At 44.5% G+C, this 144,179-nt stretch overlaps 1 protein-coding gene across 5 annotated transcripts; it reads left to right on the top strand.

Annotated features, from left to right (window-relative positions):
* Positions 1-60,685: 60,685 nt before the first annotated feature.
* TFDP2 (transcription factor Dp-2) lies at positions 60,686-137,531 on the top strand. Of its 5 annotated transcripts, XM_083178364.1 has the most exons (11): positions 60,686-60,827; positions 77,427-77,524; positions 107,410-107,534; positions 108,042-108,089; positions 110,319-110,481; positions 113,423-113,566; positions 119,865-119,933; positions 128,050-128,201; positions 128,441-128,607; positions 131,128-131,233; positions 133,040-137,531. In XM_083178364.1, exons 2-11 carry the CDS (start codon positions 77,522-77,524, stop codon positions 133,191-133,193), a joined length of 1,131 nt encoding a protein of 376 aa, XP_083034490.1. In that variant the 5' UTR covers positions 60,686-60,827; positions 77,427-77,521; the 3' UTR covers positions 133,194-137,531. The 5 variants fall into 5 exon arrangements, with proteins under 5 accessions (XP_083034490.1, XP_083034489.1, XP_083034491.1 ...); XM_083178363.1 differs by lacking the exons at positions 60,686-60,827; positions 77,427-77,524 and adding an exon at positions 106,261-106,420; XM_083178365.1 differs by lacking the exons at positions 60,686-60,827; positions 77,427-77,524 and adding an exon at positions 106,453-106,777.
* The last annotated feature ends 6,648 nt before the right edge of the window (positions 137,532-144,179 follow it).

The following is a 144,179-nucleotide window of genomic DNA, read 5'->3' as shown; positions in this document are numbered from 1 at the left end:
TTTTCACGTGTAATCTTCCTAACAATGAACTAGAGAAGCTAGGATAATATCTTGGAGTTTGGGGGGAATATTAAACATTTGTTGTTTCATGTCAACTAGCTAGAGACACGTGGCTGCATTAACCTGAATGGGAGATGGGTAATGGGTCAGTCCGTGGTCAATTTATTTACAGCATATTACATTGCACTTTACAACTGGAATCAACAGTGATATGATAAACTGGGTAATCACAGTTCGTTACAGCTAAGAAAGGGGGGGGAGATAAATCTCAGAGAGCTCAAATGAATATAAAAAATATACGTTTAATTAATAAAAATAATGTGTACAATAAAGATAGATCACTCTTAATAATAAAATAAATTCATAAAACTACTGAGCGCATATATTCTAAGACAAAGCATATATAAAAATGTCATGACATATTTTAATAATCCAACATTTCCAAGTAAATTAATGCAAGGATTAAATATTAATTTCTAGCGGAAATAAAGGAATTATTCTTTCCTGTGAGGTATTTCAGTTAGCAAGGTTCCATTCAGCATCAGAATCTTGAATAGTAATGGATGGGGATAAAGGTTTATATTTGTAAATTAGGATGGCAAAAGTTCCAAAAGCCCGCTCAATAGGAGTGATCCTGTATGCCAGCGATATTTTTAAAAGTATATAGTGCAATCTGATAAGGTGTACGTGCTAGAATAGAGGTGAATGGAAGGGGAATAATTTACTCTTGCTCACCATACACCGTACTTGAAGACAGTCAGAGGTAAGTGGTGTTTGTAGCAGCCCCCGTCTCTGTGTGCTCCCGACTGCGTCCTTAGCCATGTCCTCAACTTTGCGGACGTCTCGGCAGCCTGAGTTCAGAAGGAGTGCATGCCAGAGGATGTTAGTCTCCACGGCGGACCGGGATTGCTTCCACTCACCTTGTACTGTGGTGGTGATTGCAAAGGTAACCCGTCCAGTGCTGACTCACTGGCTCAGAGGTGAAACACCGAGACCGGCGTGTGCACTGCATGCAGTGCTTGTAGCGGCTGTCAAGGCTGATTGGTATGGTTTCAAAGGGGCGCTCAGCATTTTAGAGGGGGTGAGGATAAAAGATAGATACCCCTGGGGCTTGACGCATTTCTCCGCTCTCAATATTGTGTCGGTTTCCTCAGAAGATCTGTGACATAGCTGCCTGGTAACTGTACGCCAAATTCACCAATCTGAAGCCAGTGTCTGTTTAATAACAGTTTTTTATTATTATTTGAAATCTCCATGTTTTTACAGGTATGCATTTCTCAGGCTTCCATGGATGGTTTGCTTCCAATTAGAAATAAAGTCGCTATCGGAATGGGATACTATCTCTCACTCATGTTTTAAACTATCTAAATGTCTTCACCATTCCGAAATGTTCTATAAGCTCTGCCATAGGGCGTACTTCACCCCTCGGCGGCAACACAGAATATGGCCTTTGGTTTCTAAATTTTGTTGGAGAGGATGCGGTTGTATTGGCTCTATCCTTTATATATTTTGGGAATGTCCGATGTTACGTCCGCTGTGGGCTGAGGTATTTTCCCTCATAGGTGATGTTTTGGGGGATAAGTGTGCCTGCTGATCCTGTCGTAGTGCTGTTCCATCACAATGCACGACTCCTTCCGGGTGACAATTATATTCTGGGACATATTCTGGTCTCTACTAAGGCTGCTATCGGACAGCTCTGGAAATCACCCTCTATACCTGACATACATCATATTGTTAATAAAGTTCATAAACATTTTCTTTTTGAGACGGCCGACTGTAAATACACCTCCTCGGCTACATCAATCCATATCAAATGGCTCAAATGGAGTGAGTACAGAGAAAGACAGGGTCTTTCTCTCACAGGCCATAACCAGATAGACATGTCTGTGCTGCTTCCTCCTATGTGAGGCAGTACTACGTGAAGTGTTTTTTATCCCTATGGTCTATTTCTATATGTGTACCGAATCTGAGGCATACCCCCTTGTCTTTGTGTACCTGTTCCCTCGTCTTTCTGTCCGTTTGGGATCTTTCCCTCTTCCCACATATTCTTTGTATAGTCGAGACGGTTCTCTGATTTCTTTGACATCTTATTCTGTTTTTATTATTTAAATGTAACTTCATGTTACTGCTTATTGTACTATTATGAATTTATGATGTAATTGCGGTATATTTTGCTGCCTCACTTAATAAAAATGTATTTAGAAAAAATAATAACAATAAAGTCGGTATCTAGATGCCGTACCCCCCTGACGCAGAAATGCAGGTGCCACTTGCCTGTTGCTTTATTAATGGGCTTTACATCCTCTTTTGTGCCCGCAACTTAGCCCATCCCCACTGCTGACAGTTTTCAATTGTCAGCCTGAGGCACAGCTCTCACTGCCTCCCAAAGTTCCCACACTGCGACCTACCCTAGATTATAAAGAAAAAAAATATCCCAATAAGATATTTATTACACAGTATATGTGTTATAGATATCCTCTTTTTTTTTATGATTTATGACAGGAGAGGCTGTGAGGCCGTCAGCAGCTCTGCTGGTAGTGGGAGTGGCCACACCTCCCCTGTTGACCACACCCTCTTTACAAAATGTTAAAAAGAAAGCTGTCTCTCCCCAGCCCAGCACTGTGTATAATGGGGAGGGGGGCGTAAATGCACTGTCAAGAGAAATTCGCTAAATAAGGTAAAGGACAAGACAATTATTGCTCATAAGTTTCTTGAAATGTACTTTCACCCGATTTATCAGCCCAAATTGCAGAAATCGGGTGAAATTGGACCAAAATCGCATAGTGTATAGGCACCTTTACTTATGACTCTCCAGGGATCTAGCACCAATTCTGCCATCAGGAGCTGCTGATATCGGCTTCCCCTAATGCAGGCATGTCCACACTCCGGCCCCCCAGCTGTTGTAAAACTACACTTCCCAGCATGCCTTGCCATAGTTTTAGCATTCCCTAATAGTAAGACTGTAGCAAGGCATAATGGGACTTGTAGTTTCACAACAACTGGAGGGCCATTGTTTGGACATGGCTGCCCTAACAGAACTTCCATCTAAGAGGATGGCATTATCTAATTGAACTTTATTGCCAAAATAATGTAAATGTTGCTGACTTGATCGCTCTTACCCCACCTCCTTCTCCTCCTACTAACTTGTATAACATATTATGTAGGCTTTTATCAAATGTTTTGAAAAATCCTGACCCTATCACGCAGACTGCAATTGTTTGCCCACGCCCATAGATGTCATTTGTCCATCATTTCCATGCTATTGAAAGATGGACAAGTCATAGCAGCCTGAACCCCTAATGAATCCAGAAAGGTGAAACTAATAATGCTCTGCAGATTCTGCTGCCTGCATGAGTGCTGTAATGCCCATATGAACAATTATACAACCATCCATCTATGGGACACCCTATCTTAACCTTTCACAATTTATAATTGTGTTTATAGAAATAAAGTGACCGCTGCGTAGTTTAACACCTGAGACCGTACAGTACAGAGTAAACGTGAAATACAATGTTTCTGGCTACACTCCGCAATCTGTGCCTGACATTCTTTGAATCATTAATCACATCAGAATGGTCCCCCACTCTGCCTCTCACTCTATGTCCCCCAGCCTGCCCCTTCACTGTATTTCCCCCAGCCTGCCCCCATTCACTGTATGTCCCCCGGCCTGCCCCACCTTCACTGTATGTCCCCCATTCACTATATGTTCCCCACTCTGCACCCATTCACTCTGTCCCCCAGCCTGCCCCCCTGCTCTTATTTCCATCAGTGCCTCCATTCATTGTATGTCCTCAAGCCTGATCCTTCTTCACTGTATGACTCCCATTCACTGTGTGACCCCTATTCACTATGTACCCCACTCTGTCCCCATTCGCTGTATGTCCCCCAGCCTGCCCCTGCTCCCCCTTCTCTGAATGGCCATCACTGCCTCCATTGACTGTATGTCCCCCAGCCTGACCCTCCTTCACTGTATGTCCCCCACCCTGCCCCCTCCCTTGTATGTTTCCCAGCCCCTTGTGTGAGCCAGAGGAAGGAGAGACAAAGCAGGTACTGCAAGGACAGCAGATGCTTGGGCTCCCGCTTGGGCTCCTCCTCCGCTCTACATGTTACAGGAGCAAGCTTTCCCCTTGCTGCCCCCCTCCCCAAACACTGCGGTCACTGTGATTGTGGAGTAGGGTGATATACGATTGCAGCAGCAGGGGTAGGACGCCAAACACATCTGACTGTGACGGCCGGCACCTCCTTACTGCAGCAGACAGCAAGGTAAAGGCGCGCTCGCCGGGGCCCCACCTTTAGTGTCCTGTGCTGTGCTTCCCACATCTGATGCTCTGCCCGCTTCCAGCTGGAGGCTGCGGGCCACTTGAAATGAGAAATGACAGGACGGGCCACAATTGCCCCTCGGGCCTGACTTTGGGCATGCCTGCTTTATCGCACAGCTGCTAATCAGATTGCTGAGGTTTAATTGCTGGGACTGCATGCAAGAAGATCTACAGCAGGGAAGGGGCACCTTCGGCCATCCAGCTGTTGTTGAACTACACATCCCAGCATACCCTGCTACAGTTTAGCTATTTGGCTATATTAAAACTGTTGCAGGGCATGCCGGGATACGTAGTTTGACAACAGCTGGAGGTCCAAAGGTTCCCCATCCCTGATCTAGAGGAAGGAAAGGCAAACTGGCCTGCTGAGCTATGTGATAGACGCATAGTTGTACACACATTGAGCCTGATCCAGGCCAGTTTGCTAGGCTGTGTATAAACACAGGTAAACGCTGCTCTCCTCTCCGTGCGAATCTCCTTGGTAACATGCGAGGGGATGTGTACAGTAACACATCGCCTCGTGTGTGGGTGCAAGGAGAAGAAATCATTCAATATTCGCTCACCATTGAATGATTTTTCCAGCCTTCGGTCTGAATACTTACTTTTCACATGGCCGCTATACTCCGAATTCAGGGTGGGCGCTGGCATTGTGTCATGTTAGCCACCCGCCCCAAGCAAGCATCGCCATGCCTGCGTTATCAGGGGAGCACCCATAAAATGATGGGCGTTCCCCGCATGCGCAAACCCCAAAAATTGAGGAAGGGGCCGAATTCGTAACCACACGAACGGGTGTGAATTGGCCTCATTGTTTCCTAGGTTTCACCTTCCCATCAGTAAGACACCGCCACAACTCCCACACACTAACACATGCAGTTGAACAAGGAGAACCTCATATCTGGCAGTGTTTCGCATACCGTGGGTGTAATGCATGGCAACCAGCACACTGGTCTCTTTCTGTTGTGTTATAGCCTGGTGTTGGTACAGATATGTTCTCCTCTTACACTATGGCTTCCATCTCACCAGACCGGTCTGCTCCGTGCACCAGGTGAGTGGTGTTTTGCTGCATCTGCAACGTAAATAAGACACACAATGCAGAGAGGACGACAGTACACTACACCTCTCAGAGCGGCTCCGTCTCGCCAGACATCTCACACCATGTGGAATCCTGACGCTAGGTGTATAAGGACACATCTGTATATTATGTTGATAAGAATAACAACAGCACAGTGTGACGGTCAGCATGCATTATGTCCATAGATTCAGGAGGCCGACATTAATTATGCACTGACCATGACATGTGGTGACTTTAACTGCAGGGAGACCTCGCGCATGCACATTCGTTCGACAATTGCTCGGGCTGTGAATTTGCAGCTGAGCATACCATCTGAATCGGACCATAAGTGCTAAGTATCTATCTACACAGTAGAGATGGTTACAGTCTGTACATGTGCACAGCCGGTCAGAGGTTTTGTCTCTAGCAGTTGTATACCGATATTGTATATGATGACTTGCAACAAATGTGCTGTTTGAGCAAGGCTGCACCTTGAATGCCCAAAGTCATGATGTCACATGCATGACATCATCATGCCCACTCAGAGAGACTGGGTGGGAGCAGCAGTAAATGCGGTGATAACTGGAACATCCTGGGATGCTGTGATTGGCTGTACAGGCTGCTGGGTGACTGGAGTGTCTGAAGAGGCTGCAGCAGTGATCCTCACTGCCGGGTGCTTTCCAACAGCAAGGTAGCCAAACCGATCATTCATCCATAGCCAAGGCCTGCTTCTTAGCATATTTTAAGACAGATTACTTTCACACAGAGAAGAATTTTATATTGTGTTGTACAGAAAATGTATTAAGATATGATTTCGATAGCAGCTGATTTTATTTACATGTATTTAAAACACTGATTTAATGAAAAAGTAAGGTTCACTAAGATTAATCCAATTGCACTTTAAAATAACTGTGTAGTAGTAATCTAAATTCCTATATTGCCTTGGTTTGTTCCACCATCTTTAGATTCCTGCTTTGTTGTTGTTAAGTATAATATACAGACCTTTATATTCACTACATACTGCATCCATGAACCCTGACATCATCAAGCGGCTGATTCTGGTTGGTTTGCAAAAGCAACCTCATTCTTTATTGGACAAAACCATGTGCACTGCAGGTGGGGCAGATGTAACATGTGCAGAGAGAGTTACATTGGGTGTGGTATGGTGGTCCGACGGGGGGGGGGGGGGGGGGCTCCCGACAGTCAGTATCCTGACAACGGAATCTCGAGTGCCGGTGCTCCGACAGGGGGGGGGGGGGGCGAGCGGAAAAAAGCCCCTTTGCAGGCTTGACATGCTTTGGGGGGTCGTGGACCCCCACTAGGGAGAATATCCCCTGTGAATCGGCTTCCCCCCTGTTGGAGCACCGGCTGTTGGGATCCCACCATTCATCAGGCACCCATTACATTTGGGTGTGTGTGTTCAAAGTAAAATCTAAATTGCAGTGTAATAAAACAGCCAGTATTTACCCTGCACATAAACAAAATGACACCCAAATCTAACGCTCTCTGCACATGTTACATCAGCCCCACCTGCAGTGCACATGGTTTTGTCCATTAAAGAACGAGTTTGCTTTTGCAAACCAACCAGAATCACCCCCCAAAACACACACATGTTAATGCCTTAGGAAGCCGGGATAATTGCACAGAATTCCATCTCAGAGAATACAAAGGCTAGGAAACAAAAGCTGGAAGTTGTAATCTTGTCTTATTACTGATCATCTTGTGATGTGCATGTTGGTAAAATACTTGTGGGTAGATAATAGCTATTATATTGCTGGTGATTAGAACCTAGGAGTCAGAGTATCAAAAGCCTAGAGGAGAAGAGCTGTCTTGATGGCAGGGAGTTCTAGCACAGCATGTAGTTGTGAGTGGGAGTTGGAAGCTTTCAATAGAAAGGAGTCAAAGGTCGTGAAAACAGTTAAGGGAGTAGTCTTGTCTAAAGTATTTCTAGGAGAGCTACAGTTATTGAAGACTCGTGGAGAACTATGGGTAGAATTTCCTATGTTACTTAGCTCTGTTTTTTTTTAACAAACAGAACCCTGAATCCTGCACTTGGAACCCAGGTCAGAACTGACATAAATCCGCCCTTCCAAACTCCTCATAGCATTTATTGAGTGGTATTCAATTGTTTTTCACCAGCGTTTCAGCTCACTAAACCCGATCACTTGAATATCACCCCACGATCTCTCGTCATATTAGACGGGAGATCAGGCACGATAAAACAATTGAATACCACACAATGGGGCAGATGTATTAAGCCTGGTGAAGAGATAAACTGGAGTAAAGTGGAAGGAGATAACGCACCAGCCAATCAGATCCCAACTGTCATATTTCAAACACAGCTGATTGGCTGGTGTGTTAACTCTTCCAAGTTATCTCCACTTTATCTCCAGTTTATCTCTTCTCCAGGCTTATTACATATGCCCCATTGTCCTCAGGCTGATATGCCCTAAGAAGGCTCCAATATGCGCAATCATGGCGTTCTCCGACATGTAAAATAATGTTAGACAATCGTGTGTTTCTGAGGAACCTTTTGTGATCACATTAAACGGTACGCAGTCTGCCATATAAGAGTGTCCTTCAATCTGTCTATACCAGTGATTCCCAAACGCAGTCGTCAAGGCACCCAAACAGTCCAGGTTTTAGGTATATCCATGCTTGGCTACAGGTGACTTTAATAGTAGCACAGTAAATTTTATTTAACATCTCTGCTTAGCCATGGATATACTTATTACCTGGACTGTTGGGGCACCTTGAGGACAACGCATTTGGGAAACTGGCAGACATGGAAGGCAGCTAAATCCTACTACTCTCCGATATATCCATCCTGCTCTGTCATTCTACAAGCGCTCACCGACTTCACACCCTTCCCAGGGGTGTGTGAAGGTGCCGGGCACACTCCGGGAACCACGTGGAGGCTCTGCTGTGAGTGGCGCACTGTCAGCCTACGGAGACAGCCACCTCGCTGTCCTCAGCCTGTGACCTTGTGCGGGCTCCATCTTGCTGCTACTACTGCATACTGTGGAGAGATGTGGACCGTTGGAGCTACAGCCCGGGGTGCACACATCTGCTGGCACTCTCCCTATCAACCACGGAGGCACACCTGACACCCTGCTCTACACCAAGAGCCCCCTTCCACATGGAGACCTGAAGCCTCTGTACAGCTTATCTTACAGGCTATTTATGCCTCTGCTGATAGACTCCTTGCCAGGATTGCTGCAGTGCAGGGTGATGCCCTTTTTATCTCCTGTACTTCCATTGACAGGCCTATATCTCCAGGCCGTGGACTAGGGATGCCAATCCCGGGGTATTTTTTCAATCCCGGGATCCGGGATTGAAAAATGCTCAATCCCGGGATTCCCGGGATCCCAGGATTGGCATCCCCACCAAAAAAACAAAACATTTTTAGCATAGGACCCACCCCGGCCGACCCGCACATCTACTTACATTAGGGTGCGGGCGGGCGGCCGGGAGTGGGTTTGGAGGTGCACGGTGCCTCCCGGCAAGTGCACCGCCATAGAAGACAGCAGGCGGGCGGAGGCAGGCGGGCGGGCGGCGGAGAAGAGGCGGGCAGGCGGGCGGAGTCAGGCCAGCGTGCTGGCGGGCGGCGGAGAAGAGGCGGGCAGGCGGTCACTGGTGACGTGTGACCTGCGCAGCGTGACCTCTACTGTCACGCTACGCAGGCCGCACGCCGGGTCAGGTTACGGGAACAGCCGGGCAGCGTCTGAGCGAGTGCTCAGACGCTGTCTGGCATTAGACTGCGCATGCGCAGTCTAATCCCAAAATCCCGGGATTGGATTCTCCAAACCCGGGATTGAAATCCCAGACTTTTTTAGGCCAAATCCCGGGATCCCGCCGATCCCGATCCCGGGATTGGCCACACTACCGTGGACCTACAGCCCATACTGAAAAGGCTCCGTAATGTTCCTTGGATGAGCTCTCTCTGATGGCCTCCTTGTGCTATGTGGACAATTCCTACCCGGTCTCAGCGAATTTGGTACTTGTGTATTATCTGGGTGCCCAAGATTTCCATCGGGTCCCATCGCATCGCATGCGATATGATCTGATTTTTAATTGTACAGGCACCCTGATGCCTGATTTCTATGTTAAATGCCCCCCCAGACCCGATTTTTAACTGTACACCCACCCTGATGGGTCATTACTATGTTAAATGGCCCCCCATTGTTAACGCCACCCCACTATCAACGCCAACCTGAAGCGTGTCGAGCGCAGCGAGCCCGCGTGTCATAGTGGGGGTATGAAAAGGTCAGAGGACATGTTTCACCGCCCCTTGCGGGCTCGCTACGCTCGCCATGCTTCGGGTTGGCGTTGATAGTGGGGTGGCGTTAACAATGGGGGGTCATTTAACATAGTAATGATCCATCAGGGTGGGTGTACAATTAGAAATCGGGTCGGGGGGGGGGGGGGGGCATTTAACATAGGAATAAGCCCAAATCGACAATGATCGCGTCGCATCGCATCACATGCTATTATAATGGCATATGATGCAACGCAATATAAAAATTGTACAGTCGGGTTTTAAAAACCCTCAAATCGGGTCCCATCGCATACCTTAATTAGTGGTATGCGATGGGCGCCCAGATAATACACAAGTACCGCGAATTTCCTCTCCTATACTTGTGATAAATATGAGGTTGCTGATGGGGAAGTTATTCCTTGTGGCCATGGTCCTACAGCTTGCACAGATCCTGCGACTGATTGCCCCATGGAGGAGCGCTCCCTGATGACCTTGCTCCGATTTTCAGATATCAATTATCCTCTAGTTGGGTGGGTGGGAGGGGTAAATTGGATTTTTTGGCAAGGAATATCTTAATTTAGTTTTAGATATGGGCCACTGATTTACTCCCTCCTCTAGTTCACAGTAGTTAATGGGGTAGCTATTAGAGTTAGTTTAGAATAGGCATCGGGGAAGTAAGGTTAAAGGGCTCCCAGTACAACCTGAGTTGGGGGTGGGTTGTACAGGGTGGGGGGTTATGTGGGTGGTTTTCTTTGGGCTTTTTGGGTGGTTTTCTTTATTACTGTTAGTGGGGTAGGTGGGTTATTTTAGTGTAGACAGTAGAGCTTTTGACTTTTGACTGTTTTTTGTGTTGCAGCTTGATGGTTTCTTAACCCCTTCACGACATTTGACGTATATATACGTCATGGCCGGGAAGTACTTCCCGACCGTTGACGTATATATACGTCATGGCTTAAAACTGTCACTGCGTCTAGAGACGCAGTGACAGAGGGACGATGTCTGCTGTCCCTGACAGCAGACATGTCCGTGCATGCCCAGGGGGGGCGGCGATGCCGCCCCCCCGTCGGCGATCGCTGTGATTGGCTGTTCATTGTGAACAGCCATTCACAGCGTTTTCTGTGTCACCGGCGAATAACGTTCGCCGGTGACACGGGATCGGAGGTGATTGGTGCTGTAAAGTACAGCACCAATCACCGCGGGGTGTAAGGGTGACACTGGTGTCACCCCACCTCACCCCTCCCGCCCCCAAAGGCCGTGATTGGTTCGTCGGACCGACGGACCAATCACAGCCATGGAGGGGGGTTTAAACTAACGGTGACTGCACTGCAGACGCCATTCCGGTCTGGAATAGCGTGCAGTGCGGTCACCGTGCCCAGCTGCCGCCTATACTGACCAGAACCCATCCAAAATACTTACCTGATCATTGATATTGCTTATGCTTGTGACATCTTGTGACATCCTGTGACATCTTGTGCTGCTGCGATTTATTAGATAGAGAGAGAGTTAGAGAGAGAGAGATAGAGAGAGATAGAGAGAGATAGAGAGGCCTAGTGCTATATTTTGTGCTGCTGCAGTGTGATAGAGCTATAGATAGAGAGATAGAGAGAGATAGAGAGAGAGAGATAGAGAGAGAGATAGTGACAGATTGTGCTATATATTTTTTATATAACTGAAAGAGATAGAGAGAGATAGAGAGAGATAGAGAGGCCTAGTGCTATATTTTGTGCTGCTGCAGTGTGATAGAGCTATAGATAGATAGAGAGAGATAGAGAGAGATAGAGAGAGAGAGATAGAGAGATAGTGACAGATTGTGCTATATATTTTTTATATAACTGACTGCTGCCCCCCCTTTTGTGCTGATCAGTATAAATTAACTGATCAGCAACTTTTTGGGGGCGCAGGTTTTTTTTTATATATAGATATACCTGTCAGTGCTGCTGCTGCAGTGTCATAGAGTGATAGATAGTGAGAGATAGAGAGATAGAGAGAGATAGTGACAGAGAGTGATAGAGAGTGCTAAATTTTGTGTCTGCTGCCCCCGCCTTTTGTGCTGATCACTATATCTGAGGTGATCAGCAACTTTTTAGGGGTGCAGAGGTTTTTTTTTTTATATATACCTGTCAGTACCACCAAAGGTTGTGCACCTGCTGCCCCTCACTGGTAATCAGTGTCGCATCACTGATCACCTTTTTTTATTTTTTGTGAGTGCTGTGGGGTCTTTTTTACATTTTTTTTTACACACACTGTGATTTTGTGTGTGTCCTGTGGCCACTGTGCGCTGATCAGTGACGTACATCACTGATCAGCTTTTTCGGCACAGGGTTGATCTATTTTATTTTTTTTTTGGATCAAATTCCTGTTGCCTTTGAGCGCTGTTCAGTGACGGACGTTACTGACCAACATCTGTGCTCAATTTTTGGCGCAGGACCTTTTTTTTTTTTAACCCCTTCCATTTTTTTTTTTTGTAACCCCTTCCATTTTTTTTTTTTAACCCCTTCCATTTTTTTTTTAACCCCTTCCATTTTTTTTTTTTGAACCCTTCAATTTTTTTATTTTTGTATTTTTTTTTTTTCTGCACTACATACATACACACTACACACTACATACCCCCCGGGTTGAAATAAAGTTTGTACCCCCCCCTACACTATACACGTGTTGAAACATTTCACTACTAGTAACACAAAAATATAAATGGCATCCCAAATGTCATCCCAAATGTCGTCCCAGTCATCCAGGAGAATGTATTCGGTGGAGGAGGCATATGCCATGCTTGCCTCTGACTCTGACACAGCCAGTGAGGCAAGCGGGGAATTTGAAGGATTTGTCTTAAGCTCCTCTTCCTCCTCTGATGATGAGGGACCCCCTCAAAGACGCCCCCGTAGAGCAGCTGAGACCCCCCCCCCCCCAATAATTGATCTCGTATGGACCCCACCACCAGACAATTTTGAGCCCCAGGTTCCTGAGTTTTTGGCCATCCCAGGAATCCAATTTGATTCAACAGGTCTCAGAGAAATTGACATTTTTAAATTATTTTTCTCTGATGATTTTATAAATTTAATGGTGGACCAAACTAATTTATATGCCCAGCAGTTTATTGCTCAAAACCCCACGTCATCATTTGCTAGGTGGACCCCTGTAGATGCAGTAGAGATGATGACGTTTTGGGGTCTGGTGTTACATATGGGCATAGTAAAAAAGCCACAAATTAGGCAATATTGGAGTACAGATGTTCTGTACAGCACCCCATTTCACCGTATGGCCATGCCCCGGGCTCGTTTTGAGGCAATCCATAAATTTATACATTACACCGATAATGCACAGTGCCCACCCAGAGATGATCCCACCTTTGACAGGCTATTCAAAGTCAGGCCGGTCATTGATCATTTCAGTGCCAAATTTGCAGAGCTGTACATCCCTGATAAATGTATTAGTATCGACGAGTCCCTTATACATTTTAAAGGAAGGGTTAAATTCCGCCAGTACCTTCCCAGTAAGAGGGCAAGGTATGGCATAAAAATGTATAAGCTGTGTGAAAGCACCACAGGGTACACCCACAAGTTTAGGGTATATGAAGGGAAGGATTCAAGAATTGAACCACCAGAATGCCCCCCCTCCCTCGTAGGTGTTAGTGGAAAAATTGTCTGGGATTTAATGCACCCCTTCCTGGATAAGGGTTATCACCTCTATGTGGATAACTTTTACACCAGCATCCCCCTGTTTAAGGCCCTTGGTTCAAGAGGTACAGCAGCTTGCGGTACTGTGCGCAAGAACCAAAGAGGCCTCCCCAAAACGCACATTGCCCAAGTAATGAGAAGGGGTGAAAGCAGGGGAATATGCACCGAAAATTTGTTGTTGGTCAAATATAAGGACAAGAGGGATGTCCTTATACTGACAACAATTCATGGAGACAGTACCACCTCCATCCCTGTACGAGGTACCAGTACCCACACCTCAAAACCAAATTGTATCCTAGATTACAATAAGTACATGGGCGGAGTGGATCTTTCAGATCAGGTACTGAAGCCGTACAGTGCCCTGCGGAAAACAAATATCTGGTACAAGAAGCTGGCCGTGTATATCATCCAGATGGCACTGTATAACGCTTACGTGCTATTCCGTTCTACCGGCCAGAGGGGGACATTTATGCACTTTCAAGAGGAAGTCATAAAGAGCCTAACATTTGGGAATCAGCAGGCAGAGGGCCCCAGTACTTCTAGTACTGGCCCCCGTATTGTACCAGGGCAGCATTTTCCCAACGAAATCCCCTCCACTGCAAGAAAGGGCAGGACACAAAAAAGGTGCAAAGTTTGCTATAAAAAGGGAATAAGAAAGGAAACTATTTTCCACTGTGAAACTTGCCCCGACAAACCCGGCCTATGTATAAAGGAGTGTTTCAAAATATACCACACATCTATGGATTATTAGGTTCATCATTTCACCGTGCTTCGGGGGTCTTGCTAATGCCACATAGCACCCACCATTCATTCCACCAGAATCTGAGCTGCAAAAACCAAAAATCACTCCTTCCCTTCTGAGTCCTGCCATGCACCCAACTGGTATTTTTTGGTCACATGTGAGGCATTGCCGTACTCTGGAGAAATTGGGGCACAGATTTTGGGGTGCTTTGTCTCCTTCATTCCTTGTGAAAATGAAAAATTTTGAGCCAGAAGTACATTTTTGTGTAAAAAAATGTATTTTTTTCATTTTCACTGCCCAGTTGTACCAAAATTGATGAAACCCCTGGGGGTTTGAAATGTACACTATACCCCTAGATGAATTCCCTGAGGGGTGTAGTTTGCAAAATGGGGTCACTTGTGGGGGGGTTCCACTGTATTGGTAATGCAACATAGCACCCACCATTCATTCCACCAAAATCTGTGCTGCAAAATCCAAAAATCACTCCTTCCCTTCTGAGTCCTGCCATGCACCCAACTGGTATTTTTTGGTCACATGTGAGGCATTGCCGTACTCGGGAGAAATGGGGGCACAGATTTTGGGGTGCTTTGTCTCCTTCATTCCTTGGGAAAATGAAAAATTTTGAGCCAGAACTGCATGTTTGTGTAAAAAAATGTAATTTTCCATTTTCACATCCCAGTTGTACCAAAATTGGTGAAACCCCTGGGGGTTTGAAATGTACACTATACCCCTAGATGAATTCCCTGAGGGGTGTAGTTTGCAAAATGGGGTCACTTGTGGGGGGGTTCCACTGTATTGGTAATGCAACATAGCACCCACCATTCATTCCACCAAAATCTGTGCTGCAAAATCCAAAAATCACTCCTTCCCTTCTGAGTCCTGCCATGCACCCAACTGGTATTTTTTGGTCACATGTGAGGCATTGCCGTACTCTGGAGAAATTGGGGCACAGATTTTGGGGTGCTTTGTCTCCTTCATTCCTTGTGAAAATGAAAAATTTTGAGCCAGAAGTACATTTTTGTGTAAAAAAATGTATTTTTTTCATTTTCACTGCCCAGTTGTACCAAAATTGGTGAAACCCCTGGGGGTTTGAAATGTACACTATACCCCTAGATGAATTCCCTGAGGGGTGTACTTTGCAAAATGGGGTGACTTGTGGGGGGGTTCCACTGTATTGGTGCTTTGGGAGTCTTGCTAATGCAACATAGCACCCACCATTCATTCCACCAAAATCTTTGCTGCAAAATCCAAAAATCACTCCTTCCCTTCTGAGTCCTGCCATGCACCCAACTGGTATTTTTTGGTCACATGTGAGGCATTGCCGTACTCGGGAGAAATTGGGGCACAGATTTTGGGGTGCTTTGTCTCCTTCATTCCTTGTGAAAATGAAAAATTTTGAGCCAGAACTGCATGTTTGTGTAAAAAAATGTAATTTTCCATTTTCACATCCCAGTTGTACCAAAATTGGTGAAACCCCTGGGGGTTTGAAATGTACACTATACCCCTAGATGAATTACCTGAGGGGTGTACTTTGCAAAATGGGGTGACTTGTGGGGGGGTTCCACTGTATTGGTGCTTTGGGAGTCTTGCTAATGCAACATAGCACCCACCATTCATTCCACCAAAATCTTTGCTGCAAAATCCAAAAATCACTCCTTCCCTTCTAAGTCCTGCCATGCACCCAACTGGTATTTTTTGGTCACATGTGAGGCATTGCCGTACTCGGGAGAAATTGGGGCACAGATTTTGGGGTGCTTTGTCTCCTTCATTCCTTGTGAAAATGAAAAATTTTGAGCCAGAACTGCATGTTTGTGTAAAAAAATGTAATTTTCCATTTTCACATCCCAGTTGTACCAAAATTGGTGAAACCCCTGGGGGTTTGAAATGTACACTATACCCCTAGATGAATTCCCTGAGGGGTGTACTTTGCAAAATGGGGTGACTTGTGGGGGGGTTCCACTGTATTGGTGCTTTGGGAGTCTTGCTAATGCAACATAGCACCCACCATTCATTCCACCAAAATCTTTGCTGCAAAATCCAAAAATCACTCCTTCCCTTCTGAGTCCTGCCATGCACCCAACTGGTATTTTTTGGTCACATGTGAGGCATTGCCGTACTCGGGAGAAATTGGGGCACAGATTTTGGGGTGCTTTGTCTCCTTCATTCCTTGTGAAAATGAAAAATTTTGAGCCAGAACTGCATGTTTGTGTAAAAAAATGTAATTTTCCATTTTCACATCCCAGTTGTACCAAAATTGGTGAAACCCCTGGGGGTTTGAAATGTACACTATACCCCTAGATGAATTCCCTGAGGGGTGTACTTTGCAAAATGGGGTGACTTGTGGGGGGGTTCCACTGTATTGGTGCTTTGGGAGTCTTGCTAATGCAACATAGCACCCACCATTCATTCCACCAAAATCTTTGCTGCAAAATCCAAAAATCACTCCTTCCCTTCTGAGTCCTGCCATGCACCCAACTGGTATTTTTTGGTCACATGTGAGGCATTGCCGTACTCGGGAGAAATTGGGGCACAGATTTTGGGGTGCTTTGTCTCCTTCATTCCTTGTGAAAATGAAAAATTTTGAGCCAGAACTGCATGTTTGTGTAAAAAAATGTAATTTTCCATTTTCACATCCCAGTTGTACCAAAATTGGTGAAACCCCTGGGGGTTTGAAATGTACACTATACCCCTAGATGAATTCCCTGAGGGGTGTACTTTGCAAAATGGGGTGACTTGTGGGGGGGTTCCACTGTATTGGTGCTTTGGGAGTCTTGCTAATGCAACATAGCACCCACCATTCATTCCACCAAAATCTTTGCTGCAAAATCCAAAAATCACTCCTTCCCTTCTGAGTCCTGCCATGCACCCAACTGGTATTTTTTGGTCACATGTGAGGCATTGCCGTACTCGGGAGAAATTGGGGCACAGATTTTGGGGTGCTTTGTCTCCTTCATTCCTTGTGAAAATGAAAAATTTTGAGCCAGAAGTACATTTTTGTGTAAAAAAATGTAATTTTCCATTTTCACATCCCAGTTATACCAAAATTGGTGAAACCCCTGGGGGTTTGAAATGTACACTATACCCCTAGATGAATTCCCTGAGGGGTGTAGTTTGCAAAATGGGGTCACTTGTGGGGGGGTTCCACTGTCTTGGTGCTTGGGGGGTCTTGCTAATGCGACATAGCACCCACCAAAATTCCACCAGAATCTGAGCTGCAAAATCCAAAAATCACTCCTTCCCTTCTAAGTCCTGCCATGCACCCAACTGGTATTTTTTGGTCACATGTGAGGCATTGCCGTACTCGGGAGAAATTGGGGCACAGATTTTGGGGTGCTTTGTCTCCTTCATTCCTTGTGAAAATGAAAAATTTTGAGCCAGAACTGCATGTTTGTGTAAAAAAATGTAATTTTCCATTTTCACATCCCAGTTGTACCAAAATTGGTGAAACCCCTGGGGGTTTGAAATGTACACTATACCCCTAGATGAATTCCCTGAGGGGTGTAGATTGCAAAATGGGGTGACTTGTGGGGGAGGTTCCTAACTTTTAGCACTTATGGTGCCTAGAAACCTACATGGTGCCTAAAAAAAAATCTCATAAAAAGGAGGCTCCAAAATCAAGTAGGTGCTCCTTCTATTATGAAGCCTGTGGTTTGGTCAACGTGCACACTAGGGCCACATATAGGATATTTTTGAAAACAAAAGAATTGGGGGAATCAATTTTTAGTCACATTTCTCTAGTAAAATCTACTGTATTCGTTAGAAAAATGTATTAAAATTGAAACTCTGCAAAAAAAAAGAAATTTTGAAATTTCACCTACACTTTGTTTTAATTCCTGTGAAACACCTAAAGGGTTAACAAACTTCCAAAATGCTGTTTTGAATACTGTGAGGGGTGCAGTTTTTGAAATGGCATCATTTATGGGGGTGTCTCACATACAAGTCCCTCAAAGTCACATCAGAACTGAACTGGTCCCTAAAAAAATCAGTGTTTGAAATTTTCATGAAAATTTGAGAATTTGCTATTCATATTGTAAGCCTCCTAGTGTCCAAAAAAATTAAAAGGAAGTTGAAATAATGATGGAAACATAAAGTAGACATATGGTCTATGTTAGTTATTAACTATTTTGAGTGGTATGATTATTTGTCTCACAAGCAGAAAATTTAACATTTTGCAAATTGCTAAATTTTCCATTTTTTCACGATATTTTGGTATTTTTCACAAAAAAACACAGACTGTATCGACGAAAATTTACCACTAACTTGAAGTACAATGTGTCACGAGAAAACAATCTCAAAATCACTGGGATAAGTAAAAGCAAAAAAAAGTTATCCCCACTTAAGTGAGACATGTCAGATTTGAAAAAAAGGGCTCTGTCATGAAGGCACAAACTGGCTCTGTCATGAAGGGGTTAATGTTTCTTTATGCGCCAAGATTCTATATTTGTACCTCCTTACACTTTACTGTTCCACGAGGACCCAGATGGCGGACCGACGAGGACCGATCATTGTTCTGGAGGGCCAATATTCACTTCATATATCCTTATATCCATATGCGTGATTATGTATGTATGCTCTAATATTTTCCTGTGTGAATACAATTATGGATATGTTATAATTCCTATTCATATCTACTGTCTGATGGTTTTTTTTGCTTTCTTTTGAAAAATCAATAAAAAATTACTCAATTAAAAATGACAGGAGTTGATTGGCTGGTGCATTATCACCTTCTACTTTTTCTTCACTTTATCTATTCATCAGGCTTAATACAGCTGCCACATAGACTGCACTGCAACATGACAGTTGCTGATTGGCTGGCACTTGATTTCTCTCCACTTTATTACTATACAAGACTTAGAGTTCTAAACCTCGGTCCTCAAGTATCCCCAACAGTTCACGTTTTTAAAGATCCACAGGTGGAGCTAATTATTTAACTTGTGATTCAGTGTGGAAACATGGAAAACGTGCACCGTTGGGGATTATTGAGGACTGAGGTTGAGAACCGCTGGCTTAGTACATTTTCCGCTTAGTCACCCATAGGAAAGTTTGTTGTTTTATCAAAAATAAATGCCCCCATTCTGTAACTTTGCAAAGAGTCATTTACTGACGGCAATATGTCCGAATCTGCCCTGTGTCCATCATACTGCTGGGCAGTCCTCTCTAATGAATAAAACAAATATATTGGCGCTAAAACTCAAACCGTACTATGTCCTTATTTAGATTATTGGGGTGTAGACCATATACACTACTATCTGCTGAATCCCAAAACCATGGGGATAACGCACACAGTAGGTTCCTGCAGCGTATTTGTAGGAAATGCCAATTTCCCAATAGTAAAGATACAGAAAAAAACACATATAACGCGCTGGAAACAATGTATATATAAAATAATGCAAATATTTAATAAGCTAAGAAAAAATTATTTAAATACACGTATAATATGTAACACTGGCCAGTGATAAAAAACAATTTCATAAAAGCACAATCATTTACAGACAAATGTGGTTAGTTCAACACTAATGGGATATGGATTTTCTATTTATCCCATATATAGGTGGGGAGTGTTGATAGCTCCCTTATATATTTGATTTTGCCTGGCCAGACACACTAAAAAGTATGAAGAGAAAAAAATATAAAAATAAAAATAGAAAATGAAAAATAAAAATAAGTAAAATTTATATTTATATGATATAAAAGTCCAAAGGGAGAGATCTCCCTGTACCTGCTATTTATGCACCGGTGCAGTTTTGTTTGGTGGGGCTGTGTTGCAGCAAAAAAATCACTGGAAGTCCAGGTTCCAGGTTCAGGTGGCAGGTGGTGTGGTTACCACAACCCAGGGGATTTAATGCAGGTAGCAGGGCTCTTATCTCTCTGGCACTCCGGAGATGAGAAAGCTCAGTCGAAATTAGCGGTATGACGCGTTTCCCCGCCTCCTTAGGGGTTCGGCGGCTTCTTCAGATAGTGAACTCTCTAATGAATAATCTGGTGAGATAAGTGTAAGCACAGCCATAAGCTGAAAATCTTCCATACTCACTATACTTGGTGTACATGAGAAGGAATGCAGGTGAGATCACTATACTTGGTGTACATGGGAAGGAATGAGGGTGAGATCACTATACTTGGTGTACATGTGAAGGAATGAGGGTGAGATCACTATACTTGGTGTACATGGGAAGGAATGAGGGTGAGATCACTATACTTGGTGTACATGGGAAGGAATGAGGGTGAGATCACTATACTTGGTGTACATAGGAAGGAATGAGGGTGAGATCACTATACTTGGTGTACATGGGAAGGAATGAGGGAGAGATCACTATACTTGGTGTACATGGGACGGAATGAGGGTGAGATCACTATACTAGTGTACATGTGAAGGAATGAGGGTGAGATCACTATACTTGGTGTACATAGGAAGGAATGAGGGTGAGATCACTATACTTGGTGTACATGGGAAGGAATGAGGGTGAGATCACTATACTTGGTGTACATGGGAAGGAATGAGGGTGAGATCACTATACTTGGTGTACATGGGACGGAATGAGGGTGAGATCACTATACTTGGTGTACATAGGAAGGAATGAGGGTGAGATCACTATACTTGGTGTACATGGGAAGGAATGAGGGTGAGATCACTATACTTGGTGTACATGGGAAGGAATGAGGGTGAGATCACTATACTTGGTGTACATGGGACAGAATGAGGGTGAGATCACTATACTTGGTGTACATGGGAAGGAATGAAGGTGAGATCACTATACTTGGTGTACATGGGAAGGAATTAGTGTGAGATCACTATACTTGGTGTACATGTGAAGGAATGAGGGTGAGATCACTATACTTGGTGTACATGGGAAGGAATGAGGGTGAGATCACTATACTTGGTGTACATGGGAAGGAATGAGGGTGAGATCACTATACTTGGTGTACATGGGAAGGAATGAGGGTGAGATCACTATACTTGGTGTACATGGGAAGGAATGAGGGTGAGATCACTATACTTGGTGTACATGGGAAGGAATGAGGGTGAGATCACTATACTTGGTGTACATGGGAAGGAATGAGGGTGAGATCACTATACTTGGTGTACATGGGATGGAATGAGGGTGAGATCACTATACTCGGTGTACATGGGACGGAATGAGGGTGAGATCACTATATTAGTGTACATGGGAAGGAATGAGGGTGAGATCACTGTACTTGGTGTACATAGGAAGGAATGAGGGTGAGATCACTATACTTGGTGTACATGGGAAGGAATGAGGGTGAGATCACTATACTTGGTGTACATGGGAAGGAATGAGGGTGAGATCACTATACTTGGTGTACATGGGAAGGAATGAGGGTGAGATCACTATACTTGGTGTACATGGGAAGGAATGAGGGTGAGATCACTATACTGGGTGTACATGGGAAGGAATGAGGGTGAGATCACTGAACTTGGTGTACATGGGAAGGAATGAGGGTGAGATCACTATACTTGGTGTACATGGGAAGGAATGAGGGTGAGATCACTATACTTGGTGTACATGGGAAGGAATGAGGGTGAGATCACTATACTTGGTGTACATGGGAAGGAATGAGGGTGAGATCACTATACTTGGTGTACAGTGGCACTAAGCACTCAGGGAAGAATACCTGTATGAGGTGTGCTGACAGGCTAGCAGAGAGAGCATAATTGGCTGACATTTCTCTAGTGTATGAGATTCAGAAGGAAAATACACCCTAATGAGGTGTGTGGGTGGCAGGTGTCTAGTTACACACCCTCTAATTACTTCATACACGGTAGGAATGTGGATTGGGAAAATATTGCTACAGAAAATAATGATTTAACATAGATTATATTCATCTCAATAAAACTGGTAAATCCTAACGGGTTATTACTGATCAATAAATATATACTGTGCATCTGATGGGGGGGGGGGGGGGGTGTCAAGTAATAATCTTCTTAACCACAATATTGCTAGTATAGCTTACTCTTGTATTCTTCCTAATTCCTAAGGTTTATATGCTGTAAACTTGTACAGCTGTGGGATTTACACTAAGGGCCTGATTCAGACCTGATCGCTGGGTTGCAAATCTTTGGACCTCTCTCCCAACAGCTGGGGCACGCCCATAAATGCTGGATTACTGCCCCAAACGGTCAGCTTGCTGTGCGCAAGTGCGGTCGTCTGCTGATCATCAGGGCTGCAGGTCTGAATTGGGCTATATTTACTAAAGTGTGGGTTTATAGAAGTGGAGATGTTGTCCATAGCAACCTATTACAGTCTAGCTGTTATCTTCTAGGAGGTGCTAGATAAATAAGTAGAACCTAATTGGTTGCTATGGGCAACCTCCCCACTTCTATAATTGAGTACTTAGTACTTGGCTTCTGTGTGGTCACATATGTATGTTCTGCAGTCCCCTGTCATCCGAGTGTGTGTGTTCTGCTTGTGCTGACCATTGCCTGGATCTTGACCCTGATTGTTTGTCACCTTCTTTGACCTCTACTTAGCATCCGACCAGTGTGTTCTGTGGCTATTGATTACCTACCTTGCTACGTGTGACAGAGTTAGTCAGTGTCTGATGTGTGTGTGGGTCCAAATCTTCCATATTATTAATTACATTTTTAAAACCTTCTGGAATCTAATGCCGGATACATGTTATAAATACTTAGGCAAAAGAAAAAGGTGGGTGTACAGCGCTAGGTTTGTTCTGAAGAAGTATACACTACCACATGTGAATATTTATAACATTTAATAATAAAAATATAATTCAATGAGAGCTCTCATAATAATTCATAAACAATAAAAATACATTAAAAATACATATAATAGAGGCTCTCTGATGTAAATATCTCCACAGTATTGGCACCAGCACGTTATATTTACCAGGTGGAGACGGGGGAAATGGAAAGTCTCCTTAAAGGTCTAGCTGCATAGGTTATGTCCCAATCCGGGTAAATGCCCAGTAGGTCCAGGTGATTCAAGCAGGTTTGTTATGGCAGTCCTTTTGGTATAAGCATACCTGGCATGACACTGCTAATAGCTGCTGAATTGGAGAGGTCCTGGAGACAATAGTGAAACCGGTCCGGAATAAAGTGCGGGATATAGTGCAGTCCTGGTATTGTGCAAATGGCAGTTGGGTGCAGTGTGCAGTGGGTGCAGTGGAGATACTGGATGCAGTGGAGAGATACTGGATGCTGCAGGCCTTTAAAAAAAACAACAACACGGTAATCTGTCCCACTGCGCAGTGCCCTGCTCAGTGGGAAAGATTACTGCAGGTTTTTTTTTAGGCCATTGCAGAGTGCCCAGTAAACAGCAGGCAGGGCAAGGCATACGCAATGCACAGAAATCACAGTGAGACAGTCACTCACTGCACTGCACTTACCGCCTGGTGCCCAGAGGTCGGAGTCAGGAGCAGACAGAGACAGTCTCAGGACGGGACTGTCATTCTCCGCCACCGCGTGACCCGGACCCTGCTGGCTGGCTGCTGCTGCACACAGGCGCTAAGCCGCAGCAGCACGTGGAGGAGAGAGGACGGAGGAGGACACGGAGGAAGCCGTCCAGCCCAGGGTGCACTGCTCACGCTCCGCAAAGGACCATGGGAGGAGCTGCGTGCAGTCGGGCATGCGCGTAGCCCTCCCATGGCCGTGTAAAAAACGGGCTAAATATTTAAAGGTACAGACGCTGGGCAGTCTAGTGGGTGGTCCGGTGCACCCCCAGACCACCCTTTAGATTCGCCTATGCTCGCATGCTAGAGAGGGGATTCGTGCGGCAGGGGAGATGGTTGTTCGCTAGACTGAGAACAGGTCTGAATCAGAACCTTAGTTTCCTGTGCTACTATGAGAAGAGGGACAAGAATGCACTAGTAGCACATGCGACAGAAGCTCCATTCTACAGTGATGAAATCTTGATGTTTTTCAAGAATCAAAGAACACAAGGAATGTCAGTATTAACCAGCTTAAAACCACACAAGGTGTGTCAGGAAGGCGAGTTAGTAAACATTCATTTACAATTCCAACTACTAAATTAACAATCGAATGACAAATGTGAAAACTCAGTGCTGCTCTGTCACTAACGATCACACAAAGTTAAGAAGTCACTGCCTAGAACAAGCCCATCGCACTCTGGACATGTAATACTCTGTGCTGCCTTGAACACTCAGGTAATCTAATTGGCTCAATCTCCCGGGACTAGTTCACCAATAACATTGATCGGGCAAATAAGAGCAGATGTCTATTAGGATTGGAAAAAGTTACCAATTCTAAACATATTACACTGGGATACTCCTTTTTTCCATGTAACCTTCCGAGGGATCACACCTCTTTGCCAAAGATGCTTAGACGCTGGTAATGCTGTCCTAAATGGCCAAACTATTTCTGGCTAATAGAAGGGGATGCAGTTAATATCCCGGCGGTCGGGATCCCGGCGTTCAGAATCCCGACGCCGGAATCCCGACCGCCGAAATACCGACATATTCTCCCTCCGTGGGTGTCCACGACACCCCTGGAGGGAGAATAAATTAGTGTGCCGAGCGTAGCGAGGCACCGGGCCCGCTGCGTGGCGAGCGCAGCGAGCCCACAAGGGGGGGGCGATCCACGTCCCCCCCTTGTCGGCATTTCGGCTGTCGGGATTCCGGCGTCGGGATTCTGATTGCCGGGATCCAGTACTGAATCCAATAGAAGTGATGCATGATGTTAGTACTATCTAAAGTGCAAAAACCTGTTTCTCAAACAGAACAGCATTTCTAGTGGTGAAACGGTTAATGAGTTTTGTAAGTGCCATTAAAGGTGTGTTTGTTTTCTGTTTAAAATTGATGGGAGCGTCATTAACTTTCATTTAATTACAGATTATATACTCAAAGATGCTCCCGGTCCTGAATGTAATTAGAACAAAAGTTTTGTGAGCAGGAATAATAAGGTAATTGTAGAAAGAAATTCATTGGAATTATTGTCAATGATCTCAAACACCTTATTTTTGTGTTTCTCTTCATAGATATGATCCACCAGTATCAAATTTGAAGTTTTATCCCACTAGTATTAAAGGTGCCCATACACTGTACAAAATATTGTATGCAATTCGGACTAGATCGCATCGCATACGTTTTGCGATGCAATGAGATGCAATCTAGTACAAAAGGTATGTGCAGCACTTACTTTTAGAGCTGCGCGATGGGAGCGCACATCTATTCGCACCTTGCAATTGTACCGTGTATGGGCATCTTTAGTGGTATAATCAACTGTAAAAAAAAAGGGTGTTGTTTTAACATAAATTGCTATGGTTACCTGTAAAGTGACAAATAACATGGAATTTATTATTTTTTTCTGTAGCATAACCGCAGATGCTATATAGTATATACAGGTCAGTAAATTTGTTTGATAACCTAAGCAAAACTTCAGCCTACTGCCCTGGCACAGGTGGCACCTGAGTCTTAGTTCCATTATAACAGGAAAATAAAACTATTTTTAGCAGAAAATATTTTTAGGTTTTTCACTTTTTATTTAGAAAAGAAAACCAAACACAACATATACTTTCAGAAATGAAAGCAGATATATCACATAAAGGACCACTAGAGAGTGGGAATACACTGAAATACTTTGCAAACATATCATATAGCAAGGTGCAACATAATAAAAAAGAGAGAGGAGGACAAAAAGAATAAACATGTTTCGTTGGGAAGACCTTTATCAAGATGTGATCAACATCTTGATAAAGGTCTACCGACAGAAATGCGTTGATTCTGTCAGAGGAGTGTGAACCACCAACATTTTCCTTGGATTTTATGAATGTATTTTATGAACTTTTTTATTATTTGGATTGTTTTTGTATACTGTATTGGGGCTACTGGCTCCACAGGTTTTCTCCAACTATATCTTTGGACTATTAAATAATTTTTTTTGAACCTTTTAAAGAAAGTGGTGTATAGATTCAAGAAAGTAACGACTCTGTATATCATAAACCTTTATTTTTATATCGTGTTGAGTGACAAAGATACCTTTATGAGTTTTCCCTCCGGCCGCATGCGGTGAGTGAGGTATGCCAATACTTGGCCTAGTTTCCCTAGATTAAAATCTCCTCTAAAAAGTTGATCTTACTACACGTTGGATACCACTTTCTGTATCCATTTATGTATCATGAGCGGCTGGATATGGGAGAGACTAAAAACAATATATGAACATCACCTTGAGATCTAGTGATAGTTGGGGAATGCCCACCAATTTCCTCTCTAAAAAATATAGCTTGATATAAGTCTATATCTGTGAATCTGAGTGAGTGAGGTACGCTGTCAGGAATATTTACGGCACAATCAACAGCTGATTCATAATCTGTGAGTTTAATAAAACTGATCCACACATTGGCCCTCATTCGCAGCTTTGCGGGTCATCTAAATGCCGCCCGCACGAAGGTTCACCTGGTGCACGCACCGCAAATCTCCACGCATGCATGCGAATGGATGTTTTGCATAGATTGTGTGCGAGGCAGACATGTCTCTAGCACTTTCACATATCCAAGTTTATAAGAAATCACCTACACGATTTCATAACCAATCGTGAGTGTGGTTACCCCCATATTTAAAGATACCTTGATATATGTATACCTACTGTGTATTTAGTAAATGAGGTACACTGCAGTTTCCAGCACCTCACAACCATATGCTGTGGTTCATGTAAACGGGTCTACACATGATATGCAATTTTTTCTTGTTTTCACATATTTGAGTACATGTACAACCCTCGGTGCTTAATATACAAGGTTGGAGATAATACAAGCTCTACTTAAAGAAACCTTTATAATCTTGAAAACCACGTGGACTTACGAGAGTTGGTTGGAACAACTTTCTCCAACCTGAACCTGAGATCTTCTCATTTTTGTACCACTTTATTTCATTATTGAATTTTGTTTCTTGTATTTTATATTCAACTTCTCCAACTAGGACATCGCCTATCCACATGAAGAGCCTCCTTGCTCCATAAGAAAGGACATATTTATTTAAGTATACACTGTGCCTTGATATTTATACATTTCATTATTTTGTATTTGTCTAACTAGATTAATGGGGGTTGACCATAATATCGTCGATTTAGACAGCATCAATTAGCCAAACCATAACCGTTCCAGTTCTGGTTATTACCTATTCTCCAAGTTGTAGCAAACAAACAAAAAAATAAAAACACATCAATAGATAACTTTTGAAAAAGAATCAAAGCCCTGGAGTGCTGGAGAGAAAGACCATCGATCTGTACAGACACTTCCAGAGATGGCTGCTGGTCCCTGATTTTAGCAGTAAAATAAACATACTCACAACGAGTAAAATTCCTCAATGACATATCTCATATCAGTTGCAGCAGCAGAAAAATCCAGAAGCTGACAAATACAAGGACCTGACCCAACTCCTGAGCAGTTTTCAACACAAATGTTGCATTGTATGTCACAAATATTGTATGTTGTATGACACAAACTTTAGAACGTGAATGCAGCAGCACAACCCCGCATCTGTCTAGACAGTGAAAATTGGTGTTTTCTCAGGACCCCAAGTGTGCTTTCTATTACTCCTCTGTAGCGATGTTACGTAATGGTAAGTAACAACAGCAGCCAGGAGTTACTTCCATCTCCTGCATCCCCCACTAAAGCAAAGAGAAGAATAATAAGTAAAAAGTGATTGTAACATATTTTTTTTTTTTTTGCCTTAATACAAAAACGTCACACTCACTACACTCTGGCAGTAATCTGATGCACACAGCGGGCAACCAGAGGGTTGGGTAGATCATATCAGTAGTACAATAATACAATTCATTTACACCCGCTGCTAAAGCAAGGGAGACGTCAGCAGCTTCATAAACCCTGGTAGAGACTCAGCAGCTTTGGCACCTCCAGGTCCATGGCTTGATGATGGGATTTTTTTTATCTTTAGTGTAATTGTAACCTGGAACATTCACAGAAGAAAAATTGTCTATAGGTGCCACCAATGGCTTAAAAGGACTATCTATGAAAAGGCAAAAGCTCTATAAGGAGATCTTAGGGGATACCTAGGGACATTTTAAGAGAGTAGGAGGCCTGTGTGTAGCCTCCACTGACCAGGTCTCCTCCTCTCTGCCAGCAGCAGCAGTGTTGTGGAGTCTGAGCACTGAGACTCAACTGGCCATGCACGGATCACCAGAAAAATGGCCACCACACCATATTTGCTGTGATTTACACAGCGCTCCTGCTGCCGCTGGACCACGTAGACTAAGTATTAGAAAAATGGGTGCAGTGTGGGTCCGCCTGGGACTCAGAGGCCCATGTGCACTGCACACACTGAACCAATTATAGATACACCACTAGGGCTACCCCTGGCGTGACTACTGGAACACATCATGATCTTTTTTTGGGCATACCACTCTTATTCATGGTAATAAATGAATGGTATATTGCAGAGATGGAATACATAGATGTGCCCCATAGCAGATTATCTCGTCCCCCTTCCAGCATGCTGTGCATGGCCAGTGGTTCGTCGTCAACTTGAAGAATGATGATTAATCTCAACACTTAATTTGAACAGATGATGTCACAGCCATCAGAGTTTCCCAAGCTCCTCCATTAAAGTCCAGGTCTAACGATGAGTACGCACCAAAATATTTATCTGTCCAATCTATCTGGTGGGAACAAAAAAATTATAACTATTGGCTCTTAAACTCTAAAAAGGAGACAATGGTCAACCCAACAAACTGGTTAAGTCCATTTGATCTAACATTTTTATTCAAACAATTGATTTAGTCCATTTTACAGAGTTTGGAAGTGATTCATTGATTGTCATATGTTCCCATACATTACCAGATTTGTGTTCTCTGAGTGGACAGATAAATCTTTAGGTGTCTACCCAACTTTAAAGATATATCCATTTTTGAGACCAGATAATGTAGTTAAATCAAAGTCACCTGTGCTCAAGCATGGCTATTCTTAAAACCTGGACTACATCGCACAGTATGTTAAACTCCGCCCCCCTACCTTAATGTAGATATAAAGTAAAAATACATCTGCCTCAAACACAGAGGTAGGGAGTGTACAGTGTGTCAAACATAAGGGGTAGAGAATATCATAAATTCAGAAGTAGAGGTGTATAGGGTGTCACACACACGGAGGCAGTGCTAAGGGGTACAAGGTGTTACACACACAGAGCGGTAGGGGGTACAGGTAGTCACACACCAGGGTAAGAGGGGGTAGAGGGAGGCGAACTCACAGAGGCAGTGGGTACAGGGGTCACAAAGGGGGTTAGATGGTAAATGGTTACAGGCACAACCTTCCTCTGAGTGAGTTGCAGGGTGTCACTGAGGTAGGCCCACAAAGTCAGGTACAGGATAAAAAGGAGGCCATCAGCAGGAGGATCCAGGCTTGATATGGTGCTTATTGAATGCCAGCGGCAACGCACCCCTATGGCACTGACGACCGGCAATGTAAAGCCAAAGTCACCGCTGATTCATTGGGGAGTCAAGAACACTCTGGGAGTCTTGCCTTATAAGGAGAGGCCAAACTCTGCTTCTCCAGCATGGGGCAGGCTGCTGGAGGAGAATGGGGCTGCTGAAGAGGAAGGCAACTCAGATTTCTGGTATTGGGGGTACTGGGCTCCTGTAGCCACTGCTGGGGTGTGTTGGATAAAGGACCGGATTAAGGCTTAGACATACACTCCAACTGTACCGATTATCCGTAACAGTACCGTTTTTTTTTAACGGTCTGTAATGGCTAAATCAGAATGTACCTATTGTACCGGTGTTTAAAGGGTGCAGGTGGCTCTTCCTTCTCTCTGTGAACGGGCACGGCACGGAAGGAAAGAATAATTAATTCTGCTGATTCTGGCCGCTCTCCTCATCCTCTTCATTCCCAGCTGTGCATTGAGGCGGGTCCCGGCAGCACGCTACACGTCATGACGTCACGCAGCCCATGGACCCTCCCACACTGGAGATGCCAAAGGCGGATGCACTGAGCAGCATACATAGTGGGAAGTGAGGGAGCGTTAATTTGTACATATGTAAGGGGAGTGAGGGGATCACTTATTTATTTGCAGTAAGAGAGCTGTAATTGAAATGCAAGAAGAGTGCTGTGAAAACAGGAGGGAAGAGGGCCCTGCTCCAAGGAGCTTACAGTCTAGAGCAGGCAGGGCCAAACTGTGGTCCTCCAGCTGTTGTGAAACTACACATCCCAGCATGCCATGCTATAGTTTTAGCATCCCCTAAAAGCAGTGGCGTAACTATAAACTTTGCTCACCCCTGCCAAAAATAATTGTAGCGCCCCCCACCCCTCTCATCTGAGTGCCGAAACAGAAAAAAAAAAAAAGGAAATAAAAAATTAAATATAGATATCAATATATAGATTCTGTGGAAGACCGCACTCGCACGGGGTGTGTAATAGTAGCAGCGGGCGGGGTGCCTAAAGGGAGTTCATTTCAAGTATGAACACCTTAGTACAATCCAAGGGTTTCTCCGGGGAGAAAATCGGCACTCTCCTAAGTAAAGTCATAAACTTGTTGTAATCCAAGTATATTGATTTATTAGTCATCCAATCAGTTGGTACAATATATTGTGCTCAATGATACTCCGACGTTTCGGTCCAATATAGGCGGACCTTTATCAAGGAGCATGAGTCAGCAAAGTACACATAATCATCGATGGGGCAACATGAAGTATGTTGGAAAACCTCCTACTGCAGGAGGACACCATGGCGTCGGAGTATCATTGAGAACAATATATTGTACCAACTGATTGGATGACTAATAAATCAATATACTTGGATTACAACAAGTTTATGACTTTACTTAGGAGAGTGCCTATTTTCTCCCCGGAGAAACCCTTGGATGATATCAATATATAGATATTTATACATATGAAAAAAGGAAACCTGGGTTTTGCATAGTTAACAGGGGATATACACACACACTGTGACACACCCGTTAAGTTATGCTCCATGCAGCTGCAGGCTCCAGAGAGCAGGGTTGCCGACCCTCCCGGAAATCGGGTCCCCCTCCCGGCCCCCCCGGAAAGATGGGCAACCCTCCCGCAAAACCGCCTGGCTCCCTCGACTCCCCGCCATCACCTGCGACTCCCCCTAGGTGGGGGGGTCTGCGGGTCAAATGACGCGAATAGCGACATTTTCGCCCCGCCAACCGCAGTGCAATGCCATAAAAATGGCATCGCACGTCAGGGGCGTAGCTAAAACAGCGCTATCGCTCTGGCCACGCCCCCAACACATAGCTGCCGTGTGGCTCCGCCCCCTCCCCAACCCTTTTCACTCCCGGCCAGTGTGCCCACCTAGTACCACGTCTCAGTGTAAATTGCATGCAGAAGAGCAGGACGGCCTTCATACCTCCCAACTGTCCCGCTAAACGCGGGAATGTCCCGTCTTTGGGGACGTTCCCGTGTCCCTCCCGCGGCCAGCAGTGTCCCGCTGCGGGGAGGCAGGTGGGAGTCGTCCCCCCCCCCAATCTGACAGAATAGACGTTCTGCGCCTATTCAGACTCCTCTATTCAGACTATTCATTTGCATATGCTGCACCCTCATTTACATAAGGCACGCCCCTTTTCGGGCGCTGTCCCTATTCTACATATGATAAAGTTGGGAGGTATGAATAAAACAGTGTTGTACAGTTCCAAGGGCTGAAGAGATGGTGTAAGGCTTCAAACAGGTTTGTCCAAATGCTTGGCAGACATTTGAGGAAATTTGTATAGATCACCAGCTTGCAGAACTCTCCTTCTTACAATCCAAAACACAAAAGTGAATCAACAACAACATTTCTAAAGCTGGAATATAATATGTTAGAATAGCCAAAGGTAATTCCCACCTTAAAGGGACTGTAACATTTTATTTGCTTACGCCAGTGGTTCCCAAACTTGAATCATTAGGCTTTAGGTCAGTGGTTCCCAACCTCGGTCCTCAGGACCCCCAACAGTTCACATTTTCCTGGTCTCCAAACAGAAGCACAAGTGAAGTAGTTAGCTCCACCTGTGGATCTTTTAAAATGTGTCAGTGAGTAATGAGTGAACCTGTGCACCTGCAGGGTGACCTGGAAAACATGAACTGTGGGGGGGCTAGAACCACTGCTTTCGGTTGACATGGTCATTAGGTCGACACAAGCATTAGGTCGACATTGGGAAGGTCAACCGTGAAAAGGTCGACATGGGGTTTTCACCTTTTTTTTTTTTTTTTTGCCAACAGGCGGTATTTCATGCCCTACCATCCACTAGGGCATGGAGGGAGAATAGAATAGTGTGCCGACCTTCCCAATGTTGACCTGCTTGTGTCAACATGTTGACCCTGTTGACCTTAATCATGTCGATCTTTTCATGTCGGTCTAATGCATGTCAGCCTTCAGTGGTCAACTCAATGTATGTCAAGCTTAATTTGGTCAACCCAAAGACCCATACCCATTGAACCAGCTGCTGTTGTTAATGGAAACCTCTAAAGATATGCAGTTTCTTTCTGACAAGGACAATGAGCGGTATTCAATGCCCTCGGAAGTGGCAGCGAGTTGGGTTTCTATGGTGAGGATGGCTGCACTCACCGATTCCACCTCGCTGAAAAAACCCAGCGAGGTGGAAGCGGCGAGTGAAGGGGGGTCAGTTAAATACTGACCCGCGAGCTATGACGGTGAGCTATCGGCACTGCTCGCCATCATAGCTCGCCATATAACATTGAATACACCCCAATAAATTATAGATCAATGGGTCTAATCACTATAAGAAAAGTGAAGTATTATGTTTTTCTTCATCTCATCCGCTGTTTAGTATTAGGGATTATTGTATCCACAGAGAAGCTGATTGGAGCATACTCAGGGCTCAGACAGATTGCATCCACCGTCATTGCTTTGCCAATTTCCCAGACCTTCAGAGCTCACAGCTCTCTGTTAGAGATTGGTAAAGCCCACCAACAATGTTCATCTATATTCAGTTTGCAGTCTGCAAACTCTGGGGGGATCCTGGTAAGCAGCCGGGGTCCGAAGCATGGAGACCCACCACTCTGCTAGTTGTAGAGTAGGGGGAGAAGCTCCTTACCACCTATGTTTACAAGCACTGAACTGTCCAAGGAATTACAAGCATGCTGTCACTGAAGGGCTGGCACAACAACAAAATCACTAAAACAATTGGAAGTGAACGGTATTTAACTGTTTTTTTATTACTTGGCAGTAATTCACGTGAAGTTTGTATTTCCTTTAACTACTGTTGCTGTTGTTGTCATAGCAAAATTCTTTTTCCTGGCAAAGTTATTTCTGTCTGCAAGAACCTGGCATGACCCACCGCGAAGAGGGGAAGCTGGTCTAAGAGCACATTTGTGTCTGTGACAAGGACGTATATACAACATATGATTATTTGCAACAGCACGTTAGTGGTTTATCAGATCTGATATGGAATTTTTATAATATAAATAATATAATATAAAATTAGAAAAAAAAATATATATATATATATACAGGTTGAGTATCCCTTATCCAAAATGCTCGGGACCAGGAGAATTTTGGATAACGGATTATTCCGTATTTTGGAATATTTTAATATATCAATGATGTATTTTGAAGTATCTTGCATTTATGCTGTATAAACACATAATATACACACAAATATATTTTATTACCACATAAAATACACACAAATATATTTTAATTGTTCAAAAAACAAGGTTTCAAAACGTGAAACAAAATGTGTGTACTATCTCAGCACTGAATTTAAATGCCAAGCAATCATTGTCTTGCACATATATAGTGCCAGTTACATATCATGTCACCAGTAGTGCTGTTACAAATGTCCCCAGTGAGTTTTTAGCAAAAAAAAATTTTTTTTTCACTTTCTGGAATGTCCGTATTTCGGAATAATTTGGATAACGGATATTCGGATACGGGATACTCGACCTGTGTATATATATATATATATATATATATATACTGCTTATGTTTACTTTATAGACAGGCATTGAGGGCTCATGTACAGTTGGAATTATCTGTGTCCCAAATGTAGGCAGGAAAACACGCACGAATGGAACAAAATCCCACGCATTTATGTATGGAATTCTCAGTGTTTTACTAATTACCAACACTTTCCACCTCTCTACAACGTCTCTCCAAATTTCTATATTTTCCTCTCCTATCAAGGCAGGATCACATCTCAACCAGTCACCAGCAACAACCTAAAATGAGCCGACTCCGGCTACTTTTACACATCAATCTTGATGACAGCTGTGATGCACTAAAGTAACACAATATCATCCCTCAACCTGATTTGACTATTTCCAAGCATTGGGTGGATTCAATAGGTAGTAGTCCAGCTACTTTACAAGCTCCCGCAAAACGTATTCTCCTCCTGTGGTCACATATCTTTTTATTACGGTTTATTATCATCCCTGAACTTACACCCTGGGGGGCAGATGTATATAGCCTTAAAAGAGATAAATACGAGTGTGATAAAGAGTGAAATACATCTAGCCAATCAGATCCTAACTGTAATTTTCCAAACACATCCTATAACTTGACAGTTGGGAACTGATTGGCTGGACATTTATAACCCTCGCGGTTATCTCTTTTTCAGACTTAAAACATCTGCCCCCTGACACAACCTTTTAGACCTCAGCCATTTATTCCCAACACTCCATAGAGCATACAATGACTGATGTGGTCATTGGCGGATCACTGCTTAATCTAAAGCTCATTACTCACTCACTACATTTTCTAGACTGCTGGTCCTTCTACAAATGCTCCAATCCCTAGGTTTAAGGATACTCTGCTCTCCTGGGTCTCATCTGACTTTACAAATCTGTATCAATATTTAATCCTCAAGACGCACATCCTATTTGCTTACTGGGCCTGATTCAGTTGTGAATGGAGCGGCTGTCGCTGCTGTCTACATAGAAGCAGCAGTGAGATCACTAATACGGTAGTTCAGCAGAAGGCGCCACGCCTACTGAATGCATTAATGATCCAAGCTGCGTCCTAAAGCTGGCCATACATTAGAACAACCTGCGTACGGTGCAGATCATATGTAGGTCATATGATTGATTAATCGAACGATCGATCGTATGTGCGAAAAACACATACGATCTGCTTACGACCGCAAACCATCCCGACTGATCATATGTGCAGCACTTATGATCTGTGGAGCGACCTTTCGATGCGCGTGACTGCATATTACATTGAATTGTACCGATATACCTCACAAAGTGCGCACAATCAGTCACGCGGTCTGTCAAAATCATGCATTCAGGCCTAGATCCGTTGTGATGGATGGCCAGCTTTAGACACATCATCAGATCATATGCGACCACATTGGCTGGCTGCGTACCAGCCAATCAGCCTGTTACTTCCGTGTTACAGATGTTTTCTGAAAAATGACAGTTAGGAGATGGTTGGTTGGACATTACCTCTCTCCAAGGTTTAGTACATACATCTGCCATTAAAGTCACATTTTTTTTTTTTTCAAAACAAAGCATCTTTGATGCATGGATCTCAGCATCCAATATGTGATATCCTGATGTCCTTATCTCCTCTGGATCTCTCCCCACCATCTGTTACTCACTGTCTTTCTGTTATTGGGTGTCCTCTCGCCACCTCATAACTCAGCCTTTCAGAAGCTGTGGACCTGACATCTCTATTTCTGTTGACAACAGTATAGCCTACCCCTGAAGCCCGCTGACGAGGCATCATATCTGATTGCGAAGTCCTTTGTTTCCCACATACAATCTGTATACAATTCCTCTTACATACATCTCAGAAACTTTTTTCCAGAAAACACATGTATTTCACAATAGACATTGCAAAAATACTTTACATCATGCACCCATTATTTCCCACATTGACTATTGCAACTCCCAATATACAACTCATGGTGCAATACGAGCTACCAATTTTCACCAAAACTTAACACATATCGCACCATGGGGTTTATTCTGGTTCATTCGCAAAGGCAAATTCCTTCTCAAATGGACAAAACCATGTGCACTGCAGGTGGGGCAGATGTAACATGTGCAGAGAGAAATAGATTTTGGGGGGGTTTTACTTCAAAGTGTGACCCTGGTCCATTTTCATTTTGCTTGACCGTATATCGCCAGACGGGATTCGATGTCCCGTCTGCCGATCGACGAAAAGGATGCGTGTCCATGTAAACGCCCATGGATTGTTGAGATCCGACCGGGTATTGCAACAATTCACGGTCATTCTCTGCAAAACAGGTCTGACAGCTTTTAAAGTCAGTCCCGTTCTGTCGATCTGCCTCTTCAATGCTGTCGGGCAAGACAGCATTGCATAGGCGCCTGCCGCTATTTCCACCGTCGGAGATAGCGGCCGGGATTGAATACCGCCCTATACAGTCAGGTTCATTTTGACTATAATGTGTACAATCTGGTGTTCTTTTGTAGGCAAAATATTAACATAGCAAAAATCTTACATCTTACACACAGTGTGTATAGTCAATAGCACTTGTTTCTGGTCTCTGGGGAGTTGAAGAAGAATCGCATAGTCAGAATCGTACATAGCCAACATCTCACTGTGTATATGCACCTTAAGGTCCATACACACTGGGCGACTATGCCCAGCGTGTATGGACAGCAATGATCGCTATCATCCCTGGGGGGAAAGCCGCACAGTACATACACACTGAGCGGCTATCCCCCTGCCTGCCATCATCAGCGGGGAGAGGACGGCTTTGCATAGCGCAGCGCTATGCAAAGCCGTCCTCAAAGCCGCTCACCTGCTGGTAATACCAGCAGATGAACATCTTTCCCGGCGATTATGCGGGAGTGCGCAGCAGCGCTCATCGCTCATCGCCAGGGCATACACACTGGGCGGCTTTGAGCTGAAAGCCACTCAAACATGCTGTTCTGAGCGGCTTTCAGCTCAAAGTCGCTCAGTGTGTATGGGCCTTAAGAGTACATCTGTGCTCTGTAAAAGATCTCACATACTCACTGGTATCTTTCACAGTGGCGGCTCCTGCCTTTAGACTTAAGGAGGGCTGCAATTTCCTGGGTATTGCTCGTTGCAGGTTAGTGTTTGTATGCATGTTCTATAAATACATAATGTACTCATACGCACACAAACACAGGTACAGAGCAACATACACACTTTTAATAACGTTAATATTAATTAAAGTACACAAAATGATACTCTTTATAAAGATCTACACATAAATATTATTAAAATAAAATAAACTTCCATGCACCTCTCTGGTGCAATGCATACCTTCCTTCAGCTGCATCACACTGAAGTCCGGGCATGCTCACTGCAGAGAATTGCTTCTGGGCTGCACAGACAGCAGCCCATGGAAGCACTGTAGCTCTGGCGATTTGCATAGAATGGCTTCCTGTTGGAAGCTATTGCTGTCATCACTCCATGTACTGGCAGCCCAAGAGGGGGAGGAGTTTCCAGCTCTGTGTATGATGAGCAGTAGCAGCTTCCTATAGGAATCTACTACATGCTGAACTCCTCCCCACAGGGTTGGGCTGTTGCTGTGTCTGTCCTGCTGCTTCCTGGATTCTAGTGAGAGGAGGTTACCAGTGTATCAGAGACACAGACAGCCAGAACCAGAGCTGCGGAGGTAAGGAGGGGGAGGGGGGGGGGGAGCACTGGAGCTCTGGTGCTTTCTGTCTGTGTCTCTGGTGTTGTGATTTGAACTGGAGGGCCCTATAGCAGGAGCCGCCACTGATCTTTCCCAGTTTCAGGACTTATTCTGGGCTGTACCCACTCTATGGAATGCCGTCATTTACACAATTAGGGTTACTTTGCTAATGCTTCTCAACATAAAAATAGGTGACTTGCCCATAGCATCCAATCGGAATATGTCTATCATTTCTCTATTGCATCCTAGACATTATAGAATGTGCTTGGTTACTATGGGCAACATCACTTCTTTTAATTTTTAGATGCTTAAATACATTTACCCCTAAGACTTTGGTTAAACTTCAAAGGGTTCTCTAAGAACTCCCCTTTGGCATGCTTATCAGTTTGAATGACTGTGTTAACCTTTCTACTCTGTATTTGATTACCATCCTTCTATCCAGTTCACACAAGACATACATGTGTTCTCTTTTTATGCTCAAATAAAATCCTGACCCCTGCACCAACATTTCCGTGTGACTGGTTCATATTGACCCAACATGCCCTGTTATCCTTGCAATCTGGCTGGACCAATATGCAATATGAGGCCCATATCTTTCTGCATACTTCCCGACATACAAGGCCGCTCCAGTGCCCAAAAGAGGGCGTGGCCTCTGTTATCGTAATAATGATGCTATCACTGGGCCATGTCTCTTGCACACAGTTGAGAGCAGAGGGTAAGAGGGGGACTAATGTTCGTGAGGATTGGGGGTGGGGGAGGTGTCTAACCTTTCGATCCCGATTCGATGCCAATGCGCGCTCCTGTTCAGCAAAAATCGAATAGCGAAATAGACAGGGCAGCCAAGACTATATAGTGCATATCGAAAGTAGATCGGAAGAATCGAATGTTGTTTTTATGCTGTGCGATTCATATGCGATGTGATCCAGATGCGATGGACAACCTTTTATTCACATTTACAGTATAGTCAAAATTGAATAGTCAAAATCGCATGTAAATCGCAAGCACATAGTCAAAATCACATCGGGATCGAAAATACAGAATGTCAAAGAGAAATTTCACATGAGTTCGCAAAAATTGAATTGCACAAATCGCATAGCGATCGAATTGGGATCGATTCCCAAAGGTATCTCACCGTGTGTACTAGGGCTGAGTGAAAAAGTTAAAATTGAGATATTCAAAATCGGCTAGTGTGGAAAAGTTGTGACTTGACCTGAATAAAAAACGTGCAAAAGCATTTTGATCTGAGTCAACATCTTCTCTTCTAACAAGAGAGCTAAAGTTTCACTTTTTAGATGAAAATAACAAAACATATGAAAAAGCTCCGATCTACAGTAGTTAAAATTATGTCAGGATGTCTTAGAGTGGTTCATTAATATACTGTAGCATAGTAAAAAAAAACAGTACGAGCTTGTACTAGTGCAGTGACTGACTTTGGCGGGAGAAAAAAATCCCTGATAATTGACCCATTTTCATGGTGACAATTGTGAGTATTGTGTGATTTCTCCTAACGTTTTTTTTTTTTATTTAAAAATTTTGGAGAGGATGCTCTGTAGTTGAAGTGACCAAGAAAAAAAAACTTGGGGTAAAAAATCAGGGTAAATACCTTTTGTTTGCCCTTAATAGTATAATGCACACCTGTGTCTTATAATGTCCAACAAACTCTTTACTGAATGCTCCAGTAAGTTCAGTAACAATGCATTACACTCTGTTCTTTAGGTGCAGGATTTAAAACACTTCTGTTTATTGTCTTTACTTGTGGCAGTTTATTTGAAACATGAATTGGTCTGAAAAAAAAAAAGTTTTGCATCCCCTATGTTGCGAATATGATTGGGCTGCATTACAGCATATAATTATGCAAAAGATAAGACTATATATTAACAGTTAAATACGTTAAAGTGCCTAAAGGTGCCCATACACTAGTAAGATTTATCTTCAGATCTGGCTGGTTTGAACAAAAACATGGTTATGGATGAGTGACAGTTTGTCAGTTTTCCAGCACTTCCAAGCAAATGGTCAACTGTCATTTGCTCTCATCCATAACCATGTTTTTGTTCCAACCAGCCAGATCTAAAGATAAATCTGCGTGTGTATGGCCACCTTTATGCTGTAATAAACACATGCATCTAATGTTTAGAAAAATAAAATCAAGAACTTTGATTAAAAAATAACAGGTTTCAAAGATGTTGCACATACAGGATTGGTATAAAATTCCGGCGGTCGGAATCCCGGCAGTCAAAATCCTGACGCCGTAATCCCGACCGCCGAAATCCTGACAAAGGGGGGGGGGAGTGGTTCGCCCCCCCCTCGCTGCGCTCGCCACGCAGCGAGCCCGGTGCCTCGCTACGCTCGGCAGAATAATTTATTCTCCCTCTATGGGTGTCGTTGACACTCACTGAGGGACAAAGTGTCGGGATTGCGGTGGTCGGGATTTCGGCGGTCGGGATTCCGGCGGTCGGGATTTCGGCGGTCGGGATTCCGGCGTTGGGATTTTGACCGCCGGGATTCCGATCGCTGGGATTTCAACTGCATCCCGCACATACGGTCTTGTCTTCTTGTTGTTTTTCTATGTTGTGTTTTTAGTTCAGTTTTATACAAACTACTTTGTTTGATGTCCATAGACTGTTAAATTGGGTCAGTAAGCACATACAAAGGAAATAAAGTATTGCTGATCAATCCTGCCTAGTAATTAACACAGTGATTGGCATATACTGTATGTACTGCTGGACACCACTGATAGGATGAATAAGTCTCATAGCATATGCAGTAATATGGGGTCAATCCTATTATTGCTGAAGGGTGTGAGTTGCTGTTCGGGTGCCGTTTAAATGCTGAAAACAGCACCTAAATTAAGTCTATCTCGCACCCTTCACAGGGCCAAATTCACTTAAAAGTGCTCCCACCCTTTTGGAGGTGCGAACACTTTTAAGCGAATCAGACCGCCATAAAATGCACCCGGTGCCGTGATGATTTGCACTCGTGAATCATCCGCACGTAATAGGATCGACCCCTTTGTTATTATTTTCAATACACACAATATATCTGATTTTAGAATTATGGCATGAAAGTTGCTGTGTCAACCATAGCATATGGTTGGGGTATGACTTGCCGACAGTGACCATGTTGACATTCAGTATGTCTTCATGGATATGTCGACATGATGAACTGTCAACAAACCATCCCTGGTTGAATAGTGGTCTCTTACCATTTCTCATTGGCAGTTCCAGCTTCTCAGTAGACCTGTAATACTCTTGCTGTCACGCCTGCGGTCTGAGTCACGAAGGCTTCAGGCGTAGGCTCGGACCAAAAATTGTACCGTAGTGCACCCAGAGGCAGGATGAGCAGGAAGCAGGCAGGAATAAAAGTACAATCAATTTTATTGAAACAGATGATAACAAGGAAGATTGTACTTGGCAACTGGCAGAGAGTAATGTATGCACGTCAACAGCAGAGGCAGAACTCTGGGAGGCAATGGAGTCATCTGCCGCAGGGCTCCTGCTCTCAAGAAGGGACCTCTCCACCACTGCCAGTTTAAATCCATTAATTGAATGCCATCAAATTCGCTTCTGTGGCTGAGTTCTGACATATATATGTGTGTTCTCCCTCTCTTTCTGTGGTTAGAACATTGATGACATGAATACTGGTTAGAACATCGGTGCTTGGAACATCAATGTGATGAACGATGGTTGGAACATCGATGACAGGAATGATGGTTATAACATTGATGACTGTATCGATGCTTAGAACATCAATGACTGGATCGATGCTTAGAACATCAATGACTGGATCGATGGTTAGAACATCAATGACTGGTTTAATGGTAAGAACATCGATGACTGGAGCGATGGTTAGAACATTGAATGCAGAACGATGGTTAGAACATCGTCAAGAATGATGGCTGGAACATCAAATGCGGAATGATGGTTGAATCACCAAGAGCTAGGCACAGAACTTCTTAGGTAAGTATCCTTTTTCCTACTTACTGTAGCATTCAGTAAAGAGTTGGATATTACTGTAGAAGACACAGAGGTGCACTATTCTTTTAAGGGCAAACAAAAGGGATTTACCCTGATTTTTTGCCCCAAGTTTTTTCTTGGTCACTTCAATTACAGAGCACCCCCACAAAAAAAAAAAAAAACACTTTTGGTTGAAAACACACAATATTCACAATTGTGACCATGAAAATGGGTCAGTTATCAGGGATTTTTTCTCCCGCCAAAGTCAGTCACTGCACTAGTACAAGCTCGTACTCTTTTTACTATGCTAAAGTATATTAATGAACCACTCTAAAGGTGCCCATACACTAGTAAGATTTATCTTCAGATCTGGCTGGTTGGAACAAAAACATGGTTATGGATGAGTGACAGTTTGGCAGTTTTCCAGCATTTCCAAGCAAATGGTCAACTGTCATTTGCTCTCATCCATAACCATGTTTTTGTTCCAACCAGCCAGATCTGAAGATAAATCTGCGTGTGTATGGCCACCTTAAGACATCCTGACATAATTTTAACTAGATCGGAGATTCTTCATAGGTTTCATTATTTTAACCTAAAAAGCGAAAGTTTAGGTGTCTTGCCGGAACAAAAGATATTGACTCAGATCAAAATGCTTTTGCACGTTTCTTATTCCGGTCAAGTCACAACTTTTCCACACTAGCCGATTTTGAATATCTCAAATTTAATTTTTTCACTCCGTCCCAGTGTGTACACACCTTAGTTTACAGTGTACTTTTTCATAAAACTAATAAGATAGTGACAGGTGTTTTCCAAGTGCTAAGAAAGACTGAACTGTGATGGGTGGAGACCTCAAAGTGCTCTGTCATACAAGTACGTCTAGCTGCAAATATCATGTAAAGCTGGAAAGCTCCAGTCTATGAATTATTCCATCATAATGCTGGATGCTCCTACGCTGCATGGCTTGTTCTCACAAGAGTGTCTTTGTTGGAACTGCTTCTCCCCTACAGGCACCACGCCGAATGAATGAAGCTGGCCCTCGCCTTAACAATAGACATATGTCTTTTTATGTATGGCCTATTTAACTGCAAGTTCTTTGTTTGAAAACTGCGCCCTTTGTGATCTCATGTCAACAGAATGCCTACAAACACTCTGTGCTGCCGCATGAGCTCCCTAAAGGTGAAAGCTCACATACATACACACAAACACACACTCGCACACAAACACACACACTTAGAAGTTTAGACCGAGATGACGTTGTTAAATACCACAAATCCTCTGTATGATTGTCATGTCACCCGTTTATTCTGTAAAGCTGGTCACACATATTCAATGTGATCTTGGGAGGGGGGCGGGGGGGTGGTACAGGGAATCGAATTGCCATATGTGATTGACAATCCATACAATACACTCATATTGAGTGACTAACTTTTTGATGTAAGTTTGGGTATTATTACTGTAATTACGTATTATTGATCCAAATGATTAGAAATAAAAGATAATAATAATAACAATTAAAATATTTTAAAATATGCTCATATGCGAACCCCCCCCCCCCCCCCCCCCCCCCCAAAAGTACAAAAATTAAACCTGTGACATTGACATTTTTCTCCTACTTAACTACCTGTATCTCAGAATCCTGGTTCCAGACCAGAGGTAGCACTCTCCAGTCCTCGAGAACTACCACCAGCAGTTAACATTTTCCATGTCTACTCACAGAATCACAAGTGAAGTATTTAGCTCCACCTGTACATCTTTTAAAATGTGTCAGTCAGTAATGAGTGCACCTGTGTACCTGCGAGGTGAGCTGGAAAACATGCACTGTTGGTAGCTCTCGAGGACTGAAGTTGGCTACCCCTGTTCTAGACCCAATGGATCAGATTTTGAGACGTGTTTTGCCGAGAATTTCCTTACCTAAAACTTGCAAGTTTATTTTGTGTAAATCTTTTGAATCCGCTTATTTCTTTTCCAATTGTGAAATGGTGCAATGCGGCTGCACGCACCCTAACTGTCGTTATAATGATGTCTTGTTACTGTACTTGTTGTTACCTATTTTTACCTGTCAGTCCACTTTAAGACATACCCCCACTGCTCCTTTCAACCAGAGCCCACCACCAATCACATGATCTGTGACTATGGCATCTTTGCTGCAGCTGACACGCCTCCTGCCATTAAATACATGACTTTATTCTTTCTCCATTCACTAGTTTAAAAGCCTTATTTTATGACATTCCGAAGGCACATGACAAATTTCTTGCATGCCACCCAGAATTACAATGTCACCTGGGTAATTAATGCAAGATTCTGAGCAAATGTTACTACATTAAAGTGGAGCCTAACATTTTAGCACTGAACGGGTGACTCCACTTGGCATTAGGAAAACCTGTTGTTATTGTGATTTTTACATTTTTTTTTTTTTAAATTTTTACATTTCTCACTTTTGTTGTTTAGAGATATAAAAATATATAATTGTCGTCCTAGTTATTTTCCAAAACCACAATGAGTTAAAATCCATATGAACTCAATGATGCGTGAATACTAAATGGCGCTATGTGACATGAGGCTTTGAAAACCCACATGCCACCTGTTACACGTCCTCATGGGATGAAGCGTTAACCGTTTGCTTCCTGCAGATGTTACAGAGTGAGATACATAAACATAAACAGCATCAATGTGCAAATGAGCTAGCTAAAGGAATATAAGGATATTTGCAATATTTATGACAAGCTGCTACAAAATGATATCAGGGCAATAGAAAGAACACATGCATGAAAGAAAAATAAAGAGTATCATGGCTCTGGTACGTCACATGCCATGTTTTAAGGATTGCCTATAATTACAAACAACATACTGTACATTGCAATTAGTCAGCTGATAAACTATATCATATTCAAAGTTTAAACAATGGTACAGTGCAAAAATAGCTACACATTTATTTATTTACAGTTTCTTATATAGCGCATCAGATTCCATTGCGCTTTACAATAGTAGACAGTGATAAAACAAACTGGGTAACAACAGACAGACTTGGAGGTAGGAGGGCCCTGCTGCAAGCTTACAATCTATAGGGATATAGGAGGGACAGGCACCAGTAATAGCATAGCAGTCCCACCACCTTACAGGTCCAGAAGGGAAGCTATATAATGCATAAGTGCCTCAGAGGGTTATGCGTGTAGAACTTAAATATGATAGGCTTGCCTGAAGAGGTGTGTTTTCAGGGAACGCTTGAAAATTTGGAGATTAGTGGAGAGTCTTATTGTGGCATTCCATATGGGAACAGCCCGATGAAAGTCCTGTAATAGTGAATGGGAGCTAGTAATCCGTGCAGAAGAGAGACGCAGATCTTGTGCAGAGCGGAGTGGTCGAGATGGGAGATATTTTGTGATAAGTGCAGAGATATATGCTGGTGCAGTATGGTTAATAGCTTTATATGCTAGAAGAAGGGTTTTATATTGAATACGGTAAAACACAGGTAACCAATGGAGGGACTGGCAGAGCGGATCAGCAGACGATGAGCGTCTTGCAAGGAAGATCAGCCTAGCAGCAGCATTTAAAATGGATTGTAGTGGTGAGAGTCTGTTCTTGGGAAGACCAGTTAGGAGACTATTGCAATAATCAATGCGGGATATAATGAGTGCATGGATAAGAGATTTAGTAGTGTCTTGTACGGTCGTACGGTCGTATTTTGGATATGTTTTTTAGATGCATGTAACATGATTTGGAGACAGATTCAATGTGGGGAAGAAAGGACAAGTCAGAGTCGAGGATGACCCCTAAGCAACAAGCTTGTGGGGTAGGGTAGATTGTAGAGTTGTCAACAGTGATGGAGATATCAGGATGGTAACTGTTCTTAGTTGGTGGGAATATAAGTAATTCTGTTTTGGAAATATTGAGTTTGAGTTGGCGAGAAGACATCCAAAATGAGATGGCAGAGAGACATTCAGAGACTCGGCCCAAAACCACTGGTGACAACTCTGGGGTTGATAGATAGATTTGAGTATCATCTGCATATAAGTGATACTGAAATCCGAAAGAGCTGATTAGTTTGCCAAGTGAGGAGGTATAGATTGAGAAAAGCAGAGGACCTAAGACTGAGCCTTGCGGAACTCCGACTGACAGAGGTAGTGAAGAGGAAGTAGAGTCAGAGAAGCGAACAGTGAAAGAGCGATCAGATAGGTAAGATGTGAACCAGGAAAAGGCTGTATCATTAAGACCTAGGGAGTGTAGTGTTTGTAAAAGGAGAGTGTGATCCACAGTGTCAAATGCAGCAGAAAGATCTAGAAGAATAAGCAGTGAGTAATGGCCTTTAGACTTAGCAGTTACCAGATCATTCACCACTTTAGTCAGTGCTGTCTCAGTGGAGTGTTGAGAGCGAAAGCCTGACTGAACCGTGTCTAATAGGGTGTTAGAGTTAAGAAAGTTTGTGAGGCGAGAGTAGACAAGCCTCTCGAGTAGCTTGGAGAGGCATGGGAGCTGAGAGATAGGACGATAGTTAAAGAGAGAGTTAGGGTCAGAATTGTGTTTTTTTCAGAATGGGAGTAATCACTGCATGTTTGAGCAGAGACGGAAAAGTACCAGTAGCAAGAGAGAGATTGCAGATTTTAGTTAAGGTTGGAATAAGCACAGGAGATAGATTTTTAATGACTTGTGCAGGTATAGGATCAAGAGGAGAGGTAGTAGAGTAGGAGGATAAGAAGAGTGCGGATACTTCCTTTTCATTTGTGGGCTCAAACGAAGAGAGAGTGCCAGAGGGTTCAGGTGTGGAAGAAAGCGGGTTAGAGGTTGTGGAGCATACCATTTGATCTCGGATGTTATCAATCTTGTCCTTAAAGTAGGAGGCAAGTTCTTGTGCACTGATGGTAGCCGGTGGGGGAGGAGGGGGAGGGTACAGAAGAGACTTGAAGGTGTTAAAAAGTCGCTTAGGGTTGGTGGCATGAGAAGAGATGAGAGATTGGTAGTAAGTTTGTTTGGCCGTGTCCAAAGCATTGCAGTAGGAGTGGTAGCTAGTCTTATATGTGAGGAAATCAGTCATACTACGAGATTTACGCCATTGGCGTTCTACTTTACGTGACTGTTGTTGTTTTGGAGTGCCACGGTTGGCATCTAAGCCTACGTGGGGTATAATGGGTAGCTGGAGCCACTTCATCAAGGGCTGTTTCAAGAGTCAGGTAGAGGTGGGAAACAGCAGAGTCAGGAGAGGTAAATGTAGAAATTATTACACATAAATAGATTACACATCCCAGCAATCCAGTCGTATGTATAAGCCCACTACCGTAACGAATAATAATAATATAGGATAAAAGAGATACAGCTGATGCCCGAACATTAACACATATAACACTATATAAAATTATTACAAATATTTATTACACTGGGGAACAGTCAATCAGATGCCAGGGATTTAAGAATCGAGTTTGATTAATTTTGTGCTCCTGATCATGAAGATGCCATGCTTATTTTTCAGTTGGCTCTAGTTTTTGGTATATGCATATGTCTTTAATAGTTATAACAAATTAAATGAAACAATGTTAAAAAATAGTTTAAAAGATTTTTGGTTCTGATTAAATTTTTTCTTTTCGTATTCTGGTTGCGGACAATCCCTCAGCACAGTCCAACGGTACTCGGCCATCACATGACGACACCACGTTCCTTTATATCTTTCTTCCATTACCTAGTCAGTCAGTGGGATTCCCCTCAACCAATCACAGCCGAGCTCAGCCCTGATTAGATGTAGCTGTCACTGGGGTTTCCCGCAGAATCGGGGAGGACCCACATGTGTTGCGTAACTTTTTCATTTTTTTTTAACCCTCTGGATTCCCAACTGAAGAAGAGGACTGACCTGTGGAGGAGCGTGGCAAGGTTAACATATGTATGTTTTCATATGTGAATGTATAAATGCATGTATGATATTAAAGTTGTACTTTTCAGTGTGTTTTTATTTTAACATTGGTCATGCTGTGTGACTACAAGTTCCAGCAGCCCCGTTCAGAGGCAAACGCAGGATTTTCAGAAGGGGGTTTCCAGAGGGGCGGAGCAAAGCACGGAGATGGACACTTAGGTGACCCAGTATATGCTGGGTCAGTTAAAGTATTATAGATAGACCAAATGTATATAAATAATAATAATAAAAATAATATATATATATATACACACACACACACACAACACACACACACACACATATATATATATATAGATATATATCTATATATATAGATATATATCTATATATATATATATATATATACATATACATACATACACGTATTATATCAACCGCTCAGCATGTAGGGCCTGGATCAGTAATTTCCACTAGTTACACCTTTACTGCACAGATGGTGGGAGATGGGGTGGGAGGAGGGGGCATTGGGCTGAATGAAGGGGACCTGATACATATCTTCCAGGGTGGTAGAGGATGTTTAATACGCAGAGGAGGGGTGTATAGTGTAGTGGGCTTATTATTCATAATTTTCTGGTGGGAGGAAAGCTTGCTTGACTGCAGATATCTCCAGTTCCCGGAAATAGATTTCTTAGCTTTTAATGGAATTAAAATCTAGAGAATCCCACCTACCAAATGTTATTGGGGACTAGGGGATCAGAGTTCAGGAGGCAGAGTAATCCGTCAACGAGTATATAAAACTACATACCAGGTGTGTGGAGCTGGAGCAGTAACCAGCTGCTGGAAGGCTGATATCTCTGGTTCTGGGAACAGTAGAGACAAGCTCCTAGTGTCCATCAAAGGGGGAGAGTCCCAGCTTTTGGAATATACCCTCAAAAAAACTCTAAATCTGACAGAACTTGAAATATCTGACTGGAAAGTGCAATTAACAGGCTTGGATGGAGACCATTACTTTGAAGTCAGATATCTCCGGTTTCCAAGGGCCGATTTTTAAAATTCTTATACCCATGGAAAGAGGGGACCCTCAGCTTTCAGCCTAAGGCCCTTAGACTCCTGGGGGGGTTTCTGGGTACTCAGAAACCCCCCCTGCGTGCGCTACTGCCGTTAATGCCCGTACATTCTGGTACTGGTGGTTTTCTTAGTCCCTGAATCCGGGTGAGGCTTGCTTGGACTTGTAGTTCGACAGCCCATGGGTACCAGGGACAGCCCAGGGCTTCAGCCCTGGACAAATGAAGCCTGGGGGGGGTACCTCCTTCATTGTGAGAGTCCCCACTCTCCCAGGGACCCCATCCAGGTTTGAACAGCCAGGGGGTGATATTTTGGGCAGGGTAGCTTTTATAAAAAGTCTCCCATAGGCTGTGGCATCACCCTGCTGGCTGCTGGAGCCAAGTGCTCTTTCCAAAAATACGTGGGACCCCTACTTTTATTGTCCCTTGCATTTTTGGAACCAGGACTGGTCCAAGTCCAAGAGCCCGAAGCTGGTTTCTTTTATATAGGGATGGGGGAACTCACTCCCCCCCCCCCCCACACACACACACACTTATTTTGGAAATGGACCAGCTCAAAGAGCCCATGGCTGATTATGCTCAGGGGAGAACTCCACACCGTTATGTTAATTTTTACTTTTACACACTTTTTTGGAACAGAACCATGCACAGATCTCGCTGATCTGTGCATGGTTCTGTCATTCTGTCAAACTCGTCTACTAGGAGCAGTTCTATTTTTCATGTGATTTTTGGTAATGTTTAGGGTGTGATTTGAAAAATTGCACCCTACGACATTTTCCATTTTAATATTTTCAATGAGAAAAAAAAAAATAGCACTTTTGAAGTGCTATTTTTATGATCAAGGCAAAATATGCATTTTTTACTGCAATTCATATGCTATCACATGTGCGATTAAGTAATTGTGTGATTTTGGCTGGTTTTGAACTAAAAATTACCCTATTACATCTCGCACTATATGTGCCACAAATAAAACAAAAAAAACATCAGGGTTATTAGTACACCGTCACTGAGAAGAAATAATTTTTACAGCTAATACGTTTTGATTCACACATTCAGTGCTAACTCCCAACAAAAGCCGAGGATGTACTGAACAAAACAAGCCCAACCAGCGGGAAATTGATTGTGGTGGGACAGAGATAGGGCCAAACAAAGGAACAGGAGGTGTGCTAACTGCGTCACTCGGTCCGCTCTGTTGCTTCTCTCCTCACGAACGCCTCCTCACATCATTAGTGAAGATATATGAATGTGTAAAGTGGTGTACACACGGAGAACTTTTAACAGGAGATTTTGAATAGATAGTCAAAATCTCCTAGAAGGTATTTTTCTCCTGCTTAGTCAATATTGTCTAGCAGAAATTGCTTAGTATAGATTGACTGTGCAGGCAAGGCAATTTTGACTAGATCATAGACTATCATTGCTTATACAAAATCGCTTAGTCAAAATCTTCAGTGCATCTAGCCAAAATCTCTCCCAAAATTGCTTAGTCAAAATTGTCCATTAGTCAAAATCTCCCCATGTGTACACCCCTTTATGTGTCTCAAACATGACTACCAGCTATGTTATCACAAATAAAACAAATCCTTGTTATTTTTAAAAGAAGATAGTTCCTAAAAAAGCTAAACTAATTCCATTCTGTTAAGTAATGTGACCTAGACTATTATGGTACTTCAAATGGAGAAAAAAAAAATAGAATTCTATAACTTTGTTAATAATTTGAACACTGGAGCCAAATCAGCTATAGAGAAGATCTAATGCGAAAATAAGACCTGAAAGTACTCCCAAACCAAGTACAAGTACAAGTTAAATCCTTGCAAAGAATAAAACAAAAAAAAACCCAATTTTATTAATCATAATACATATTTTGGATATAATTTATATAATAATACTATGGAGTTGATCCTGAGTTAGACATGTGCACTAGGATTTAGCTTGTGCCCTTTTTCGCCCACTGTTATAAAGAAAGACTTAAGGCCCCCTTACACTAGTTCAACTTATCCTAGAGATAAGTTGTGCCTGATTGAATGTGAACTTCCCCAGCAGCTTTCCTGGAGTGCTACATGAGATTTGTCACTTGATGTGCCATTTTTTACATTCAATTTGGTTCAATAAATTGTATGAGATTTATCTTGCCAAATTGAATGTGTCCAGATGGGAGGTCCTAGGAGATGTCCAGAGTGCTAGGAGGGGGTGGCCAAAACTGTAAATAAAAACTGCTATGCTGTCACTAGGGATGGTAATCGGTGCAGAAATCATCTATGGCTGTGCGGCTATCTCGGGGAATCCCCTCCGTACAGGAGATAATCTCCCAAAGCACCCGACAGCGCACCCCCCCTTCCGCCAAAATACAAGTGAGCGGCTGAGTTGCTTCAGCATTCAGAAAATATATATATTTTAAAAGGCTTAATTACATCAAGTACTGCTGCGCTGTCACTAGAGTCACTAGGGATGGTAATCGGTACAGACATCATCGATGGTTACCATCGATGCCGATTCTGCACCCAGCGATTGAAAGTAGGGATGGCCATCGACTATCGATGTTCCCAAAACATCGATGGTTGGGACCTAGATGTCGATGTTTTGGGAACATCGATAATTGATGGCCATCCCTACTTTCAATCGCTGGGTGCAGAATCGGCATCGATGGTAACCATCGATGATGTCTGTACCGATTACCATCCCTAGTGACTCTAGTGACAGCGCAGCAGTACTTGATGTAATTAAGCCTTTTAAAATATATATATTTTCTGAATGCTGAAGCAACTCAGCCGCTCACTTGTATTTTGGCGGAGGGGGGGGGGGGTGCGCTGTCGGGTGCTTTGGGAGATTATCGCCCATACGGAGGGGAATCCCTGAGATAGCCGCACAGCCTTATCATGGAGGTCTCGGGGGAACCTGCACTGGACGGAGGACAGGGAGGTTAGACGGCGGGAGAAGCGGAGGCAACGGCAGGGCCGTCTTTTCGTATGGGCTTAATGGGCACTTGCCCAGGGGCCCCAGGTGTATAAGGGCCCTATGATGATAGCTGAGGATCCCCTTTTTCCAGGGATACCAGAATTTTGAAAATCGGCCCTGGGGAACTGGAGATATCCAACTTCAAAGCAGCAGTCCACATTCGACCTGTTAAATGCAATTCCCAGTCATATTTCTCAGATTCTCTCTGACTTAGAGTTTTTTCTGAGAGTATATTCCAAAAGCTGGGACTCTCCCCTTTCTGTCGACACTAGGGACTTGTCTCTGTCATGCCCAGAACCAGAGATATCAGCCTTCCAGCAGCAGGTCCCTGCTCCAGCTCCAAACGTCTGGTCTGCAGTTTTATATTTTTGTTATTTTTGCTCTGGCTCCTGATCTCTGATCCCCAAGTTCCCAGCACCTCCTGAAAGTTGGGACTCTAGGTTTTTATACTATTGAAGGCTAAGAAATCTATTTCCTGATAATGGCGATATCTGCAGTCAAACAAGCTGCCCTTCCACCAGAAAATAACGAATATTAAGTCCACTCCATTATCCAACACCCCCTACCTCCCTGGAAGTCATTTACAAGGGACCCTTCATTCAGTGCCCCCTTCCACACGTTAGTGTTCTCCCTCCCACCACCTCTGCAGTAAAGGAGTAATTAGCAGAAGTTACTGCTCCAGGTCCTACATGTTGTATGGAAGATCGAGCACCCCCTGCCACCCGTGGGACATCAAAGCTGCTGCTGATAGCACCCCCCACTCCTAGGAGGGGAGAATGGGTGAGGGCCCCAGTGCATTGCGTTGCCCAGGGGCCCACACTGCTGTTAAGATGGCCCTGGGCAACGGCAGGTAATATAGGGGATGGGGGAGGCACTGTGTGGCGCATAATACGGGGGGGGGGGGACACGGACACAGGGGCGCAAAACCACGGCAGCTATAATGCGCGGGGGGGGGGGGTGCTGACACTGTCACTGACTGTATGTAATGGCAGCGGGCTCGGAGTGCTGTGTGGGCGGGGCGGACATGAACAGGTCACCAAGTCCCTCCCTGGGGAGGCGGACGATAAGTTTAATGTCCCCTGAAGTGTGCCTAATGGACCCGATGAGATAGATCCTATGTGCAGGAGGATCAATCTCATGGGTCCGACACGATGTGCACGGGAACGCGCATCGTGTCGCAGTGCAGGAGAATCCTGTAAGATTTGGTTTGATTGATTGCCTCAATCTGTCTAGATTGAGTGAAATCGAGTGAAATTGAACCAAATCGTACAAGTGTAAGGGGGCCTTAAGAACAGCAAAGAGAAGGTGGGGCCGGACAGAATGGAGGGCAGGTAGGGTTCTGAATGGGTGGAGCAGGAGGCGGAGACTTAGGTGACACAGGTCCAATATACTATTTTATACTGTTGAGAGACTGTTGTGTCACCCACTATGCATATGCCACTCAGAAGACGACTCTATATGGGTGCTGCGTATGGGTCCAGACAGATTGTAAAGTGTGGTGGTGAGTGCATGGGACTTTAAGGGCCTTATTCTAGTTCATTCTTTCTGACAAAATCCTTCTTAGATGGACAAAACCATGTGCACTTCAGGGGGGCAGATGTAAAATGTGCAGAGAGAATTAGATTTGGGCGAGTTATTTTGTTTCTGTGCAGGGTAAATACTGGCTGCTTTATTTTTACACTGCAATATAGATCTCACTTTGAAGTAAAACTCCACCAAAATCTAATTCTCTCTGCACATGTTACATCTGCCCCACCTGCAGTGCACATGGTTTTGTCCATCTAAGAAGGATTTTGTCAGAAAGAGTGAACTAGAATAAGGCCCGATGTTTGTGTATACAGCAGTTAAAGCCTCTATTCCTACAGTAATTGTGCCACTGAACGTCAGTCACTTTCTGTAAGTAAGCATTTAGAATGCCACAAGTAGATGTACTAGCTAACACTCAAGGATGTTACTGTGTTATAAGATGACGATACACACAAGCCAGTAGTGGTGCTCTTCTGAGCCCATTTTCTGCCATTTAATCTTTGGGAAAGTACACAGCACTCGACCATTAGTAGCAGCCCATATGTTAACGGTAGATTTAAGTTATATACTCAGTGGCTGTTATACCATAAACGTGCTGCTACTGGAGAAAACTGGTGTTATTGTTGGTAAAGGGCTTAGGCCGGGATGTATCAACGCTTACAGGTGCGCTGACATCCCCTGTTCGCCTTCTCATTGTGTCCGTCATATGTATCAATAAAGTTTTGCATTTCTGTTGTTAAAAAAACTTCGCCGGCTTGTACTATCACGGAGTTTCCGGCGTGGCAGTTCCTGTAATAGATTCCTATGCAAGCTGACGTGCTGTGTAATGTATTAACATTCACAGTGCTCAGCTAAGCCTTGGAATAATTTGCCTAGTATTGCAGGTGATATACATATAAAAAACATTAACACAAGCTTCAACGGCAGGGGCTTTTGGCCAGCAGGCATTAGAGGAACTTCACAAACACATCACCCAGCCAGCATAATGCTATATAGCGCTATATATAGCATGCCTGCATCGCTCAGGTAATCATGCTATCATCATGCTAAATAGTACTATGCTGGCTGTGTGTTTGGAAAGTTCATCTAATGTCTGCTGCCCCTAGTCCAGTGCATAGAAAAAACAAATTAAACAGATCTGCGCATGAGAGGAAAACTAAACTTCATTGCGCATGCGCATAAAGAAAAAAATTTGTAGCAGGCGGGGCTCTTGCGTAACAAAAGGGGTGTGGCCTACCATTATACCACACACCGTAATGCCCATTGCACATTTTAGCAAACTTTGTAATACCCATTAGACATAAAGCCACATGCCGTAATGCCAATTACACGTAAGACCACACATGATGCCCATTAAACCGTAATGCCCATTACATAATATATAATAACCGTAATGCCCATTACATACTATATAACAAACCGTAATGTCCATTAAATACTATATAACACACCGTAATTCCCATTACATACTATATAACACACCATGATGCCCATTACATACTATATAACACACCGTTATGTCCATTACATACTATATAACAAACCATAATGCCCATTACCCATCTGACACATAAGTATCACCTACATGCTCATTGCTAAGAACTTTATGCTCGATGCCAAGGGGCTTCATGCTCGTTGCCAAGGGGGACTAAAATTGCTCATTGCCAAGGGGGACTAAATTTGCTCATTGCCAAGGGGGACTAAATTTGCTCATTGCCAAGAGTGACTAGAATTGTTCATTGCCAAGGGGGACTAAATTTGCTCGGTACCAAGGGGGACCCCTTCCCTTCCTCCCGCTCCCTGCTCTACCCGGCTGAGCTGCCCCTGTCTGCAGCTATTTTCAATTTAGTCTCCTGCTGGACCACTAGCCAATAGACGATTGCGGTCCAGCAGCCATCAATGCTGCTTTCTGCTTGGCTGCTGGACCACAAGCGCCCATTGGCTAGCTGTCCAGCGGGAGACTTAATAGCGGCGGATAGGGCGGCAGCTGAGCTCAACCGGGCAGAGCAAGGACCGGGCGGGGGAGCTGGCCGGGGGAGGGAGTGGGCTGCATGGCTCCGGCGCCCTTTGATGTCTCTGCACCGGAGCTCGTGCTCCGCCCTCTCTACGCCTCTGTGGGTAAGTCCTGGGCCATGTGGCAGCAGGAAGCGCCAGGGAAAAGAGGAAAAATCATCTGATGGCAAGTAAAAATCAAATAATTTTTTTTTGGAGTGACTGCATGCAAACGGATGTGAACCCATACACATCTGTTCGCAGCCCTGTAAACCCCTTCATATGCTTTTAAGTGCAAGGAGTTAAAAAATCTAAATCTGCCTCAGAATGCCTATGGAAGTGTGGTGCACATGGACAGATGAATAAAACGCAATGTTCCTAGAAAATAAGGTGTATATTCCATTTGTGTGTAGATCTACATGAGCCCCTTACTGACAAATTCTGCAAGTAAAACACACAAGGTTTTACTGCCCAATACATAATAAAGAATGCATATTGCAGAACAGTTTTGCTCATCTCTATGGCCAGAGGAGGGTGAGAAATTAGAATACCTTAAATATTTCATTTCCAGGGATGTTAGTGCAACCAATGAAAAGGACTGAGCACTCAGGGAAAACAACTCTGAGTAACTACATACCTGCACATAGTCTATGTCTAACATGAATGGAAAGAAGCCCAGGTGCTCAGGTATGTCTGACAAAACACTTTGTAATTATAAGAATGTTGTGTTTGACTCCTACAGAAAAAAATCAAGGTACAGATCTTACAGCAGTGTCGACGAAGACATAAATCAGCTGACTTTGGGTAAGGGTACACACGGGGGAGATATGCCGTGCTATGCGAGTCCCGATTCGATCAGATCGCATTGGGACTCGCAACACACGGCATGCATGGAGTGGCACAATTTAGACTATATAATGCAGATCTGCACTATATAGACTTGGCTGCCCTCTCTATTTCACTGCCGATTTGCGCTCACGCGGGAGTGCGCATCGGCAGTGCATCGGGCTCTCAAGCTCTAAAAAAGCATGCAATCTGCATGCGATATGGCTTCCGATGTTTACTACATCGGCAACATCGGAAGCCATATCTTACCATCTGTACACACTATGGGCCTTATTCTAGTTCACTCTTTCTGACAAAATCCTTCTTAGATGGACAAAACCATGTGCACTGCAGGGGGGCAGATGTAACATGTGCAGAGAGAATTAGATTTGGGTGAGTTATTATTTTGTTTCTGTGCAGGGTAAATACTGGCTGCTTTATTTTTACACTGCAGTATACCTGTAGATCTCACTTTGAAGTAAAACCCCACCCAAATCTAATTCTCTCTGCACAAAAAACATCTGCCCCACCTGCAGTGCACATGGTTTTGTCCATCTAAAAATAATTTTGTCAGAAAGAGTGAACTAGAATAACCCCCAAAGTGCACCATCATTTCTTATTGTAAATTCAGGACAAAACAGGTCAACCCCAATCCACCCAAATATACATACCTAAAGGCCACCTACTTTTAGTTTAATATTTTAATTGTCCCAGAAAAATGGAGACTGTGGGGTACACATAATGGAACGTGTATCTTTATGTTGTCCATCTGTACACCCCTATTCTCTAGGGCAGCTCTCTAAGTAGCGAGAATCACTATAGTGTATCAGGGGTTAGCTCCACCTCCAAGTAGCCTAGATGAGTCCTTCCTATTAATCCCATTTAAAATCATCATTGTTGTTTCACAAGGTCACATCCTGCATGTAATAAATATCGGCTATGTACTCGTGTACTCGTGGGTGGTTTAACATTCGTGGTGTGTTGCCATGTGTTCTCCGGAAGGTGAACCCAGCTTGAATGCTTGTCAGATAGTGATGAATTGGTCACTATGGCAAGCTCAGTTCCAACAAGTTCATGGTCAGTTTAGTGTTTGTTAAACTGCTGCAAGTATTGTAACAGAGCTTTTTCTACTGATCTATTTTGGCAAATGTTCAATTCGCAAAAAAAAAAAAACACAGACAGATGTCAAATTGCCCAAGAAGGTACACCCAAAGGGTTGTAAATTTGTGATTTTAGAAGAGATTAAATGGAATGTATTACCCAATCGCAAACATATAAATAATAATATTGATGCATATATATACAGAAAGGCACACTATAATAATGTACTAGATCTCAATGGATGTGGGTGCCAGATGACGGCCTGATTCTGACGGTCAGTATACTGATTGGCTATTCTCCCTCACGACCCCCATAGAGGGAGAACAGAACCTGTTAAGAGCGCAGCAGGCCTGCAAAGGACTTTTTTTTGCATTTGCCCCCCTGTTGGAGTACTGGCAGTCTGGATTCCGATGTCGGTATACTGCCGATCGGAATCCTGACTGTCGGGCGGTCATATCACACCCTTCCCATGTTCCCAAGCAGGGGAACAGTTGACAGCGTCAGATCCAGGGCACTGACAGAAGTGAACAGATACCACTAGGGCAGTTAGAGAGGTTGTAGTTGGCCATCAGGCAGCCATTGAGGGCTGTAAGAGGAAAGAGGGGCTTCCTCCAGTTATCAATGCGCAACTTCTAGATGGACATTTAGCTAATTATATGATCGTTATATTATTCCTTCCTGCTTGGTTACCCAGGTTTGAGTCTGGTAAGTAGTGCACCAAAGAAGCAAATCTTCCAAAGGGAACACACTTTGTCCCTCCCACCACCCATGCCCTTGTTTAATTCCTGATCCGTCAGTAAGCTGACATGTAGAGGAAGAGGGGGTGTTGTGATAAAATAATCACCCAAGAATGGTACGAGGATTGGGACGATCATGACTTTTTAAAGAAATATAAAAATGTTTACATTATTTCTGTGAGCACTGTATCCTGGCTCGTTTATATTTTTGCACACCTCAGGGGTGCAAAAGAAACTATGTAAAGATTGGTTCTATCCTTTTCCACTGCTGCAATAACCTGGGTTATTGCTGGGTTTAGCTGGGTTGCAGCTTGAGAGAAAAGGGTCCTTGAAACAACTCAGGTCAAGTGACCTGGGAATTCAAACCGAGCAGCTATCGGGATTGAACCTGGGATGGACTTGATTAGCCTGCAGTGTAGATGGAACAACCTCAGTCATCCGACCCAGGTCAACCTAAAAGTATAGAGTTGGATCATCAAGCAACGGCAGTACAAAAAGACTGTATATGGGTGCTGTCTGAAAGGGGTCTGCCGCCAATATCAGGGGTCCAGTCTGCAGTGTGTTAGAGTTTGAAAACTTGGGTTGGACTCTGCATTTCGATGGTAAAACGGTACTACTGAAACAAGCAGCAATGCTCACAGCACATCGAGAATACTTTAACTGTGCCTTAAGAATATTTGTCAACAATCCTCATCTTCACCATATATTAACTTAGATTCCCTAGTTTAGTATACGTATCACATGACAACATTTAAAAGTTTTACAACTTTTCACAGATCATAAACTATAACTATAAAGTTCAGAACATTGATTTACTTTATATTGATGTTAAATGATAATAACATTCATTATAACCAATTGTACGTCTGTGACTTTATGCAAATGTCGCTACAAAGTGAGGGACAGATTCATCATTTTGAAAACTGGGAAAATGAATGTAATTCTTGCACTTGCACATGCACTGATATACGCTTTCATATTATTTTGCCATATATGTCTACTGGCCAGATGCACTAAGCTTCAAAAGTGATAAATTGGAGAGTGATAAACAACCAACCAATCAGCTCTTGCCTTACATTCTTCAAACATAGTCTGCGACATAGCAGGTAGAAGCTGATTGGCTGGCTGTTTATCACTCTCCATTTTATCATTTTTTGAAGCTTAGTGCATCTGGCCCTATATACCCAACCATCTCCACCTTTAGAACAATTCCAGTTACCATATACCCCAGTTAATTTCTTTTACGTTTCCAAAAGTATTAATCTGTCCTTCACCCTCCAGATAAAAAACACGCTAATCTTCCCTCCTTTTATAAGAGGCACATATCTGCTGTGCATTATCTCCCTATCAAAAGAGAGAAGCACTTTTGCACTGCGCAGTACTCAATTTGCACCATGTGACAGGAACAACTCAATTTAAAGAGTTGAGTGTCTAAGCGGTCTATTTACTAAAGAAGTATACACGTGGTGAGATTTTGTCAGAAGAGTTTAAATCACCTAGATGGTTAGCAAAAATCTCCCAGTGTTTCACCTGCTTTGATACCGATGCATGGCCTCGCTAAGTCAGTATCTCCTAGCATAGATAGACTGTGCAGGCAGGGCAATTTTTACTAGATCATAGACTAATATCTGCCAAAATCTCTTGTGCATCTAGTCAAATTTGCTTAAGCCCGTACACACGGGGCGATGGGGAGCAGAGGTGCCGATTTATGTTTTTGTTGGTGGGTGCTCAAGCCTGTTGAAAGGCTCAACAAGCAAATACAGTGACCCGGCACTGGGACTCTGGAGTAACGGGCACGTGAGTGCTTATTAATTCCTGTGGGTTTTCGGACCCTTGAGCACCCACAGAATCGGCGCCTATGATGGGGAGCCTGTGCTTAAGCACCGATTGCTCAGCACACATCGCTGCACATCCGCGATGTGTGCTGAGCAATCCGTGCAGAGCAGCGTTTTGCCTACACTTATAGGCAATACGCTGTGAACTTCGCAGGTAAGATAGTGCTTACTGTCTTTACCTGCGGGTGATGGCTATGCTGGGGGGCATACACACGGAGTGATCCATGCTTCATGTCTACGTGATCTAGTCAGATCGCTTAGGAATGGGGCTGAAATTGCCCCTTGTGTAGTCAAAATTGCTTAGTCAAAATTGTCCATTAGCCAATATCTCACCGTGTGTACACAGCTTAAGTCTTTAGAGACAATCTTTAGAGATAGTTTCTGCTATTTTTCAAATGCAACCTGTAACCTGGCAGTTTGGCGCTGATTGGCTGACACTTTGGGGGAAATTTTACATCACATGTGATGTTGCTATGGGCAATTAATCAGATCCTGTCTACTATCTTCTAGCAGGCATGTCCAACGTTGGCCCTCCAGATGTTGTGAAACTACACATCCCAGCATGCTTTGCCACAGTTTTGCTATTAGAGAATGCTAAAATTATTGCAAAGCATGCTGGGATGTGTAGTTTCAAAACATCTGGAGGGCCAACGTTGGACATGCCTGAGGGTGTTAAATAAAAAAGAAGTAGATTGCCCATTAGAGCAATATTTAACCCCAATATCTTACAATTATTCTTCCAATACATATTGTTAATAATGTTTTATTTGATTTGGTCTGAACAGTGAGGGTTAGATTTATTAAACTCGGTGATGTGATAAAGTGTCTGTTTTTTTATCACCGGCCAATCCTACCTGTGAAGTTACAGGCTTGGTTTGAAAAATTACAGGGAGGAGCTGATTGGCTGTTGATAAAAAACAGACACTTTATCACTTCACCAAGCTTAATAAATCTACCCCTGAGTATCATTGTAGCCCAGTATATATAGGCACTTAATTTAAGGTAATTCCATGAGGGGATACCTGTTGTCCATCTACCAACCTCAGCACTCATATCCTCCTTGTTACTAACCGGACAATGCAAATATAATGCAAATTTATAGCAATCACTTTCTTTAGCTCAAACAAAAAATAATAATCACAAACACCACTAATTATATTCCCAAGGTGCAAAAATAAAAAAACAGCAAAGGAAATAAACAGACTATTCAGGGTAAATCATCTTGCAGCAGTCTGAATGCTAATATTGTAATCACTGTGTATATGGAATGTTTAGCAGCTGCCAACCACAGACCAGATCTCTGTGACTGCTGAATGGATGAGCTCTGCGCTCTGCTACTCATGCCTGCCTCATTTCAAGTTTTCAGGGTATGGTAACAAAGAGTGGGTCTAGCTGTGATAGTGAGACAGTCGTGTCCTGCAGCCAGGTAAGTGTCTGCATGGGGGTGACCCCTGTATCCTCCCGTACTCCCTGTCCCCAGCCCCCCATCCTCTGCCCATTCCCAGGCTCTGATCCAGCACAATGCACTAATTTCCTGCAGCATGCTCCAGAGTAGGGGGAGGGTGGTTCACTGTTTTATTTATTAAATATTTAAGTCATGGACATCTTCACATTCTAATGTTCTTGTATTTACACTGCTCCCTGTGGGTTTTAGCTACCTCCTTATTTCTGTGCAAACGTGTCTGTGCACTGAGTATTGGGGGGGTGGGGTGAGGGGGGGGTTTCAGATCAAACTGGGTTTTTGGTTACAGCAGTCTGAATATATGTAAGCATATTGTGCTCTGAAGGGGGGGGGGGCGGTTTGTATACAAAACTTTTCAAGACATGCAATATACACGGAAATAGCACGTTTGCACAATGGAAAATGTTCATGTCAGTAGGCAATGTGTTTTTTTTTAAAGTTCTGAAACCTTCAAATTGGTGTGTGTGTGTGTATATGCATGTGTGTTTTTTTTTTGTGTGTGTATATATATATATATATATATATATATAAACAGCAACAATCGCGTGGCACTCAGGTATCCTGACGAAATTTCTATAAAGAAATGAAACGTTGAAATTGACTTCAGTGTCTGCTGTTTATTTACAAGAAAGTATCCAGAGTGCCACGCGATTGTTGCTGTTTATCTATCCTACTTGGAAGTGGGGGCACCGGATCAAGTATCCCCTATCTTGCACAGTGCCGGGTCATCCATCTACTCTATATATATATATATATATATATATATATATTGTGTTGCAGTTTGTAGCCCATATCAGCATATTTATTTAGATATGAAATTCTCTATATGCTCCTTCTAATTAATTGTAGCCTGTGTGTAGGCTGATGGCAGGGGGAGATAGCATCTCTGTGTAGGAGGTATGATAATGGGAATTAAGCTTCCATTCCTCTCCTCTTTGCAGGCCTTGGTTACTTTCATTTCATTCCCTAATGAATTCTCTCTCTGCATCTACCTTGGTGTCCTGTGAGATTACAAAGGCAGTGTGTGAGTGTGTGTGTGGGAGAGAACACATGTAGGGAATGTTCTGAATGCTTTGCTGCATGGAAAGTTACCTGTGATTCTCACTGATTTCAAATAAAATGAAATAAATAAAAGTTGTGTGTGTGTGTGTGTATATATAGATTTTATTTATTTATTTGACTATCCGAAGTTGCAAGATTTCGCAATGAAATTTGCTTTTTTTTCTGCACTAGTATACCAACTTTATTTTAACCCATTCACTTCCAGAGAGTACCAGCAGTTAAAAGGTTAAGTGGGGGGCTGGGTGCCCATTTGTTACTGAGCAGCCTGCTTCCTGGGTCAGGCCGTCTCTGGGGACCACATGCAGCTTAGTGGGACAGTCACTCTGAAAGGAGCCAAGTGTCAGCTGTATGCTAATGAAGGGGACAGCATTGTCTGCTCCCAGAGAGGAGGGGACATTCCACCGGTCTTCAGGAGCACTTATATCACTGCAACACATTGCTCCCTGCACTAATTGGGGGAGGCATCGTCTGCAGGACCATTAGTGATGAGACCACTAGAGAGTTGCTACAGAAGTCTGAATGAATGAGAATATATATATATATATATATATATATAATCTCACACACATAATGTATATGTGTGTCTGTCCTGTAGCACATTAAGTTTACTTTATTTCACTCTCTTTTATTCTCCATCTCCAGTTCATCCACAACTAGTAATTCATAGTAAATAGTTACAAAGCACCACGTGTAGCATATGGTGAAAGTGTGGGAGAACACAGCACGTATAATAATACAACAGATTTCTTGTGTGAATGGTCCCTTTGAAAAACAAGGAAGGTTGGTTTACACCACATAGGTGTGTGACATGCACACAATAAATCTGGTGTGATGTCACGTGACCTATTTCTGTGGGGAACAGAGACATCTGAAACCGCCTTCTGCTACAGGTGTACAATGGTGTCAACGTGAATAAATCAGAATAGAGTCGTAGCATCAGGTTCCTTTCTGTGAAAGGAAAGCGTCAGACGACCTGTCGGAGAAGGGCCTCTACAGTGTTGTGTGGGCTGCACTACAAAACTCATCAGAATATCTATCTATCTATCTATCTATCTATCTATCTATCTATCTATCTATCTATCTATCTATCTTTTAGTTTAGATCAGAGAATCTGTCTAAAGCTGACCATACACTGTTGCGATTTGGCCACTTCACCTGATTCCGATGGATCGGCTGAGAAATCTAGTGAAAAGTGGCCAAATAGCATGTGTTTGACATCCGATCTGATGCGTGGTCCCGTGTGCATCAGATCGGAGATTGGACGTGCTGCATGTCTCACCCCCTGACTTGGACAGTGTCCCAGTTGGGAATGGGAACGCATAAATTGGGAATGCATATGCTATATCGGATGCAAAAGGACCGCATACGATATATCGTATGTGATCTGGTTTAAGGTGCATTGCATGCTACTTCTCCCCTCTGAGAAGTTGTGTAGTGTATGGGGCGCTTAAGATACCAGGATAGTGGGGTATAATTTTTTTAGCTCATTATTTCTCTGACAAACCACATTTTTCTGTGGGCGAAGGCTGAATTATTTCCAAAAACACCGATAGATCCATGGGTTAGTCTCCTTTTGGTGGGTGTTCCGGAAGTATGTGCGGAAGCATGGGCCAAATAAACAACTATTGTTAAGATATAAGTTTAAAATACATAAAATAAAAATATACATGAAAGGACAAATTGTTTTTTTTTTAGGTTTATTCCTGCCCCAAAATATTGTGTTAATGGCCAGCTAGTAAGGGCATGCTGTTCTGTGTCTTATTCCACAATGTGCCATGCAGCATGGACCTGGGAGCACTGCCTGCATGCTCCATGTAATGTGTGTGCGCTTGCGCTGAGACTGGCAACTTGTTGTAAAACTCCACCTAGGGGCCAATGGTAAAAAATAACAGAATGGAGTTCTCAAAGGCCCAAGAATCCATTAGCGGAGGTGGTTACTCGGTAAGGTTCCTCCAGTTTTGCAGCATTTCTCTTACACCCTGTGTAGGTGCGCAGTGCAATATGCAGTGTATGTGTGCAATAATTACCGGTGATACACGTGTCTGCACATTGCCTGTAACTTCACAGGTGGTTATTAGACTGTGTATATATACTTCTATAGAATACCTGAATTCATTCATTCTTATTAAGTTAGTTCTTAATTATCTAACCTGGAGACAACGACAGCATTATTTGTCAACCATTTGGGAAAAAAAAGTGTTACTTATGGTTATTCACTTTTTTTTTTTTTGAATTTTGGTTTATTCATACTGGTCAATAATATTGTCAGAGGCTCATATTGTGTACGTTACTGAAAAGCTCCTTTTTATAGTACATTATGGCACAACTTGGGCAGTACGGTGTAATGGTTAGTATTACTGCCTCACAGCACTGAGGTCATGGGTTCAATTCCCACCATGTCTCTAACTGTGTGGAGTTTGTATATTCTCCCTGTACTTGCGTGGGTTTCCTCCAGGTGCTCCTGTTTCCTCCCACAATCCAAAAATATACTGGTAGGTTATTTGGGAAAGAAATTAGTGATAGCGCTGACTCAAATTTTCTTTGTAAATATAACAAAATTTATTTAAAAGACTTTATATCTTTTGAAATATAACAATTAGTCACCGGCCGGTGGTACACAATATACAATCATATAAATTTAAAACAATTACTAAAAAGGGGAAATGTGGATGAATTAATTAAGGAGTAATTCCTTTAGGGGTGCTGAATATATTATTTAGCCCAACTTATAGTAGAATACTGGCAGTTTTAATGTTAGCCTGTGAGTGGCCAATCAGTCCAATTTGAACAATAGGTAGCTCTCTCACAGCTCCTGTTTGTTAAAGAATACTTTGCATGCAGTAACCAGTTAGTAAGGTTAGTAATTATGATGTTAGCCTGTAGTTTGGCCGATTAGTCCAATTCACACTGGGCAGCTCTCTCACAGCTCCTGTGAGTGAATGGATCTTTGCATGTAATAGCCAGTTAGTAATGTTAATGCTTTAAAAAGCTTGGTAACTTGCCAGGTTCCGGATTTTTCAGCTGCAGATTCCCTGCAAATGCAGTGCAGCCAGGCGGACTCGTCCACACTCCCGGGGTTTAGGGCAGTCACTCAGAGGCTTGATTGTGGCAGTAAGGGGTACCGGTACCGGTGAATAGCTCCTTTACGCGTTTCCCCGCGTTCTGAGGAAGCCGCTGAGACCAAAGGCGGGGAAACGCGTAAAGGAGCTATTCACCGGTACCGGTACCCCTTACTGCCACAATCAAGCCTCTGAGTGACTGCCCTAAACCCCGGGAGTGTGGACGAGTCCGCCTGGCTGCACTGCATTTGCAGGGAATCTGCAGCTGAAAAATCCGGAACCTGGCAAGTTACCAAGCTTTTTAAAGCATTAACATTACTAACTGGCTATTACATGCAAAGATCCATTCACTCACAGGAGCTGTGAGAGAGCTGCCCAGTGTGAATTGGACTAATCGGCCAAACTACAGGCTAACATCATAATTACTAACCTTACTAACTGGTTACTGCATGCAAAGTATTCTTTAACAAACAGGAGCTGTGAGAGAGCTACCTATTGTTCAAATTGGACTGATTGGCCACTCACAGGCTAACATTAAAACTGCCAGTATTCTACTATAAGTTGGGCTAAATAATATATTCAGCACCCCTAAAGGAATTACTCCTTAATTAATTCATCCACATTTCCCCTTTTTAGTAATTGTTTTAAATTTATATGATTGTATATTGTGTACCACCGGCCGGTGACTAATTGTTATATTTCAAAAGATATAAAGTCTTTTAAATAAATTTTGTTATATTTACAAAGAAAATTTGAGTCGGCGCTATCACTAATTTCTTTCCCACTTTGTCCTTTCTACAAGGGGAGGAGTATTCCCTTGATAGTGACAGCAGCAGACTCAAATTTATTATTGTGTATATATATTGCGGATTTGCGCTCTGACAAACTGTCTTGTTCTCTGGTAGGTTATTTGGCTGCTAACAAAAATTACCCCTAGATTGAGTGTGCTCCACTTGGGCAGGGACTGATGTGAATGTTTAAATATTCTCTGTAAAGCTCTGCAGATATGAGTCTTGAATGCCATATGAAGGCCTATTCTTGGATGGTGTGCAGGAACTAGCAGCGTTTCAGGAAATGCAGTCTAGGCGCACTCTTGCAGAAACATTATACATTTTCAATAAGCCTTTTCTTTTCTTCTTCAGTTTTCATCATTCCATTTTCCATATACTGTATAACCAGACATTTCCATGGCAATCCACATGGTTTTGTATAAAAATGTTCATTCTAGCACCCGCCATCTTTGAAAATCCTTGCAGTTCTTCTTCCCTGACTGGGGTGTCGCTGTCTGCTGTGATGTTTCTAGCACAGGTCTGGTTTGCATATTAGTGCTGATATACAGAACACACTGTGCTAGAAGCACTGCAGCAGACAGCGACACCCCAGGCAGGGAAGAGGAACTGCAAGGATTTTCAAAGATGGTGGGTGCTAGAATGAACACTAGGTGGTCCTTATTAGCAGGTGGTTGCGCTTCTTTTCAGAATAGATCTGCAGTTTAGGGATGTACTCTGAAATTAAGTGGGTGTGAGATTATGAGTTCACCCCCTCAAATGAAGAAATGCCTTTTGGAGGAACGTCCATAGTAAAACTTGGGCACTGAGGTTTTAAGGTTAAATGATGTGGGACTTCCCTTTGGCATTTTATGATATAAAGAGCCGATGATGTCCTGGTAGACATCAATTGGTGGACACGCAATCAGATGCGCGGTCCCGTGCATAGACAAAATGTTGGCACAAGCAACACGTCGACATGGAAATGGTGACCGCATAAAAAAGTTGATATCATTTTTATAGGTCTATTTTTTAGTTTTGTTTGTCAATTTGTAGATTTCATCACATGGACTCCAAATTAGTGAACCACGTCCCCTTACATGGCTCACTTCGCTCGCCACACTTTGGGTGGGTTGGATCATTTGGTCTACAGCATGATGGTCGACATGGTTCTAGGTTGAAAGGTCATTAGTTCGACAGGTCATTAGTTCGACAATGTCTATGTCGACAGTCAAAAGGTCGACATGGGGTTTTTAACTTTTTTTTTACCTGATTGTCAACACAGTCGACATGGACACAGTTTCAAGTGCACTGCATCCCCTCGCAATGCGTCGGGATGGTGTCTTGCTGCGCTCGGCACACTATTTTCTTCTCCCACCACGCCCTAGTGGATGGTAGGGCATGAAATACCGCCTGTCGCCACATGTCAGCTCAAAAAACAGTGAAAAACCCCATGTCGACCTTTTGACTGTCGACCTAGACATTGTCGAACTAATGACCTTTCGACCTAGAACTATGTCGACCTTTTCCTATGTCAACCTAGACACATGTCGACCTAATGACTGTCGACCATCATGCTGTAGACCAAATTACCGTATCCCACTTTGGGTGAGGTTCCTCGCTCCACTAGAGCTGCACTCACCACACTATACAGTCCCCAGTCGGAGTCTACATGGGTGATAAAGTATGGAAAAGTTTCAAAAAGAAGAAAAAAAAATCCTATCGTGACGACCTTTACATATGTCGACCATTGTTATGTCAACCTATTGACTGTCAACTAGAGATGAGCGGTTTCTAATTTACTCGGTTATCATTGCCATTTTAGATTTTGGTTATCGGCTTTCATGTGTTTTCGATAGCCAATAAGATTTCGCTTTGAGCTCCAAGTAAAACCAAACCCGCTCATCTCTACTGTCAACCTATTGACCAGATGTGCCCATGCGGGATCGGAATCGAAAGTAGAACTAGTCTGTGCAGCACAGTCTATTCCTACTTATTAGAAATGAGGGCCATGCTGCTCAATGCAGCATGGACCCCCCACCACACACACACACACACACACACACACACACACACACACACACACCGTCCCTCCAACACTGCCAGTTGATGCTGGCTGCCGATATCGGGCCGGTATACACACACCCCAATAGTCAGTGTTGTATCTTATGTAATCTTTATGTTCTTTGCAACACACTTCGGTAATTTGTGATTTTTTTTTTTTTGACCGTTTTTTTACACGTCCCAAACATGGCTTGGGATGTGAATTCAAAGGTGGAAATCATGTGGGACCGGTATGTTTAGGAGAATTCTGCAGATACTGCTGGTTTTGGGTGGCCACACTGCAGGTTGAATGCGCCAAACAGTACTTTAGTTGGGTTTAGGGGATTTATGCGACAAGTGCAAAATATTCGGTAAAATATAACTCTCTTTAGACGGGTGATGAGGCGTAATCAGTTTTGCATAGTCAATTTCCCCAATAGTGTCAGACTGAAAAACCAGTGACCTAATCAAACTTTGTGTACTATTAAATTCTGTGCCTCCCGCACTTCCCCACCCCTGTGCACAGCTGCGACTGCGTACGCACAAAATCAAATTATTATTTTTTTCCGCCTGCTTGCAGCGCTAAGTGAGCCAGGGCACACTCGGCGCTACGAAGGCCATGGGGAGAAGAAGACCACTGATGATGTCAGTGGCCCAACCTCCAGGGGACGCCCAAAAAATGCAACAACCACAAGGTGTCAATCACCCTGCAAACAGCGAGCAATAGCTAGCCTTTACTCGTTGCCTTGTTGTTTTTTTTTTGGTACTTGTTACCTAGCACGGCGCCCACGATTTTCAATCGTATGGCATCTTATGCATTGTATCGCATCGCATGCCATATAGCCGCATGCGATGCAATGCGATTTTGGCCCCCTATATGATTTTTTATTGTATAAGCACCCTAATGGCCACCCCACGCCACCTCCACTATGAACGCCAACCCGAAGCGCGGCGAGCGGCGGCAGTACGCGTCCTCCGACCTTTTCATACCCCCACTATGCACGTCGGCGTGGAGTTGATTTTAGATCGTGTCGCCACCTTTGGGCTCGCTGCGCTCGCCACACTATCTTAAATCAACTCTACGCCGACGTGGATAGTGGGGGTATTAAAAGGTCGGAGGACGCGTACCGCCGCCCCTCGCTTCGGGTTGACGTTGATACTGGGGGTGGCGTGGGGGTGCTTTTAACATTGTAAGCACCCATTACGGTGCTTATGCAATTAATAATCTTATAGGGGGACCATTTAACATTGATGGCATACAATGCGATGGTAAACGATTTTAAATTGTATAACATCAGGTGCCATCGCGTCACATCACATTGCATACCATTGTAAGGCTTATGGTATACGATGCGATGGGTGCCGTGCTAGGAAACAAGTACCTTTTTTTTTTTTTTTTTTTTACAAAGGTTTAAATTACCCAAATATCCTGCAATTTAGTAAAACTCCTTGAAGAGTGTGAATTTTGTCTGTAAAATGTACACAATTCGCTACTCGCATTGAGAAACCTTATCAATGTAGAACCCTTTTAAATGTTTGTTGTTTTACTTCTTTTCAACTGCTCATTATCGCCCTCTAGAGTGAGTGCATGGTTTTCATTTATTTATTTTCCTGCTTATTTATGCTAATAAATAATGCAGTTTAAAGTCATAGGAGGTTATTCTGGTTGACATGCAAAGCTGTGAAATTCGAGTTATTCAAACGCTGCCCGCACCCCTCCCCCCTTGAACGCCGAATATCCCCACACGCATGGGAATGGTTGTTTTGCATATAAATCCATCCACAGCCTTGGGTGCGCCCACTCGCACCGAGCATCTGCACATGCGCATAAATGCTTATGCACATGTGAAGATCAAATCAGAATCATTTCATAAATCAGTACCGAAAAGCAGTATTTCGATATTCTAGGAGGGATTACGTGATTTTGTTTGGTGCATGTATGACTGACCGCGTGATCTAGCTGGCCAGTGTCTGTGTACTTGGGACGTAGGCTATGAACCATTGTAAAACATATCCCTTATTTACCTGTGTTCTCTTGTGCACACTCTGCATGGAGTCTTTCCTGCTGTAATGTCTTATTCTGCTACACATAAGACAATTCACAACAGATCTGCTTCCAGAGAACAGCATACGGACATATGGAACACACTGTTTTTCCTTCCTTCTGGCAGGATAACTAAACAATATGAAGACAGAAAATGCAGGCTTTTGGGCTTTAGAAACGTAGAAACATAGAATTTGACGGCAGATAAGAACCATTTGGCCCATCTAGTCTGCCCCTTTTTTTTACCCTTCAGGTAATCTCAACCCTTTTTAATCCTTATTTCTTTGTAAGGATATCAATATGCTTATCCCAAGCATGTTTAAATTGTTCTACTGTCTTAAGGCCCCCATACACTACTCGATTTGGCCCCGATTGAAATTGGCCAAATTACGTAGGGTATGACATCTGATCTGATCCGATGTGCGGTCCCGTGCGCATCGGATCAGATCCAGATGTTGGACGGTCTGCACATAAGATTAATCATGTGCAGCCGTCTGGGGGAGCATCAGGAGCAGGCTGGCAGTGGGGACCTGTCCGGGGAGCGGCAGGAGCAGGGAGTGTTCCTGGGAGCGGCACGAGATGTACCTGCAGGCAGGGAGCGGGGACCGTGGCGCAGTGCAGGCTCAGAGCAGAGAGACCTGGGGCGCGGCAGGAGAGTAGAAAGAAATCCTGTTCAAAAGACTGGCGGGCGCTGATTGGCTGGGAACTCAGCCAATCAGCGGCCGCCCAGTCTTTTGAATAGGATGGTTTCTATTCTCCCGCTGCTCTGCGGTCCCCACGGCGAGCGGGAGAATAGAAACCATCCTATTCAAAAGACTGAGCGGCCGCTGATTGGCTGAGTTCCCAGCCAATCAGCGCCCGCCAGTCTTTTGAACAGGATTTCTTTCTACTCTCCCTCCGCGCCCCTGGTCTCTCTGCTCTGAGTCTGCACTGCGCCGCGGTCCCCGCTCCCTGCCTGCAGGTACATCTCGTGCCGCTCCCCGGAAATACTCCCTGCCGCTCCCCGGACAGGTCCCCACTGCCAGCCTGCTCCTGCTGCTCCCGCCCCCCCTCGGACCGCTCCCCGCTCCCACGGACCGCTAGCTCCCCAGCAGCTCCCCGGATTTTTACATGTGATAAATCGCATCTGAATTATCACATGTAAAAAATGGCACATCAAGTGCCACATCTTATCAAGCTCCCCCGGGGAGCTGCCGGGGAAGCTCAAGGGAAATCGGGGCTGACTTGTCCTTAGGACAAGTCGCCCTAGTGTATGCGGACCCTTAGCCTCTACCACCTCTAATGGGAGGCTATTCCACTTATCCACTACCCTTTCTTTCTAACATTTCCCCTGAACCTACCTCCCTCCAGTTTCAGTGCATGTCCTCGGGAAGGCTTTACTTTTCTGTAGTCACCCCCGTGCTCCATAAGTATCTTATACCTTCAAAAATGTAATCCATTAACTTCAGAATTTTGTTGTGTTTTGTTGCTAATATAGGTGCAAATTATATTGTACTTATTATATTGTAATTTTACCTATATTAGTTCGGCCAGTGTATTACTGATACACACTAATTAGTTTTATTGGCTCACAGTACTGAGGTTGTGAGTTCAATTCCCTATTTTTGTATGTCCTCGTTGTGTTTGCGTGGGTTTCCACAAAGGTACCTCAGTTTCCTCTCTCACTCCAATAATATACATATTGGTAGGTTCATTGGATTCTGACAAAAACAACAAAATATCCCCAATGTGTATGTGCACACTTGTATATTAAGGAATGTAGGGGGAAGATGCACCAGGCATTGGAGAGCATTAAATGGGATTAATCTAGCACAGTCTTTGACAAGATTGTGGGCCAGATTCTCTAGGCTTCAAAAGTGATAAAATGGAGAGTGATAAACAGCCAGCCAATCAGCTCCTACCTGCCATATCACAGACTGTCATAGAAACAATGGGGGTTAGTGCTGAGCTTTGCCCTAGTGTGTCTAAACCCAAAGTATAACCATATATATATAACTGTAAACATAAATATATATATGGGTATGAATGCAAATGGTATCTGACACAGTGGTGAGTATAAAGGTACTTTTACTGATTGTTACCGTACTCAAAAACAAGTTAAAATCCAAACAAATTACATATATGATTACAACAAATATCACGTATACAACAGTGATCTAGATATGCAGACTGCTCCAGATGACTGATTCCACAAAAAGCCTGCGCACCGGGCTTGTTGCCCGTCTTGCCAGGGTAAGTGTGAATTTGCAGACGTTTGCTGTGTTGTAATGGTGAATGTCTAGGTAAATAATATTGCGGAGTGCAGAATAGTCTCAGTCTGAGTGCGGCGTCCCGCTGCTCAGATATAGGTTTAGACTTCGGGTACCCCTTTCCAAACTCGTCACGATAGTGGTGCTGGGTGCAGGTTTTCGGATTTAGTTACTGTAGGTGCAGTTTAGGGTGTGCCAGTGTGCGGTCTGTAAACCTTGTACCCGCCGCACGCGTGTGGAGCCCACAGCGTGTAGCGGTCCCGGTAATTGCAGGCGTACGCACTTTGAGCGGGTGACAGGATCACCTCGCTTGACCGGTGGTGCCGGTATGTGCGTGGTGTCCCGTCGTCCGACTGGGAACCCTCCTGCCTCACGATCAGTCTCTGCCTCCTACTTACCCTTCCTTGCACAGCTGGATCCTGCCGTGCTGCGTCTTCAGCTTCAGCAATTACTGTGGCGTCTTCCGGAGTTGCGTCACGGATTTGCCGGGCGTAGTTTCTGAGGGGGGCCTGAAGGTAAAAAGTGTCTGTATTCCCCAACGCGTTTCAGCTTGCAAAAGAACGTCCATGAAGAAGGCTTTTGCAAGCTGAAACGCGTTGGGGAATACAGACACTTTTTACCTTCAGGCCCCCCTCAGAAACTACGCCCGGCAAATCCGTGACGCAACTCCGGAAGACGCCACAGTAATTGCTGAAGCTGAAGACGCAGCACGGCAGGATCCAGCTGTGCAAGGAAGGGTAAGTAGGAGGCAGAGACTGATCGTGAGGCAGGAGGGTTCCCAGTCGGACGACGGGACACCACGCACATACCGGCACCACCGGTCAAGCGAGGTGATCCTGTCACCCGCTCAAAGTGCGTACGCCTGCAATTACCGGGACCGCTACACGCTGTGGGCTCCACACGCGTGCGGCGGGTACAAGGTTTACAGACCGCACACTGGCACACCCTAAACTGCACCTACAGTAACTAAATCCGAAAACCTGCACCCAGCACCACTATCGTGACGAGTTTGGAAAGGGGTACCCGAAGTCTAAACCTATATCTGAGCAGCGGGACGCCGCACTCAGACTGAGACTATTCTGCACTCCGCAATATTATTTACCTAGACATTCACCATTACAACACAGCAAACGTCTGCAAATTCACACTTACCCTGGCAAGACGGGCAACAAGCCCGGTGCGCAGGCTTTTTGTGGAATCAGTCATCTGGAGCAGTCTGCATATCTAGATCACTGTTGTATACGTGATATTTGTTGTAATCATATATGTAATTTGTTTGGATTTTAACTTGTTTTTGAGTACGGTAACAATCAGTAAAAGTACCTTTATACTCACCACTGTGTCAGATACCATTTGCATTCATACCCATATATATATTTATGTTTACAGTTATATATATATGGTTATACTTTGGGTTTAGACACACTAGGGCAAAGCTCAGCACTAACCCCCATTGTTTCTATGACTACCAATTTTTTAATATAGTTCAGTCAGACTATATTTAAGTGCTTTTGAAGCTAGCCCGACCAGGGGATACTCAGTGCGCAGGTACACTCCCAGTATCCAATATCACAGACTGTGTTTGAAAAATCTGACTGGAGCTGATTGGCTGGCTGTTTATCACTCTCCATTTTATCACTTTTGAATCTTAGAGAATCTGGCCCACTGATTGGTTGCAATGCTATATTTCTCAGCACACAGCCCTGCATAGCGATGTGCCACTGAGCAATTGGTCAGGGACAGTGTTCTCCGGTGATTACTAGGATATTAATTGCCGGACAAAACCAAAGAGCGGGGCCACGCATCGCTATGGCCCCTACACACAGAGCGATGTAGGGGCATTTTCTAAGTGATCTAGTAAGATCGCTTAGAAATTAGCTCAAATCACCCCTTGTGTAGGCCCCAATACACACAGAGGGAATTTCAGGAACAGAGCATTGTGTCCCTCCTGGAAAGGCTCATGTTAGTGCAGTGGTTCTCAACTCAGCCCTCAAAGACACCCAACAGTGCATATTTTCCAGGTCACCCAGCAGGTGCACATGTGCACTCATTATTCACTGACACATTTTAAAAGATGGAGCTAATTATTTCACCTGTGATTCTGTGTGGAGACTTGGAAAACATGGACTGTTGGGGGGTCCTTAGGGACTCTTGGTTGAGAACCACTGTGTTAAGGGGTATGCTTGTATTGCAGCGCAGTTTTTTTTTTTATCTTGCTGTTCCATATCCTTGAATTTTTATTTAATGCGCGAACACGTCGGGCCACCTTAACCGCTATTGGATATGCAAATAAAACCCCAGTGGTTATGGGATCTGGTAAAGGAGCATCCATTTCTGAAGTAGGGTTATTTTGCACAGGTGGGAGGATGCAACTAGGATGCTTTTATCTATCAACATCTTATTTGGGGAGTAGCTGTACTTCCCCTTCCTGTGAAGTGACAGATGAACTATTCTCTCACATTATTCTGTACAGATTTGTGAATAGAGATATGTAAAAAAAAATATATATAAAAATAGTAAAATAATCTCTGCCTACTTCGTTTATTGGGCCATTAAATGAAAAGGTACCATTAAGTTTTCCGTTTATTTAGTTGTAAAATGTTTCTAGATTACACTTGCTGCATACTTGTCACCTCTCCCTGATGGTCAGGGATACTCCCTGACACAGTAGCAATCTCCCTGATTTCCTGAAGAGTACAGAAATCTCCCTGATTGTACCTTACCCATATTATGTCATTTGTTTTATTCTTGTACCGCTTTTGCATCAAAATCTGCCCTCAGACCCGGAATGGAACACTTCCAATTCGGTTGAGGCCTGGAATTTATCCCTGAGATATTCCCATGTCTGCACTGTTAACACTGCACACGGGTGGGCACAAGGAGATGGCATCCTATCCAAGCGCTGGGAAGTCAGCCAATCGTTCCCGAATTGTGCCGACGTCACTATGGTTGTTTCTGGACGTCCTCTAGCCTCCCTGCAGTGAATAAACAAGCATGGCATCCATGGGAACAAGGCAAGTGGGGCTCTCTGCGGGGGTGCAGGAGGGCAGGTAGTGGCTACAATAGCCTGAGTCCGGACTGATGGGATAAGGGAACAGAGCACACCCTGCTTCACCTCCTGAGGTGAACGCAGTCCGTGTGTTCTGGGGGGAAGGTGAAGCAGGGTGTGCTCTGTTCCCTTATCCCATCGGTCCGGACTCAGGCTATTGTAGCCACTACCTGCCCTCCTGCACCCCCGCAGAGAGCCCCACTTGCCTTGTTCCCATCCCCCATCCCCCCCCTCCACCCACACCCCATATGGTGTATATACACCCATGTGTATCAGCTAATAAAATATTTTTATTTTATCACATCCACTTGTCACATCGTCATTGTTACAATATAAACCCAGCCTCATACAAACAACATTACTCCTTTTTACAGTTTAACGCCAGAGCGCTAGTCACCCCCGTATCTTTAAAGTTTAACCCAGGTTTGGACAAACCAGACTTAGCAGCCGGCAACCCAGGCAGAGCGCCCATCTCCCTCTCTCTCTTAACATGTATTATGGCCACTTACAGTATATGGAACCACTTGTGAGTAGAACACAATACACGAGCAAGCCCTGAATCTATCTATATGTGTTTGTTATCTGAAAGTGGATCTTGCCAACCGCTTTGCAGCTTCATTTTATTTGGATGGAAGTAAGATTTATGGCACAGCAGCACACGTCCACTATAACGCTGTGTTCATTGGTGTTGCTTTCACAACCTCCCTGCAATGCCTCTTCAAAAGGTGTCAACTTGCTGTCTTGTATAATATATATATATATATATATATATATATATATATATATATATATATATAATGTAACTTGTGTATTATCACGGCGCCCGATTTCATCTAAATCTTATACGATTTAGCGTCTGATTCGATCCGCGATGCGATTTTCCGCAATTTCCTGCCGATTTGCATGCTATTCCATCCTTGCACACCCTCACTATCCAAGTCAGCCCGAAGTGCGGCGAGTGGACGCGGTACGCGTCCTCCTGACCTGTTCATACCAAGTAATAATGGGTTTCCCTTCACTGCGCTCGCTACGCTTCAGGATCATTTAACACGTCCCCTTCGGGCTCGGTGGCTCGCCACGCTTTATATAATCAACTCCACGCCGACGTGGATAGTGGGGGTATGAACAGGTCGGGAGGGCGCGTACCATGTCCACTCTCCACGCTTTGGGCTGACTTGGATAGTGGGGGTGTGCAAGGATATATATATATATTTACTCTTTGACAACATGGTTTCCTTTCTACATACTTTCCTTCTCTCCCTGATTTTCCATCTTATTGAGTTTTACTAGCCTACTACCACATTGTAGTCAGTGGGGATTGATATGGAATCCCGACAAGGGGGGACTTGGATCGCCCCCCCCTTGCGGGCTCGCTACGCAGAGGGCCCGGTGCCTTGCTACGCTCGGCACACTTATTTATTCTCCCTCTATGGGTGTCGTGGACACCCACAGAGGGAGAAAGTGTCGGGATTTTGAATGCCGGGATTCTGACCGCAGGGATTTTAACTGCATCCCAGTCAATGTACCTCCTCTGCCATTCATTGGGTATCTGGATAGCTGAGAGACAAGGTCTAGGTCAGGGATGGGGAACCACTGATCCTCAACCTGTTGTTGAACTATACATCTCAGCATGCCCGGCTACAGCTTTAGCATGTCCAAATAGTAAAACTATAGCAGGACATGCTGGGATGTGTAGTCCATCAACAACTGGAGGGCCAAAGGTCTAGGTTGACACAAGTTTTTTTTTTTTTAACCCCATGCTATAAAATCCACGTGGACTCTGATTGGGAAAGGTAAAGGAGGCCGATACACTAATTGGGGATCCATGTGCTCAGGTGTCGACATTGCCACAGAAAAAGTGACCAACTGATGCCGTGCTTTTTGTGTGTCGATCTTTTTCATGCCGACCCTTTGTCAATGTCGGCATTGTACACGTCAGCCTTTTGCGACCTAGACATGGTCTGTGAGCTATACCACACCCCATTCATTGCTGTAGCTGTACTGAAAATGAAAGTCAGACAGTAAAGGAGTCTGATCATTCTGAAACTTAAGTTCAAACTTCAGAACGCATGTATGGAGATTGGGCTCTGCTTGTATGCTAGAGTACGGAGATGATCGTCCCAGCATGACAGCCATTTGTGTGTTTGTGCCATTTGGAGCCCCGCAGGATTGTCCTTATACTGTGCTGCAAGTAGCTGGGTGTCCTATTGTATGAGAATTGTTTTTTTTAAGCTCATGGGAACTTTCATGTTACGGTTCATTTATAATGTCTGACGTGTGCTCTTTCCAGGCTGGATGACAGAGCAACTGCATCTCTGACCTGCTTGTAAAAGTCTGCAAAGGGTGTTCTACGCTGATCCATTCACCGTGAATGCTGAGCTCCCAATGGTGAGTACTCAGTGACTGCTAAGAGTATACATAGTATATATGTCATTCATATCTGTCCCTGTCCCATTGGCTTACAGTCGAAGTTTCCTATAATACACTAGGACTAATGTCAGAATTCAATTTAACAAAAGCCGCGATAAAATGAGCGATACCGCTAATATTAGTCCTTTTTGATACCCCTTTCACATCGCACAAATAACCCGGGTCTGACCTGAGTTGTTGCTGGGTCGAGCCGGGTGGACGTGCAGTGTTAAAAGGCCTTCTAAAAATATGGGTTAAAAGGTGGGTTAATCCAGGGCTTCACAAATTTTTAAAAAATCTAGGAGCCAGCTTGAAAGTGTAGGAGCCAGACAAAATAGAAATAGGGGCAGTGCGCGCCGAAGGCGTGGACATTGTTTTACAATGCAATGCCTATTACACGTCACATACCCATTACATGTTATTCCACATGCCATAATGCCCATTACACGTTATGCCACATACCGTTATGCCACACACCGTAATGCCCATTACACATTCTACAAAACACCGGCATGCCCATTACATATAATAGCACATTGCTCATTGCTAATGACCCCTGTTTGAGAAGTGGGTAGTAGTTTCCCTCGCTGATCCACACAGTGCGAGAATCAGGAGGCGCAGCGGCTCTGCAGGGACTCCTTGCCCGGCGTCTGTAAGGATGACGCAGGGAAGGAAGGTCAGAGGCTTCTGGCCGCCCTGCAGTCCCTGGGGACTTTTATTGGCTGCTGCAGGAGTTAGGACCAAGTGTATTTTTTAAAATGCGTTCTGCTCCTGCCGCTGCGATCACGGGGAGGGGTCCCCCCTGGCCTGACAGGAGGGGGGAGACGGGTGGTCGGGCTGCTGACGACTAGATTCTGCTTCCTCCCTCCCTGCAAAAAATTGGGTTGCCAGGTACCAGAATCTGTTCATTGTGGTGACCTGGCGCCCGGTATTTGTCAAGCCCTGGGTTAATCTCAGGTCGGACCTGAGTTGCTGCGCAGTGTGAACTGGTAATTCAGGTCAATCAACCCGGGTCTCGTTCACACTAGATGGAGTTGGCAGCGTCATCTCCAAGCACTGCTTCCGCCCCCCATGACGGTCCGCACCACACCCCATGGCTTATTGCCTGGTCGCTGTGGGGGACCTTGCTTTGCAAATGCCAAGTTGGGACGGACCCGTGTGCAAATCCTGGGTGTAAAAGTGGGTATGAGTGATATTGCTCATTTTGTTGCCTGATGCATGCTCGCGAAAGTTGTTAAGAACCCCCTCCTTTGTCAGTGCGTGCACAGATGACGGGAGCAGATTGTTAACGAGGGTCATGCAGAATTAAAAAAGCTTAAATGTAAATGCAAAATTAACATGTGGTGCTATTTATACACTTTCAGACCAAACTGTCATTTTTCAAACCCAGCCTGTAACATGTGTTAGGAGCTGATTGGCTGGTTGTTTATCATACTCCACTTTATCATTTTATTTCTTTTTCTGAAGCTTGATATATTTGGTGCCTAAGTCAGGACCCGGGATTGAATGCCGCCCTTGGAGTTGCACTCCAAAAGTACATAGGGAAAAGACACCTATTAAAAAGTCATACAGATATATATTGCGTTGGACAGATTTGTAATGTCTACAGATTATGTTGCATTCTGGGTATGAAATTTTATTAAAGACAAATATAAAGTAAGCTATGTTTTAATATAGCTACAATGCTAATAAATAAAGCATTATCTTTTGTGGAGGTTAGTAAGCAATTAATTATTGAATATGGTTTATATATGTCTCTCAGCTGCTTAAAAATTGTATTTGCACCTCAGGCTGGCCCCATATTATTGCTGGCTTGTCCAAGGCCGGTGTAAGGCTTCTCAGCACCGTAGGCATAACTTCAACCTACCACCCCTGAATACTGCCACCAATAACCACATTGCAATCCCTTAAGGCATACTTGCCTAACATTCTGTAATAACAGGGAGGCTCAAAAATATTGGGTGGTCCTCCCAGCCCCCCAGGAAGGTAGGCAAGTCCACTGCTTTCCCCAGAGGTCTCCCTTTGCCACCCACAACAGAGTACAAAGAGGAGGGGGCAGCAAAGTAGGGAATTATGCAAAGGAAAGTATGGAGTTGAGGTCTTAGAAGTTCCACAGCAGCCCCCTGCATTAAGTACAACAAGGATCATCACAGACATCCTTGATTTTTTGATAATCAGTCTTGATAATCAGCCCCCCCCCCCCAGATCCCGGCGCCCTAAGCAGCTGCCTAATGGTAGAGCCGGCCCTGGGTTTGTCCTTTGCTGGCGCTTAGACATGATCTCCAAGCATTGGTGATCCAGCAATCTGCATACTTTCAGTGTGCCCCAGGTTGCGTTTTCATGTTGAAGACTACCTGGGTTGATCCCAGATTTGTCCCTGGTTGCGATCTGGCCTGAATTTCTGAGGCTCTGAGGCACTGAACCTGGGTATTCCCTTTCACACCAAACCAGGACCCAGGTTGTCCCAGTGTAAAAGGGATGTCAATTGTCTCCCATGCAAAGTGTCAGTTGATATTAAAGCAGTGGTTCTCAGACACTTGGAACCACAAACAGGTCAGTTTCCAGGTCACTGGGCAGGTGCACTGTGTGTCACTAACTGTCACATTTAAAAAATCTACAGGTGACCTGGTAAATATGGGTCCTGAGAACAGGGATATATGCAGCTGGAGTGAACATGTTTAGATTCCAAATATGACCACTAGCATACAGATTTATCCTTGCTCATCACTGGTGCATCTATAAATTCTTGCTTTTGTTTACATACGGGCACATGCGAATAGGTAGCCGCTGCCACGATTGGGGCAAGTGTGAGAAAACAGTCATTTTTCAAACCCAATCTGTAACTTTGCAGATAGGAGCTGATTGGTGCATTATCACCAGCCACTTTATCACTTCACCGAGCTTGATAAATCTGCACCTTTGTTAAAGGCAGCAGACTCCTTATGGCACCATATAAATAAAAGATAAAAATACTTACTGCAATACTTTTATAGTGTGTGTTTGTATATAGGTATAGGATTTTTATCCAAAACATAGAATATTTGATCTTACATGCACATAATTTCCAGCTCTTACACAGAGGAAACCGTTTTCTACCCTCCTCATTTCCTTTTCTGCAACCAGAACAGGAAAGACTTCAGTCAGATTCAGCCTTGGTCCATAATAGGGTTTATTTTATTTTTTTCTTTAGCTGTTTTGTAAATATTTGCTATATATCTTATAGGCAGGGTTGCCTACTTTTAAAGTCTCCTCTCTGGGAAAAGCCCGGAGAGAAGACTGTGTCAGCAGCACTTCACGGGGCCTGATGTAGACGTCATCGAGTCCCGCCCCCCAGCACGGCAAATCCTGCTTCTTCAAGGAGGTGTCGGGGCTTGATGGGGTTTGCATCTTTAGCCCCTCCCCCTAAACGCTGAGCATTGCAGTAATTTACTGCTGCGCCAGGGAGATTTGGGGGGGTACCGCCAGTATCCGGGAGGGTTGCCCACCTTTCCGGGGGGCCAGGAGGGGGACCTGATTTTCAAGAGCCTCCCGGCCATTCTGGAAGGGTAGGCAACCCTGCTTTATAGGTGTTTTTTAATAAAATCTAAAATGAATGCTTCCTCTCATTTAAGGCCCATACATACTAGGCGATTTTTTGAGCTCAAATTAACTCCCTTTTCCCATTTTGAGCTATTTTGAGCTAAAAATCTTCCAGGGTGTATGGGTGGGCAGTGAGTGCAGATGCACGTTTCCGCATCATCCCCAGTCGCCGCCGTCAGTCACCCTGTATTACAGGATGAGTGAACCACATTCCATGGTCTCCTACTATGGAAAGTGGTTCTCCCCCAAGGAAAATCGCTGGGCCGGGCGAAAATCTGATTTATCACATTGTTCATGGGTAAAACATCTGATAAAAGGCTCCTTATGCCCAAGAGGTTTTCAAGATTGTATCCCATGCCGGAGGAGCATGTTAAATTGTGGGAAAAGATTCCACTTGTGGATGTCCCGGTTGCTAGGTTGTCTAAGACTACGGCTTTACCTGTGCAAGAGGGTGCTGCATTCAAAGACCCAGTGGATAAAAAATTGGAAGGTTGTTTGAAAGCAGTATGGTTTGGCCAAATACATTGTGATCGCTGCTTCAGCCTGATTCAGAAACCTTTGCTTTAGCAGAAAAGTTCAAGTGTGAGGCTGGAGAAGAAGGCGTTAAGATGGCGTCAAAAGTGTCGGCCATTTCAGTGACAGCTAGGAGAGCCTTATGGCTTAAGGCTTGGGAAGCTGATGGCAAGACCAAGAAGTATCTAGAAGCACTGGCTTTTAAGGGGGGAAATGCTTTTTGGCTCAGAACTGGAATCCCTAATCAAATAGGCCACAGGGGGGAAGAGCACTTTTCTTCCCACAACAGCTGCTAAGCAGGGAGCTTCTAGGTTTGCAGCTTTTTGCTCATCCTTTCGTTCCTCCGTTCAGGGGTGGGGGGGGGGGGGGGGGAGCTTTCAGCAGAGGGCAGCCTGGTAGAGGAAGGTTTCCATCTGGAAAAGGAAAGGCTCCCAAGTCCCGTTTTGGTGCCTTTGCTAGAAAACAGGTTGCCAAGGGGGAGGAGAAGCCCTCCACATGATGGAAGTGGCGGGCCACCTTCTTCTGTACAGGGACGCTTGGGCTCTCTCCACCCAGGATCCTTGGGTTCACAATGTAGTTTCCCAAGGATACAGGATCAATCTCAGGGGAGTCCATCAAAAGAGATTTCTTCCTACACCCTTAACGAGGGAGTCTCGCTTGAGAAAAGCCCTGTTGGGGGCGGTGAAGTCTCTTCTCGAGAAGGGTGTGGTGATTCCGGTACCTCGGGAGGAAAAGAAGAAGGGATTTTACTCCATTATTTTCTTGGTTCCCAAACCAAACGGCTCATTCAGGCCTATCATAAACCTGAAATCATTAAACCTTCATCTGTGGGTGGATCACTTCAGGATGGAATCTCTGAGGACGGTTCTCTTGAGCATGGAATTTGGAGAATTCCTAGCATTCATGGACATTCAAGATGCCTATCTACACGTGCCTATTTGCAAAGAACATCAGTCTTTGTTGCGTTTCGCAATAGGCGATCTACATCTGCAATTTCAGGCCCTCCCTTTTGGGCTGGCTACAGCACAGAGGGTGTTCATGAAAGTGATGGCAGTCATGGCGGCAGCTCTCAGACTCAAAGGAGTTGTGATTATCCCGTACCTGGACAATCTTTTGTTCAAGGCGGAGGCAGCAGAGAAGTTGCAAGAACATCTCTCGGTTGCAACTCATTTCTTGCAAGGCCATGGATGGATATTATATCTACCAAAGTCCCATCTGTGTCCCACGCAAAGACTACAGTTTTTGGGAGTAAATTTGAACTCACACCTTCATCGTGTTTTCCTTCCAGAGTCGAGGGCCAGAAACGTCTGTTAGTGTAGGCCATTCTTCCATCGCCCAGTTCGGTATTGCAGTGTCTGAAACTACTGGGCAAGATGGGTAGCGACTTTTGAGACCCTTCAGTACACAAGGTTCCTTCAAGCCCTTTCCAATGGAACATCCATTTGGACGGGGAATCCGAAGTCCATGAAACAGGAAACCGTTCTTCTGTCTCAGGAGACACGGGACTCGTTACTGTGGTGGACAGATCTGGAATCCCTCCAGTTGAGCCACTCCCTTCTGTCATGGGATTGGTTGGTTGTCACAACCGATGCCAGTCTCAAGGGCTGGGGAGCAGTAACCCTGTACCTAAGGTTGCAGGGTCTGTGGTCCAGTGTGGAATCATCCTTGCGATCAATAAACTGGAGCTGCGTGCGGTCTGGAAGACACTTCTGCAGGCAGAAGAGTTTTTCTGAAGGGGTCTCCCATTCGAATTCAGTCGCTGCCAGCCCTCCTGTCACCCTATTCAATGTGGCACATGCTCAATGCCCCCCTGCCTGCCCCAGAATTTGTGGGGGAGGGCTCCCGGGGACACAGGCAGCAGAAGCTGCCCCCCCCTGCTGGCAGGGGACAGGAGTAGGGAGCCGCTTAACTGGTCCCGCTCGTAATAAGCCGGGACCAGTGTGCAGTGAATATATAAATATCTAATGAGTGGCTCCCGGCTCCCAGCCCCCTGCTGGCGAATGTGTAAAAAAAAAAAAAATTTTTATATATATTAATATGCTTCAAGCACATGAATAAAAATAGCATGCACATTCACAGAAAAAAAAATCAGATTTTTTGACACCAAAAAAAGAAAAAAAAACCTTTATTGTAATAGATCACTTTCCAATCACTGAATCATGGCAAAAATCAGGGAGTAAGCAATTAGCCATCCTAGCATTGAATACACTCTCGGCGAATCCCAGTGAAAACCCTATTGAAATACACCAGTGAATTGCAGCGAGCATGAAACTGTGAATTGCAGCGAGCATGAAACTGAGAACTGGCTAGCAGTCACTGTTCACTTTCGGTGAACAGTGAACATTGAATAGGGTGAATCACATTTTCAGTGAAACAGATTCACCGGAAGGAGTGGAAACAGCTCGATTGGCAGAAAAAAAACGGTGAATCGGGAGCATTGAATACTGGCATTAAGGTGAAATTTTAATAGATTGAGAGATTCAGAAAGTGAGAGATTTGGTAAGAAATCTCCAGTTTTTTTTAGTGGCAATCATTTACACTGCAAAACCAGTTTGATTTTGCAGTGTAAATGATTGCTGCTTTAAAAAAAACCCTGGAGATTTCTTATCAAATCTCTCACTTTCTAAATATATCATCTTATTAAATATTCCCCTTCATTTTGGCTGCATTTTGCTTTTAGTGCATCCAACTATTTTTCCACTCTAGTCACCATTTTCTGCCTCTTCTGCACTATATTCTGTCCCATCTGAATGCAATCTCCTCTTGCAGTGTTTTAGCATTCCTTCAGATCTGGTCCTCTACAACTCTGTCTGCTCCCTGTGACCGCTCTCCTCTTTTACACTCTTCCTATCTTTGTCTGGTTCTTCCTGAATCCTCAGTGTTTTAGTTAGGGGAGCACAGGGGTGTGTTTTGTTTCCTCATGACAACCTTCTCAGACCCCTTCAGAATTTATACCAAACTATACTTCATTTCTACAAATGTCTACTTCTCTTTGCATTGTGTTATCATCATAACATAGCATTTAGTATTTCAACATGTAGTCAAACGCTGGTCAGTCTTGATTTTGAGACCTATTAAGCCTGGTCAGGTGATAATGCACCAGCCAATCAGCTGTGTTTGTGGCAGTTAGGAGTTGATTGGCTGGTGCGTTGTCACTCTCCAATTATTTACCACTTTATCACTTTAATACATCTGCCCCACTGTTTGTAGTGTTCTACAATAACATTGAAAGTACTCAACCTACATTTTATACTCTTACAAGTGTTTGTGTCATTGTTCAGTGAAGCATAATACTTCTTATAGTAAATGTCAGTTTATTCAGTGTCTGGAGGTTAGCTATGCAGATGGTGTATTATAGTTCACAAAGAGCTGTACTGGAGGATATGATTTGTGTGTATAGTACAAAGAATGTATGCCATGGGAGGAGGACAAGGTACAGCATACAGGGGAGCGGCGGCAGGCTGCGGTACTTTTCAGTTAACAATGTAGAGGATGTCTGTTTTTGACAGGTGTTGATGGTTGTGTTATATGACAGGAACTTGTAACGTCTCTTCAGTTTTCTCTCTCTTATTGCAGGCATTTAAAGGAATGACAAGCTAACTGTAGTTCTAAATACATCTGTAATATGCATCTGTGCAATTAGGTCACTTATAGGGGGAAATTTACACAGATGTGTTTTCTAGTTCACATGTGATGTTGCTACGGGCAACCAATCAGATCCTGTCTACTATCTTTTAGAGCAGTAGTTCCCAACCTGGGGTACTAGTACCCCTGGAGGTACTGTGCAGACCAGTTGGGGGCACTTGAAAATAACATTGGCCCCCTATGCGATGAAACATTGTATAAGCACCCTAAAGGGTGCTTTTAAGCACCCAAATGGGTGTTTACAATGTTAAATGCACCCCCACGCCACCCCCCCACTATAAACGTGAACCCGAAGCGTGGCGAGCAGCGGCGGCGGTACGTGTCCTCCGACCTTTTCATACCCTCACTGTCGGCGTGGAGTTGAGAATAGAAAGTGTGGCGAGCGCAGCGAGCCAGACGCATGGCGAGCGGACGCGGATACCTGTGAAGCCCGCGAGGGGACGCCGATACCTGTGAAGGTATCCGCGTCCCCTCGCGGGGCTCGCCACGCTTCGGGCTCGGTGGCTCGCTGCGCTCGCCACACTTTCTATTCTCAACTCCACGCCGACGTGGATAGTGGGGGTATGAAAAGGTCGGAGGATGCGTACCGCCGCCCCTCGCGGGCTTGCTGCACTCGCCACGCTTCGGGTTCACGTTTATAGTGGGGGGGGGGGGGGGGGGTGGAGTGGGGGTGCATTTAACATTGTAAGCACCCATTAGGGTGCTTATACAATTTTTAATCGTATGGCCTTGTATGCCATACACAATGTCATACAATTTTTAAATTGTATGACATTGTACAATATCGCGCGATGTCGCATCGCATACCATCGCATGCCTTATGGTATGCGATGGGCGCCGCTATAATACACAAGTACCGAAATGTCTTTTGATGGCGGCAGAAGACTCCCATTACCATGGAGACGAACCACGTTGTGTCACTTTTGGTTCTGTCTGCAGCGTCATTAGTGTCTCCTTTTGCTTTTACCTGACCAGCAATCCACTAGGAGCTACTGTACCTACGCTGGCCTCAAACATCAGCAATCATCTGCCCCATGTCAGGTGTCGAGAAAGCAGTGGCATTAATCCTACAGGCATTAGTGGGACGCCCGATGACAGTGCACAGCCAGCGGCCAGACACAGAGGATTATTGACTGCATACTACTCCTCCACTACTCCTCAATATAAGGACAGGCATTAGTACACGCATACTGATCACTTTCACTACACTCGTAAGTACTGTGGATACTGTATTTTAAATTGAGATGAGGGGGTACTCATAAATTAAATGTCTAATCGAGGGGTACGGGAGATAAAAAAAGGTTGGGAACCACTGTTCTAGAGGGTGCTAAATAAATAAGAAGTCGATTCTGTTTGGTTGCCCATAGCAACATCACATGTGAAATAGAATACACATTTTAGTAAATTTCCCCCATAATGTCAGGTAAAGATGTGTCCTCATACATCTAGCTTTAATACGCCATTGAGCGTGGGATGCCTGGTGTAAGCGAGCCACCATGTCCCAGGCATCTTTTATTGCCGCAGATGCATGTTAGTGGCAGTGCCACTAGTACTCACGAGGAGACTGTGCCTATTAATGTGATAGGATTAGTGTTCATTCTAGCAGGCTGGATCTTTAAAACCCCATGCAATTCCTCTTCCCTGGCTGGGGTGTCAAACTACTGTATTGCTTCTGGCATATCAGTGCTGAAATACAGACCACACTGTGTTAGAAGCACTACAGCAGAGAGTGACACCCCAGACAGGGAAGAGGAACTGCAAGGGTTTCAAAAGGTACAGGTTGCTAGAATGAATGAACGCTGGGCGTTCCCATGGTAATGAGGCCATGACGCACATGTGGGGGGCGGGCAGCTGACATCACCGGATGTCAGCTACCCGCCCTGTCCTTGCACATATATTAGTCGCTCTGAACTGCGTGCACTGGAGAAATCATTCGATGGTCGGCGACCATCGAATGATTTCTCCCCGCCTGCGAATGGATGATTATGTAAATTATCCATTCCCAGCTGTGCGGGGGGCGAGGCGGGGAGGCGGCCAGCACTGCAGTCAGAGGGCGGCGTCTGATGGACTTGCAAGGCTGCGATTTTCGCAGCCTTGCGAGTCAATCAGAATAAAGCCTTAAGTCCGTAGATGGAACAGAACTTGTATTGGAAATATCTGCTATATATATGCTTGTGTAGTGATACAGGGACTCAGTCGCACACAGATATTCAAGTGTCCTATATCAAATCAATCAGCATGCTGCGAGAAAGATCTATCTTTGTTTAAAAATTAAAAACGCAGAAAAGATGCCATAATGGGTTGTTTGGCATGTATGAGGGCACTTTTACTCTCCCTCTCTCTCTCTTTTCTCTCTCTCTCTCTCTCTCTCTCTCTCTCTCTCTCTCTCTCTCTCTCTCTCTCTCTCTCTCTCTCTCTCTCTCTCTCTCTCTCTCTCTCTCTCTCTCTCTCTCTCTCTCTCTCTCTCTCCCCCTCCCTCTCTCTCTCTCTCCCCCTCCCTCTCTCTCTCTCTCCCCCTCCCTCTCTCTCTCTCTCCCCCTCCCTCTCTCTCTCTCTCCCCCTCCCTCTCTCTCTCTCTCCCCCTCCCTCTCTCTCTCTCTCCCCCCCTCTCCCTCTCTTTTTTGTGCCTCTGTCTCTTTTTTTTTTTTTCCATCTCACCCTTTAGTTGATTTCAGCATCCAGCGTTCCACAGGGTCTGTACTCACACTGTTGATCACTATCTTATCCAGCACATTGGCCTGAAGGAGTGCTATATATTGCAGCGCTCCCTTCTAGTGTACAGTATCTACCATGTTCTTGCCTTTACTCCCACAAGGCTCTGTTCTCAGCCCTCTGAGCCCTGTGTACTGGGAAGCAAATTCGTTCATCTGGCCCCCAGAACCTCCTCATCACCAATAACCCTCAAATCTACTTCTACCCTTCTGTAATATCTAGCTAGCAGCCTCTGTTACTTCAGCATGGAATCCCCAATGCTGCCTATATCACAGAGATTCTCATCATCATGCCTCCCAATCAGCACCTCTCTCCAGTCTCCTTCACAATCAACAGCACAAAATTGACTCCATCCCCCATGTCTGCCCGCTCGGTGCTACCCTTGATTCTGGACATTGCTTTTTGCTTCCACCTTTTTTAAAAATGTATTTATTTTTTTCAAAAGCTTTTGTATTAACAAAGCGCCTTGAGTCCTGTTGGAGAAAGTGCGCTATATAAATAAACTTACTTAACGGTTATAGAGCAAAATCAGTAACAATAAAGCACATTTGAACTGATACTTCAAAAAACATAATAATAATCATCCTTAACAAAAATTCACGAAACCGCATTGATCCATACTTGCCTACCTGACCCTCTCCATGAAGGAGAAAATGCTCTGTTCCTGGACTTCCCTGGTAATGTATGATTGCCATCACCTGTGGTGAAACACCTTTCTTATCAATTACCTAGCTCACCACAGATGACGGCAATCATACATGACCAGGGAAGTCCAGGAACAGAGCATTTTCTCCCTGAAGGAGTGTCAGGTAGGCAAGTATGCATTAATCACGTTGATCAAACTATCAATCAAATATTATCAAATTAAAATAACAGTAGACAAAACTACTTCCAAAAGGCGGTCCGTTACAGTGGGTTTCTAAATTGTACCATTCAGTAAAATGTGCCCCTTAAATTATTGGATAGAGTGTGTACATATGGGAGCTAGTTGTCAAAACATTTCTTTGTCATTTTATTTTTACTTAAGGACGTTTCCGTCTAGTCTGTAGAAAATAAAATCGATATTATAGGGTGTACAGTAAGAGTTGAATGCTTCAGGCATCCGTGGAGATCCGTTGGGACTGAAGGTTGTTTTTTTTAGTGGCAGAAGCCAATTTTATCAAAATAATTTGGTTTCCTCCTGATAACACAGTGGGGGCATCTTTTGGCTATATCCCCCAAAAAGCCCAGCACTTTTAAGTTTAGAAAAAGATAATTTCAAGGAGTTTGTAATATAATCGTGTAATACTCCCAGAGAACCTGTACCTGGGGACATGACCACAACCAATGGACAATATCTGCCTCAGATTCTCAACATTTATAACAATTAGAATTCACAGATTCACCGATTATTAAAAATGTTAGTCTAGAGGTAAAATTAGATTTTTTTGGTGCATTTCCATAAAAGACATTGATATAAGTCTTAAGTATTTGTTTCATAGAAAAATCTAGAAATTCTGTTGTCTTAACAAATCAACAGTGCCCGGTTCTATGTTAAGAGATGTTGGGATGCATCATATGAAAATAAAGTTGAGAAGTTGTGAATTGGGAGCCAATCCTATTGCTTGCATCCATCTTTTATATTTTGCCACAGCAATACTGATTTTTCCACTTGTCACTTTGCACATCCGTGCAATGACATACATGTCCCAGCATCCAAAATAAAAGGACTGACTCGCCTACAAAGCTCTCCACAAAGCAACCATCATAACATGTACACCTCCTGCCAATATAATCTCCTCAACGCTCCTTTAGAGGCAGCTTTGACATGCTCTGTACTTTGTATGTGCTAGCCACCCCTCACAACTACTTGCCAGGCTCCTCCATTGACCATACTCCCTTATGAAATGCTTGCTGTGCCCTGCCATGCTCTCCTGCAGCCTTCATCTCTTTACTCTGTAAAAACTCATCTCCTTACTAACACCTCCTTTTTCCCCAGGTAACTAGGGCCTTCCCCTTTTCCCCAGGTAACTAGGGCCTTCCCTTTTTCCCCAGGTAACTAGGGCCTTCCCTTTTTCCCCAGGTAACTAGGGCCTTCCCTTTTTCCCCAGGTAACTAGGGCCTTCCCTTTTCCCCAGGTAACTAGGGCCTTCCCCTTTTCCCCAGGTAACTAGGGCCTTCCCCTTTTCCCCAGGTAACTAGGGCCTTCCCCTTTTCCCCAGGTAACTAGGGCCTTCCCCTTTTCCCCAGGTAACTAGGGCCTTCCCCTTTTCCCCAGGTAACTAGGGCCTTCCCCTTTTCCCCAGGTAACTAGGGCCTTCCCCTTTTCCCCAGGTAACTAGGGCCTTCCCCTTTTCCCCAGGTAACCAGGGCCTTCCCCTTTTCCCCAGGTAACCAGGGCCTTCCCCTTTTCCCCAGGTAACCAGGGCCTTCCCCTTTTCCCCAGGTAACCAGGGCCTTCCCCTTTTCCCCAGGTAACCAGGGCCTTCCCCTTTTCCCCAGGTAACCAGGGCCTTCCCCTTTTCCCCAGGTAACCAGGGCCTTCCCCTTTTCCCCAGGTAACCAGGGCCTTCCCCTTTTCCCCAGGTAACCAGGGCCTTCCCCTTTTCCCCAGGTAACCAGGGCCTTCCCCTTTTCCCCAGGTAACCAGGGCCTTCCCCTTTTCCCCAGGTAACCAGGGCCTTCCCCTTTTCCCCAGGTAACCAGGGCCTTCCCCTTTTCCCCAGGTAACCAGGGCCTTCCCCTTTTCCCCAGGTAACCAGGGCCTTCCCCTTTTCCCCAGGTAACCAGGGCCTTCCCCTTTTCCCCAGGTAACCAGGGCCTTCCCCTTTTCCCCAGGTAACCAGGGCCTTCCCCTTTTCCCCAGGGAACCAGGGCCTTCCCCTTTTCCCCAGGGAACCAGGGCCTTCCCCTTTTCCCCAGGGAACCAGGGCCTTCCCTTTTCCCCAGGTAACTAGGGCCTTCCCTTTTCAGGTAACTAGGGCCTTCCCTTTTCCCCAGGTAACTAGGGCCTTCCTGTTTTCCCCAGGTAACCAGGGCCTTCCTGTTTTCCCCAGGTAACCAGGGCCTTCCTGTTTTCCCCAGGTAACTAGGGCCTTCCTGTTTTCCCCAGGTAACTAGGGCCTTCCTGTTTTCCCCAGGTAACTAGGGCCTTCCCCTAGGGAGAGCTGCTTTTTGTAAATTAAATGCATTCTGTTTCAAGCATTAGTGTGTATTTATACTGGTGTGTTAGGTGCATGTTTTTCATTATAATGTTCCATTTCGCCCTCTAGTGGATTTTGATGGTGCTCACACCTAAAACTCTACTGTTCTCTCAGTACACTAGGGTGACCAACTCATCCCTTTAATCCGGGACACATATTAATTACACAGGTTCTTTGGCTGGCTTTCACCTGGTTTTAAACTGCCACAGAACCTGTGTAATTATTATGTGTCCCGGATTAAATGGATGAGTTGGTCACCCTACAGTACACTTTACATACTTATAGCCTCATTTTACCAAAGACAGTAGCAAATGAGTTAAATTACTTCTGCTTACCAGCAAAGGACTCTAGTTACCTACCTAATGTGACCTATTCCTAAATACCTCCTATATCCCCTTGTATTTTGTAATATGTTTCATCTATACTGTAGCTCCATATATTCAGATGTTTGGTTAAATAAACAAAGAAAAAAAGGACACTGCTACTGGTGGTTATTCAGATGTGATAGGAATGATGAGCAGAAAAAATGTGATTTTCTTGAAAGATGTAAAATAAATCAAAGCATTAACCCCTTCCTGACAGAGCTAGTTTTTGCGTTCCTGACAGAGCCATTTTTTTCAAATCTGACATGTCTCACTTAAGTGGGGATAACTTTTTTTTGCTTTTACTTATCCCAGTGATTTTGAGATTGTTTTTTCGTGACACATTGTACTTCAAATTAGTGGTAAATTTGGGTCGATACAGTCTGTGTTTTTTTGTGAAAAATACCAAAATGTCGTGAAAAAATGGAAAATTTAGCGATTTGCAAAATGTTAAATTTTCTGCTTGTGAGACAAATAATCATACCACTCAAAATAGTTAATAACTAACATAGACCATATGTCTACTTTATATTTCCATCATTATTTCAACTTCCTTTTAATTTTTTTGGACACTAGGAGGCTTACAATATGAATAGCAAATTCTCAAATTTTCAAGAAAATTTCAAACACTGATTTTTTTAGGGACCAGTTCAGTTCTGATGTGACTTTGAGGGACTTGTATGTGAGACACCCCCATAAATGATGCCATTTCAAAAACTGCACCCCTCACAGTATTCAAAACAGCATTTTGGAAGTTTGTTAACCCTTTAGGTGTTTCACAGGAATTAAAACAAAGTGTAGGTGAAATTTCAAAATTTCATTTTTTCTTACGGCCAGTGGTGGATGCTGGGGTGTGGGGTATTCCGGGCTGGAGGTCCGGGCACCAAGGAGTAGAAACTTCTTGTGGCTAGTGCAGCCCCAGGCTCCGCCCCCCTAATACCCCTTCCTGTCCTCAGAGACCAGTTTTTTTCCTTGGTGCTCTGAGGAACAGGCACCACGCTAAGGAGAGGGCATTTTTAGCCCTAGTTTACTTCTATTTTTTTTTTTTTTTTTTTTTAACACAGCCGTCAGACTCGCAGCGCTGCTGCGGCTGACGGCAGAGACCTCTCCCGGCGTCTGGTGGACGGACCTGTCGGCCGCTCGCACCAGACACCTCAGGCACTTGGAGGGAGCTGCAGCCGGGAGAAGCACAGGTAAGCGGCTTCCCTTTGAAGGGGAGCCGGATATCGCGGCTCACACCGCCGGCGGAGGGGGCGCCGCCGGAGGCCTGGCAGCAGTACTCAGCTCATGCTGAGAAACCGCTAGACCACCAGGGGTTTCTGCGTAAGCATCTCTCTCTGCGAAAAGGGAGTTACGCTGGTGGTTCCAGGAGGGGACGGAGTACAAGATAACTCCGCCCCCATGCTCGCGGCAATGGCCTGTCCTGGGTTCCCGCCGCGAGCGCTCCTCTCCTCCCCCCTGTGTCACAGCGGGGGCCATTTTAGCTCACTTGCTACCTGCCTGCTAAACGGAGAGGAGCTTAAGAAATCGCCCCCCTTTGCCTCCACTGTTATCAGTGACAGGTTGTATTATCCTCACCTCACTTATATGGTGAAGGTGTAGGAAACAAAGTGCCGAATCCTGTGTGTATGTGTTGTGTGAGGGATTGAATACTGCAGTGTAATTTTTCTGTCTTTGTTATTTTCCACAGTTTGTTATGTTGATGTGAGTATTCATATACCACATCTCTCTCTGTAGATCTGACAGAGAGCGCAGTATTAGTTCACTGATTTTTTTATTTAGTGACTGACAATTCCCACATACAATATTACTGGTGTATTTGGTTAACTCAGGTTACAAATTTACTGGGATACATACACATATCATGGCAGAAAAGGGGAAATCCCGTAGGCCTGGTCCCGCTCCAGTGTTGCACGCATATACTTGCACAGTGTGCAAAGAAAATTTTGCTAGTGCAGAGCAGAACCACACAGGCCTCTGTGACCGTTGCTCTCAGCCGGGGCCTAGTTCGCAACCCAATGCGGATGTTCCCTGCAGACCGGACTGGGCGGCAGACCTGTCCTCTGCGATGAGGGAATTAGCTTCCCAGCTGGCAGCGTCACGTAACCCCGCTGCCGCAGCGGCTCCCCAAGTCCAGCCCCAGCCAGAACCTGCTTGGGTAGCAGGCCTATCTCAGTCAGTCCAGGGTTTGGTGCAGGTTTCATCCTCACTACAAAATGTTCTGACAGGGTCTAGTACAAATAGACCGTCCAGGCGTGAGGCAACTCAGCCTCCTTTACAGGACACAGATGATGATGAGGGTAATACAACTGGAGACGATCAGGACGGGGATGCTATTGATATAGTGGATGATGTGGACACTGATACTGAGGATCACATGTCTCAAGCCAGAGTAGATAACTTAATTAAATTGATACGGCTCACTTTCAATATTAAGGAGCCGGATACTCAGGCCACTGCAGAGGGCGTACATACTGAACCAATGTTCAAACGCAAAAAGAAAGATAGTGCTTTTTTCCCTCAATCAAAGCAGTTGGATGATCTGTTTGAAGAAGCCTGGAAGCATCCAAACAGGAAATTTCTTGTGTCTAAGCGGATTTCATCTTTTTATCCCCTCCCAGATAGCCACAAGAAATGGGATGATCCCCCTCAGGTGGACGCTCATGTCACCAGGTTAATTAAGGCAACGGCCCTGCCCATACCTGATGTAACATCCTTGAAAGATCCAGTTGATAAAAAGCTGGATCAGTTTCTCAAGTCCATATACGTTAATGCAGGGGCAGCAGTTAGACCTAGCTATTCGGCAGCCTGGACAGCCAGAGCTATAGCGCACTGGGCAGATGCACTCCTGGAGGGCCTTCAGTCGGGAACTAAAAGATCTGAGTTGTTGTCTTTTGTGGACAATATTAGAGAGGCTAGTTCCTACCTAAGTGAGGGTGTGTTGGATGCGGGAATATTTGCATCAAAAATTTCTGCAGTATCTGTGGCCGCACGCAGAGCCCTCTGGCTCAGATCTTGGAAAGCCGATAACGATTCCAAGAAAGCTTTGGAAGCCCTACCTTTTACAGGGGGCATTCTCTTTGGAGCGGAATTGGACAAGATTGTCACTTCCATTGCAGCCTCAAAGTCTGCTTTTTTGCCCACAGGGACCTCCAAACCAAGGCAACAGGCCTTTCGGTTTTTTCGTCCCTCCAGGGGCAGATCACATTATACAGGATCTTGGCCAACTAGGTCACAACAGCCCTCACAAAAGACGCAGAAGTCCAAGCCCAAACAGGGTTGGGCAGCTCGTCGCCAGGCCCCAAAACAGGCTGAAAAGCCAGCGGCCTGACGCCGGGCACACCAAGAAAGTGCCATGGGTGGGGGGCCGTCTTCTGGAGTTTGCGGAGACCTGGTCAGGTTCCACATCGGACTCCTGGGTGTTGGATCTAATATCGCGAGGGTATGCTCTAACTTTTTGCTCCAGACCCCCAACACAATTCTTTACAACGGGCCTCCCACAAGACCCGCTCAAGGCAGTAGCCCTCGAGACTGCAGTCTCAACTCTGTTGGAACAGAAGGTGATCATACCTGTTCCACATTCCCAAAGGGGGACAGGTTTCTATTCGAATCTGTTCCTGGTCAGCAAACCAGATGGGTCCTTCCGTCCGATATTGAATCTCAAGAGACTCAATGCGTTCCTGCGGGTACCAAAATTCAGGATGGAGTCCTTGAGCTCCATTCTAAGCACCCTAGAACCAGGAGATCTGATGACCTCACTGGACATACAAGATGCATATTTGCATATTCCAATCAAGCAGGAGCATCAGAGATTTCTCAGATTTGCGATATTGGATCGCCACTTTCAGTTTCGTGCTCTCCCGTTCGGGCTCTCAACAGCCCCCCGGGTGTTTACGAAAGTCATGGCGGTAATGGCGGCTCGTCTGCACCTCGAAGGCATTCGAATTCTCCCTTACCTGGACGACTTACTAATAGTAGCACAATCACAGGAGGAAATCCAGAACCACCTACAGATTGCTCTGGACATGCTCCAATCCCACGGGTGGATAATCAACTGGAAGAAATCCAGCTTGACTCCCTCATCCACCATGATACATCTGGGAGCACTAATAGATACAGATGCCCAGAGAGTTTTTCTTCCCAAGAAGAAAATACAGGACATTCACTCACAAATCCAGGCGTTTCTGTCTCAAGGCAGAGTGTCAGTGCATCTCTGCATGACACTAATGGGAAAACTGGTACCCACGTTTCCGATGCTGGAATTTGGGCAGTTCCACTCCCGAACACTCCAGCTGGCCCTGTTGTCTCGCTGGAACCGATCACACACGGATTTGAAAAGACAGTTCCTCACCATATCAAACATGGTCAGACAGTCCCTACAGTGGTGGCTGCTGTCGGACAATCTGAGGGAAGGAAAATCCTTCGCAAGCCACAATTACATCATTGTGACAACAGATGCCAGCCTGATAGGCTGGGGAGCTGTGACCCTAGACCAGTCATTCCAGGGCCGGTGGTCACAAAAGGAAACAAAGTTACCAATAAATGTGCTGGAACTAAGGGCCATCTCCCGGACGTTCGAACAGTCAGGAACCCTTCTTCACGGAAGACCAGTCAGAATACAATCAGACAACGCGACGGCAGTCGCGTACGTGAACCATCAAGGGGGGACCCGGAGCCGAGCAGCCATGCGGGAAGTGACCCAGATCCTGCTGTGGGCAGAGAAATTCCTACTCACCTTGTCGGCAGTATACATTCCAGGAGTGTTGAACTGGGAGGCGGACTTCCTGAGTCGGCAGACGATCCACTCAGGGGAATGGTCCCTCCATCCAGAAGTGTTCTCAATCCTGACAAGCCAGTGGGGAATGCCACAGGTCGACCTTATGGCCTCAAAACACAACAAAAAACTCCCCCTGTACGGAGCCAGAACAAGGGACCCACAGGCATGTCTGGTAGACGCACTATCAGCACCCTGGCCGTTTCAAAGGGTGTTCGCATTTCCGCCAATTCCTCTAATCTCCCGGCTACTTCGACGCCTCAAGAGAGAGAGGGTGACCATGATCCTAGTGGCCCCGAATTGGCCGAGACGATCATGGTACCCAGACCTACTACAGATGGCCAAGGCACCACCGTTCCCCTTGCCCCTCCGACCAGACCTCCTGTCACAAGGACCGTGCCTACACCCCGACTTAGCCAGACTGGCTTTGACGGGGTGGCTATTGAAGAGTCGATCCTGAGCAGGAGAGGTTTTCCTCCTACAGTCATTAAGACGCTGCTGGCGGCAAGAAAGCCATCGTCAGCTAGGGTGTACCACAGAGTCTGGCAAAGGTATTTCCTTTGGTGTGAACCCAGGAGGTTCAACCCAAGGCTATACAGGTTGGATAGGGTCCTAGGATTTTTACAATCAGGCCTGGACATGGGGTTGAGCCATTCATCCTTGAAGGTTCAAGTGTCGGCTCTCTCTGTCCTTTTCCAGAGGAAGATCGCTACTTCATCTACAATCCATACATTTCTGCAGGGAGCTCTTCACCTACAACCTCCCATACGTCCACCAGCAAACCCATGGGATCTTACTTTGGTGCTAAAGAGTTTGATGAAGGCCCCATTCGAACCCTTGGAATCAGTTTCTCTTTCATGGCTTACTCTGAAGACTATTTTCTTGCTAGCCATTGCCTCGGCGCGCAGAGTATCAGATTTAGGGGCCCTCTCCTGTAAGGCCCCACTGCTCATCTTTCATGAAGATAGAGCAGTTCTCAGAACTAGACTGGACTACCTCCCAAAGGTTGTATCCCGATTTCATATAAATCAGGAAATAGTAGTGCCAGTTTATAGTACAACCACAGATTCGCAGGATAACGAGGTTTCCTTGGACGTTGTTCGAGCCCTAAAAATTTATGTGACCAGAACAGAACAGATAAGAAAGTCTGATTCTCTCTTTGTTCTCTTTGATGCCCGGAAGCTGGGTTGGCCTGCTTCAAAATGCACATTGGCTAGGTGGCTAAGGTCTACCATAAGGCAAGCGTACTTGTTGGCGGGGCGACCAGTACCGCATTCGATAAGGGCGCATTCCACCAGGTCTGTGGGGGCATCGTGGGCCCTGAGGGCAGGGGTCTCGGCGGAGAGCATCTGCAGGGCAGCCACGTGGTCTTCGGCTCACACGTTCATCAAATTCTATCGATTCGACACCTTCGCCTCGGCCGATGCGGCCTTTGGCAGGGGTGCCCTCAGTGCAGCTCGGGAGCGGTCCCACCCTTAGGGACACAGCTTTAGGACGTCCCACACCCCAGCATCCACCACTGGCCGTAAGAAAAAAGGGGATTTTTGGTTCTTACCTGTAAAATCCTTTTTTCAGAGGCCAAGGTGGATGCTGGGCGCCCGCCCTACCGCTCCAAATCTTGCAGTTACTTAGTTATAGTTCACATTTTAGTGTTCTGTTGATTGAATGTTCAAAAAGTTGAATGGTTCCCCTCTCCTATACCTGTTCCTCGGCTTGTTAAAGTTAAAAACTGGTCTCTGAGGACAGGAAGGGGTATTAGGGGGGCGGAGCCTGGGGCTGCACTAGCCACAAGAAGTTTCTACTCCTTGGTGCCCGGACCTCCAGCCCGGAATACCCCACACCCCAGCATCCACCTTGGCCTCTGAAAAAAGGATTTTACAGGTAAGAACCAAAAATCCCCTTTTTTTTTCGGATTTTCAATTTTAATACATTTTTCTAAGGAACACAGTAGATTTTACTAGAGAAATGTGACTAAAAATTGATTCCCCCAATTCTTTGGTTTTCATAAATATCCTATATGTGGCCCTAGTGTGCACGGTGACCAAACCACCGGCTTCATAATAGAAGGAGCACCTACTTGATTTTGGAGCCTCCTTTTTATGAGATTATTTTTTAGGCACCATGTAGGTTTCTAGGCACCATAAGATGCTAAAAGTTAGGAACCCCCCCACAAGTGACCCCATTTTGCAAACTACACCCCTCAGGGAATTCATCTAGGGGTATAGTGTACATTTCAAACCCCCAGGGGTTTCACCAATTGTGGTACAACTGGGCAGTGAAAATGAAAAAAAATAATTTTTCATTTTCACAGCTCAGTTGTATCAAAATTGGTGAAACCCCGGGGGGTTTGAAATGTACTCTATACCCCTAGATGAATTCCCTGAGGGGTGTAGTTTGCAAAATGGGGTCACTTGTGGGGGGGTTCCACTGTATGGGTGTTTCGGGGGTCATTCAACCAGAATCTGTGCTGCAAAATCCAAAAATCACTCCTTCCCTTCTGAGTCCTGCCATGCACCCAACTGGTATTTTTTGGTCACATGTGAGGCATTGCCGTACCCGGGAGAAATTGGGGCACAGATTTTGGGGTGCTTTGTCTCCTTCATTCCTTGTGAAAATGAAAAATTTTGAGCCAGATCTGCATTTTTGTGTAAAAAAATTTATTTTTTTACACAAAAATGCAGTTCTGGCTCAAAATTTTTAATTTTCACAAGGAATGAAGGAGACAAAGCACCCCAAAATCTGTGCCCCAATTTCTCCCGGGTACGGCAATGCCTCACATGTGACCAAAAAATACCAGTTGGGTGCATGGCAGGACTCAGAAGGGAAGGAGTGATTTTTGGTGGTGGAATGAATGGCGGGTGCTATGTCGCATTAGCAAGACCCCCGAAGCACCAATACAGTGGAACCCCCCCACAAGTGACCCCATTTTGGTCACCAGCTTTGGGAGGGGGGCTGGCGCTGCGGCTGGCGGGGGGGTGGGAGGGGTGCTGGCGCTGCGGCAGCCGGGTGGGTGGGAGGGAGGGGGGCTGCCGGGTGGGAGGGGGGGGGGGGCTGGCGATCGTAGGTGATCGGTGCGGTATACGCACACACACACACACACACACACACACACACACACACACACACACACACACACATATATATATATATATATATATATATATATATATATATATATATATATATATATGTGTGTATATATATATATATATATATATATATACATATATATACATATATATACACACACATATATATATATATATATATATATATATGTGTGTGTGTGTATATATATATATATATATATATATATATATATATATATATATATATATATATATATATATATATATATATATATATATATATATATACACATTTGCACATTTTTTTTTATTTTATTTTATTTTTTAACTTTTCCAGCAGCAGCATGATGCTGCTGCTGCTGCTGCTGCTGCTGCGGGGGGGAGGGGGGAGGAGGGGAGCGCAGCGTGCGCTCCGGACGTAGCGGTGGAGCCGCTGGAGCTGCTGCTGCTGCCGGGTGAGTGCCCGGCGGGTGGGAGGGGGGTGCTGCCGCTCGGTGGTGATCGGTGCTGCACCGATCACCACCGATCCCTGTGTTACCGAGCGGCTTAGCCGCCGGTAACACAGGAAACGCTGTGAATGGCTGTTCAGATTTGAACAGCCAATCACAGCGATCGCCGACCGGGGGGGGCACCCCTGCCCCCCCTGGGCGACGAGGGGGGATGTCTGCTGTCAGGGACAGCAGACATCACCTAACTGTCACTGCGTCTCTAGACGCAGTGACAGTTTGAAGTCATGACGTACATGTACGTCAAATGTCGGGAAGTACTTCCCGACCATGACGTACATGTACGTCAAATGTCGGGAAGGGGTTAAAACATGGTTTATTAAGGTTTCTAACACAGTATAAATATAACAAGCAGAATATTTTTTTTCCAATTAAAACCTGGTCATGGGCATCCCGCTGTGCTGCCTAGACCAGTGCCCCCCTCCTCCCTGCCCCTCTTCTGGGTGCAGGGAGGAGGAGGCGGAGCCCAGCAGCCCTTGCAGACATGAGCAGGAGGCTGCTGGGCAGGAGGGGGGAGCCGCCGGGGACTCTCTCACACCCCGCCTGCTGCTTAGCAAAGTGCAGCTGTTACCGCAAGAGCTGCCCTTGGCGATACTAATCACATATGTTAGTACATATATTATTAGTATGATTGCGATGTGTGGCAGGATGTATCGCTTGGTACATCCCGCCCGTTGGGAGTATATGCTGATTTTAAAACCAGGCCCCTTTAGTTAACATGGGTAAAAAAAGGGTGCCTGAGGCTATTCGATTCCAGGCCCATTCACCTGAACCTTTTTTAATAAGCAGCAACACTGGAAAAGGTCATGGTTTTGTGACTGATCCGTTCTCCTGGGCAAATAAAATAGGTCAATTACAGATGGTAATTGAATTCCATCCTAAATCTAAAGGCCCCCATAAACTGCGGTGACTTCGCCCTTTGGAGAAGTCGCACGCAGTGCTCCCTTGAACTGCCCGAGAAGATCGCATGTGGTCCTTTTGCGATATGTGATATATCGCATCCAATCCCAACCAAGCCGGCCCGGCAATCCGAGAGAGGGTCCGGTGCAATGCCCACAGGAACTGCACATTGCATTGCTGTCAGTCACCTGCAATTTGGGTTCTTTTCCTGTAATTAATTGCAGGTGTGGGGGCCATAAAAGAGGCAAATATCCCATACAGCGCCTTGTAATGTATGGTATCTCTCCCAGTATATTGGTCTATGCAGGTCTGCTCTTAAAATGTAGAAAAAAAAAAAAGATTTCCCTTTAAAAAAAAAAAAAAAAAGCTTTATGTATTAAACTTACCTGAAGTGGTGGTTGTCACTAAAAATGGTGGAAGTACAGTGGGGTGAAATCATTTTCACATTTCAATTAATTGACCGCCACAGAACTGCGATGCTGGCAATATGTTTATTAATTGCTTCCCCCACTTCGATGGTGGTTTATCTTAAAATTACTTTATAAAGATTATCAAATTTAACTATAAAAAATTTAAAATATAATCCCTTAAGAATGTAAATCCTCATGAGCAGGGCCCTATTATTATTATTGTTATTATTATTTTTATTATTATTATTATTATTATTATTTCTCATCATCTATATTTGTCTGTGCCGTTGGGTGCATTTATATATGCAGTATCCGTTTTTACCAGTAGGAGGCACAATGGTGTCAGAACTGGTGTACTCTGGAGACAGCTGAGCAGCACTTAGGACTGGTCCATCTATTTTAGACATATTTTATAATGGTAAAACATATTAGGCCATTGTTTTCATCTTTAGGCCCAAAACATTTGTATTATCCACTTTAATTGATACGGTGTACACATTCCTCGTGACGGAGAGATTCTGATACAGGTTGAGTATCCCGTATCCAAAATGCTCAGGACCAGGAGAATTTTGGATAACGGATTATTCCGTATTTCGGAATATTTTAATATTTCAATTATGTATTTTGAAGTATCTTGCATGTATGCTGTATAAACACATAAAATGTACACAAATATATTTTATTACCACATAAAATACACACAAATATATTTTATTTGTTCAAAAAACAAGGTTTCAAAACATGAAACAAAATTTTGTACTATCTCAGATATTGAATTTGAATGCCAAGCAATCATTTTCTTGCACATATATAGTGCCAGTTACATATCATGTCCTCAGTAGGGCTGTTACAAATGTCCCCAGTGAGTTTTTAGCAAAAAAAAAAAAATTTTCTCACTTTCTGGAATGTATGGTTTTCGGAATAATTCGGATAACGGATACTCGGATACGGGATACTCAACCTGTAATGGTGTGTGTATAAAAGAGTACATCTTGTATTATCCATGTAATGAATTGTATAGAAATTGTGGGGCTTATGCATTAATAATTGTGGCTTGGCTTTTGAAGTCTGTATCGTAAGGGATTCATTTTGAATGAAAATATCCCTAGTATGTTCTAAAGTAAACTTTTAAGGAGGACTGCGGTCCCACTAGCCGCTATCCCTGCGAGTTCCACCGCTGGCATTTTAGAGGAGACTTTCCCAGTTGTGAAAGACACCATGGTGGGGATCTGATACAGCCAGATAGAGGCCTCTCCTGCAAGATTGCCTCCATAGGCATATAATGGCTGTATCGTTGGAGGGTGGTGTATACCAGCAGGGCAACGATCAAAAAGCTTTGCCTTTTAGAGTGGGGTACAGATTGTGGTCCCCATTGATAGTAATAGAGCCTGCCATCTGCAGCAGTAGCCTTTTGCAGGAGATTTGCACTAGTCTGTTAGACTTGGTACATAGCTGTGTTAGATCATAATGATGCCAAAATGTAAGTTTCTGCATAATTCTGAAAAACTGGCTTATGAATTGGCCCCTGTGTTTTTAAGAGTGAGAGAGTGGCTGCTATAGACATGAACACAACCTTTCAGATTTATAATTACATTTATAATTACATTACAGATGTAATAACAGACAGACTACGCATTATCCTGCTTGAAATGAAAGGACGTGTGCTTACTCAGAAGCCGCTCTCCTTATCTATCGAGGATCTCCCCAGATAAGCACCATTCTGAACACCCACAAGTACGCACTGTACTGTGGCTCCTATTATAACTGAGTTGCGTCCTAATGTGTTATTATAAGTACCTACTAGTGGCCAGCTCGGCAAAATGAGGGCACAACATAATATTAGCAGCGGCGGTTGTGCGTGCCTTAATGGGGCAACACTTGTACCCCTTTCACATTGCAGCTAATTACCGGGTACAAGCCGGTTTCTTGCCTGTGCGACCTGGTAATTAGTGCAATGTGTAAGGGGTTACCGGTTACAGCTAACTGGTAGCAACACGGCAATATGAACTGGGTAAAAAGCAGAGGTCTTACCGGTTCATTGCCGTGTTGCTGTGCAGTGTGAACAGGTTAAACGGGTCAATTGACACTATGGAGGAGGCAGTGCTTGGAGCAGCGCCAGTGAACCGGCAATATTGGCGGTTCACAGTGGCGATGTGAACAGACCGCACATGCAGGTTCGCATCGGGACTGAACTGTTTCAAAGTCCTGGTGTGATCCTGCATTTGCCACCTGAAAGCAGTATCCGATTGCTCGGTCAGATGCCGTCTAGTTATCGCTGGCATGCAAAACACTTGGAAACCCCCCCCCCCTATAGAGGTGAGGGGCCCATATAGGGTTGGTTGATCTGAATTATATTGTGTTTGTTATTTTTTGTACACTTGTATTTTTGCGGTATAGAAATAGAATAGTTTGGAATAACTTTGTCCAAATTTTTTCTTTTTTTTTGCAATTCAAACAGTCTGGTTTAAATGGCTCAAATTATTCAAAAATGGTCAAAAAATGGTCTACAGTGAATGTTAATGTACTTACTTTAAAGTGGCTCACCATTGGCTCTGCTACTAGCGCTTGGACTGTTGAGCCTGACTAGACGTTGGACCTGAAAAGGTTAATATAACACACTTTGGGGCAGATGTATTAAGCCTGGTAAAGTGATAAAGTGGAAAGTGAATAACGCTCTAGCCAATCAGCTGTTCTTTGAAAAATGACAGTTAGCAGTTGATTGGCTGATGAATTCCACTTTACCAGGCCACTATGAGGATCAGTGCATGATGGTTTGGTGGTGGTAATGGGAAGGCGGAGGTGGGTGGGTTGGGTACGGGGGGTAGCGGGGTGTATGTGAATGCACAGTTGTATTCATGTATGTATAGGACCGTAATACACACAGTGCGTGGACATAACCTTTCCCTGAAAAGAGGACATTTGTGCGATTACCCATCTTTTACTCTGCCGGGAAAATGTTTGCCGATTTGTCAGATTGGCCACTTTGTGTCATGAACAGAAGGGGTTAAGTCAGGCTGTTGTTAAACGTTAGAAAAGTAAAGTGAAATTTCTGTTTGTGAGAAAGCGTTCGGAATGTCTGACTGCACATGTGAAAATAATTCCTCTAACAAACCCGCTGAGCAGGAGAGACACAGGGTAACATTACCCGCGGTATTCTGGCAACTATTGCATGATAAGCAAACAGCTTAATTGTTTTTTGCGGGGCCAGACGGCTGTGGCAGTATTTTCTTTAACAGTATTAGGGACCCGATTGGGAATTATTTGTTCCCAAGTCTTAAAACGCACACCCTTTAAGAGGGGGATTAAAGCAGCCAAATAGTTAGTAAACCAAAATGACCCTAAGACGGGCACTTCCAGGCAGAGCCCTTAATTAGGGGTACATGTCTTTCCTTGGCCTCAGCCAGTGGCTTACTTGTGACTCCAACAGTAACTGGTGACAGGACTACGTCTTGCAGCTTTCTCCTAGAGGCGTTCCCATGTATGTTGGTTTAAGCCCCAAAATTGTTCCTCCCACTATGTATAGGCAGTGAGTCAACTGTAAAGGTGCATGCATACGGTGAGGTCGATTTTTGACTCTGTGACTTCCTTTTGAATTCTCTGGAGCCAAGAACCATACAATATTGACTATATTTACTTGAGATTCTGACACTTAGACTATACTAGAATACTAGACGGTATACAATATAGACAAATTGGTCTTGCATGCGCTGTCTATATTGCCTTGTGATGCTGATCCCACAGGGGCGCACAGTAACATTGCACGCTGTATACAGACTGTGCCATTTGTGCAAATTGTTCTTCCGATTTTGAATATAGAGTCAAAATCAGATGCTCAAATCGCACCGTGTGTATGCACCTTAATACCTAGCAGCAGAGTATTGGGGTCCTTTTTTGATTGTTAAGCTGGGTACACACAACACAGTTTGTTGTGCATTGATGCCACCTGCAACCTCTTTGCAGGAGCATTGTGTAGTGTGTACATTATCGTTTGATGATTTGTGTGGTCTCATCTGCTGCACATAGCATGTGGTACAATTACATTAAGCATGTAACAATTGTTACATTGATCCGTTGCGAGGTCTTCAAAGTGCGTACCAGGCTTTAGGGGGTATTCAATCCCGTCCGCTATTTCCGCCATCGGAAATAGCTACACTGGCCTTTTCAACGCTGCCATTACCGACAGCAATGAATGTAGTTTCCGCCAAAACAGATCCGAGTTTAAGTCGGATCTGTTTGGTTGAAAACGGCCGCGGATTGTCGAATTCAGACATTTTCTTTTAATCCGCTGCCGTTTTCGCTGATTTGCAGACTTTCCAACAGTCGGTACATTGACTGTTGAGTCACTGTCGGAATGTTCCAACAGTCGGAATAGCAGATTGAATACCCCCCAAAGACTGGACACCAGCCCTAGTTAGCAGCTTCTGATTGGCTGATTGCTGCTGATGTATATGCGGGTGTATTTTAGTAAGATTTGATTCCTATTTGTTTATGTATACTGAAAGGGAGTGTTCTACCTGTTCTATTTAAGAGCGGGTGTTTTTATTGTTTTTTTTTTCTGTGTATTTTATTCTAGTAGGAAACGTCTGTTTTGATAGCAAAACAGAACATATACAAAACTGTGTGTAATCTTATGTCTTCCTTATATCTGCTCATGCATTTACTGGTGCGGATGTACACACATATTCCGCAGCTACATGTAAGCAATTAGTTACCTTTTTTTAAAAAAATTTTTTATATGAGGGCATTTATTCTTGCAGATTTGGATGCTAAATTAAACTGTCTTCACTAATGCTTTCTACATGAATACCTGTGAATGCTGACAATGCTGTGGATACTCATTTCAAATGAGATTTTTCTCTATTTATGCCCCTTGAGGGAATATTGCAGTGTAAACCTCAGATCCGCACAATGTGCAGTCATTCTGTGCATGCAGAAATGCTAACGGACTGACTGTAGTCTTGTCCTTGTCAGCGCGGCCTGGAACACGCTTTCCTCTCTCCCTCCTAGAATCCTATGCATATAAATGTAAAGCTTCCCCCCATGTTACCACAGCAGGTCAGAGCCGAGGACTACATCATCTCCATATTTACCCTGCAATGTTTAACAGCAAAGCGACCCAGCCAGTAAACTCAGCTGAAACCATTTGTACAGACCCCTCCTACAGTCATGAATGGACAAAATACCTATGTGCCAGTATGAAAAGGTTTGTGCGGTGCAGGCTATGGCATTAAATGTTTTTGCAGCCGGAGAAGATGTGTGAATGCTTGTCACTGTGCGCCTGTCTTTCTCTGCGGGTCACCGAGACCTGCAGTAAAGCACCCAGTGCAGGGTCGCAGCCTGAGGTCCCAGCTTAGCTTCCGGTGGAGATCAAAGCGGAGAGGTGGACGCAGGGGTCAGCCAAGAGCAGCAGTGACTTGTGTTCTGGGGGGCCTCTGACTGGACTGGGAGGGATTGGACCATTTTTGGATCTCCCATGTGACCATCATTAGTCTTTTATTCTATACACCTGCTGTGGGCTTCTGGCTCGCAATGATTAACCCATTTATGGCTGTACTGTGAGGTAATGAGCTGAAATGTTTAGAACAATTGTAACATACAGAATGTTAGGTATGTGCCTTCGCTGGTAAATAATACATGCACACATCGACAATTTCAGCACATTCCCTGCCCTCTGCAGCATCTGTGGGAATATGTATGCGCCTGTATCTTCTATCTGGTCTGCCTCAAGGGCTGGTTGCGGGCCTTCTGCTGCTGCTGTGTCTTCCCGTAACATTCACGAAGAGACCTCCTGATTCGATCGTGGATTAGTCAGAACATGTAATTGTGAGCTTGTATTATGCTGAGAATCTCCTGTGTGCGGCAATGAATGTAATATCTCCTGCATATAAGATTACATGATATTCTCCTTACTTTCATGACCTCTCTGCTGGAACGGGGAACTTTCCATCTTACAAGCTATGAATGGCAGGGTACTCTGGGACTTGTAGTTCAGTGATGGCTGGAGTGTCACTCTTTGCCTATGCATGGCCTAATGAATTGGGGAATGTGGAGCGTTCTCCATGAAGGAAGATCGAGGACCAGTTCTAAGGAATTGCTGCTAGTTCACACGAGAACAAATAAACAGGATGACTGTGCTTGTACACTGTGGTGGGTTCACTAATATAACCTCATTGTTTCTGTTTGTCATTGCAGATTATAAGCACTCCCCAGAGACTGAGCGCGGGAGCAGATCTTCTCATAGGGAGACAGTTCCCCGCAACCACCACCGCCATGGTCACTCAGAGCCACATCACAGATGCAACCAGCTGGATCCCAGGGTAATTGTCAGCGTTTGGTCACTGTAGGTTAGGCAGCGAGGCCTCGTAATCTCTGTGCCTGGCCTATAAATCCAGGCTACTCTATTGTTAGATGACACACGTTGCGAGATATTGCTGCTTTGCCATCACTCTGCAGAACCACCTTTGGTTTTCCCCCTGTCACCCTCATTCTTTTTATTGTAGTAATGAAACACCTGTTGTTTTTTTGGGCACCATTTTGATATCTGTATGTATATGTTTAAAGATGTGTAGTAATAAATGAATTAATATAAATATCTTTGGGGTTTGTTTAGTAAGATGGGCTGTTGCTATGGGCAACCAATCAGATGCTATCTATTATCTTCTAGAAGGTGATAAATTATTAAGAAGTACAATCTGATCTTTTATATCTAGCTGTACCTCATGTATTCATGGAAGAAATACTTTTTATAAACACTCAAATAAGAAGCATCTGCCTGTTCTCTCCTTCTCTATAGTATTTGATTGTGTGCTTTTTCTTTAATGTAGGGATCGGAAGAGGACGAGAGAATTCATAGAATCTGACTTCTCAGACAGGTAAGTAGTAGGGGGGGGGGGGGGTAGACCTGGTGATAAGTATATGGTGCCCTCTGTTACATAGAGACACAAAGGTCATAGGTCATGTCATGGGATGAGTGGACAGTAGAGCAAGGGATCTGAGGCACAATATAGCGCTCCACAGATAACTTCCCATAGAGAAACATGATTAGACATGTAGTGCATAAGAGACTCCATATCAACAATAGGAAGTATAATCCGCTCGTAGAGGGCCGAATTCGTCCCCTTCCTCGATGTTTGGGGCATGTGCAAACCCAGGGAGCAAACGGACGTTGGCTTCAGTGGGGGTGGACAGGGGGAGCGAGCAGGGGGAGCGCAGGCGTGGCATTGCCTGCTCAGGAAAAATGGCTGAGGTCAGCGCTTGCCCTCTATTCGTCGAGTTCTGACTGACTTTTATTACCAAAGGGGAGAAAAAATAATGACAATTGAATGATTTCTCTCCCCTCGGATGCTTGCGAGGGGATGTGTTTGAGTGAATTTGGCGGGAAGGGGGGTGGGGCGACGCTTACCTGTTCGCTCGGCTTCAAGTAGATGCAGCCTAGCGAACAGGTCTGAATAAGGCCCTTTGTATTTGTCACAGCGTTTCTTGGAACATGCAGAGGTGGATTTAGACCTCATGGGGCCCTGGGCACGATACCGGTTTGTGGCCCTCCTCCCTCAGACGCTCCATAGCACTATATTTTTGCTGCTGATTGAAGGCGGCATTGATAGAGTACCTTGGCGCATGCATAGTCTACTGATAAATGCTCAGTGCGTGAACATCGGCATTGCGTACAAATCTGAATCAGGCTCCAGGTCTGTTGGGAGTAGGGTTAATTCCCGGTGTCACATTTAAATTAAACGGACTGCACACATACAGGGGATGTAACCATTGTGTCCAGATATGTTTAACCTATCAAAGGGACTTTGGGAGTGTGGGTACAGTAAGTCTGTGTGATGTCATGACATCACATGATAGTCCCACCATGCTCCTCTGGGAACGTTTTGAATGACCAGGATGTGTTTGTGGGGTCTTTGGGTAAATGTATGATATGTTCATTGTCCTATGCAATGTGCGGACCATATAATACAAATAACCCACATAAGGAACAGAACATGAAGCCTTGAAAGAAACAACTGATGCTACAAAGCCTCTCTCTTTGAGACCGGTAAATGTTGAGTAGTTTGGGCCAGTTGGTCCCTGGCAGCGTCCCGACTCTCCCACTTCTATTCACTACGTCCGGCTATTCCTAACAAGGAATCTGGAACGAATCCCTGGGGGATGCTTTTAGTGAGCGGATCGCCACTGTGGCAACCACTTGTCAGGAAGTGCTTCTGTTATCTGAGAATCCTTTTGTCTCTGGGCACTGAATTTGCTGCAGCATATAGTTCCACTAAGTATTTGCAGTACATTCTGTGCAGTAGGCCTACAATCAGGCTTAGCCTCTATGTACCCAACTAAATCTATTATTTGATCCAAAATGAAAGTGGTCTGAAAGTACGTGTCGGGCGATTATGATGACTTTACACTTTCAAAGGGTTAATACTTTTATGAGCTGGTGCAAAGTTTAGCGCAGTTCGGTAGTGTGGACACGGCTTGCGTGTTTTCATGCTGCGCGTTCTGTGAGAAGCGGGAAATTGCACTCGCTTAGGTAGTTAACTATCAATAGTCATAGGCATGCGCAGCATGTTTTATTAGTGGGTGCGCCGTCAAAGGGGTGTGTCTAGCAGCACCTATTGGTCATGTCTAACACCGACCATTGGGTGTGTCTAATATCGCCAATCAGGCGTGTCTACCATCATCTATTGGCACTCGCTACAATATAAAACTTCTCTCAGCCACACCATAATCTCCTGCCTATTTCAGTTTTAGTCTTCTGCAAAAAAAGTCAAAAACATACATGGATGTCGCGAGTATGTAGTGATATGACAATGGTCTACTACAATTAATAAAACACACATGCAAGCTCTGATTGGCTCACAAGCCGGTGCCACATTTCAAATGGCCAAAGGCCGCCAGAGGCCTTGTAGCTGAAGCGTTGAGGTGTTCATTAGGGTGTACACAGCATTAGAGTGTGCCTGTGCACACCTACCACTCAATGTACGCACACCTATGTCAATAGCGAGTAATCTATGTAAGCCGTTATGTTTACTAAGCTCTCAGCCAGTGTATGATATCACTACTCGGTGTGCTGGTAACAGCTAATGCTAGTTTTCTGACATCCGCAGTAAGAGAAGCAAAAGAGGAGAGAAAAGTGGGAAGGGGCTGCGGCATTTCTCTATGAAGGTCTGTGAGAAGGTTCAGACCAAAGGGACCACGTCCTATAATGAGGTGGCTGATGAACTGGTTGCGGAATTCACCAACTCGGCGGGTCACATGGCCTCCGACTCCGTAAGTGACCTTTTACCTTCTTTCCTTTTGTTCTTTTGTGTGTTTTATCTCTTGGTGGGTGACCCCCAGGTAACTAACCTGTGCTGGTGCTTCTTAATATCCACAGACGTGGTCTTTGTGCATGCTGAATATCTTATCCTTGGGCGACACATATTAGTTCGACCACTGAATGTCGACATGGCTTAGGTCATGAAATATGTCAACTCGGCTAAGATACACAGGATTGGAAGGTCGACACATGCATTAGGTCAACATTCCAAAGATCGACATGAGTTTTTCATAACATTTTGGCCCAAATGTCGACATAGTCAACATGGAAACCGTAAAAAGTGTACCGAGTCCCCTCTCATGGCTTGCAGTGCTCGCCATGCTTCTATTTTCCCACCATGCCCTAGTGGATGGTAGAGCATGAAATACCCCCTGTCTGCACATGTCGGTTCAAATTTAGGGCGGGATGTTATAACATCCGCGGCCCCCCTTCGCCGGACATCGCATTTTTAATAACGGCATATGCTGTAACATATGCCGTTATTAACGCAAGGGACAGCTCTTGCGGTAAGAGCTGTCCCTTGCGATGCGGTGCCGGTGCTGGACTTCCGGGTCTGTGACCCGGGAGTCCATCTGCGCATGCGCAGACCCCGGCGCCGGCCGCAGGGCACGCTGGGAGGGATCCGTGACGGATCCCTCAAACAGCGCTGCGGTAAGAAGCCCATAGGCTTCTGCAGGGATTCGCCAGATTTAGCTGGCGATTCCCTCCGCAGCGCTGACACTGCGGAGGCACAATATAGCATATAGAGATGCGGTAGAAACCCCGAAAACGGGGTTTTTACCGCATCTCTGCTATATAGAATCTCGCCCTTAGAGAAAAAAAACCCTCATGTCAACCTTTTGACTGTCGACCTTGTCATTGTCGACCTATTGCTTGTGTCGACCTTCCAACCCTGTTGACCTAATTCATGAAGCGATATTGACCTTCAGTGGTTGACCTCATGACCATATACACATATCCTGTAAATAACCAATGAAATTCACTGGTTTTGTTTGTAAACATAAAAAAGTAAGAGAAGTAACCCATAGCAACAAGTTGACTTCTAGATTTATAGTCTAGAACAGGGGTGGCCAACCGGTCAGAGGTAATGAGCCGAAAAATATCGGTAGTCAAGCTAAAGAGCCGACATCATGCACGCGCCAAAGGCACATGCGCCAAAAAAAGGGGCGTAGTCTGTTTTGACCCCTTGGGTGGGTGTGATACAAATATGCCTCCAATAGTGCAGTGCCATATATACATATGCCCCCAATAGTGCCAGATACACATATGCCCCCCACAGTGCCAGGTATGCACCACATTGTGCCGGGTATGCCCCCACAGTGCCAAAAAGCTGGTATGCCCCCACAGTGCCAAAAAGCTGGTATGCCCCCACAGTGCCACAAACTGCTATGCCCCCACAGTGCCACAAACTGCTATGCCCCCACAGTGCAACAATATGCTATGCCCCCACAGTGCCACAATCTGCTATGCCCCCACAGTGCAAAATTCCCAGCAGCAGCACTTTCCGTTGTTGCTGCTGCTGCCAGGCGGGGAGAGGACAGTCTGGTGTCCCCCTGCAGTCCTCCTGTCATGTCACCGATGGGAGGAGAGCACAGCACACCGCGCGTCTCCTTCCCCCTCACTTCCCTGTGACTGGGCCGCCCACCAATCAAAGCTCGCTGGCCGGCTCCTGATTGGCTGCTGGCCCACGAGCTCTGATTGGCCGACGGCCCAGTCACAAGGATGCACAGTAAGGGTTAGGAGAGATGCACGATGCGCGCTCTCCTCCCCTCAGAAGGAGAAGGGATTCAGGGAACCGGCAGCAGGGGGGACTGGGACAGACGGTGGGCGGCGGGCAGCAGTGGGAGCAGGAGCCGCACTTTACAAGGGGGAGAGCCGCATGAGGCTCAAGAGCCACAGGTTGGCCACCACTGGTCTAGAACATGGCAAGCCAACTCCAGTCCTCGACAGCTACCAACAGTTAACGTTTTCTCTGTCTCCTTACAGAATCATAAGTGAAGTAATTAGCTCGACCTGTGGATCCATTATAATGTGTCAGTCAGTAATGATTGCACCTGTGCCCCAACCAGGTGATCTAAAAAACGTGAACTGTTGGTAGTTCTCGAGGACTGGAGTTGGTTACCACTGATCTAGACCAAAGATTGATTCTGGGAAGCCTCTTGTTACTTGCAGACAAGTCGCCTCTATGGGAGAGTGGTGTTAATCTGCGTGATGTGTAAATGTTTTTGCAAGGGTAATTTATTTTGGCTACAATAGAGCACTCTCAGCCAATCAGAAGCCGGATATTCATTTGACGTTATTTTAAAGATGTAATAGCCGCCGCTGCCCGCCCGCCGAGTGACAGCATGAGGATTATCACCGCCGCCCGCCCCACTGTCACTGGCATCCCCCGCGGCACCCAGAGATGCTGCTGCCAGCCCCCACTACCGCCGTTGCCCCCCCCCCCCCGACCCACACTGCTCCTCACCGCCCGGCAGCTCCCTGGTTTATTTTATATGTGATAAATCGCATGTAAAAAATGGCACATCAAGTGCCAAATTGTATGTGAGCCTCCCGGGGAGCTGCCGGGCGGCTCGCAGGAGAATTGGGTCCGACTTGTCCCTAGGACAAGTCGGCCTAATGTATGGGGGCCTTTAGAAAGCACCAGCCAATCAGCTCCTAACTGTTATCTTACTGGCTGTGTTTGAAAAATAACAGGAGCTGATTAGTTGGTACTTCTTCTGTGTCCAATCATTGATAAATCTGCCCCTTAATCAGATAGTATGTCAGGATGGGAGGGTCAGTTGGTGATATTTATGTTCACTTTGTCTTATCAAATATGCACGTATGTCGCTATGTTAAGGATGATGGCGCAGCAGGTGCTCCTACTTTTATGTATATATTTATTTTCAGGCCTATGATCAGAAGAACATCAGGCGGAGGGTTTATGATGCCCTCAATGTGCTGATGGCCATGAACATCATCTCCAAGGAGAAGAAGGAAATTAAGTGGATTGGCCTACCATCTAATTCCGTCCAGGAGTGTGAGAATTTGGAGGTAGTTCTTGTAGTATTATTATCATCATTTATATGGCGCCACGAGTGTTCCACAGCACCTAACAAATTACACAAACAAATGAGCAAAACAAGAAAACAGGGACTTACATTACAAGACCATTTAGAACATTTCTGCATCCGGGGACATGATGTTGTAATAAGCATCAGAGCTGGTTCTGTTGTAGGGAGTATGGAGTAGAAGATAGTCTAAGTAAGCGAGCAGGAGGGCCCTGCTTGTGAGGGCTTACATTCTGAAGGGGTAGGGCAGGCATACAGGGGTGACACAGATGATGGTGGGAGTATGTAACCATTTAGGATGAGTAATGGTGGGTTTAATGAAGAAGTGGGTCTTCAGAGCCTGTTTACATTTTTGTATAGAGATGAGATTATGATGTAGGGAGCACCACAGCCACAGGCTTGGAGGCAGGAAGTAATCAGTTGGCAGGAGGGGGGGTGGATGCATGTGTGGAGTGATGAGGGCAGGCGGGAGTTAAGGTGCATGTACACGTTACAATTATTGGATCCAATATCGCATCTCATCGCATCTTGGTTTTGCGATGAGTTCAATTACAAAAAGTATGTGCAGTACATACTTTTTGTACTAGATCTCAACACCAAACACTCACAAGGCATGAGAACAGCGCTAAACCATAAAAGGAAGTTAACAAGTGTTTGGTACGAAATTGCAAATTTTACTTTAGCTGAATAAAAGCATATATAAGAACAATCACAATAAACATAATAAAAACATACACTGATTGGCAATAAGTGAATGGGTTTTCTTCACGTCTCAGGATAGTGGACACAGTGTGGAGACGGCCCGATGCGGGGCAATGGGAAGTAGGGGAATGGGGGGGAAAAGGGTAGATCTCAGGTAAGTGCACTTTACCAGTTAATTGGAGAACTTGTTCGATGGTTTCCACTTTTTAGATGGTGCAATCCTCACTATTGAATACGGCACAATGTCAACCGTTGGAGGAAAGGAAGGCTTCCGCATTAACTGGTGTCCTCTTGCTTTGGTGGTCTGAGATGAAGTGTGGAGCTGCTAAAAAATAGAATTACAGCTACTGTCTTAGAGCCTGATTATTCCTTGTGAATTCTTCCTTGCTTTTGTACTAGATCTCATCTCATCGCAAAACCAAGATGCGATGAGATGCAATATTGTATCCAATAATTGTAATGTGTATGGGCACCTTTTAGATCCATATACTACTGAGCATTTTTACCCAGCGTGTATGGCCAGCGACGATGTTCACATTGTTTGCCGGAAAATTGCTCATTGCACACACTGTGAGCGACTTTCATATGGGTGAACGACTTTCCATAGTAGACTCATCGTCCGGCCATACACACCAGCTGGTTTTGAGCTGAAAGCATCTAAATTGGCAAAAAGTAAGCGGCTTTCAGCTCATAATAGACTGCTGTGTATGGGCCCTTAGAGGCGTTGTGCCATCAATAGATATTGCAGGATAGTGGGAAGATAATCAGCTCAGTCTTACTCATGCTGACCAATCAGAGTGCTCATAGCCAGTCACTGTAGGGAAGAAAGCGGAGAGATGGTGCAGGACTACAGGAGGGGCACGTTTTTTCCGGTGAATGGGTTTTTACATTTTTTTCAGGTGAATGGGTGTGGAGGGGCCCCAAATGCATTGTTTTGCCCAGGGCCTACAATACTATTAAGACAGCCCTGCAATTAACCGTCTAAACACGGTGTTCTCAGGCGCCGTAACTACTAATAGGTGTCTGATTGCAGAAATAATTGAATAGCTCTTATAGATGCCCAGCATGGTGTGGGCACCACAATTGTATCACCCTCTTGGTGTGCTAGTACTGGTATTAAGCTTTATACAGATGAACTTTGCTAGTGCCAGTCAGACTTGAAAGCAAGCAAAATACATTGTATGAGCGTGTACTTATTAATTCTTTGTACCGACCTTTACATAGAATGAGCACCCATATTTTGTCTTGTAGTTTATACATTGAAGTTTGTAGATTAAAACCTTAGGTACTTATGTAGTGGCCAGGCACCCACTAAGCAAATAGCGTAGTGGGCGATTCTGTGTAAGAAAATCGCATTGCATAAGTTTTTTGCATGCGATGCGATTTTCCTATGTAATTTATTCACTGCTCTCTGGCCTTGGGCGGTGTGATGAGATCGCATGCGATTTTATTGGGTGCGATGCCATTTAATGTAGTATACACTTGTATGACATCCAATGGGACTTAGGCACCCCCACTATCCACGCCACCCCGAAGCGTGGCGAGGGGCGGCGGAATGTGTCCTCCCGAACTTTTCATACCCCCACTATCCACGTCGGCGTGGAGTTGATTTTATATAGTGTGGCGAGCGCAGCAAGCCACGAGCCTGAAGCATGGCGAGCGGACGCGAATTACGTTACATGTATTTCGCGTCCGCTCGCCACGCTTCGGGCTCGCTGTGCTCGCCACACTATATAAAATCATCTCCACTCCGGCGTGGATAGTGGGGGTATGAAGAGTTCGGGAGGACATGTTCCGCCGCCCATTTCGGGGCTCGCTGCGCTCGTCACGCTTCGGGGTGGCGTGGATAAGGGGGGGGGGGGCGGCCTAAATCCCATTGGATGTCATACAAGTGTATAGTACATTAAATGGCATCGCACCCTATAGAGAGCAGTGAATAAATAACATAGGAAAATCGCATGCAAAAATCGCATGCAAAAATCGCATGCTATGCGATTTCACTACGGTGCCGTATGTATGCAAATTGGGCGCCCGGCTACTACATAAGTACCAAACCTTAACCAGGACATGGGTTTATGATTGTGGTTCATTGTTGCCTATCCTAATGATTCTACCTACATATTATGTGGTCTCAATACAAATAACCTTTGCTGTAGTGACTTCCAAAATGAGTATTTTCATTTTTCATTTCGTTTAATGATATAAGGAATATACCCAACATTTCTTTTTTTTTTTTTTTTCCTTGCTTTTAAAGAATTTGGATTAAAATTTAAAATGAACGTTGGATAAACAAACACTTGTTCCAGTGAGGATGATAATGAAGTAATACAATGTTTTATTTGGATGGAAACTGGAACCTTTTTCTGAATGAATGGAAGTTGAAGGGTGGAAGCCGCGCACGCTCTTGACATACCATAGTGACACTAGATATATACAGACAGCCACCCCAGGACATCATATACATCTCTGAATGTGGTAAACCGCTATGCTGTAGCTCTCTCTGCTGTAAACACTGTTATTTTAAGAGCAGCAGTAAAGCTATATTTAGGTGCATAATGTGTGCACTCGGTGCACTCTTTAGATCAGGATGAACAAATCGGTGCAAGAGGCCAAATCACTCATGCTTCGCTTCAGATTTAAACAGCCATTTGCATATTCAGACTCGGTGCCCCAGTTTACGGATTAGGTTGGACTCTTCCTAGAGCACCGGTCTGCCTGTATGGCTGCCCAGATCCCTTTTCCTATTTGTTATTTTCATATGGTGTGTGTTATGTTTCAGGCCGCACTGAATGTAATCCATGGCAGGGAGATGTACTGAGCCCTGCTCCCTGTACCCAGCTGTGGGGAGCAGCTGACTCAGCAGCTCATTACTAGCGTAGGTCAGCAGAGCATGGCTCCCTGCACAAGCGGGGGTGTTAATATACATGCCTGGGAGGTTCAGCGTTACCTTGTGCTGTCACTACGGCCTGTATTATGTAAGGACACCGCAAACTGCAGGGGTCGTGTTTGCATTGACCGCACAATTTCATTTTTTTTTATTTATTTATTTGAAGTAAATGTATACATTTGTGTCATGGGACCTGTTGTCTGCAGTACTAGGTGATTAAGGGTTTCCTGATAGGTGGGTCCTTTAGGATTTGGAGCATTATGCCTGAAATGTAGGGAAGTGTCATTTCTAATCTGCTGCTGGCATTAACCGTGCCCTTAAATGGCGTTGTAGTGACTGTGAGAGGAAGGACTTGGCAGTCAGGTTTGTGGTTTGATGCAGACTAATTCTGTGTCATTTTGCATTGTACTTGCTTTGGAATCCAGTGTGTGTACAGTATCTGTGAACTTCTACCAAACCCATATACTGTGTCACAAATTGATCAGTCTTGCATATAAAGAATAAAGTATTTAATTATACACTTAGGCTTATTTCACACGCTCCGGCTCCTGCCGGGCGGCGAAATCCCGCACGGCCGAAGGCCGTGCCGCACACAGTTGTTAATGGGCACTATTGTGTCCATTCACACGGGATGGCCACTGCCGGGCCTCCCGGTTGCAGCTGGATCCCGCCCCTGAAAGGGGCGGCTGCCGGGCTGTGGCCAACCCTACCATTCTAAACTACTGTGTGCGGCTTCCTGGCTGTGCGGGTTTTCGCCGCCCGGCAGGAGCCGCAGCGTGTGAAATAGCCCTTAGGCTTACATTTACTAAAGCTTCTAAATTAATTTCAGATTGCATCATAGAAAATGATTGACAGAATCTGATTTGGTTTCTATGGGCAACATCACCACTTTTAATTTGTAGAAGCTTAGTACCACGTTCAGACAGAATACCCCTTAATTCCAGCTTTTACTTGGCATTTGAGTGCTCGATTGTTTTGCAGGTCCTAGAGAAGCAAATTACCGGGTCAAGCATTTCTACCTGGTCATTTGCTGATTAACTCGTGTATTTCTTCTGTGTGAAAGGGTCAACCCGGGTCAAAATTCCAGTGTCTTTGACGCTGGTAAACACCTGGGTTGAAGAACTGGGAATATTAGCTCGGGTTGACCCTTTCACACAAGAAAAGGACCCGTGCTGGATGGCATATTACAGGTAGAAATGTTTGAACCGGTAATTTGCCTTACTGTCTGAAAGGGGTATACGTAATCTAAATTTCTGGCTTCTTTTTGCGGCCTTGTTTTAATAAGGTTCTAGATTATTCCAGACCTACTTGTTGTTATACTTATATCTATAAATGATTCTTAATTGTAAAACTAAATGAAAGAATCTCTAGTTAATAATATTATTTGAACTTTAAACAGCGCACAGCCTGTAAGCTCGTGCTTTGTTCTGTTGTCTCTGATTTATATTTGATGTTGGTTTTCAATAGGACATTGTAGATAGAAATTGTTCTTTGTTAATATACGCATTAGCTTTCTGGCTGCTGATGTAACCCATCAAAGAGATGCAAATAGGAAGCTTGGCTGTGTTCTTACAAGCAATGAGACGCCGGCTAGGACAGTAAAGTGCACCTGTCTATTTACATAAAGTGGAGATGGGCATTAGTGGGCTGAACAAATATACAAAGGGGTTCTAGACCAGGGAGATGGTCGCTAATGAAATAGGTCAACATAAGCATTAGGTTAACAATGGAAAGGTTGTCATGATTTTTTTTTTTTTTTTTTGGGGGGGGGGGGGGGGGGGGGCGACAGTGGCGTCACTAGGATATATGTGCCCCCTGCCAATTTCGGCAGCACCACCGCCCAAGTAAAGTTAAACACCCCCTTACCCCTCCGCATGCCGCCGCATTCAGGGTCCCGGCTCAGTCTCCTCCTGCAGTGCTAATGAAAAATGACCATCACAAAATGGCTTCCCCCTAATAGCAGACAGTTTTTAAGGATGCTAGAGGAATCTGCTGTGTGGGGGGCAGCCATTTTGTGAGGGGCGGTTTTCATTGGCACTGCAGGAGGAGACTGAGCCAGGAGGAGATCTGCGCTGCGGGACCAGGAGGAGATGGAGAGTCCCGGCCACAGACTCATAGTAACCATAGTGCCGCAGACCAGCACCCACAGTTATCCAGCTCCTCCCCGCCAAAGCGGGGTCTGCGGGGCTATAGTTACACCACTGGGGGGGAGCAGACTTGTGCCAACTTTTCTTACCCTACCATCCAATACGGCCTGGTGGGAGATATAATAGTGTGCCAAGTGCTACAAGCCATGCGAGGGGACGCGGTATGTTAAGATGTTTCTGTGACGAAATTTGAGCCCAAAAAAATGGAAAAAAACATCATGTCGACCTTTTTGACCGCCAACCTTCTCGTTGTCGACCTAATGCTTGTGTCGAACTTCCGACCTTGTCGACAGTAGCAATGTTAACCTATTTCAGGTGTCGACATAAGCCCTGACGACCTTCGTTGAGTCCTTGAGTTTAGCTGGTTGCTGTGGTATGGCCTTGAGATGGGCTGTAAAGGATCCTCTGTCTGATTAATGTAACTGAGATGCCTAAAAAGATTTGGGATTCAGGTTTTAGCGAATTGTGATGATCTGATACTAAATTGCTGTTTGGTGATGGATGACATTTTAATTTAATATGTGAAAATTTTCCTGGCTTTGCAGATGGAGAAACAGAGGAGAATAGAAAGGATCAAACAAAAGAGTGCCCAGCTACAGGAGCTGCTGCTGCAGGTAGATCATCTGTTTATTATAATGTGATAATGTCACACGAACCATTTATGACTGTCTGTCTATCACTGCAGAGCTAGGGCAAGCGCACAAAGAGCATGTCATTACAGTATAAATGGACCCGTCTAATCCGATAACATAATCCAAAGAAAATAAATGCCTCTGCACAGGGTTTATGGAAACACAGCGCAAAATATTTCATAAAAGTATCCTTGACCTATGCAGCGCTGGTCATTTCTCTTTTACTTACCCCATCTATTTATATACTTTTAACGGCATTGCATATAAATTCTAAACATCTATTTATTTATCTTGTGTGTATTTTTTCCCCCAATAGTTTTTTTCTTTCAAACTAGAATTAATCATTGATCATTCCGTAGTTCCACTCTGTCATTTGATTACCATGGCAACCACAGTTACATAGCGCACAGTGTATTGAGAAGAGAGGCTTTGGGACACCCCTCTGTGTGTTTTTTTTTTTTTTGTTTTCTCTGCAAAGTTATCCTTCTGCCCTCTCATATCCCCTCTCACCAACATTTCTACTGTCATCTGACCTTTATGAGAACCTGTGTAGCATACTGATTGTGTCTCTGGCAGATATACTTGTTTGGCCTCCTAATAGGTTTTGAAAAAGAGATCATTTTTATGACCATATCAAAGATGAAAAACAAAGGTTCTTTACTAAAGAAAGGAAAATAAATCTATGCCAGATTGCTGCTTTTTAGTGGAATTCATAGAAAGCATGTTAGAAAACAAAATGCTATGAAAATATATTTATAGGAAAGAGTTACAAATGGCCTGTGCATTTTTGAAGTATCTATATTTTTTTTTAAGCGTCCAATTTTTAAGGTAGTGAACTCTGGGCCAAATCAGAAGCGAGGTGACAGATCTAAATCAGTGGACAGTGTAATATCAGAATAGAGCATGTATTAAAACCATGCAACCAGAGCTGATTATTATCAGGGACGTGCAGTCAGGGGAGGCAGGGGAGGCAGTGCCTCCCCTGTCATTAATGATTAATATAATAATACAATTCAAAGAAAATACTTATGACACATATTATGTGTCATAAGTATATGCTTTGTATTATTATAATCATTTTTACTCTTTTTCTTTTTTATTAGATTAGGAGGCATCATGAGCGATGCCTCCCGCTGTCTATATTAAAGCAGCAGACACAGGGGCGGGCAGTGGGCAGGGCTGAGCTCCGGGGCTGTAAAAGCGCATTTAAAAAAGTCATATAGGCGGCACCTATAGCGGTGCCTCGGTGACAGGGACGTGCTTTCTGCCTATATGAAAGCACACCCCTGTCACTGAGACAGATGTGATTGGGCACAGTGGTGTTGTCTCAGTGACAGGGGCGTGCTTTCATATAGGCAGAAAGCACGTCCCTGATGTCCATCACCGTGGCACTGCTATAGGTGGGGTGCCTGCCATGTATAGCACAGTGCCGATTTTAAAGGTGAGCGGCTCGTTCGCTCACCTGTATTGCCGGGGGGAGCGGGCAGAGCTGGGCACGGCTCCCAGCTCCTGCTGTTACTGTATCTGGTCTCCGGCGCACGCTACAGGAAGAGATTCTGCTCCAAGGCTGAGCAGGCAGGCGGCGCGGAGGAGCGACTCCAGACAGCCGAGGTAAGTAAACTTAAGGGGGGACTGGGGGCACATTATAAAAACGGGGAATGGGGCCACACTGCACCGCTAAATCATTTTTCAATATGGGGGGGGGGGGGGGGGGGGCTGCCGTAAAAAGATAAAAAGATGGGGCACAGAAAAGTACGTATTTGTTTATATTAATAAATACCTCCATTCCCCCTGCACATTTCTGTGAAATATATATATATATATATATAGGCACCAGGCCAGGGCCTACAGACACTAGCTGAGGGGGTGACAAGCCGCATCCACTATATATATACACACATACTGTAGGACGTGGCCAGGCACTCCCTCAGCCAGTGTCTATAGGCCCTGGTTCATATATAAATATATATATATATATATATATATATATATATATATATATATATATATATATATATATATATATATATATATATATATATATATATATATATATAATTTTATTTTTTTTCACAGAAATGTACAGGGAATGTGGTGTTATTTATTAATATATATAAACATATATATTAATATTATATATATATATATATATAACTATTTTTCTGTGCCCCATCTGATATTTTTACAGCGAACGCCCCCCCCCCCCCCCCCCCCCATATTGAAAAATGATTGTGCAGGGGGGCCCAGAGCATTTTTTGCACCTGGGCCCATGGTCCGCCAGTTTCGCCACTGGTCCAGGTGCCTGTCCCTGGACGCTTGGGAATCCATGCAGTGCCTGACGCTGAGCCAAACGGTAATGTGTGTCTGGGGGCTGTTTTTTTTTTTTAAAGTGGCACATGTGTTTGTGTGTGTGTTTGTGTTAAGTGACAGACTTGTTTGTGTCGTGACAGAGGTGTGTATCTGTGTATTTGTGTAAAGTGACAGAGGTGTGTGTTTGTGTAAAGTGATAGAGGTGGAGGTGTGTACTGTCTCTGTGTGTTTGTGTAAAATGAGTGTTTTTAAATGAAGTATATTTGCCCAATGTACTAGCCTCAGAGGTTCTTTTAAAAAGTATTGGGCCAATATACTTCATTTAAAATGACACTTATTTTACACAATCACACAGAAACACCTCTGTCACTTTACAAAACACACACCTCTGTCACTTTACACAAATATACAGATACACAACTCTGTCAGAACACAAACACAGACAAGTCTGCCCCTTAAGAGGCTATTACATTTGGCCACATTTTTTTTAAATTAAAAAATGTATGTGGGCAGACGCCATGGCGGCTTGGTGGAGCCAGCGATGGCAAACGCTGGGTACAGGTTGCTTCTTTCAGCGCTGACAGGTAGGAGCTGTTCTGCTTATGCAGGGGGCAGCTACCGTACCTGCCTGTCAGCGCAGGAGCAACCGGTACCCAATGCTCCCCACAGAGCCTGTCGGCGCTGGTTCCACCAAACCAGTGCCTCACCAACCACAAACCTCACCGCACGTCCCTGATTATTATTATACCAGTGTCTTATATAGCGCACACATATTCCGCAGCGCTTTACAGAGAATATTTGAACATTCACATCAGTTCCTGCCCCAGTGGAGCTTACAATCTATATTCCCTACCACATGTACACACACACAGACATTATAGGGTTAATTTTGTTGGAGCCAATTAACCTACAAGTATATATTTGGATTGTGGGAGGAAACCGGAGTACCTGGGAGAATATACAAACTCCGCACAGTTATGGCCATGGTGGAAATAGAACCTATGACCTTAGCATTGAGGTCGAACCATTACACTGTCCGTGCTGCACCAGCGATGATACTTTGCAGCAGAGCACAGTGCCCCCATTAATTTACAATCATTTGATCTGTTTATGGTTATAGGAAAGGATTTATAATTTTATTCCATTGCATTATTCATGACCGAACCAACCGATTTTTCTGCTCAAAGCCCCAGAACATGTATATCTGCACTTTATTGCAAGTTGCCATAGCCAAACCGTTTTTGGTACAGTGCTATGAAATAATCCTATTCTAGTTTGCTAGTAAAACATCCCAAGGGTGTAAATCCTCCTTCCCTGGGCATGGTGCCCCCCGGCTATCAAGTGTAATGTGTGTTCGCATCCTCTTCTGAAATCCGCATCCGATAGCATGCTTTTCATGTGTGTGATGGTTCTCATTTGCATTGGAAACAGATTCCTCTTCACAGCGACCATATTTTAACACTGAGTGTTCTATGTGTATTTGTTAATTTAAGCGTGCATCATGTGAGCTGCTGGTCACAGGGCCACCCTTGCAGTGTATGCAGCAGAGTACAAATAAGGCTTATAACAATGGAAGCATTTGTTAGAGAACAGGGGATGGACGGGGGGAAATTCTATATTGGCCACCCTTTAGTCCAGATTGAAAAGCTTGTTAAAGCTCTGGGACATGAAAGTGATAATATGTTTTATAACCGATATCTCAGATATATAATATTATTTTTATCCAGCTATAATAAAATATGATCTTTTTTCTTTCTTTAGTTAATCTGTGACTATTTGATCAGGCCAAGGTACACCTTAAGGTGGCCATACACACGCTGATTTATCTTCAGTTCTGGCTGGTTGGAACAAAAACATGGTTATGGATGAGAGCAAATGACAGTTGACCATTTGCTTGGAAATGCTGGAAACATGACAAACTGTCACTCATACATAACCATGTTTTTGTTCCAACCAGCCAGATCTGCAGATAAATCTTACTAGTGTATGGGCACCTTTAGGCTGGGAACACGATATCCAGTGACCGCGCAACTGATCTACCCTTATAAGCCCGTTTAGCACGGAGTAAATCAGATTTTACAAAAACCCTCTGATGATGGCTATGAGCGAACAACTGTGTGTGCACACTATACAATGTGGCCAATTTCAATCTGCACTGGGTTATTGGCAGATATGTAGGTAATTCCCTCTGTGGCATCTTACAGTGAAGCCATGTACACTCACGGTGGGATTTGGCCAGGCGATTTTGACTAGATAGTAAATTCACCTAGCAAGTGTTGCACCGTGTGTATACTGCGGGCAATCGCGATGCTCATTCACATTCTCGTCAGGCAGAATAGACCGTACAGGCAAGGCAATTTTGACTAAGCTGTGTATTTGGCCTATGGCCGAATCAGCCTTTCCGAGATCGTCCACGGGCTTTATCCGCGTGTACACCCCTTAAAACACGTGTATGCAACCTACGCTCTTGCCGTATTTTTCAGCGCATTGACCTAACCTTATTGTAAGCTGTACTTGCTGACTGGGACAGGCAAGATCCTCGCGATCCTAACTGGTTGCTGTCGGCCTAAATTGTCGTACAAGTAGAAGTATCCTCCTCTAACAACCTGGACTATGCAGCACACATTTCGGTACTCTTTACCTAGAACGGCGCCCGCGATTGGCATCGCGGGCGTCGGGGGTAAAAAATCGCGGTCATCGTATGCACATAAAAAAACGGGTGCGACGCGATGCCCGCGATTTTCCCATAGGGATCAATGTTAAAAGTCAGATTGGACGCGATTTTAGTGTTAAATGCCTCAATGGCCGCGATTTTTACATAGGAAACAATGTTAAATAGGCCACAGAGCCCAAATAGTCCCCCTGAAGTCTGAAATGGCCCCCACAATTTTTAACGCCACCCCACGATCAACGTGAACCCGAAGCGTGGCGAGCGCAGCGAGCCCGCGAGGGGCGGCGGTACGCGTCCTCCGACCTTTTCATACCCCCACTATCCACGTCGGCGTGGAGTTGAGAATAGAATAGTGTGGCGAGCCCCGCGAGGGGACGCGGATACCTGTGAAGCCCGCGAAGGGACGCATTTACCTGTGAAGGTATCCGCGTCCCCTCGCAGGGCTCGCCACGCTTCGGGCTCGGTGGCTCGCTGCGCTCGCCACACTATTCTATTCTCAACTCCACGCCGACGTGGATAGTGGGGGTATGAAAAGGTCGGAGGACGCGTACCGCCGACCCTCGCGGGCTCGCTGCGCTCGCCACGCTTCGGGTTGACGTTGATCGTGGGGTGGCGTTAACAATTGTGGGGGCCATTTCAGACTTTAGGGTGACTATTTGGGCTCTGTGGGCCATTTAACATTGTTTCCTATGGAAAAATCGCGGGCATTGAGGCATTGAACACTAAAATCTCGTCCAATCAGACTTTTAACATTGATCCCTATGGGAAATCGCGGGCATCGCATCGCACCCGTTTTTTAGTGCATACGATGGTCGCGATGGGCGCCGTTCTAGGTAAAGAGTACCCACATTTCCCATGTATTTGATATTTAATGTAACATATTTTTACATTTACAATTAATAATTGCAATTCAAATAAGTTCCCTGTTATAAATGCCACATTTATCTGAACTGATAAGTATAATACTGTGGATTAATCTTGTGTGATTATGCTGTGCTGTTAATTAATAACGGAATTTCCTGCACTATATAAAAAACTTATTAAATACATTTCCTCATTGGAGTGATTACGATGTTTGTATTAACTTTGGTTTTTGTGGTTGTTCAGAATTGGTGGTGTAATATAGGACACTTGTCACCATTAGTTAATATATTTTCTAATATTATTAAATGGAAAATAAAAGCTATTAGGCTTAGCCACAATCAATATTTATTTCCCTTCAGGTCTCTTCCTTCCCTACTGGCTGCTGCAGCCTAATGACAAACACTCTGTATTATTTAGTATGACACTGGCTTTGTAGGCTGGAATGCAAATCACATTTCCTGCTTTAATTGATCACATTATAGTTTTATATGTTCTAAGTAGGGTGGCCAATCCCGGGATCGGGATCGGCGGGATCCCGGGATTTCAATCAGATTTCGGGATTAGACTGTTCATGCGCAGTCTAATGGTGGGCAGCGTCTGAGCACTCGCTCAGACGCTGCCCGACTGTTCCCGAATCCTGACCCCGGCGTACGGCCTGCGTAGCATGACCGTAGAGGTCACGCTGCGCAGCCCACACCGCCCACTCTGAAGCAGCCTTCTCCTGTGCCCGCCCCCTTCCAGTCTCCTCCGGCCTGCCCTGCCTCTTCGTTCTCCGGCCTGCCTGCCTGCTAAGAATGAGGTGCACGAGCCTGGAGGCACCGCACCTCCGAACCCACTCCACTCCCGGCCGGCAGCCCGTTAATGTGAGGAAATGTGCGGGTCGGCCGGTGTGGGGGTGGGTATGCTGTGCTGCATGTTTATCCTCTGAGTCATTGCAGGTGCAGAACTGTATTAGGGATGCCATTCCCGGGAATCCCGGGATTGAGCATTTTTCAATCCCGGGATTGAAAAAATGCCCCGGGATTGGCATCCCTAGTTCTAAGTTACCAGCCCCATCAATATGACAGAACCGCATACCAGTAATGTCAGCACCAGGAGCTGTAGTTGCCCAAATGGAGCAAATCTTACATTTCTCCATCGTACACCGTCTGGTGGCTGCCGGTGTGCAAAACCCTTGAAACCCCCCCCATAGATGTGAGGAGTATTTTATTATAAAGGATAAGAACACAGCAACTATTTCTGCCATTATTCTACCTTTTTAATTCAACAACTAATGTACTTTCATTCAGAACAATATACACACTGGCAACAATAAATAATGGGGAAGAATTGTATAAAAGCTTGGAGAAGGATCAAGTGGAGAGAAATAAAGTACAAGCCAGTCAGCTCCTAACTGCCATGTTACAGGCGGTGTTTGAAAATTGCAGCTAGGAGCTGATTGGTTGTCACTTTTTCTCTCTCCAAGCTTGGATCAATGTATCTATTGTTTTCTTACATACCGTAATTCTGCGCTTGACCAACAGGCAGGAATGTTGCTCGGTTAGGTGACCATAATACATCACTGGGTATTGTTAGCATGCATGCAAGATCACACACACACACGTATTTTACAGCCCCATTTATCACAGTGCCAGATGGTAATAATTATTGGTTGCTCCTACATAGCTATAAGTATAGGAGGGGTGCAATTTTGTGAATTCAGATCACAAGCTCATGGAGAATGAATTAGGGACATCCCTTTAAAAAAATAAGAATGGAAACATATTGGATTGGATATTGGAACAATCCTTTTCTTGAGAATATACATCCTCAGGTCCTCTTTAATAAAGAATCATTATTAACCCATTTGAGTGCCAAGTGAATATGTCAAAATAGGTGTAAAAATTGGCAAGCAAACCTTTTTAATCATCATAATGACCGGGAATGTTTACCTTCTATAGGAAATATAATCTTTTCTTGCACAACATTTTTTTTATTTGAATTTATTTAACAAATGTGAGCGACGCTGACATTTTTAGTGGATATTTAGAACAACAGAGATGTTGCCACTGAAAGGATTAAATGCAATTATAACTGTAATAATAACCAGTGGCAGTTACAAATGTGGGAAGCCACCCCAAGTAGTTTGGCAGCATGTGGGGTGGGTGGGGGGCAGCTGCCAATAACATGCCATTAGAATAGTGTATCGTTTTATTGATACCAGTAGATACTTTAGTCCTGTGTGTGACTGGACGCTTTTTCTTCTTGCCCCAGCAAATTGCCTTCAAGCACCTTGTTCAGAGAAACCGACAAAATGAGCAACAGACTCAGACCCCACCGGCCGTCAACTCCACCATCAAGCTGCCATTTATAATTGTGAATACCAGCAAGAAGACCGTCATAGATTGCAGCATTTCTAGTGACAAGTGAGTGCGGTGAAAGGTTTGCAGGGCTTAGCGCTGTGGTGGTGGGGTTCCAAATGTGGTCTAGTAAAGAATATATATTTAAGATGGTAATTGTAACTGGCACGTGGGCATTTGTGGGCAGCATTCTGTTATTTCTTATATAGCCAATACACAAGCCTGTGCCTGCCAAATGCATATGGCACATTCATGTCCTGCATGAATCCTTCCCTGGTAGTTACAGTTGGATGTGTCTCTTGCAGATTTGAATATCTTTTCAATTTTGACCATGCCTTTGAAATACATGATGACATCGAGGTACTAAAGAGGATGGGGATGTCATTCGGACTGGAATCCGGGAAATGCTCAACGGAGAATCTAAAACTGGCCAAATCCTTTGTACCGCGTTCCCTGGAAGGATATGTGACAGGTAAATTATAATTCAATGATCATGCTAAGAAGTGACTTTGTAGGTTTGGTAGCAGCAGGTCACAGAGTGAATACAGGGATGCATTTGCTTGATTTACTTGGGGGGTGTTTGCTGAATTGTAAAAAAAAAAAGGTAATTGAGAGTGGTAAATTCAGATTTTTATGTAACAATGTTTAATAACCAAATTCATATATATAGTCCTAGCTGGCCTTGATGTTAGATATTTTGGGTAAAGCGCCTCTAAAGTAATGGCGGCCTGGACATTGGATATGCTGCGTTCTCCAGGATTGGGAGAGGATTTAAATATTAATTTGGGACATTTCTTCTCTAGTTATGGAAGCATTGTATATTACCGTTGCTTACAGAAATATACAGAAGAGGCAGGCTTCATTAACCATTACAGAATGCAGCGTTTCCTTATAAGTGACCATTTCCCATATTTTTTCACGGAACCCTTAAGATGTGGTCACTTTCCTTTCTAATATCACTCCACTGTGACTGAAAGAGTTACATGGATGTGGGCAGGCCTGGGACACAAGGCTGCAGAATACAAAGTCATTAGGAGTTGGCGGCAGTAGGGATCCTCAGTCTAGGGCTTTGTCTGCCGCACAGAGCAGAGCTGGCTGCAGATTCGCTGTGCATATTAAACATGCAGCATTCATTGCCTCCTTGGTGACATCTCTTCTTAATGAAAGGGCTTTTCCTGTTGATCCCTCAGAACAGCCTGTGCAGAGAGGGGGAAATCCCATTCACATTACCTGGATAGAGTACTACCAATATAACTGCAAAATGATATCACATGCACAGTGCACAGAATTAACCTTCTGCCTCTTATTAAAACATGTGACCGTTCTATACAATAAATCTGGCCATTGCAAAAGTTTGTATGTTTGTTCTATAACTCACTAATCTCTGTGTATGGAAGAAGCCCAAGTCATTCTTATTTATAGCCGCTGCCAAGAGCAGCTCATGGATGAAAGTACATAGGCCAGCCAGTCCTATCTCTCAGCAGATTTAATTCAGCCGGTGGGCAATAATGCCTGCTTAATCAAGAAAGTTCGTTTATCACAAGGAAGCATGATATGTTTGTCATATGGCGGTGTATGTCACATGTATATTTGAATGCATTGGCATCTGTTGTGGAATAAAGCCCCACCGATGCTCTGATTGGCCACAGTATGGTCTAGTTCTGTCACTGTTCCAGTGCTGTGGTTGGTCCAATCTGGTCACTGTTCTTACTTTCTGAGTGGCCACAGGTGTTCCTATTACTGTTCTAATGCTCTGATTAGCCTTAGTTTATCCTAAACCTGTTGTGATTTGACTACGCCGATTGCCCGCATGATGGTCTTGTTCTCTTGTTGGACACAGGACTATGCTGGTCATTGTTCTCATGCTTAACCCTTTTGAGTGCCAATGTTTCTGTGAGGGATCCTCAAAATATACGCTATAAATGGGTGCAATATTTAACTAAACGTTTGCACTCAAAGGGTTAATTGACACAAAGTTTTCAAGTCCCGTCACAGTTTAGTGTTCTCTTTGGCCACAGATTGGTCTAATCCTGACACTGTTCTCATTGTCTGATTGTGCAAAGATTAAAATAACACTAATATGCACTGAGTTTACGGCAAATGTCCTGGTGGATTTCAAAAGAACACCTGTATCTGTATTGAAGGCTGCATGCATGATTCCACCAAATGGGGGATGGGAACAGTTGGGGTGCCTTGGGGCCCGTGTTTGGGGACCCCTGTCCTAAACCTTTTATTCCGACACTCTCGTTGTGTTTGTTTCACATAGGAATTAGTCTGCAATACAATGTGGTGTATTCAATGCTGGGGACGAGCTGTGACAGCGAACAGGGTCAGTATTCAACTGACCCCCCTGCGTACGCTGTTTCACCCCTCACTCCATTTTTGGAGCGAGGGGGGGAAATGGAGAATACGGCCGCTGAAACAGCGAAGCTCGCGGCTAAATGCAGTGGCCTCCCTGCATTAGCCTTGAGCCTCGCTGTTTGGGGGAATCGGAGGATTTCCCTGCGGCGTTGAATAGGGTGAGTATCCGGCGCGGGGGTTAAACAGCGAGGATCGCTTGGTTTCGACCTTCCCCGCCGTTTAACCCCCTCACAGGCCGCATTGAATACACTTTAATGTATCAGACACTCCAGTCCATTAAAGATAAAAAATAATAATATATCTTTCTGTAGCCCATTTTCTGGACATAATAGAATTTATAATGTTGTATCTGTGTTCTCCACAAGCCTGTATCTGATGATAATGTGACCATTCTGTTGTCTATGGTAAGAGAAGGTACAATAGGTGCCGAGGAGGTGCAGCAGCTGGGAAATAGGCTTGTGCCATATGGCTTTACACAGCAGATGTTCAGTGGGCATTTGTTACAGGCTAGGCCAAGGCCAGAGACCTCTGGTAACTGCATGAATACAATTAGAAACTGAGAGCGCGGCTTAAAACCAAACCCTCCCATGCATAATGCTGACTTCAGTATGTTCTGTGTGTTTTGTGCTAGACATGGCATCGGGGACATCTTGGGCAGAACAAGGACTTCATTTCAATGCATCGCAGACGGTCTCTGCAGCAAACTCCTCCAGCACTACCACTTACTCCCAATCCAGGTAGGACTGCATGATCTCTGCACCCTGCAGGAGTACAGTAGACGCACTCGAGTTATCCATGTGAAGAAGGTGGTTAAACAGAGCAATGGCATGATGGAACTTTGCCCTGTGGCAAATGGGGGAAAATCACTGGGCTGGGAATCGCTCAGCATACATACTGAGCGATTTTCTCACTTCTGAGCAATTTTCCTGGGGGTGGACGACTTGCCATAGCAGGACGCTATGGCAAGCCGTCCACCCCGTCAATCATCTGCTGGTAATATCACGAATCCGCGCTCGCCACTCATCGCTGGCACGCACACACTGGGGCGGCTTTTGACCTGAAAGTAAATGGTAAAACTGACCTGCTTTCAGCTCACAGTCGCCCAGTGTGTGCATGGGCCTGTACTCCTGACATGGGAATGTGTGAGATGACAGCCATTCTGAGTAAGAGTCATATGACATGTAGCCTGAATGTGATCCACAGCTACCCAGTTGACCTGAGCTGTGTCACTGAGCTGCCGGGTAATAAACATACTGTCACAGCTGTGAGAAAATGTGCAGCATGTGAGGGGCTGCCGTAGCCCATTGGTGAACAGAGGGTGCGTCAGCAACATACGAGATCTGCACACTGGACGAGTTAGTAATGTATATGAAATTAGCGCATGACCTATGAAGTCCCAGAACAGTGTCAGACCACCCAATATCCTGGATCCCATAGTGGTTTATTTCCTATCAATGAAATGATTGTTGTGGTCTCTGATTATCAAGATGCAAGGTGGGAGTCACCAACTGGATCCTTCAGTCTCATTATGATCTTAGAAATAGCCTGGGGGCTGCCCAATAAAGTATTTACTCCCAGACACACCCCTCTTTGAGAAATTAGTTTCAAAGTTTTTTTTATCGCAATGGCTAATTATCAAAATAGCACAATAATGTTCTTCTCTTTTGGGGTAGACGATACGAGCAATCCAAAGTATCACCACATACTGTAAGTAGCCATACTTGGTAGCTGCATTGGTTCGGTATCTGATGTCGGCTTCTGTTGTGCTGTACTGCAGTGTATCCCAGTCACTAGACAACCAAGAATAGTCTGGTATTTCTTCCAATTCAATCAAAATGTGTGATACATGAAGGAGTTGCTATTCTTGGTGATCTTACTGCAGCCGGAGCAGACACTCAATGAGTCCGATGCACTGGAGTATGAAGGCCTGATGTACACAAAGGTGTATTCAATGTGGCCGGTGAGGGGGGCTAAACAGTGATCCTTGGCGCTTAACCCCTGCGCCGGCTGCTCACCATATTCAACGTTCTGGGGGAATTCTTGCTGTCTGAGGATGGCGAGAATTCCCCCAAACAGCCAGGCTCGCGGCTAATGCAGGGAGCCATTTTCAGGGGTCAGTTAAATACTGACTCTGTGAGCTGTGACAGTGAGTAGACAGCACTGCTCGCTGTCACAGCTCGCAGAAATCATTGAATACACCCCAAAATGTATGTTAGTGGAGGTGGGAGAGAAGTTGTTTTACAGCATAGGCCAGGCCAGTGAGGCAGGTGGGAAGGGTACTAGGCCCACAAAATACTCCAAAGGTGCTGTGCTTGTGTCCAGCAGCGCCCATCTGTGACCTGTTTTCGAGAGCTCACACACACGCCATCCAGTGGGTTGCGGATGCACATGCAGTGCATCTGCAGAGACCGCAAGCACACTAGTTGCAGCCATTGACCTGTGATTGTCGCTGCTAACAGCAAATGTGAGCAAGGACTTATCTGTTTATACTCCCGTTTTCTGACATAATTTTTTGCTCTTCTTTTTTCCCTCCCCCCACACAGTGTAAATCCCGGATTATTTTTCGACACCGAAGTTTCTCTGACAAACAGCAGCCACCACTCTAGTTCTGGAACTTCCCATTACACGGAGTCTCGGGGGGAGACACCATGTTCATTTGATGACTATGATGAAGACGATTCCTCTTCTCTGGAATAGTGTCAGTATGGCGTGTACGTGTAAGGATGTATATGTAAGTGTGTACGCGTAGTGTAGTCTTCCAACGCAATTTCGATGGCTGTCCGCATCGAGATCTTAGACTATCTTCTCCGAATGAGGACGAGCAGTGGACACTGCCATATTTTCAGAATGCTTTAAGATGGCGTCTTGCCGGATGTGGAATGACGTGATTGCCCCAATAACACGATTTGGTTTTGGTTGGCAGGCAGGGAACAAACACAGGGTATGTGAATTTTTTTTATTTTATTTTTTTGTCCTTCCCGCTGTGAAAGTACATTTTCATTTTTTTCTGCATGGCTGCTGGAGCAACGCCTTTTGGATAACGCATCTTTTGGAAATTCCTGTCATAAGCTCGAGACCACTTTGGTATCCAAGAGAAACAAGTCCATTTAGGAGACATGTCTGCCAACGATCTATAAAATCGACGCTGCTAAGTCCTGATTGCTGCAGATATCGGGGGCAAATCAGACTATTTTTGTTTCTATTGAAGTGGTTGTCTTTCACACAAGGAACTAAAACATTTTAGCACCGGCTATACTGAAAATAAAGGGGAATACTGTGATGGGGAATGCTGTTGAGGTAACCCAGGTTGTTTTTTTTTTTTTTTTGTCAGTTGTGAGCAATGTGTGGTATTGGGAAATGTTTTATCCATCGTGTATATAGCACAGCAGCAGAACAGAGTCACGATTTACAGTTGGAAACGGACAGGACACATTCACGATGTTCTAGGTGCAGCTCACAAGGAATTTCAACATTCAGTGACAAATACACGTCTAAAAGAAGATTTATTAAGGTGTGCCCATCTCATACACGCAGTGCCAGCAGTCATTCTGTGGGCTGTCCAAAGATGCAGCCTATTAGGGCGCTAAACTATGAGGCAAGCTGACTAGTCGATTGATAAGCTTTACTTCTAATGAGCAAGACTACAAAATGGCCGCCTCTGCTGTGTGTAGGGTATGCGCAGGATATACAGTAGGTGTTTGAGTTCCGCTTTCATTGTTCACTAGAGAGGATACTTATTGGAACTCTAAGCCAATTAATGTTATTTTACTAGAACTGCTGGAATTTTTCAAAATAAAAGCCCAAAAATCATCTGCCATGTTCAAAAAAAATATATATAGAAACATTTCATTGTTTTGTTCATTTTGTCAGCAGGAGAAGAATTTATTCCTAAAAAAAAAAAAAAGAAGATGTAATGCTGCTAATAACTCTCATTGGTTACTCAATGTTGTCTTCTGTGTTGTTTGTATATGGCCAAAGCTTAAAAGAATTTATAATGTAGCTGTGCAGCTATATTGCGAGCCATGTATTTGCGCTGCGTCATAAGTTTTCTTTAATATTAGGAACATTTATTCTTGGTTTGTTTTTGTTTTTTTATCTATTACCGCCAGCCAGTTCACTTGTTTGTTTGTTTTATTTTTTTATAATTCTACAAATAATAGATTTTTTTTAAATTTAATTCAAAATCCTATATCTATAAAATGACCCAATTTATTGTTTTAATTTGTGATTTGAACATGTTTGTGTTTTTCTATTGCTTTTTCGGCTCATCTCGTCTCCTAAATGTATTGGTGGCTGCTTAGTCTGTGAGCTGATCAAATAAGGGTTGGGATCATTATGTCTACAGCATGTAGGTCGACAACATTAGGTCAGCATGGGAAAAGGTCGACATGGTTCTAGGTCGAAAGGTCATTAGTTCGACAGTGTGTAGGTCGACGTGGGTTTTTTTCACAGTTTTTTTGACCATGTCGAATGTTAACACAGTCGACACGGACACAGTTTAAAGTGCACCACATCGCATGCGGCTTCGGGCACGGTGCCTCGCTACGCTCGGCACACTATTTCATTCTCCCACCATGCCCTAGTGGATGGTTGGGCATGAAATACCGCCTGTCGGCACATGTTAGCTCAAAAAACTGTGAAAAACTCCTTTTGACTGTCGAACTAAAGACCTTTCGCCATTTCCCATGTCGACCTAATGGTGTTGACCTAATGACTGTCGACCATCATGCTGTAGACCAAATAACCGCATAATAATGGGGAAGATGAATTTAGCCTGGTGAAGAGATAAAGTGGTAGGTGATAATGCACCAGCCAACCAACTCCTAACTGTCATTTTTCAAACATAGCTGATTGGCTGGTGTGTTATCACCTATCTCTTCACCAGGCTTGATACATCTGCCCCAATGATAGGAAACTAGCCTCTCAGTGCTGTCTAGAACCGTGACAACCCTCCAATTGTCACCACTGTGCTTAGAAGACGGCTGCAGTTATCTTGTGGGCTGAACCACCATTCCTTGGAATGCTACCTTCTAAATTCCTTCAGGGGGAGAAAATTGAAAGAAACTACCAATCAGTGGGCTCCTATCATTTTTCAAACACAACCTGTAATGAGGCATTTAGGAGCTGAGTGGCTGATGCATTATTTCTGTCAGCATTATCACTGTCCAAGACTTTATCGAGACCCATATCACTCTCTAAAACCTATTCCTTCAAGTCATTAGTGTTCTGTGCCACGGTAGTGTGCATTCTTGTAAATGGTGGCCCAGGCCTCACAACTGCTTCTACTATAGTCAGGCAGTAGGTACATATTAAATACCGTGTAGTTTATTTAATTTGTGTGTGGAATATTATTCATTATCTTATGTTGCCCTATATGTTATAATTACCTGCAGATGTCTTTCTTGAAGCAGTTTAACCTCTATGTGAAAGGTTGACATAAGATAACATCATTTTGGTGTCTTTTACATATTTGTTTAGGGATGACCACACCAAGGTTGTCTTTTTATCATAGAAACTTATTAACCCACCAAGTTTATTCTCCAAGATCTAAGACTCCTGGTGCCGTTGGGTTATTGGGAACAGACACCTGTATCTCTGCTGTTCTAATGCACTTTGCACCCACCGCATGGAAACAAGGGGTGACAAGGAGTTTGCTGCTTCATCATAATGGGAGCATATTCAAAAACATCAAATAATATTGAACTTGCCAAAAAAAAACTGCAGTTTTGATTCATAGAAATATTGAGTATTTTACATGAAACTGCTGATTTTAGTATGTTTAAAATGCATAACAAATACCATTGGCAAGAAACCTTTTGTGTTTTTACCAGTACTAGCTTCCTGCAGCTGTTTTGTGGTTAATATCCATGATAATGCAGTCTGCTAAATTACCAGGTGAACAATGACATCAGTTACTAGTTCCCAGTGCATTGTGGGGATTAGCCCTGGTTTCAGGCCAGAGATTGGCTCCTTGTGCAGGTTACAGGAGCTTGGCGCATTTTTACAAGCAGTCATTGCAAAATATGGGATTTTACATCTGCTCTATGGTTTTTAGAAGATCAGTATAAATTCTTATCCATTAAGTGACACACAATAAATATAATGGATATGTCTGTTTTTGTTTTGTTTTTTTCTCCCCATTGGTAATTATGCAAATCCTAAGACTTATTATTTAACATTTTGAAATTAGAACCTATTATTTAAAGTTGACTTTAGAAACCTTTTAGTCTTGGTTAGGATAAAGCCAAACGAATAAGCTTGTATATCACAGCGGCTTTATTTCTGTGTGAGCAATAAGGCAGAAAATGTTATTTTAATGGTGTAAAAATGTTTTGTTTGAGGATGTTCGCTACAGTTATTACCCATCAGCTATTAAATAACAATAGTTTTATGGAAGAATCAATGGGAGGTGATTTGCCGAGATGGTGCAAATGTGCAGTAACCCATAGCAACCAACCAACCAACATTTTGCTTTTAGTACACTAATGTGGTCAGGATGGCCAACAGCGGATTCGTTGAAGCAGTTAGTAAGACATTCGCTGATTGGTTTCCTTTGGTTACTGCACTTGTGCACAATTTGCACCATGTTTGTAAATCAGCCCCAGAATGGGGTTCCCCAGCACAAGCCAACACATTAGCCGAGTCTACATGTCACTGTTTGCAGTCCCTCCATGTGTACCCCCTCTTACTATACCTCCGGTGGAGCAGAGTCCATTCCCAGACCTGATTTTGGCTATGTGCTGGGTGAACACTGTAGTTCTGGGAACGCTTGGGATCTTACAGTTCTGCTTGGTTGAAGTATTTATCGCTGCACCAGTGTGATGTTTTATATGGCCAGTGTGTGACAGGGCAATGTCATTAACTGTATCACTGCCGGGGAGAAGCACAGAGGTAACAGTGTCTTATTGGGGTGGGGGGTTGCTTTTCAACAGTGATTCAGTTTAAAGTATTTAATGCTGTAAATGCTCATTATCTTTCCAAGAAATTGTGTAACATACTAAATGTTTATCTCAGTAAAACTATTTTTGATTCCAATGTCTGGAATTCTTTACTGAAAATGATCTCTGTCTACAAATCTTATATGAATTGGGAAATAATTAGCGTGTTCCTGGTAGTACGAGAATAAATAAAGGAAGCGCCGCGGCTGTTCTTATTTTATCACCTTGGAATGATTCACATGCATCAATATTACAACGCCAATTTAATAATTAATTCAATGTCAATACATATAAAAAATTACATATAATGTGTTACTAAATGGCCATCAGTTAATACATTTTACACTAATGCATACCAAAAAGCAAGAAGAAATAAGTGATACTAAAAAAAAATGGATAAAATATGTACCATTAAAATATTGATGAGCGGCACAAATATGAGTCACTACTAAAAAAGAAAAAAATCAGATGATTCTGGGTGCACTTTTAAATGTCAATCCGGTCTTAGTGGAATATTAAAATAGTACTTTCCATTATAAGTGGTTTTTTTGGGAAATGCCGTGTACAGTCCCGCTGGTTACTGGGACAAAGATACTCACAGCAGGGGTCCACGCTAGATGTAGCAAGCAGATTTGGGGTAATATACCTGAATGTCCAGGAATGGAATCCCGTCCAATGTAGAAGCAAGCTGCAGCGGCTCGGCAGGTGTTTAGACCGTGTATGCGTCCAGGATGAGAGGCAGGTGCCGGCCGCGTACAGGATACGCTGGTGAATAAAGTTACGGGGAGGGATCTCACCCGTGTTAGATGTTGCTTTCCCCTCTGCAATCGAGTGGACTACGCTTCCCAGCGGTGACTGGATGAGATGAATCGTGATGAAATGTCCTGTTTTTGCTGATGAAGGACAAATCGGGTGACAGGCAGTGCAATCTATATAGCAATGTCCAGAATCATCAGAATATGGCTGCACAGATGTCCAGTAAAGGTCCACTAACGCGTTTCGCCCGATAGGGGCTTTTTTAAAGAGTATAAACATAACTATAATAATTTTATATTTATATAAAAAAAAATTCTACTAAGTATATATTTTTGGTCTTTGTTTGTTCCTGGTAGTACTGTTTATCACAGGACATTAAAGGGCACCTGTGGAACACTGGTCTAAAAACAAGCAATACCTACAGTACTGCTATTCATTTAATAAGGTTGGGGGGGATTGTTCTACTTGTGTTTTAGTAGTATAAACATCACATCTAGCATCCAAAGTTTGCAGTCGGTCAAGTAGCTCCTGCTGACGCAGACCACACTTGTATCTGTGGAAGATCAAGGCTCTCCAATAGCGTCTGTTGAGCTCAATAACAAGTTTGCGATGGAAGTGAACATGTTGTGCAGTGCTGCTCTTGGGGCTAATTCTGGTTGGATCGCATAAGCGCATTCCCCCAATGAGGAGGTTCTGCAGGTGCGTGTGACCTGCTCTGTGCTCGCGTCACACAATAGCGAACGCCTCTGCATGATTGATGCGTATGCGCAGAGGTGGCCGGGCCACCGGCATTTCTGTAAACGTTGACGTGAGCAGCTTATCATATGCGATTCTTACTGAATTAGGCCCAATTTACAGTTCTGCGACTTAACATTTCTCAAGAACTTTAGTTAGAGATTCCAGTTCTACTCTACCTACACCTTGAAACTTAATGTACACTCCTCGTACAACACAAATCAGAACTCAAAATGTATAAACCAGCATAAACAATGTGAAATAATACAAATAAAAGATGCAACTCTATTCCCTTCATGCTTGCAAATTTATTTCAGAGATCCATAAGGCTGTGTGCGCCAAATCCTGCAAATCCAGGGTGAGATGAGGGGCTATTGGAACTACACTTCATCCTGGGATCAAGTCTGAATTAAGCCCAATTTCATTAGGAGCAAGCAAGGGGTGTGGTATAGAGTACCGACAGTCGGGATCCTGACAGTCATTTAGCCCGACGTCGGGATCCCAACTGCCCGGACTCAGACTGCATGGTGAGCGCAACAAAACCACTTATGGGCTTGCTGCGCTCGCCACACTGCGGGCACGGTGGCTCGCTACGCTTGCCACCTATTCTATTCTCCCTCTATGGGGGTCGTGGACCCCCACGAGGGAGAATAGCCGGTGGCCATCGGGCAACCGTCTGTCGGAGTTTTGACAGTCGGGATCCCGACGTCGGGTATATGTTGGTATCGCGTCTGGCACCCGCAAGGAAGTCCAACTTGTTCTCAAAATGGGCAAAACCATTTTCACTGCTGGTGGGGCAGATGTAACATGTGCAGAGAGAGATTTTTTTTTTTTTAGGTCAAGATAACTGCACTAGTTTAATAACCAGTGCAGCTATAGCATACTTGCCTACCTGCCCCTCTCCATGACGGAGCAAATGCTCTGTTCCTGGCCTTCCCTGGTAATGTATGATTGCCAGCACCTGTGGTGAAACGCCTTTCTTATCAATGACCTAGCTCCCCACAGGTGATGGCAATCATACATTACCAGGGAAGTCCAGGAACAGAGCATTTTCTCCCTCATGGAGAGGGTCAGGTAGGCAAGCATGAGCTATAGTGGAACGAAACGTTCCAGCATGCCTTCCTCTGCAGTGACTAATGGAAGCAATCATGTGACTGGCTTCTGCTCTGTGATAATAAATAGAATAATGAATTGGAGTTTAGTCTACAATTATCTGTGATTGTTATTACTGATCTACAATACCGCAGATTGTTCACATAATTACTAGAGAGCACCAGGGTTTCTGTTAGGAATTTAATACGGATCTCCAAATGACTTTGTGTGTAGGAGCTCACAACCCCATTAGTGAAGAATGCTGCTGTACAGTCTGTGCCTGATGAAATCTAATCCCAGAAAATAAAGAGCCCCAGAAACCTAATCCTGCATTGTAGTGATTTCCGTTTAGATTGAGTTACCATTAGGCATGAAACGTCCTCATCCTCTGGGTGCTCTATCAGGGTGTTAAGCAACAAAGTGATGGACAATGATTTATTTCACATAAAACGGCTTTTTCTCTCAGAAATACTAATCTGAAAGTCCCCTGATCTCTGCAGATCCCACGGTGAAGGTCTGCTCGTGTTTCATTACTAAATATAAATAAATTGACGTGAATGATATTCTATATAGTGTATTTCTGGGACAGTTTAATTATTCTTAAGGCCCCCATACACTAGCCGATTTTGGTCAGATTTCAGCCAGATCAGTCGGATCTGGCCGAAATCGGACCAAAATCGGCTAGTTTTGATGTCCCCTCAGATCCGATGCGCGGTCCCGTGCGCATCGGATCTGCGTCGGGTGGTCGGACCTGCTGCACGTCCGACCACCCGACTTGGGACCTAGTAGAGGGAGCAGGGGGGGCTGGGGACGCTGCGGGGGACACAGGCGGCATAGAGCCGGGCAGGGGGAGCCGGCGGGAGCTGGCGGGAGCTGTCAGTACGGAAGGAAAAATAAAAAAGCCCATACAATGAATGGGCAGCCTGTGATTGGCTGAGCGCTCTCTCAGCCAGTCAGCAATTGGCTGAGAGAGCGCTCAGCAGCCAATCACAGGCTGCCCATTCATTGTATGGGCTTTTTTTTTCCTTCGGTACAGACAGCTCCCGGCTCCCCCTGCCCGGCTGAGCTGTAAGTAATTGCCGCCTCTGTGTCCCCCCGCAGCGTTCGTCCCCCCAGCCGCCTCAATGTCTCCCTGCCCCCTGCTCCCTTCACATTGCAGCTCTCCTGGAGTTGCAAATGATACATCGCATGCGATGTATCATTTGCAAAACTTGGCACATCAAGTGCCAAATCGTGTGTCCCCCTCCCGGGGAGCTGCAGGGGGGAATCGGGTCCGACTTGTCCTTAGGACAAGTCGGACTAATGTATGGGGGCCATAACCAATGTTCCCTCTAATTTTACGAAGGCTGTGTGCGGCAAATGATTTTGGCTGTGCAACTTTGGAAGGAAATTTAAATTTTTGTGCGTCACTTATATATAACTGGAAAATGACGTTCATCATTTGTGTTAACTTTACCTCAAAATGATATTAAACGTTTAAACATTCAAAACACAGCATACAATGTAGTTAATGGGTGAAACACACATTAATTGAGTCCACAACTGCAAAAAGGGACCACTGCTGCTTTGTGCGCTCTGTTGTAATGTCTGTGCGCACGCTCGTCGAATTGTGTGCGTGCGCACGTGCGCACAGCTTAGAGGGAACACTGGCCATAACTGTCAGTCAGTCAGGCTCATGATCTGCAGTCTATTGTTCCCTTCTTTCCTCATCCCTTAGAAATGTAGCCAGAAATGAGACTGGAAAATGAATCATGGGAAGAGGTTTGGTCCTTGAACTTCTTAAATCATCTATAGTTCTCTTAATACAAAATTGATTTCTTTATACTGTGCATCTGCTTCAGAGGGGGCTGCAAACCAGTTCAAAATTCAAATAGGGGAGCCACACCAACTGTAATTCCAAACGGACTCATTTGCAGTTAGTGTTTCTTTCCTATTTTGAACTGTGCTTTAGCACCTCCTCTGAAGCCGCCACTGTTAGTAGTGTTTAAGTGTGTGTCTCTGAAACACTGCCATCTGTTGGTAGCGAGTGAAACTACATCTTTCTCTAACACATGCACAAACAGAGGCAGTCACAAGGTAGCAGATTAGCTTTTAAAGCATTTGCTGTAAGCGAGCTTACTAGTATATACATATACTTGCTGTTTATCCCTGAAAGTATAGCCTTGTTGAACCTAACAATTCCCAATTTTTTAATGATCAGGCAAATGCCCCTGAAGTCACCCTGAGCTTGGGCCTGATTCAGACCAATCGCACAGCTGCGAATGCGCAGACTTGGAGAATATGGATAGACTCCTCATGGGTACGGCCTGTAGTAGGCATGCACGAGGCCTTAAGGTCCATACACACTGGGCGATTATGCCCAGCATGCATGGACGGCGATGATCGCTGTCATTGCTGGGGGGGGGGGAAATCCACCAAGTGCATACACACTGAGCGGCTTTCCCACTGCCAGGCGCTGTCAGCGCGGGGGGTGGATGGCTTTGCAAAGCTGTACTCAAAGCCGCTCATCTGCTGGTAATACTTTTATGACTTTGATCTGAAAGCCGCTCAAACTTGCTGATCAGTCGCCCAGTGTGTATGGGCCTTTGCTGCAATGAAAACCTGCAGGGTTTTTTTCTGGCCAGTTGCAAGGTGATTGAAAGAAAGAAAGAACGGCATTTGTTGGTGGTAACTGGATGTTTTCTGGGAGTGTTGGGGAAAACGCAGGGGTTTCCAGGTGTTTGAGGGGAGCGTGTGTGACGGAAGTTGTCGGATGGGGTCCAGAACTAGCATAGTTGCCCTGGGCTACACGCAGACTGGGAAAATCATTCAATGGAGAGCAGCTTGCGAATAGATTTGCAGGCGACACCCTGATCCAGCAATTAATAGGCTTGCAAAATGTAGGGCAGGGTATACCTGGAAGACTCTGAAAATTAGCAGCAGTGCGATCAGGTCTGAATAGGGCCGCTTGTACCAGAAGGAATGTGCCTTGATCATGTTAATAGCTCAGACTTATTATTAGGGGTTTCGGTTACTTAGCTGGATTTTTTCATTTTCTCCCTTTGTAGTAACATTGTAGTGCACCAGGATGGACATATGATACTAATAGTGCGGTAACCAGCAAATTACTATCCTGGGAAGTCTCCATTTCCAGGTTTCCAACTTGGCTGATGTAGTGTACACAAGTGGCCATTATTGGAAAATATCTGTTTGTTTCATTGAAAATCAAACGCAAAAATATTATACACCTTGATGTAGGGTCATGTATACGGACAGGAACTATTAGGGCCCATTCCCTGCCATGGCAGCTTCTTAACTCCTTGGGAAGGGGTGGGGAAACCCCAAACCTACATGGCTCTTCAAACTGGCCATGGTGCCACCCACATGATGCCATTGTCTCGATAGGGACCATGATCTGGCTGAATAGATCAAGCTGTAAATTGCATTAGCCAGGAGTGGTCAAACCGGTCCTTAAGGTCTCCCAACGTCCACATTTTCCATATCACCTAGCTGGTGCACAGCTGTAGTCATTACTAACTCTCACATTTTCCAAGTTACCTAGCTGGTGCACAGCTGTAGTCATTACTAACTCTCACATTTCCCAGTACACCTAGCTGGTGCACAGCTGCAGTCACTGCCTACAGTCACATTATCAAACCTGCTTCATTTATTCCTACTATAGATCCACAGGTTGCCTGAGACACATGAACTTGAGGACAGGTTTGGCCACCCCTGACTTTGGCCCAATATGCGATATTGTAGCCAATAGTGCACAATAGCTAGAGAGGGATCTGAAGGATCCTTTTTGTGGGTATGTTGAGAGGATGTGCAGATGATTCTTTCAGCAGGTGACGTATGGGGTGACTGTTTATCAATCCATCTAGATTGCAGAATCTTAATGTTGTCCCAGATAGGGTTAAACATCTATTCTCTAAGGATCATGGCCAGAATCGAGCACAGAATTCCATCACAAGACCTACCTAAACTTAGACATGTATTTGTACCATCGCACCCACCCAGACTGCTGCAATGCCTTCTAACTTAGTCTTCCATAAAAAGAATTGCATCAAAATGATACAAAATGCATTTGCCAGATTATTAACCAACTAGCCCAATAACATCTATTCTGTGCTCTCTGTAACATGGTGAATTGTATTTAAGATTGGCTTCCAGAGTTTCAAAG

This window comes from Crinia signifera, chromosome 3 (assembly GCF_055691185.1).
Source record: "Crinia signifera chromosome 3, ASM5569118v1, whole genome shotgun sequence".
Classification (NCBI taxonomy): Eukaryota; Metazoa; Chordata; class Amphibia; order Anura; family Myobatrachidae; genus Crinia; species Crinia signifera.
The sequence above is the reverse complement of the archived record's forward strand: the minus strand, read 5'-3'. Positions and strand labels throughout refer to the sequence as shown.

Bases quoted from the DNA above. Each gene is read 5' to 3' on its own strand.
- TFDP2 (XM_083178363.1), top strand. From the start codon at position 106,388: ATGGACAAAATACCTATGTGCCAGTATGAAAAG. The intron at 128,202-128,440 runs GTGAGTGCGGTG...TGTCTCTTGCAG, and splicing joins TGCAGCATTTCTAGTGACAA to ATTTGAATATCTTTTCAATT. The intron at 128,608-131,127 runs GTAAATTATAAT...GTTTTGTGCTAG, and splicing joins CCTGGAAGGATATGTGACAG to ACATGGCATCGGGGACATCT.